This window comes from Pseudoliparis swirei, chromosome 21 (genome assembly GCF_029220125.1).
Source record: "Pseudoliparis swirei isolate HS2019 ecotype Mariana Trench chromosome 21, NWPU_hadal_v1, whole genome shotgun sequence".
Classification (NCBI taxonomy): domain Eukaryota; kingdom Metazoa; phylum Chordata; class Actinopteri; order Perciformes; family Liparidae; genus Pseudoliparis; species Pseudoliparis swirei.
Genome location: NC_079408.1, coordinates 4,704,523 through 4,837,941, shown reverse-complemented (window position 1 = coordinate 4,837,941; position 133,419 = coordinate 4,704,523). Strand labels below are relative to the sequence as shown.

General features: G+C 42.5%; 11 protein-coding genes and 7 non-coding genes across 31 annotated transcripts in view; 7 read left to right on the top strand and 11 right to left on the bottom strand.

Annotated features, from left to right (window-relative positions):
- The window catches only part of zgc:101810 (uncharacterized protein LOC493612 homolog), a 6,324-nt gene extending 147 nt beyond the window's left edge, over window positions 1-6,177 (bottom strand). The window contains exons 1-9 of the mRNA XM_056442615.1: window positions 6,076-6,177; window positions 4,574-4,684; window positions 3,462-3,620; window positions 3,202-3,331; window positions 2,843-2,979; window positions 2,603-2,752; window positions 1,363-1,508; window positions 1,142-1,274; window positions 1-616 (exon numbers count right to left, since the gene is read on the bottom strand). The exon at window positions 1-616 is cut by the window's left edge and continues 147 nt beyond it. Of these exons, the coding sequence (XP_056298590.1) occupies window positions 446-616; window positions 1,142-1,274; window positions 1,363-1,508; window positions 2,603-2,752; window positions 2,843-2,979; window positions 3,202-3,331; window positions 3,462-3,620; window positions 4,574-4,684; window positions 6,076-6,123 (1,185 nt within the window). The 5' untranslated portion in view covers window positions 6,124-6,177 and the 3' untranslated portion in view covers window positions 1-445. The remainder of the gene's footprint in view (window positions 617-1,141; window positions 1,275-1,362; window positions 1,509-2,602; window positions 2,753-2,842; window positions 2,980-3,201; window positions 3,332-3,461; window positions 3,621-4,573; window positions 4,685-6,075) is intronic.
- A 1,226-nt stretch (window positions 6,178-7,403) lies between these two features.
- Window positions 7,404-10,796, bottom strand: six7 (SIX homeobox 7). The gene is made up of 3 exons (XM_056442616.1): window positions 10,389-10,796; window positions 9,062-9,225; window positions 7,404-8,927 (listed from the first exon to the last, which is right to left on the bottom strand). The coding sequence occupies exons 1-3, from the start codon at window positions 10,794-10,796 to the stop codon at window positions 8,798-8,800; spliced, it is 702 nt and encodes a 233-aa protein (XP_056298591.1). The 3' UTR covers window positions 7,404-8,797.
- An 11,023-nt stretch (window positions 10,797-21,819) lies between these two features.
- b4gat1 (beta-1,4-glucuronyltransferase 1) lies at window positions 21,820-26,461 on the bottom strand. Its single transcript, XM_056443107.1, has 2 exons — window positions 24,805-26,461; window positions 21,820-23,692 (listed from the first exon to the last, which is right to left on the bottom strand). Exons 1-2 carry the CDS (start codon window positions 25,933-25,935, stop codon window positions 23,501-23,503), a joined length of 1,323 nt encoding a protein of 440 aa, XP_056299082.1. The 5' UTR covers window positions 25,936-26,461; the 3' UTR covers window positions 21,820-23,500.
- Window positions 26,443-26,524, top strand: trnas-gcu (transfer RNA serine (anticodon GCU)). Its single transcript has one exon. It is a non-coding gene; the product is annotated as a tRNA-Ser (tRNA).
- A 603-nt stretch (window positions 26,525-27,127) lies between these two features.
- On the bottom strand, window positions 27,128-30,343 carry pfdn2 (prefoldin subunit 2). The gene is made up of 4 exons (XM_056442756.1): window positions 30,237-30,343; window positions 28,569-28,657; window positions 28,310-28,433; window positions 27,128-28,171 (listed from the first exon to the last, which is right to left on the bottom strand). Exons 1-4 carry the CDS (start codon window positions 30,315-30,317, stop codon window positions 27,980-27,982), a joined length of 486 nt encoding a protein of 161 aa, XP_056298731.1. The 5' UTR covers window positions 30,318-30,343; the 3' UTR covers window positions 27,128-27,979.
- A 608-nt stretch (window positions 30,344-30,951) lies between these two features.
- Window positions 30,952-35,646, top strand: nit1 (nitrilase 1). Its single transcript, XM_056442832.1, has 6 exons — window positions 30,952-31,117; window positions 31,948-32,181; window positions 33,106-33,209; window positions 33,349-33,485; window positions 33,868-33,993; window positions 34,830-35,646. Exons 1-6 carry the CDS (start codon window positions 31,029-31,031, stop codon window positions 35,094-35,096), a joined length of 957 nt encoding a protein of 318 aa, XP_056298807.1. The 5' UTR covers window positions 30,952-31,028; the 3' UTR covers window positions 35,097-35,646.
- A 668-nt stretch (window positions 35,647-36,314) lies between these two features.
- Window positions 36,315-64,469, top strand: clcn3 (chloride channel 3). Of its 13 annotated transcripts, none has more exons than XM_056442819.1 (16): window positions 41,756-41,922; window positions 42,820-42,937; window positions 47,081-47,241; window positions 49,780-49,879; window positions 50,543-50,730; window positions 51,258-51,380; window positions 51,621-51,827; window positions 51,930-52,010; window positions 52,388-52,640; window positions 53,996-54,294; window positions 54,397-54,583; window positions 55,792-56,190; window positions 57,636-57,852; window positions 58,880-58,955; window positions 60,886-60,923; window positions 61,573-62,517. In XM_056442819.1, the coding sequence occupies exons 1-15, from the start codon at window positions 41,848-41,850 to the stop codon at window positions 60,898-60,900; spliced, it is 2,499 nt and encodes an 832-aa protein (XP_056298794.1). In that variant the 5' UTR covers window positions 41,756-41,847; the 3' UTR covers window positions 60,901-60,923; window positions 61,573-62,517. The 13 variants fall into 13 exon arrangements, with proteins under 13 accessions (XP_056298790.1, XP_056298796.1, XP_056298794.1 ...); XM_056442820.1 differs by having other exon boundaries at window positions 62,425-62,505; XM_056442815.1 differs by lacking the exons at window positions 42,820-42,937; window positions 60,886-60,923 and adding an exon at window positions 36,315-36,816 and having other exon boundaries at window positions 41,741-41,922; window positions 62,425-64,469.
- A 1,934-nt stretch (window positions 64,470-66,403) lies between these two features.
- Window positions 66,404-75,155, bottom strand: mfap3l (microfibril associated protein 3 like). 2 transcript variants are annotated; one of them, XM_056442827.1, is made up of 4 exons: window positions 74,862-75,155; window positions 74,096-74,254; window positions 72,412-72,820; window positions 66,404-69,306 (listed from the first exon to the last, which is right to left on the bottom strand). In XM_056442827.1, exons 3-4 carry the CDS (start codon window positions 72,731-72,733, stop codon window positions 68,153-68,155), a joined length of 1,476 nt encoding a protein of 491 aa, XP_056298802.1. In that variant the 5' UTR covers window positions 72,734-72,820; window positions 74,096-74,254; window positions 74,862-75,155; the 3' UTR covers window positions 66,404-68,152. The 2 variants fall into 2 exon arrangements, with proteins under 2 accessions (XP_056298802.1, XP_056298804.1); XM_056442829.1 differs by lacking the exon at window positions 74,862-75,155 and having other exon boundaries at window positions 74,096-74,584.
- A 2,119-nt stretch (window positions 75,156-77,274) lies between these two features.
- On the bottom strand, window positions 77,275-83,601 carry aadat (aminoadipate aminotransferase). Its single transcript, XM_056442830.1, has 14 exons — window positions 83,378-83,601; window positions 83,056-83,127; window positions 82,096-82,264; window positions 81,902-82,010; window positions 81,696-81,770; window positions 80,865-81,074; window positions 80,714-80,779; window positions 80,365-80,447; window positions 79,970-80,066; window positions 79,732-79,793; window positions 79,578-79,642; window positions 78,767-78,873; window positions 77,650-77,751; window positions 77,275-77,583 (listed from the first exon to the last, which is right to left on the bottom strand). Exons 1-14 carry the CDS (start codon window positions 83,454-83,456, stop codon window positions 77,542-77,544), a joined length of 1,338 nt encoding a protein of 445 aa, XP_056298805.1. The 5' UTR covers window positions 83,457-83,601; the 3' UTR covers window positions 77,275-77,541.
- Window positions 83,602-83,759: 158 nt separating this feature from the next.
- Window positions 83,760-87,388, top strand: ino80b (INO80 complex subunit B). The gene is given in 7 exon segments (XM_056442831.1): window positions 83,760-83,923; window positions 84,208-84,324; window positions 85,283-85,475; window positions 85,557-85,720; window positions 86,435-86,607; window positions 86,715-86,925; window positions 86,928-87,388. Coding segments are annotated over 6 exon segments (1,056 nt in total). The 5' UTR covers window positions 83,760-83,923; window positions 84,208-84,284; the 3' UTR covers window positions 87,203-87,388.
- An 88-nt stretch (window positions 87,389-87,476) lies between these two features.
- Window positions 87,477-107,542, bottom strand: intu (inturned planar cell polarity protein). Its single transcript, XM_056442812.1, is given in 18 exon segments — window positions 87,477-87,862; window positions 88,082-88,224; window positions 94,331-94,520; window positions 94,600-94,694; window positions 95,197-95,604; window positions 96,777-96,869; window positions 96,968-97,180; window positions 97,361-97,423; window positions 97,837-97,890; window positions 98,492-98,675; window positions 98,904-98,981; window positions 99,430-99,519; window positions 100,061-100,179; window positions 102,341-102,559; window positions 104,301-104,386; window positions 105,887-106,005; window positions 106,007-106,483; window positions 107,355-107,542. Coding segments are annotated over 18 exon segments (2,832 nt in total). The 5' UTR covers window positions 107,444-107,542; the 3' UTR covers window positions 87,477-87,750.
- Window positions 92,856-92,927, top strand: trnad-guc (transfer RNA aspartic acid (anticodon GUC)). The gene has a single exon. It is a non-coding gene; the product is annotated as a tRNA-Asp (tRNA).
- On the top strand, window positions 93,404-93,475 carry trnad-guc (transfer RNA aspartic acid (anticodon GUC)). Its single transcript has one exon. It is a non-coding gene; the product is annotated as a tRNA-Asp (tRNA).
- trnad-guc (transfer RNA aspartic acid (anticodon GUC)) lies at window positions 96,586-96,662 on the top strand. Its single transcript has one exon. It is a non-coding gene; the product is annotated as a tRNA-Asp (tRNA).
- Window positions 102,001-102,074, bottom strand: trnan-guu (transfer RNA asparagine (anticodon GUU)). Its single transcript has one exon. It is a non-coding gene; the product is annotated as a tRNA-Asn (tRNA).
- Window positions 107,543-109,464: 1,922 nt separating the features above from the next.
- On the bottom strand, window positions 109,465-109,680 carry LOC130212324 (small nucleolar RNA U3). The gene has a single exon (XR_008835288.1). It is a non-coding gene; the product is annotated as a small nucleolar RNA U3 (small nucleolar RNA).
- A 1,763-nt stretch (window positions 109,681-111,443) lies between these two features.
- Window positions 111,444-111,659, bottom strand: LOC130212325 (small nucleolar RNA U3). Its single transcript, XR_008835289.1, has one exon. It is a non-coding gene; the product is annotated as a small nucleolar RNA U3 (small nucleolar RNA).
- Window positions 111,660-115,646: 3,987 nt separating this feature from the next.
- Window positions 115,647-126,891, bottom strand: f13a1b (coagulation factor XIII, A1 polypeptide b). Its single transcript, XM_056442917.1, has 15 exons — window positions 126,783-126,891; window positions 124,344-124,553; window positions 122,700-122,888; window positions 122,112-122,360; window positions 121,895-122,013; window positions 121,711-121,818; window positions 120,865-121,039; window positions 120,014-120,152; window positions 119,261-119,364; window positions 119,059-119,147; window positions 118,799-118,952; window positions 117,527-117,802; window positions 117,268-117,428; window positions 117,010-117,146; window positions 115,647-116,548 (listed from the first exon to the last, which is right to left on the bottom strand). The coding sequence occupies exons 2-15, from the start codon at window positions 124,528-124,530 to the stop codon at window positions 116,398-116,400; spliced, it is 2,238 nt and encodes a 745-aa protein (XP_056298892.1). The 5' UTR covers window positions 124,531-124,553; window positions 126,783-126,891; the 3' UTR covers window positions 115,647-116,397.
- Between the last annotated feature and the right edge of the window lie 6,528 nt (window positions 126,892-133,419).

Below are 133,419 nucleotides of genomic sequence, written 5' to 3'. Positions count from 1 at the left end.
GTTGTTCCTCTAGTGTAGTTTGACAGATTTATGATTATTTACCATTAAAAACATTTCACATTTCAGTCAGTGGCGTTTCCCACCAGTAACATCACGGTGTGGTTTCCAGTGGACAAATCACAATACGGGGTTGCACATATTCACATTCATGAAAAGTCAGAAAACAGTCAAAATGCAAACATGTCCATTTTTAAATGATATAAACAAACAAAAAAATGTAACCATCAATGTCACTTTTTTATTTTTGTCAGCCGACTAATTGATTAATTAAAAAAAAAATGGTTCCAGCACTACAGCAGGAATGAAGGAGCGCCATTTGGACGGCGCCATGACACGAGCGCGTCGACTCGTCCTCCAGCACGACGACAAGAGGTGAGGAGTGGAAGTAAAAGCTGAAATATCTGAAATCTGAAATATATTTGTTTGTTGTTTACCGGTTGTATTCTTATCTGATTCCGACTCCCAGCTTTTGCAGCGCCCCCAGGCCTTTCTCCTGGTACTCCGCCCTGCTCAGCCAGAAGGAGTCCTTGTCTTTCATGATGTTGGCCAGCACCGCGCCGCCCAGGAACACCATGTGTTTACGCCGGGGGGGGTCCTCGATGCGGATCCGGAACTTCTGCACAGGCGAGGAAAAAAGGAGAGGAGGGAGGGTCATCGAACCTTTGTGATCTCTTCATCTTTGTCCCTATGTCTAAAATAAAATCCGATAATCTTGATATCTCAATATAACTTGTATTTTGCTAGATTTTCTGCAAAAAAGTGAAACGGTCCTGTTTAAAACATTGAAATAGTTCAAAATAGATGAATTAGCTCTATATTAGGAAGAAATTCACCTCCAGGGAAAGGACTGAGCTTAAAGTTCATTTGTTTTTGCCCAATCTGCTCAATACTTTCAGCATTGGACCTCGGGCTGGGATTGTTTTTTCGAATTTAATCATCATTACAAAAATAAATCATTGTAAAATGTATTGAATTAATGGGGAAAAAAAGGTTTTAAACATTGCAGCTATGATATTTATGCAAACTGTATTGTCGTGGATTAACAGTCGTAAACAATCCCCTTATTATTGTGCTGCCGCCGTGTTTTAATAAACAGATTATCACTAATAATATTGCCAGCGGAGACTATAAAAGTCCTTACTGATAGTTTCTGCGTGTCTCCGTCCAGCACCCTCTCCAGGTAGAGCTGCTTCATCTCTCTCTCCAGCCTGGATGGAAGTCCCGGGTACATGGTGGACCCCCCCGACAGCACGATGTGCTTATAGAAGTCGGACCTGCACGCAAAGAGAACCCAGATGGGAAGATGAGGACACTCGTCCCCGCCGCCACATGTGGCTTCTTCAGCGGCGAGGAGACTCGGACCTGAGGTCGATGTCTGCGGCCTGGATGGTGTTAAACAGCAGCTCCGCCACTCCGGCTCCCTCCACGTTGATGAGGTGGGGCTGGAAGAGAGCCTCGGGGGCCCCGAACCTCTCCCCGCCCACCTTCACCTGCCGGCCGTCAGGGAGCTGCACCACAGAGAAGAAACCGACTGTAATAAATACACATATTCATTTTCTTACAAAGAGTTAGATAAGAATCAAAACAAACCAGATAGAAGTTGTTAATGTTATTAGAGTTATGTACCTTTGGTGCCTCATGGCTAGCTGTTTCCCTAAAAAGAATTTCCCTAAAAATTGGAAAATAAATTGTTGAAAAAATTATTTTTAGGGGAAAAAATTGGAGGACAAAATGTTTCCCTAAAAGAATGTTCCCTACAAATTTATTTCCCCGAAAATAAATGGTCTACAAAATTTATTTTAGATATTGCTTTTTTTTAGCAGTTTTTTTTTTTTTTACAATTTCTTTTTCCTAATAAAAATAGTTCTACAAAAATGTTTCTCTAAAGAAATCTAAAAAAATTGTAGAAACAAATATTTTAAAAACATTCTTCCCTACAAATTTGTTTCCCCGAAAAAATGGTCTACAACATTTATTTTAGATATTGCTTTTTTTCCCCATAGTTTTTCTTTTTTTCTACAATTTCTCTTTCCTAATAAAAATAATTCTACAAAAAATGTTTCTCCAAAAAAAAAAATCGAAAAGAATTGTAGAAACAAATATTTTACTGGGGAAAAAATGTGAATTTCCCTACAAATATGTTTCCCCGAAAAAAAGGTCTACAACATTTATTTTTTATATTTTATATTTTTATTTTGTTCACACTGTTTTTCTTTTTTTTTCTACAATTTCTTTTTCCTAATAAAAAAATATTGACCAAAAACTATTTTTCCAAAAATGAATTCTCAAAGAATTGTAGAAAAAAAAAATTGACGGGGGAATTTTGTTTTTTAACAAATCCCTAAAAAAAAAAGTTCCCTAAAAAATATTTTCTCCTAAAAAAAAAGTGTTAATGTTATTAAAATTGTTTACCTCTGGTGCCTCGTGGCTCGCTGTTTCCCCCTGTTTCCAGTCTTTATGCTAAGCTAACATTGGCTTTAGCTTCATGTGCACTAGAATTGATCTTCACCTAACTAGAAAGCTAATAAGCACATTTCCCAAAATAGTATTGCACTATTCCTTTACGGACTTTAACTGCCTTCCTGGTATCTCTCCAGCGTACCGTGAAGGTCTCCACCAGGTAGGTGGTCTCCAGCGCCAGGCGCTGCTCCTGCTCGATGTCGTAGCCCACGTAGCAGAGCTCCTCCTTCAACAGACGCACCGTCTCGAAGTCGGCCGTGTGGTTGAAGGCGTAGCCGCGGAGGAGCAGCAGCTGACGGCGTGGGCGGAGATCACCATAATAATGTCACCTTTTAAACGCATCGTCACCTTCTTTTCATTTCATCGGGTCTCCCCGGCTCACCTTGATGAGGTACCGCGTGATGTCGCGTCCTGCGATGTCCAGCCGGCGCGTGAGGTGGGGTAAAGAATAGCCCTCGTACACGGGGCAGATGTGGGTGACCCCGTCCCCCGAGTCGAGGACCACGCCCGTCAGCAAACCTGCAGGAGGGATTCCCAAAGATATTATCTTTATTAAACATTTCCAATACGCCTGGAGCTCGGAGACAACAGGAAGGAGATGTTAGAAACTAGATTAGTTGTCTTTTTTAAACACCGATACTCGTTATGACCCTTCGGCCTCAGTACAAAACACAACAGTGACTATGAGACGTGATTTTAAACCACGACATGTGTGTCTGATCGCCCTGGAGGTCTTCTTACCCTGGGCGTACAGAGTGAGCACCGCCTGAATAGCCACATAAATGCCGTAGAACTGGTACTTCTCGAACATGACCTCCGCGATCTTCTCCCGGTTCTTGGTGGGGTTCATGGGCGGCTCGGTTAGCAGGATCTCCGGGAATGAACCAAGAAAATGCAAACTGAGTGAATTCTTCCAACGATATAAAAAAAAGTTCTTCTTGAGCTTTTATTCTGAAAGGTTGACCCGCCACAACATCTGCCCAGCTGTGTTCCACCTTTACCTTGCATTCCGGCGGGTTGACGTCCAGGCGGTCCGGCCCGAAGGTGTAGTCCCACAGGTGGAGCATGTCTTCCCAGCTGCGCACCATGCCGTTCTCCATGGGGTAGGACACCTCCAGCATGGAGCGGCATTCGCTGGCCTCATCGCCCACCATCAGGTCCTGGGGGGGGGGGGGGGGGGGGGGGGGCAGGGCGTCAGCAACAGATAACAGCTGACCTCTCTGTGAAATGTCTCTTCTTTTTTTCTTTTCTTTTTTCTACAATTTATTTTTCCTAGTCCAAACAAATTCTACACAAATATTTTTTCCTAGTAAAAAGAAAGTTCCCTAAAAATGTTAAAATAAATTGTATAAAAAAAGATTTTTAGGGGAAAAAATGTCCCTAAAAAAATGTTTATACATTTTTTGACCTAAAACAATTTCTCTAAGAATTGGAGAGAAACAAATTACCTAAAAAAATTCTTCCCTACTCTTTTTTTTCCGGCTAAAAAATATAGGTCTAAAAAAAATATTTTAGATTTTTCTTTTTTTTTACAGTTTTTCTTAGTTTGGCACGGATGCCATAACAATCCATTCATTTATTTTTTACAATAACACAGTTTGAGGAATGTATAAAACACGTTTAGCATTATCTTAACGCAAATAATCCTTAAAGGTAATTTGTTATCGTAAAGTAAAGGCAAACAAACACACTTCATTTAATATTTAAATATCTTTTCAGGTTTCAATAAAAACAAAAGAAGATTTATTTTACAAAAACAGAGCCGGACAATCTTGTAAACGAAGATGTCTCCGTTTTGACCCCGGCTGTGGATTATGAAATGAAGTCCAGTCCCGTCTGGATTAGAAGGAGTGAACCCCCGGGTTACGTGACACGTGAAGTTACCTGTGTTTTACAGGCCGCTAACAGGTGTACGGCCCTAAGACACTTAGAACTGTCCACCTGTTGCGGTTTCGTTTGAGCTGAGAGGTGAGAGGAGCTCGGGGAGAAGAGCGAGGTCAGCTGTTTAATGAGCTTAGCGAGTCTCCCTTTGCTTTAAGAGGGACACCACGTAGAGTTACGAGATATAAACACAAGAGTGAACGAGGGGGAAAAGACATCAGAGCGACCTCACCTTTATCTCAATGTTGCCCACTTTGGTGGTGGAGCGGATGAGGGGACGGCCCACCATGGCGGGGAAGATGTGGTCGGGGAAGTTGGATCCAGCGAAGCCACACTTGACAAACTGGGGAGGGCACGAGGACTTTATTTAGATTATTATTATTTTTACGTGTTCGCGTTTTTTTGTACGTCAAATGAAACTGAGTTTTGGACTAAATGAGAACAAATTGTCTTTTTGGTAAAAGAAGCAGTTTTTCACTCATCTTAAATGGAGTTATAAGCAAATGTCAGCTTAGTGGAAATATAAAAGAAGTTACTTAAATATTAAATTGATGCATTCATTCAATTCAGTTTATTTGTATTATATTATAATATATATTTTTATTATATTTTTATTATTATATTCTATATATATATATATTATATATTTTATATATTATATATATATAATATTTTATTATATTATTATATATATTATATTTTATTATATTATTATATATATTATATATTTATTATATTATTATTTAGTAAAGCCCAATATCACAAATTACGAATTTTCCTCAGCGTGCTTTACAGTGAGTACACACATGACATCCCTGACCTTTGACCTCTCATATCGGATCAGGAAAAACTACCAAAAAATAGAACAAAAACCCTTTCACGGGGAAAAAAAGGTGAAGAAACCTTCAAGAGAAGAACAGAGGAGGATCCCTCTCCAGGATGGACGGATGAATCGACATCATGTGACCAGAATGAAGCATCACAGAGTTACATAAACACATTAAATGACAGAGTGTAGGAATAGTTCGAAGTCATCATGGCCCACGATCCAGAAAAAAGTACTCCCGCTCTCCAAAGCCATGTTGTGATGGATTCTTCCCATTCATAAAATCAATTTAATTTAATCCGGTTTAATCTCAGTGTGTATTGTCGTGACGCATTATGCAAACGAAACGTCCTAACAAGTTTTAAAGTGTGTGTCAGAACTCATTCGGTGGAATAAGCCCGTCGTTGCATTGACGTGACGACGTAGTGTCTCAACTTGTCTCTGAACACATTCCTTAGCCCGGAGCCATCATGCATTCCAGAGGGAGGGGACGGATAGGACGCAGCCCGGCTGCAGGTACACACGCACACACACACATCAGTGTTTACAACAACACACAATTTAAGAAGGTTTTATCGTCTCAAATCATCTCTCTTCCCGCTTTTCATCCAGTAGCTCAATTCGAAGCATCACCACCATCTCATAGGTGTGTGAGTGCAGGTATGCAGAGGCTGACAAGTCCAGACAGATGTGGAAACCAGGCGGATTGTCACCCTTCGGACGTCAACATGTGATCCAGATGTGAACCAGAGCGGCCGCTTTGAAATGAAACAGATGTTTGACGCGGCTGGGGAACGTCTGTTTGCGTGAGACGTGTTGACGTGTTGACGATGACACTTTGGCTACAAGTTATAGGCGGGAAAGAAGAGAAGACGGCGGCCATGTTGACGGAGCGCTGGGTGACTTACCCCGGTCCCGTTGTCACAGACCACCACTTTTCTCCCCTCGCTGTCCATGCTCAACAAATGACAAATCCAAGACGGCGATGCATGGATTTGGCAGCGGCTCCAACTGACAGGGAGCAGCAGAAGTGTTGTGGCTACTCCTTGCAGCGTGGGCGGGGTCACTGAAAGGGTGCACACCTATTATCTGTGCTCAGGAAAGAGGGGAAGGACCGACACTCCCCCTTGTTGTGGAAACAGGTGACGTTCTTTTGAATCAAGCAGATCATTTTTTGAAGTTTTCTTTTCTTTTGTAACCAAATAAAATAACATTTGGTCCATTTGTTATGTAAATGTTCCTCTGCGCACTTTTCGTGAGATATTTAGCTACTTTTTTTACACTGTACTTTTATTTATATATATATATATATATATTTAAAATTATTATTATTATTATTTTAATTATTATTATTATTTGTAAAAATAAAAATAAAAAATCTTTATCTTTTTTTCTGAAATATTCCACATTCAAAAGTTCTCTTTCTTGAGGAATGTAGCCTATACATATTTGAAATGTATATGTGTATTTTCTTTCATCATTATATACATATTTCATATGGAATTATTAATTTATTAATATAATTTGTCATTGTTATTCTAAATTATTAAACTTTTGGTATTTTAGGCTATTTTCTGTATTTTGAATTGCTTCACTATAAAGATAAATATAAGATAAGATGTGTACTTTAGTTCTTTATATATATACAATATAATAAAATAGCAGGGTAGGACATATTACATTGGAGAATTTAAATAATAAAAGGAAATGAAAATGTAAGAATAAAAAAATATGAAGATATATACAGTGTATATCTAAGTGTATATAAAGTATGAAGTGAAAGCGTAATATAATATTATATATATATATCCAATCTTTCCATGTATAAAATATATTTTATATATATAATATATATTTAAACATTTTAATATTTAATATATTATAAATATATACAGTATATATATAAATACATTATATATAAAAAACGTTGTATATAATATATATTGCAAAATTATATATATATATATAATTTATTTTATAGATATAAAAAAATGTAAAATATATAATATAATATTGTAAATGTATTTATTTTTTTCCGCTTGAAGTAAGTGTTGGCAACACGACAGCAGAACATATAATCTATAACTTTATGAATTAATAATACAAATATACACTGAGTCTGTATATAACTTTGGATAAAAATAGGTTCATTTATTTATATAAAACATTTACAAAATACATCTTTTCATTGCAGTAATGTGGTTTGAGAAATGACGGTCGTAAAAAAAAAAAAAAACAGCAAACCGGCCTGTGAGGACTCGATTGTCCCCGACTCGGTCTCACTGTTCTCAAACGTCTCAGGCACATTGAGACGATTAGTGCTCTCGACATTCTCGCCGTCTCGTCTTTTCTGTTTCGGCTCCTGCAGGAATTCATCAGAGCAGCTCAGGAGCGTTTACAACAACAACAAATACACTTTTTGTTGGACTGTTAATCAAAAGAGGAGCGTGAACAGCTGGAAACACAACGTTTGTATTTGAAGCAGCAACATTTACATCAAGTCTTTCTGAACTTACGCTATTAATTATTATTTTTTCATTGTAAATGTGACGCCCTTAGTTTTTAAGGCAGTGAAATGTGTTTAATTTAATGTTTGCATGCCATTATAAATAAATAACTAGATGGTCAAAGCTGACGTTGTTTGCCGACACAATTTTCTTTATAGTGCCATCAGATTTTAAATTTGGGAGATTTATTCAAACTGCTTTTTTAATGTTGATTTGCTTCATCAACAAAAACATTTTTGATCAAATACATTGAACAATGGAGCAGAAATCAAGGTTATAGCTGATAACTAATGTTTTAAATATGCCAATTGTATTGTTTGCATGACATTTGGCTTATTGTTGTCGTCTGAAGATATTAAAGTATAATTAATGTGCATGTAAATATAGTGACGTATATTAAAAGCCTACCCCAAAGGCGTTGTTATTGTGTCCTCACACTTTGCGTAGAAATGAGTTATGAAGCTTAACCCTCCTGTTACCTTCACATTTACTAACATATTTTACCCTCGGGGTCAATTTGACCCCAGCAATTAAAACCTCCAGAAAATTATTAGAATTAATATTGTTTCCCAAGTTTAAGTGTGAGGTACTTTATGTTTGTTTGTTGACTACCTAAATAGCCCTTTAAATATATAAAAAAGTTGATATTTCTTATATGTTTGACACAGTGAAAAACAGCCTGGGGTCAAATTGACCCCAAAGAACACCGACGTTAAACATTGAATGGGGTCAAATTGACCCGAAAGGTAACAGGAGGGTTAAATAATGATTATTAGTAAATGAGCTATCCAAAGATATTGCCTGAATCAAATATCATTCCTCACAGTATCTAAAACTTCATTAATCGAACAGTCGTAGTCGTGTGCCATGGTGCTTTTTTCTCTTTTCTTTAAGTGCTCATGTTTTTGCACTGGCTGTGGCTCCTCGCCCAGGAGCCACAGCCAGTGGCCCCTCCCACTGAGAACCCCCCGGTGTTCCCAAACGGCCACGGCCGGCTCAAGTGTCTCTCTCCGTCCGACGACGGACGCCGCTCTCGGATCGTCCCTCAAGACTCGAACTCGCCGTCGCTGCTGACGGAGATCTCCGGGGTGGAGGCCCCCGTTCCGCGGCGCTCGTCCGTGCTTCAGTCGCTGGCCTCCGGGCTGCCCGGGTGGCGAGGAGACGGAGGCAACAAGCGGGGGTGGTGGCGGCGGTCCTGGAGGGAGCCGTCGGACGAGCTCCCCGAGGGCAAGTGGGAAGGATCCTGTTGCATTCTGGGTGGAGGGAGGGATGAGAGTGCAGATACGAGTCACAATATCAGCTGTCAGACCCGGACCGGCCCATTTCTCCTCATCCCGCCTCCTTTCTCGTCGTAACGAGATACGGGCGTCCGTCATCCTCGACGTACCGGTTCTTGGCGGACGCGGCGCGGTCCCTCTGCCGGCGGTTCTTGAACCAGTTGCCGACCTGCGTGGGCGTGAGCCCCGTGGCCTGGGCCAGGTGGCGCTTCCTGGACGGGTTGGGGTACGGGTCCTGAAGGTACCACTCCCTCAACAAGCTGCGCGTTCTTTCCTGGAGGACACGGAGAAACACATGGAAATATTAGGCGTATGTTGTATTATTAGGGCAAAATACACTCTATTAGCTTGGAATAGCTCTTTGAAAAGAGGCCATATTGTGTTTTTATATTCACAACAATAATCTTAACACTCATGATGCTCAGTGTAATTGCATTAGACTGGATTTATAAATACAGTGATTATAATCTACATTAGAAGTGCAAATAACAATGTATAGCCACTAAATTGGATCATGTTAAGGGGCTTAATAGGGTGTTGGGGGGGGGGGGCTATCCCTCCTGAGGTTTGGAATTAAAGATTAACCCCGCAATACTTCACCCTGCCACACGAGGGAGATCACACACATAGACACACAACTTCATCTTTGAATCCTTAAAAGTTTATTCCTCTCTTTAATCATAGTAGTTATTATCACTTTAAGTGATAAATAAAATCACTCATGATCCCGTGGCACTAAAACAATATTCCGAGTTTCTGTATATTTAGAAACAAGTTGCTCGAAAATGTCTGAAAATCTTTCTGTTAAACATAAATGAATGTCTATTGGCTCTTTGAGATTATTGCTCGTACTGTGGTTTTATTTTTGGAAAGTTGCTAAGAAAAAAATTAAACAAGTTTAAACTCCAGTGGAGCTGCAATCTGGCCACACAGGAAAAGTTCCAGCAGCGAAAATACAAGAAGACGAAAATAATGCTGAAGTAACACTTTTACCTCAAGAACACATGCAGGTAAATAAAAGTCTGCGTGACGTCATATAAAGTGGATACAGGATATATGACAAAATAATAAGAAACTTAACATGACGTATCCACTTGTGGATTTACAAGTTGATAAAACTACTAATGTGGCATCTTTATGAGCTGTAATCACTCTGTCTGACCTTCGTGGTCAGAAAGTATTGTCCAGATTTGTTTGAGATTTCTGATCTGGCCTCAGGCCACATGTCCAGAGTATAGACTTCATGGCTGAAGGCAGAGGGGTAACTTTAAGGAGAGCGTGTGGTCCGGAGCGGCACCGGATCAGTTTCGTGTTCGCCCAAAGTTGCGGGGCCACGTGGGATCGCGTACCGGGTCACGCTCTCTACGTCACCCTGCCACCAGCCGCCATGTGGGTCACATTCTGCCCCCGGAACGCGACTCGTCCCACCGCCTTTACCTTGAAGCAATGCGTCTTCTGCTCGCCGTCCCAGATGGTGCGCGGCAGCGGGAACTTCTTGCGGATGCGGTACTTCTCCACGGGCCCCAGCGGCCGGCCGCGCAGCCTCTCCGCCTCCCGGTAGTGCGCGTCCAGCCACAGGTCCTGCAGCTTGGCGTGCGACTCGCGCGTAAACCGGTGGCTCTGGAGGATCTGGTAGAGACCCTCGAAGTTGCCCCCGTGGAAGGCGACCAGCGCCCTCGCGCGCATCACGGACTCGTGTCGGTTGAGCGCCTCCCCGGCGGAGCCCGGGACGGCGGCCGGAAGCGACCACAGGAACCTGCCGAGGCGCTCGATGTCCCCGGTCTCCTCCAAGTTCTCGCACACTCGAGCCACCTGATCCGGCGTGAACATCGGCAGTGGGAACATCTCGTGCTCGGTGCTCCAACCCCCTCTCCAGTGGCGCATGAAATGTTCTCAAGACGCATGAAAGTGTCCAACCGTGCGTAACGCTCCGTGCGTAACGCTCCGTGCGTAACACTCCGTGCGCTCACGACTTCTTCTTCTTCTTCTTGTTTGGTAGATGATGCCGAGATTATTGACACTTGCAGAATCAATCCTCGGCCTCTTTAAGGAGCTCGAGTCTGTTCCTGGTATGTGGGCTTCAGAGAAGCTCAGTGCGCTGCGGCCGAAGCAGAGCCAAATAAAGAAAGAGGACAAGGAGTCGACCTGTATTTATAGCGGGATACAATTAGCATCTCTGTAGTTGTTTTGAGAAGGATTATACGTCGTGGCCATTAGCCTCTTAGTGGGGGGTAGTGTGCACAGAGGCTGATCAGCTTGTTTGGCTTATAGCCTGAGGATACTTTGACTGCAGAGAGCAAACAAGCCATGATGGGTGATTAGGTGAAGGATCTGGTGGAGAGGAGAGGATGAGGGGAGAGTACATGTGGCGTGAGAGGCTGCACGCTAACAGAAAAACACTCAGCAGGAAAACCCCAAGAATATGAGAGTAGGATGCCAATAAATTAGGTTATTAAAGCTTTTATGAACACTTTGAAGTGAGGAGGATTAGTGAAGCCTGCTCGTTGTGGATGGCACGATTAAACCGTGGGGTCATGGTCATGACAATCTGTATCGGATGGACATTTGGCCCGAGAGGACAGGTCGGGACGCAACGCTGCGAACCCCGACCGACTAATACCCGTGTAATTAAAACAGACACGGTTGCACCTGGAGGTAATCCTCGGCGACCTCTCGGCCAGGACGAGACATAATGAAGACGCCGGAGACATCGATGCATGAAGAACTGACTTCGGGATGAGGAATTAATGATCCGCTTCAATCCCTCGGATCCCAGTGGGTCATTCATCAGTTTGGGATCATTTTTGTATTAATCAGGTTAAGGATCCTGTCTGTCAACCGCAATACAAACAGACACGTCATTATATATAAATATAAACGTCACTTTGCCAAACATCAGTGGCCTGATTAGAGAATGATATGTTATAGATAATCAATTATCTATTTAGTTTAAAGCCTGATGCAAACGGTGCTATACAGGCAGACGTGGAGTAATCCCTGAGTGAATATGAGGCTTGGCATGGTTGCAGTCGGGTCATATGGTTTAAAATAAGGTGAAGTGGCTTAAAATGCATCTCCAAATCTGTCTAGAATACAGATATGAGTCATAGCCACACGTCGAGCGCCGGGCTGTCCGGAGTCCCGACTTGTGTCTGCAAATATTAGGTTGTTGAGATCAATACTGAACGACACATTGACATGATTCAGTTTGTGTCATTTTAAATACCATATTTGTTTAGTGCATATATATATATATATTCATTTATTTATATATATATTTATATATATGTATATATGTATTTATGTATATATTAATTTATTCATTTATATATATACTTATATATATATATTTATATATATATATTTATATATATATATATTGTGCATTCATGTGTTTCATAACTCTAGAAGCAAATGATCAACACAAAGAATTACACGTAAAAATTCAATGAGAACATGAATTGATACTTTCTTTTTATATATTAAAACATAAATTTCATCAAGTAAGGAGTAAACTCACACTCAAACAATTTTTTTAATATTTACATTACATCCTTCCTGAATAAAAATGTCTATATTCAGTTTCATGAAGCAAGTTTGACCCCCAATTAGTTTTATTTGACGTCAGTTATGAAGCTTCATCCACTAATAACATTATTAGAACATATATTAAAATGTACCCTTAATTAACTATATTGTAGTTGTTTGAAAAGTTCGTTGTGAACTTGTTTTGTCTGAGAGAAAACAAATATATATTTAAATTAAATTATGTTTTACTGTCAAATAAGTGTGAGATCATTAAATACTGTAACAAATATTATAATAAGTATAAATATGTTGTTTTCTGACAAATTACTTGATGCAATTAATCAATGATCAGAAGTGACACGAGTTTATTTATCAGTCGGAGGAGTCGTCGGCATGGAAATCGTGTATGATACTTCATAAGCAGTCGGCAATCATCTGATACGAGTTAGAGCCTAAATCTAGATCAACAGGTGGAATTGTTGAGCTCATTCAAAGAGGGTCAGGTGTGATATGTGTGTGTGTGTGTGTGTGTGTGTCACACAGAAGGGGAGAAATTAGCTCAGTGAAGATCATGGTCACAGTTAATCTAAGCCCTCTAAAGTTGCAGACACTTCGCGCCCCTGACCGCCACACACACATACACACACACACACACACACACACACACACACACACACACCTTCATCACAACAACCCCCCCCCCCCCCACCCACCCACCAAACCCAATCTATTTAACACTTTAAGAGCAGACTGAACCAAAATCTGTTTAAGTGCTCCCAAGCCGTTAGAGCAGGATGAATGATAAAATGGTGACGGGATGAACCGATTTCATATGTGTTTGTATATAACAGAGGGGGGTCATATGTATGTATATATATATATATATATAAATAAATATATATATAAATATATATATACGACCCCCTTTAGAAATATATGTATATATATTGATATATATTCATTTATATATATTAATTTATATAAATATATATATATATTTGTTTATATATATATATATATGTATATATATATTTGTTTATTTATATTTATATTTATATATATATATATGCTGTTGTCACTACTGCCCTCAATTGTTATTAAGCATGTACCCCTTGCTATAGTGATTTAAACATGTAACTCATTTAAATCCGATATATTTGTCTTTTATGTACTCATCTGCAACCTTTTTTTTTTTAACTGTTTGTTTAATGTTTTAAAAAAAGATGTATTCAAATAAATGTTAAATAGCTGCTACAAAAAAATGTGGAGCATCATCCTTAAAGGGAAGCACTCCGGAATCTCCACTGTGTCTCTATAATAACGGAAAAGTTATTAAAGTTGAAATCCTTCACGTTCTCTCCATCACACAGTCCGCACACATGCAGGGTCGACGTGACGGTGTGTGTGTGTGTGTGTGTGTGTGTGTGTGTGTGTTTTGCTGTATCCTGATCCAGGTGGTGGACCATGCACCCAAAGGACACGGCACACCTGATGGGAGAGACTCAAAACCACTAAAAAAAATGACCTGTTGATTTTGCCAACAGGCAAAGCGCAGGGGGGGGGCATGCTGTGTTTGTGTGTGTGTGTGTGTGTGTGTGTGTTTGTGTGTGTGTGTGTGTGTGTGTGTGTGTGTGTGTGTGTGTGTGTGGAAAGGGGGTATTTTAAATCCACACCAAGCACAATTTACAAGCAATTGGGAGGAGAAGTAATTAGTATTATCTGCTTATCACCGTCGATCCCTATTCTAAGGAAAATGGGTTTTAAAACACACACACACTCGCACACACACACACACACACACACACACTCTAATTCCCTCCAGGCTAATGTGTAAGGGCTAATTACAAGCTCATTTGCAACTCAATAGCAGTATCCTCCCAGACAGGTCTATCCCCCATCACACGTGTGTTAGCTTTACCTCTCGCCTCAAACAAACGTCAAGAACTGCTTCCCCAGGAGGAGGAGGAGGAGGAGGAGGAGGAGGAGATCTCTTGATTCAATAGACACAGGTGATATAAAGTAAATGTGGAATGAGGGATTTCATTCAAACTTTAAAGGATGTTTCAATAAGATCTCCAGCTTCATTTGATGCATATAATTTAATACAATTTAAGGAACTAAGACTCATATTGAACCAGTGTGTGTATCTACAAAGTGTTATTAGCCGTGTTGAAGCGGTTTGGTAAAGAAATAGCTAAATGTTTTGCATTCGCCCCAAATTTACATTTTAATTCTTCGCTATTCCCGAAACTAACAAACCACGCTACGGATAATGTTACTTTAAATTATTGTTCACAAAGTGAAGAAAACCAGAAAATGATTCGCTCGAAGAAGCAAAATGTAGATTAATTAATTGGAACTGTTGATTTTTAAAAAACTAGATTAATTTTCTCTAATTAATTATCGTACTAATTGTTTTACTTCTGCGTATCTGGTAGAGTTACTGAGCACCGGGGTCTCTTTTTAGAAAACCCCTCATTGCAGACAGTCTGCTCCTCTCGGTCCTGGTCTTGGTCCTGGTCCTGGTTCTGTTCCTGGTCCTGGTCCTGATCCTGGTCCTGGTCCTGGTCCTGGCCATGATCCTAGTTATGTTCCTGGTCCTGATCCTGGTTCTGGTTCTGTTCCTGGTCCTGATCCTGATTCTGGTCCTGGTTCTGTTCCTGGTCCTGGTTCTCCCTCTTCCTCCCTCCCCTCCTTTGGTGGGCCTACTCTACTACCCGGGTACATCGGCGTGGTGTCGGATTATATATATTGAATTTATGTCAAGCGTAAATATTCAAGACGTCAGTTTTCTATTTTAAGACATTCATGGCGTATGGGGGGGGGGGGGGGGGGAACCAGAACCAGAACCGGGGCCCTCTCCCGTGACATTGTGGCCCTGCCAGTGTAAACGGATTAAAGAGCGACTCCTCCACACTTCAAGGTGTTGAGCGGAAAGCCGTCCTGAGATTAGTTCTTTCCAGGTATCGCTCATGTTTATTCATGCATTTAATTATTTATTCCTGTATTTATTCATGCATTTATTTATTCATGCCTTTATTTATTTATTCCTGTGTTTATTCATGCATTTAATTATTTATTCCTGTATTTATTCATGCATTTATTTATTTATTCCTGTAATTATTCAGGCATTTATTTATTTATTTCTGTATTTATTCATGCATTTATTTATTTATTCCTGTATTTATTCATGCCTTTATTTATTTATTTCTGTGTTTATTCATGCATTTATTTATTTATTCCTTTATTTATTCATGCATTTATTTATTTATTCCTGTAATTATTCATGCATTTATTTATTTATTTCTGTATTTATTCATGCATTTATTTATACTTAAGACATTTTCTGTCCTTCATAGAGGAAAGGGTGATTCATAAAACCTTCTCACTCTCAGCTGCTCTTATGGGTACATGCAATTATCAGGGTTCATACGGTCGTGGAAAGCCTGGAAAAGTCCTGGAATTTTTTTTAAAAATCCAAAACGTTTTGGAAAAGTCATGGAAATTTGTTATATTCATATACGCTGCATTTTAAATAATGTATATGCTTCTAAAAGAATAAAGCTCAAAATATAAACCGGCATACACTCCATATACTAAAAGCGCAATTTTTCTCGCTGCAAGCGAACGCACCTTAACTAAAAAGACATGAATGTTTTATTCTTTTTATCTAAGCTATTGTCTCTCATTGATTTGAGTCATTTAAGGTAATATACTATATGCTTTGGGATTCTCATTGTTAGTTTAAATACGACGTTTTCTCGCTTTTTCATGTCTACACCGAGATTTCACAAAATGTTTGTTCATGTAAATTTGGTTTAAAGTCGTGGAAACCCATCAACATGTGTATGAACCCTGGATTATTTGAGTTAAGCTTTGAGTATTGTTCCCATTTTAACTCAAACTCATTTAAAACGATATGCACGAGGTTGCAATATTATCAAAAAATGATTTTCTGTCTAAAAAAACATGAATTTTAATTATTTTCAGACAAACGTAATGTAAACTGAATCATTCCTAATATGCGTATCAAACCCTCCGTCATGCTTCGTCATAGAGCCTTCCTCTTCCTCCTCTTCCTCCTCTTCCCGCCATCATCACAGGCAACAGGTGTCACTTGTTTAGGAATCCTGGCGGCTTTAAGGCGGGGCTTATTCTTACCTAATACTATAATGCTCATTAATTCCTGCTTCCGTGACTCCAACTGATCCCCTCTGGTCGCCCTCGGCCTCCGAGCTGCTCGGCGCCATCACACCAAGTGTGTGTGTGTGTGTGTGTGTGTGTGGGGGGGGGGGGGGGTTGATTAGGCCCAACTTCATTAAATGTCATTTATGCATCCATCCAATTACAAAAACAACAACATCTGTGTGAGGTTCCTCGGTATAAATGGCATCAGATACTTTCAGGATGCTTTGAGTACTTTAAGGATTCGGTATGCAGACGGATACTTTACTTTGGAGAGTTTTTACAAAAAATAAAACAAAAAGTACACGGAGAAGGAGCCACTTTAAAAGAACTAACTTAAGGTAAACTTAATGTTTGAGTCTTCCATTCACAACAATACAAAAGCTTCATTTACATTTTATGGGGTACAACCTTAAATTTACCTTAAATTCACCTGGTGTCTTATTCTGGGGAAATAGATTAGATTAGATATTCATGTATTAGTCCCACAGTGGGGACATGTCAGAATCACAGAAGCATTAATAACTAGAACGGACACTCGGTAGAGCGCATACCTTCGCATATCACAAGATTGGGCATTGAATTATGAACATGTTGGCATTAGTTGCATGCCGATTGGATAGAAATTGACGCGCTATGGTAAAAAGAAGATTTGACCTTTTCGTGACCTTGACATTGACCTTTGACCCGATCGATCCCAAAATCTAATCAAATGGTCCCCGGATAATAACCAATCATCCCACCAAATTTCATGCGATTCGGTTTAATACTTTTTGAGTTATGCGAGTAACACGCATACAAATAAATAAATAAATAAATACACGGCGATCAAAACATTACCTTCCGCATTTTCAATGCGAAGGTAAAAAACACAAACACAATAACAATACTAAATACTTATACTAAAATACTAAATATACAGAGGAAACTAAATATATACACAAGGCAGTGAACAAAGTGAATTTCCAGCAGGTTAAAGTGTAAAAAATATATATATATACTCTCCGAAATAAAGTATGGCTCTGCATACCGACTCCTTCAAGTAGAGCATCCTGAAAGTATCTGCTGCTGTTCCCGCCTCCTTTATGACTAAATATCACTCTCTCTGAGACACAAACTGATGTCATCAAACTCTTGACGAGGGAGAGGAGTCATGACATCGTAGTGAAAACATTACGAGTAGCTTATATTGATTTTGTCTCAACTAAAATCGACTCTGTCATACAAATCCCAGTTAATCTCCCGTGATAAACGGATATATTGACCAGCGTGAGTGTCGGATCAAACCTCCGGTCCGTTGGATCTGTTGGATCGACTTGTTTTTAAGTCCAATAGAATCCACTGAAACCCGCCAGGTCATCAACAGACCTGTTGTTGTGTAAACATGGGGTCCGTCATCTGTTCCCAAACGGCGTCAATCGATCCGTCGGAGCTAAAGGAACTCGCACTGTTAAATGTGTGTGTGTGTCTGTGTGAGCATGTGTGTGTGTATTTGTCTGTCTGTGTATGTGTGTGTGTTTGTCTGTCTGTGTATGTGTGTGTGTTTGTCTGTCTGTGTATGTGTGTGTGTTTGTCTGTCTGTGTATGTGTGTGTGTGTTTGTCTCTCTGTGTATGTGTGTGTGTTTGTCTGTCTGTGTATGTGTGTGTGTGTTTGTCTCTCTGTGTATGTGTGTGTGTTTGTCTGTCTGTGTATGTGTGTGTGTGTTTGTCTGTCTGTGTATGTGTGTGTGTGTCTGTGTGAGCATGTGTGTGTGTATTTGTCTGTCTGTGTATGTGTGTGTGTTTGTCTGTCTGTGTATGTGTGTGTGTTTGTCTGTCCGTGTATGTGTGTGTGTTTGTCTCTCTGTGTGTGTGTGTGTTTGTCTGTCTGTGTATGTGTGTGTGTTTGTCTGTCTGTGTATGTGTGTGTGTGTTTGTCTGTCCGTGTATGTGTGTGTGTGTTTGTCTGTCCGTGTATGTGTGTGTGTTTGTCTGTCCGTGTATATGTGTGTGTGTTTGTCTGTCCGTATATGTGTGTGTGTTTGTCTGTCCGTGTATGTGTGTGTGTTTGTCTGTCTGTATATGTGTGTGTTTTGTCTGTCTGTGTATGTGTGTGTGTGTTTGTCTGTCTGTGTATGTGTGTGTGTCTGTGTGAGCATGTGTGTGTGTATTTGTCTGTCTGTGTATGTGTGTGTGTTTGTCTGTCTGTGTATGTGTGTGTTTGTCTGTCTGTGTATGTGTGTGTGTTTGTCTGTCCGTGTATGTGTGTGTGTGTTTGTCTGTCCGTGTATGTGTGTGTGTGTTTGTCTGTCTGTGTATGTGTGTGTGTTTGTCTGTCTGTGTATGTGTGTGTGTGTTTGTCTGTCTGTGTATGTGTGTGTGTGTTTGTCTGTCCGTGTATGTGTGTGTGTGTTTGTCTGTCTGTGTATGTGTGTGTGTTTGTGTGTGTGTTTGTCTGTTGGTGTGCGTGTGTGTGTATTTATGTGAATGTTTGTCTGTCTTTTCGTGTGTGTGTGTTTTCCCGCTGGGTTCCTGTGACAGCCGCGTGGGAGGCTAAGAGCCCCCCCCCCCCCCCCCCCGGTGTCACGTCTCAGTACTTCTGTCCTCCAGGCGGATCTTCTGGCGTTATCTGGATACGTTTAAGACGCGCGTCCAGGAACACCGGCTTCACCGACACAGTGATATGCACCCCCTTTACCCGAGAGGCTCGCTCCCTCCTCTCCCTCCTCTTCCTCCTCTTCCTCCTCTTCTTCTTCCAGTAAGCAGACAGACAGGTGAACTTCTCCCAAAGCTCCACTGCAGCTAAGCCTTCACTTGTTTAAGAGCAACGGAGGAGGGAACGCCACGAACACGTGGCGTCATGACGAGGACGTCGTGAAGCCACGTGTTCATAGAACACACACATGTGTGTATTTATAGAACACACACGTATGTGTGTGTGTGTGTGTGTGTGTGTGTGATTGTAATCCAATGTGTACTTTGTGAAGTCAGGATTCTGAAAACAATGCGTTACAAAATCCCCCTTTTACTCAGTCTCCTCAAAGCGTTCTGGACTAATCCTCGCAGTCGAGGGTCTCATAAGACGTCAAGCCGAGCGGCGTGAACGTCCTCCGCGGTTCGTCTCTTGTTCGCCGTTGAACGACCCGCTTCTCAAATCCCTTTTTTCCTCCGTCCGTGTGGGTCGTCGATCGCTTCATTCCTCACACGTTCACTGACCCGCATGGCGACCCTTTGCTCTCATGGGCCCTCACCGCCCCCCCCCCCCCCACACACACACACACACACACACACACACACACACTCATCTCGCCCTCCAGCTGGTTCCCCCCAGTTTTCTTGGCCTTTGCAGGGCGACTAATCTAGATGGCGGGAGGCCTCCCTCCTGCTAGCGTATACACACAAGAGAGGTTAGGGGGGGGGGCCTAATTGCTCATGTTGTAAAGCTCCCTGACCCAGATAAGCCTCGGTGCCCCAAAGCTGTCGATATCGCCGCGCTTTACCTCACCAAACCCGCCTCTCCGTATCCACGCCGAACATTTCTGCACCTTCTGGCACATTATTAATAACCGGGGGGGGGGGGGGGGGGTGAGCACCATGAGTAGACGAAACTTGACGGGTTGATACCGACGTCTTATTTTGAGGAGGCGCGAGCTGCAGGGAAGCAACTATTTTTTTAGTGGGATTTTTAATTTCTGTATTTTTTAACTGTACTTTGCTCTCTCAAGATGCAGTATTTCCAAAGAAAGACGAAAACAGGAGGAAACGTTTAATAAAGAAACAATTTGTCCGTTAATTTATGTATTTTTATATCATCCTTAAGCGAAGAATGATTTCTATAGGCCAAAGGAGAGCGGGAAATATACTCATTTCATCACATTATGAATGAAAAAGACAAAAAGTGAATCCAAAGGCAGTATTTCCAAAGAAAGATGAAAACAATAAATAAACTAGAATGGGCACTCGGGAGAGCTCATACCTTCACATATCACAAGATTGGGCATTGAATTATGAACATGTTGGCATTAGTTGCATGCCAATTGGATAGAAATTTACCGTGCTATGGTAAAAAGAAGATTTTGACCTTTTCATGACCTTGACCTTTGACCCGATCGATCCCAAAATCAAATCAAATGGTCCCCGGATAATAAGCAATCATCCCACCAAAATTTCATGCGATTCGGTTTAATACTTTTTGACTTATGCGAATAACACGCAAACACGCACACATACAAATAAATAAATACACGGCGATCAAAACATAACCTTCCGCATTTTCAATGCAAAGGTAATAAACAATTAGTTGCTGTTAATTTATGTATTTCTACATCAACCTTCTGAGAATAATTTCTGTATTCTGCATTTATGAGTGCGCAAAGAGCCTGTTTTCAGTAGTTATAACAACTACATGTAGCTAGGAGAAGAAGAGGGGGGGGGGGAATGAGGAAGACAAAGAAGAAAATGAGGAAGAAGAAAAAGGGGAAGAAGAAAAGGGGGGACATGAGGAGAAGGTATACAAAAGGAGGGAAATGAGGAAGACGAAGAAGAAAATGAGGAAGAAGAAAAGGGGGGAAATGAGGAGAAGGTATAAGAAGAAAAGTGGGGAAATGAGGAAGACGAAGAAGAAAATGAGGAAGAAGAAAAGGAAGACGAAGAAGAAAATGAGGAAGACGAAGAAGAAAATGAGGAAGAAGACAAGGGGGAAGAAGAAAAGGGGGGAAATGAGGAAGAGGCAGAAGAAAATGAGGAAGAAGACAAGGGGGAAGAATAAGAAAAGGAGGTAAATGAGGAGAAGGTAGAAGATGAAAAGGGGGAAGAAGACAAAAATGAGGAAGAAAAGGGGGAAATGAGGGGGAGGCAGAAGAAGAAAAGGGGATACGTGACGAAGAAGATAATGAGGATGAACAAAAGGGGGAAGAAGAAAAGGGGGAAGTTAACAAAATAGAGGAAGAAGAAAATGGGGGAAATGAGGAGATGGTAGAAGAAGAAAAGGGGGAAATGAGGAAGACGAAGAAGAAAAGGGGGAAGAAGAAACACATTAGGAAGAAGAAAAGGGGAGAAATGAGGAAGAAGAAGAAAATTAGGAAGACAAGGGAGAAGAAGAAGAAAAGGAGAGAAATGTGGAGGAGGCAGAAGAAGAGGAGGAAAAAGAGGCAGAAGAAGAAGAAGAACTGACAGTTGTGGGTCTAATAAAATAGAATTTAATAGAAAATCCAATAATACAAATCGGGCATTATAATTTGTGAACAAACAAAATAGAGAAGAAGAGACACGTGAGAAATAAAGTACTGCATTACGTCATCACACGGGGAAAATGTGTAAATGGATCGCACTCCAAAGAATACATTCAAATGATTTAAAGAATAAAACATATTCCATATCAAATATCCTTTTCCCCTAACACACAATTCCATGCTAGTTTTCCTGTTTAGGTTCATTAAAAAAATTAAAAAAGTTCAACCAAATCCAGTTGAACTAAAACATGTTGACAATAAATATCAAAAATCAACATTTACACATCAACTTGAAGCCTAAAAGTAACCAAACACCTTTTATCGAAGCATACTTTGTAGTCCATCTGCTGCGTATCGAAGAAGAGTAGTTATAGTTGTTTAATACTGTCATGAAGTATGAACCCAATCATTTAATATATTCCACGTTACATCATTCGACTCTGGATAATATAACCGACCAGCGTCAGATGGAAGCATACAGTAGTTTCCCAGTGTAATCGTAGTGTTGCACAATGCTCTCTGTGAATTTCAGCGCTTTGTTCTCCTCAGGACCGGAGAGAGTCATCGCTCCCGACTCGCAGGGTGCCGGGAACGTCTGAAATGTGCCGACAGTCCATTTATATCCCCAGGAGCACCAAACAGTGGTGTTGCGTAATCCTCGTGTTCTGCTGTCATGTTGCCAACACTTTCAAGTGGAAATAAATAAATACATTTACACTATTATATTATATATATTTAAAACATTTTAAAATATATTATATAAATATAATAAACTATATATATTACAATATTATATATATATATCATTTTGTAATATATATTATAATATATATATATAATGTATTTATATATATATATTAAAATGTTTAAATATATATTATATCTATAGAAAATATATTTTATATATGGAAAGATTGGATATATATATATACACACTGTAACTCTGCACTTCACACTCATGTACTTGTCGCCCCCTGGTGGTCGCACCACGTCATTGATTAGCACGACGTTCAAATGAAAGCGTCAAACTGGAAATTAAAGTGATATAAGCAACAAAAACAACTCAGGAACCAAAAGGGAGGATTATATATTTTTACAGTTTCTTGATTGTGTCCTCCATTTGCATCGACCAATCAGAAGGCTGTTCATTCTCACTGTGTGTGTGTGTGTGTTCGGGAAACTTGTTTCATATCATTTTTAACATTATTCTCATCGTGCAGTTCCATCTGCTACGATGGAAGGATTAGTTTTTTCCTCAATCCTTTTGATAAAAATAATTTTAAAAAGGGACGATTGAATGTGATGTCAGTTGGACTTTTGGAAAGAAGTCCATCTTTTAAATGTTGAGCCTCTAACTTCCCGTTAGTGAATTCTCAGGAAGTTCTGAGACTATTTCTGGATCTGGACCGTCTCAAAAAGTGTTTTAAAACAGAAACGTGTAGTTTAACAATAATGTCGATCAAATGGCTTCTAGATTTCGGGTTTGCATTCGCTAAAAAAAAAGAAGGAGAAAAAAAGCAGCAAGCAAGATTTCCAATCTTTCCTTGTCGTCCCAACCAGCAGGACGTTGAAATAAACTCGAGAGAAAGAACGTGGCGCTAAATCTGCGGTTCCCTCCCGTTGGCTCAGCACCGGCGGTTGGACGACGGGTATTTGGTCTTCAGGCCCTCTTTGAAGCTGCGGAACAGAACGCGGTTCCGCTTGTTCTCCTCGTCCTTCCTGGCGTGGAACTCCTCTTGGACCTTGAAGCCCCGGTGCACCACGAAGGCCGAGCCCAGCACCGAGAACCTGTAGCCGGCCACGTGGAGCTCGCAGGCCTGCGGGGGAGGGAGGGAGACGTGAGGGTAAAGGAGAGAAGGTGAGATCAGTGGAAGCAAGATGAGGCGGGAGGAGATGGACCACAGAGGGTCAAATTAATCAGCAATGAAGTTGATGGTCAATTAAAGGGCCAGTACGCTGATTCAGTGTCCTATACCTTTAAGTTGGGAGACTCAGAGTTCAAAACTGAAGTGATCCTGACTGAGTCCTTAGTGCGGGTCAAACTCGCTCACTTGATCTTATGCTTCCCATAATGCACCTCTTTTTATAGACTGTCCCTTTTTGGCGAATTACCTTTCAAATGCCACACCCTCTTTTTGTCACAAAAAAAAATGAAATACCTGCATTGAGAGTTTTGAGAGGTGTAGTAGTACTCCTTATTCAAAGTGCAGTGACTTTAATGTGTTACATGTGTATTTCTCCTTTAATCCAGTCATTTCTTAAAGGAAAGTATCACTGATTATCTTCTTGAGATACTATTTGTTTGTTTTCTTACTCTTTATTGATGGTAAACTTAATATATTTGGGGTTTTAATACTGTTGGACAAAACAAGTATAAAGCAGAAGACCAAAAAAGCCTTAATGTGGGGCAGAATAACTTAAAAATAAATCCTGCAGTGGAAAGTGCAAAGCAAATATAAACGACTCGTCAAATTAAATATGTCCATATTATTATCACCATCGTCTCATCTCTGCCAACCAGAGCGTTCAACTGAATCTCTGTCTTCTATTAAAAATCAAAATCAAATATGCAAAGTCAAGGGTGAAAAAGACATTTTGAAACTAGAACGGGCACTCGGTAGAGCACATATTTCGCCGCAGCCACATTTTGGCATTCGTTGCATGCCAATTGGATAAAAATTGACCGCGCTATGGTAAAAAGAAGATGTTGACCTTTTCATGACCTTGACCTTTGACCCGATCGATCCCAAAATCTAATCAAATGGTCCCCGGATAATAACCAATCATCCCACCAAATTTCATGCGATTCGGTTTAATACTTTTTGAGTTATGTGAGTAACACGCATACAAATAAATAAATAAATAAATAAATACACGGCGATCAAAACATAACCTTCCGCATTTTCAATGCGAAGGTAATTATACAAACCTGGCTGATCCGATTGAATCCATACTGCTTGAAGCTCTCGTCGTAGAGGGGCACCGTGTGGGGCCCGATGTAGAACGGCTCCCAGGGGTCCGTCCAGCTGAGCGCGTAGGACACCTCCAGGGTGCCCGGCTCCGTCACGTGACCGTTGACCCACTGGGAGTAGTTGGTGGGGGCTTGGCAGCGGGGGCACAGCTCCTCGTAAAAGGGCCGGACCTCCCCCACCTGGTAGAGCTGCACCAGCTCCGCCTTGTTGGCTGGCATCTTGCGGGCGTGGCGGATCTCGAAGGCGGGCAGCACGAACACCTCGTCGGCCCTGGGCTCGCGCGCCCCCCTCCTCCTCCTCCTCCTCGCCATCATCATGGCCAGGAACTGCTGGTGCAGGTCTGCGCTCGGCATCATGTCCATGTCGATCACCAGGACGTAGGAGGTCTCTGTGCCGCCGCGCGCCACGTTGCGCAGCAGGTTGTTTGGGTACGACACGTTCCCACCGATGGCGTAGTTATTGTATTTGTCCCGGTGGGTCTCCAGCCGGGAGAACACGGAGGCGCAGTCCTCCAGCCCCGCGAAGTGCTCCCGGTCCTGGTCCGGGAAGCTGGCCATCTCCCCGGAGAGGCAGACCAGGTGGAAGTCCACCAACGATTGGATCTGGGGGCAGAAGAAGCTGAGCGCGTAGGCCAGCGCGGTGGCGAACTTGACATCTTGCCCGTGCGCGAATATGGCCACGGAGAGCGGGCTGTGCCACCGGGCCAGGAGCGAGTCCAGGTGGTGCAGGTTGTTGATGGTCGTGTGCGTGGCGAGCGCCAGGACCCCGGAGTCGGGGTCGGATCCCGGCTTCAGGTTCGTGGTGTAATCGCTCTTGATGAAGTTCTTGTACACCCGGTACTGGCCGCTGTTGTCGAAGATCCCCCCGGTGGACAGCGAGTACCTCAGGCGCTCCTTCCGCGAGTTCTTCTCGGGGTGCCCTTTTTTTTTCTTGCCCTCGGAGCCTCCGAAGAGCTCAAAGTACCGGTACCGCTGCTGCTTGCCGTGGAACTTGGAGAGGAAGGACAGGTAGATGAGCTGCAGCAGCGCCACGATCAGCAGAGCACTCAGCAGCACTTTGAAGACGGAGCATTTCTTGGAGAGATGCATTCCAGAGGGGACTGAGAAATGACCCGACGAGCGCGCACACACAAACCAGGTCCCTGGGGGGCCACCGTAGGCTATTTTTGTCCGCGCTTACCAGCTAACGTTAGCGACGCGCTGACGCGGCTAGAAACGAAACGACTTGCGCCGGTTGCCCCAGATTGTAGTCACACGGGCCTCGACGACGCGGATGAAACGACGAGTGTAAATCCGGTTTTTCCCCCCGGTTATGTCTATCAAATGACAAACACGGCTGTTACCCACTCTGCTGCTGCGGCGCGTTTCTCTACGTAACGACCGTAATGTCGAGAGTAAAGGCGCCGCTGAATCTGGTCCCGGAGCCCCGCTGGATGTCAGTTGGTGTGTTGCTGACGGGGTCACGGGTGGAAACATGACTATATCGGGGCTGTTGTCACGACAACCTCGACGGCGACGGTGTGAAAGTAAAAAAAAGTGACGTTTCACTCGGTATTTTCTATAAAAAGTTCTGTGGTTTGTTCATGGAGTCCATAAGACGAGGTGGCCGAGTGGTTAAGGCGATGGACTGCTAATCCATTGTGCTATGCACGCGTGGGTTCGAATCCCATCCTCGTCGGTGTGGATTTTTTTTTAAAATAAAGTTACAATATCCATATATTTTTATAAAGTTACAATATCCATATATTTTGCTAAATAATCACATACCATTAGAAGTGGTTTAGACTATAGATAGATGTCAAGCTTATTACACTACATATGCCTACCATAGGGAATAGGGACACACATTGGGATGTCACCCATTTAGTACAGCAATACAAAAGTCAATGTTATGCAGCTTTATCTTTTATCAAAGAATTCAAATACAATTGTTTTTCAAAACTCTGGCAAAAAATAAGAGATAATAATTTTTTTAAAATCCTATTGCCTTAATCCCCAAGACCACACATATGAACTATAACGTGTATGAAAATATAAAATCCTTTCATCCAGTCAAACACAAATCTGGGACCAAGAAAGAAGAAGTCTGTCAACTCTTCTTTAATTTAAGTGCATTATTACCAATTCACAAATGACATTTTTATATTTGAGCAAGCTAAAACAATTGCACAGGATGCTGCTTATATGTGTTTAACGCTGTGGAAAAGGGTAAAGTGCTGATGATAAGGAGTAAACACAAAGTGCATACGGTAGCGGAGTATTCAAGACGCCACACAAAAAATACAATTGTGACATTCTTTTATTCATGAGCATCAACAAAAACATATTCGTCTTTACCACAACATGAACATGTCCTCAGTTTAGACCGAGTTAACAAATGAATTTAACCAAAGCTCTAGCATGTGCTACAGATCATAAAGAATGTGACAACGTTCACTGTTTTCAATGGCGTCACATCCCGACTTCAAACTAGCCGTTCGGCACCAACTAAACAATGGAGACGCATTTATTTTAATCAAGTGACACGTTATGGGTATATTCTCTTGTTCATGCTCATAACCGATGCCGTCAAGCTCCTGTGCTGCTTTGATAAAGGTCAACCTTCAAAAATCAGCGGGTTTTTTCCACCTCATTAAGTTGTTGGTTAAAAAAACGTGTGTTTACCAGAAAAAAAAGCAGTGTGGTGTAGTTTTACTTTAATAACCATGCGTGTACTCTATTAAGTTTTAGGCTTTGGACTTTTTTTTATTTTGTAACGTAGCAACTTTGGGAATTATATCTGAATATGGGGAAGTATTTTCAGCAATGTGATAGAGTAAAACACAAATTTGCTCATTTGTAAATGTGAGTAAGACTAAAACAAGTACTTGAAAGTATTTCAGAAATTAAAATAGTCAATGACACTAAAAGGCAGAAGACAAACAGCCGTTTGTTGTCACACACCCAATGTGTAGTGAGTTTGTGTCTTTTGCAAAAAAAACTTTAATACCAAGTGAAATATGTTAAGCGGAAATGTAATCCAAAACAATGTTTTTCATGTGAAAAGTTCAACTTTGAAACCTAGATTTAATGTCGCCAACCATTTTTTTCAGTACTGCAGAAATCATAAGGCCCTACGGTCGCGCTTCTGTTATTACGACACTAGAACGCCAGCTCCACTTTTAGACCCGCCCCCTTCGCCGTCCCTGGATGATGATGCCGACTGGCCCTTTTCCTCTCCTTCGCCCTCTCCCATCAACCGGATGTTGTAGCGTTCCCTGTACTCAGTGAGGTCGCAACCTTTCGTCTGCATCTGTGTGTTGAGGGTTTCGATTATTTTGGAGATCTGAGGAGTGGAGAAAAAACCCGTTACAATTAGGCACTTATTAAAAGGAAAGTATTCAAATTCATATTTCAACAATCCGGCAATAAATTGATATACGATTTACTGGTAATTTAGTTTATTTCTTTTCTCATCCATCACCTGTTCTTTGTTGGTTTCCAAAGCCGGTAGAACTTCTTTTACCGTCCGCTCCACCAACACTCCTCCGACAAGACGAAAGCATTTCCTCGAAGGGTCCACTTCCCTCAGGGTGTCAATTACTAAACTGGGAGGGGGAAAAAAGTGAAGTTTAAATAACAAAAAAACAAGTAATCGATCCACTCAGCGGATCCGTCTTTGTGTGACGTGGGACATATTCTTATGATATTGTTTGGAGTCAGCGATAACATCTGCCACCGACCCGTGCTCGTTCATCTCCATCTCCAGCTCTGCAGATTTAGACGCCATACCGCGTTGCTCCTGGCGCATCCTCTGAAATGTCGCCACCACCTGTCGCACAAAAAGGCACCATCAGCAACGGAACCGACGCGCGACCCGTTTGTTCATTTTAGTTTGAGCCAGTCATGACACTTCATTTTTTATTCTAATAAATCAAATATGTTGGATGTCTGGCAGTTGATCTTCTTAATCAACAAATAATCACAATTTCACATATTGTAGAAAAACTGATTTTTTTTTGTAGATGCATGGGAAAATATAATCAAATATTTAGTTGGTTCTGTACGATTTGAACCTGACTAATATTTTCTAGGGTTTATACTGAGACGGTAGTGGAAGGTTTTATGTACTAATAGGCAGACTAATTAAAATTATCTTTAGTATCAGGCCTACTTTCCCCCATAAGAGTATGTGTTGTACCACAAAAGCAGCATTTTGAACACAGGATACGGTATACAGGAGTACTACATGGTATACAGGAGTACTACATGGTATACAGGAGTACTACATGGTATACAGGAGTACTACATGGTATACAGGAGTACTACATGGTATACAGGAGTACTACATGGTATACAGGAGTACTACATTGTATTCAGGAGTACTACATGGTATACAGGAGTACTACATGGTATACAGGAGTACTACATGGTATACAGGAGTACTACATTGTATACAGGAGTACTACATTGTATACAGGAGTACTACATTGTATACAGGAGTACTACATTGTATACAGGAGTACTATATGGTCTACAGGAGTACTACATGGTATACAGGAGTACTACATGGTATACAGGAGTACTACATGGTATACAGGAGTACTACATGGTATACAGGAGTACTACATGGTATACAGGAGTACTACATGGTATACAGGAGTACTACATGGTATACAGGAGTACTACATGGTATACAGGAGTACTACATTGTATACAGGAGTACTACATGGTATACAGGAGTACTACATTGTATACAGGAGTACTACATGGTATACAGGAGTACTACATGGTATACAGGAGTACTACATGGTATACAGGAGTACTACATGGTATACAGGAGTACTACATGGTATACAGGAGTACTACATGGTATACAGGAGTACTACATGGTATACAGGAGTACTACATTGTATACAGGAGTACTATATGGTATACAGGAGTACTATATGGTCTACAGGAGTACTGTATGGTATACAGGAGTACTACATGTTAAACAGGAGTACTACATTGTATACAGGAGTACTACATTGTATACAGGAGTACTATATGGTATACAGGAGTACTACACAGTAATCTGAATACTTGACGTCTGAATGACGTCTGAATCGGGTTTGATGGTCTCCAGTGATAAAAAAATAGCTCCTCACAGACTTCAACTGGGCAACACGTGTTCACCATTAGATGACGTAACGTTAATGCACATAAAAATACAGCCCGTTTAAAAATATACATCGTATTTAAGGCGGACTCCCTCTGTTGAGGAAGCAGAACGATGGCGACGAGGAAGCTAAAGGTTAGCTTTAGGTAACCGGGAGTCGGTTCGGCGGCTTCCGGTCCGCGGGACTCGAACCGGCGGCAACAACAGCGAGTGGCCCGACTAAAGCACCCCGAGGTGGAGGTGAAAGTACCTGTTCGGCCGACGGGCCGGACGGTTTTCCGCTGGCGGTGAGGCTGGCTTTGCTGCCCGTGCTGCTACTGTTGGCTGCCATCTTGGAAGGGTGTTGCTGAGAAGGACCCCAGGCGGGACGTATAGAACTGTCTCACGGGAGCGCCTGTGTAGAAATGAAGTCCCGCAGCCGGTAATGGCGGAGCTGATTTAAATTACTTTGCACTCTGCTGGGTAGGTTGTGATGTAGTATTATACATCGTAATCTATCCGTTGTATTTTGTAATATCAAATAAATGTAAGTAAAAGGCACAATATTCTATTAGTTACCTATACCAGCAGTACTCCTGAAATGTAAAATAGGCGTTTGAAACATATCCATAAACATGTTCGCAAACACCTTTCAATATGCAATTCAATATTCATCACAAACTACAGCTTCCAAAAGGACCACTAACTGAAATGAAGCAATTATCTCTTGTGGAAAAACTGATATTATTCAGTACAAGTGCAGGATTAATCTTTCGCTAAAAATGTGATAATTTTTTAATGATACAATTTAACATTTTGGCAGAAGATTATATATTCCTAAAAGTACATGTTATCGTAGAAAAGCTGTTAGAAATGTTCAAGTGCATCAAAACAATTCAGAACCAACCGAAGCCTTAATTTCGCTCACCCTCTCCAGCAGGTGGAGGTGACGTGCTTTCATGTTGTGTTTTTAATCCTCTGATGAATAACAGAAGAAGAAGGCGGTTCCTGCTGTACACTGAACCAAACGTATGCGCTTCTCACGGGCGGCTCACTTGGGCCAATGTTCACAGTCAGGTGCATTTTGGGAACCTCTGCAAAGAATCTGACCTCTCGTCCAGTTTTGAGACGCCGGATCGAGCTGCAACGCAGGTGAGTTTATAATCCTGACAACAAGGGTGTGTGTTGTTTTGCTATCCAACAGCTGTCCCTCTAAACAAGGACTCTGACAGAACCTACACTTGTAATTGTATTATAATAATACATAAAAGATCAATGATGAAGCAGGAAGTCAGAGCATGACTTGATTGTGGAGAGTTTTTAGTTCACATATTGCATTTGAAAAGTCCCCACAAGGAAATATCAACATTCAAGTTTTTATTTGCCATTTGTAGCTAGACCAGCCGTCGAGAGTCCAGACCCATTGGAAATATAGTGCAGGGCTCTCGGAGTCAACAGATTAGAAATAACACGATAAGAAAGAAGAAGAATACAAATTATAAATGAATACACTATACAGAAGGTGGTTATATGTACAGTTTTTAATACAGTTTTAAATAGCATATAGTAAGTATCACACAATGAATTCATAACAAAAACTAGAACGGGCACTCGGTAGAGCGCATACCTTCGCATATCACAAGATTGGGCATTGAATTAGGAACCTGTTGGCATTAGTTGCCTGCCAATTGGATATAAATATGGTAAAAATATGATTTTGACCTTTTCATGACCTTGACCTTTGACCCGATCGATCCCAAAATCTACTCAAATGGTTCCCGGATAATAACCAATCATCCCACCAAATTTCATGCGATTCGGTTTAATACTTTTTGACTTATGCGAATAACACGCACGCATACAAATACACGGCGATCAAAACATTACCTTCCGCATTTTCAATGCGAAGGTAATAACCGAGGCCCGTTAATGGTCAACCAGTGGTTGCCCTGGTAACAACGACCTCTTTCTCCTCCGTGCAGGATGTCGACCTCCCCTCTCCCGGTGGCTGCGGTGTGTCAGATGACGGCCACCCCGGACAAAGAGGCCAACTTCTCCGCCTGTCGGCAGCTGGTGGAGGACGCCCAGCAGCGAGGGGCCTGCATGGTGTTCCTCCCCGAGGGCTTCGACTACATCGGATCCAGCCGGGAGGAGACGCTGTCGCTGTCCGAGAGCCTGGCGGGAGACACGGTCTCAAAATACACTCAGCTGGCCAGGTAGACACATGGTTACCTTCGCATTGAAAATGCAGAAGGTTATGTTTTGATCGCGGTGTATTTATTTATTTATTTGTATGCGTGTTATTCGCGAAACTCAAAAAGTATTGAACCGAATCGCATGAAATTTGGTGGGATGATTGGTTATTATCCGGGGACCATTTGATTAGATTTTGGGATCAATCGGGTCAAAGGTCAAGGTCAAGTTCATGGAAAGGTCTACATCTTTTTTTTTACCATAGCACGATACATTTTTGTCCAATTGGCATGCAACTAATGCCAAAATGTTCATAATTCAATGCCCAATCTTGTGATATGCGAAGGTATGCGCTCTACCGAGTGCCCATTCTAGTTTTAGTTTATTTTAATCAATCTTTTTATGTCTGCACTTTGACCGAAACGTCCGTTCAGTTATTTTCCAGTAGGCTGCTGGTTTAGAGCAAGATAAACCACTCTTGGACACTTCTTCTATATGTATTCTGCAAATCTTCAAGCAGATAAAGAAAGTTTGTAAATGAGATATAATAAGGATAAGGATGTTGAAAACATACAACGAAATTAAGTTGGCGACTCGTCGGTCAGTACAGCAACTACAGGTAAAAACATGAAGACAGGACATTTCTCATTTAAAACAAGACATTTCAAAATAAATAAAGCATAAAACACAGGCATCGATGGCTTAAAAGTGAACAAGTGTCGTGTAAAATAGTATTTTGGTCCCCCCGCAGCTCTGGCTGGGTGTGGGGGTGATGGATATTTGGAAAAGGTGAAGTATAAGGTTTAGTATGTTTATGATTGTAAATATATATTCAGTAGATGAGTGAATCCTTCAGCAGGCGGCTTCTCTACTCTACTACTGTCTCGTGGGAATAATGGACCCTTCTTAAGGATGTCCTCAGGTATTTTAACCCGTCCTTCTTCCAGGAAGTTGGAAGTGTGGCTGTCTCTCGGAGGATTTCATGAACGACGACACGACTGGGAGTCCGACAGGCGAATCTACAACAGTCACGTTATCATTAACGATAAAGGTACTTGCACAATCTCTCTCTCTACGCTCTCATAAGAGGCCTTCCTCGCTGCAATGGAAGACCATGAAGGGTCCACGTTGTGCGCCGCGTGACCCCACACTTGACCCCACACTTGACCCCCTTGTCGTTGCATCCGCAGGCGACATCGTTTCAGTTTACAGGAAGTCTCATTTGTTCGATGTGGAGCTGCCAGAAAAAGGGGTGTGCCTTAAAGAAAGCGCCTTCACCGTCCCCGGGCCGGGCCTCGTGTCTCCGGTCCAAACTCCCATCGGCAAGGTGTCATTTTAAGAGATCATAAATAGCACCAAGTAAATGCACATTAATGATTCATGATTAGTTGACGTAAAGCCTCTGGGGGCTATTGGAACATGTTCATGTTCTTAAATCTTAATGCTAAATATATCTCTGTTTACATGCAATGTATTTATTTTACTGTGAAAAGCACATTTTTAATCAGGATTTTTTAAAAGTTTAGGCTGGGAGTTTTCAATACAGAAGGAGATTTTTTCAAATTTGAGTAAAGCAAAACTATACGTTCTTCTTTATTCGTTTTTTAAAAATATCGTGGAGAAGATTTTCAGACATATTTCAAATCCACTTTGGCTTCCCAGCTGCACAGTTTAACGTCTTTGTGTTGTTGTTGTTTTTTTACTTCCAGGTCGGCCTGGGCATCTGCTATGATGTGAGATTCCCAGAGTTATCTCTGGCTCTGCGTAGGGACGCGGCCGAGATCCTGACGTACCCGTCGGCCTTCACCGCGGCGACGGGAGCCGCTCACTGGGAGGTGGGTCGAGTCTGATAAGACCAAAGAGAACAGGGGGAAGAAATGGAGAACCGATGAAATCTAAGTCCCCGTATATGAGTGGCATGAAACTTACTGCTGGTGAAATTACTCTTATTTTCTTCCTTTGGGTCACAATACATTATTTAAACTATCACCACCGTCCACCGTAATAACTTTACAGCCTCAAACGGGTCTTTTTAACTTTATTAAATGTATAAATGCACATCTGTCCCTAACATATGTGGCCGTACTGTCAGGTTTACATTCAAACGTAAAACAAATGTGCGATTCCTTTGACCTTTTCAAAGTCAGATGTATCTATTAAGAAAGGAAGTGGATTTAAACCACTCTAAATTATTTAAATAATATTAAAAGGGATGAGTCAAAACCAATAAGACAAATACAAAACAGGCAATCAACCAAAACAATAAACCTTCCTTCTGAGTTATTTACACACGTTTTCTCAAAATAAGTCTGATTTATCTATTAGTGAGGAAGTAGATTAAAATATCTATAAATTCTTCAGACAATACAATATCAAAAGGCACAGATCAAAACTAATAAGAAAACTACAAAACAGGCAATCAACCAAAACAATCAACCTTCCATGGGGTTATTTACACACGTGTTCCGCGTTTTTCAAAATAAAAGCCTGATTTATCCATTGGTGAGGAAGTAGATTAAAATATCTATAAATTATTCATACAATACAATATCAAAAGGCACACTTCAACACGAATAAGAAAACTACAAAACAGGCAATCAACCAAAACAATAAACCTTCCATGGGGGTTATTTACACACGTGTTCCGCGTTTTTTTCCCTTCTTCCCCCAGGTGTTGCTTCGCGCACGCGCAATCGAGACCCAGTGCTTCGTCCTGGCGGCGGCGCAGGTCGGCCGGCACGGAGAGAAGCGGCGGTCGTACGGCCACGCGTTGGCGGTGGACCCGTGGGGCGAGGTGCTGGCCGACTGCGGCGGGGAGGAGCCCGGCGTGGCGCTGGTGGAGATCGACCCGGAGAAGGTCCGGAGCACCAGGAGGAGCATGCCGGTCCAACAGCACCGCAGAGACGACGGTTTCTACCGGGGTCTGGAGAGCAGCTGACCGCGGGACACGTGTGCAGAGCGCAGGACTCTTTATGGTTGTTCAGGCCTACGTCACGCTGCACGAGCACTACGCAGTTAATGAATGAGAGATCAAAAGATACGGGGATGTCAGATTGTTTATTAATGAGAAACACCAGGAGGTGGAAACATGAGTGAGGAAATAAGCACAGCCAAATTAATCTGTTAATAAATGAAGTGTAAATATGGAGAATTCGATTTCTGGTTTAACTTTTGAGTCATTTTGTCATGGCTGCCATAGATAATCTCATTTATATTAATAATCGGCTTAAACCGAATGACTCTGAAGTAATATTACTGCACATGGTACTATTAGAAATAGGATTGAAATGGTAAATATGCCTGTTATGGTTAATTTGCAGATATAGGACCGAAATGGATATGTTCAAATTATTTAATTAAATCAAATAGTGTTGTGCTGAATGGTTATGAACTCAAAACGTCTGAAACAACATCAATTGGTTTGTTTGTCTTCTCTTTCGTAACAAAATAAATAGTTAACTTTCCTCCTTCTGCTTGAGGGCAACACACCGCTGTCTCTGTATGAAATGAGTGAAATGGTGAAATTCTTCTTCTTTTAAATTATATGTAGAATTATTCCTGAGAAGACATGGGCATGAGGTTGATCCTGGTGCTTCTTATTCTTTTAATGCTCAGTTCATTTGTACAATTGTCAGAATCTTCATAATTAGTTGAATTTAAAAAGTACTCCTAAAACGTGTCCACAACATTTCAGAATGACTATTTAATTTTATGATTATTTATATATATATATATATATATATAATTAACTTGAATCTGCAAAGTAACTTAAGGTAATAAATAATTGGAAGTAAAGTAAGGTGTAACTAAGTAGAAAGTAGTGTAAACTAGAAATACTCAAGTAAAGTACCTCAAAATTGCCCTTAAGTAGTACTTGAGTGAATGTTACTTCCCCTCTCTTCTCGAATTGTGTTTGTATTTATTTACTCAAGTTGTTGATGTATTGCTGAAGACTAAACTACCCCCTTTGTATAATTTTTTTTAAATTAGCACAATTATAATCATCTATAGCATAATAATAATAATATATATATATATATATAATTATAATAATGCAATATATATATATTATTGCTGAATTAATGTGTGTGTTGCATTTAGCTGCTAGTTGTGTGTGTGTGTAGATCTATATATATATATAGTAAAACAGTGATGTAGAACATTTAACTGCACAATGAGTACACTTTTGAAAGTTACAAAATAATTTAACTGATTTAAAAAACATTTTAAATTTTAGTAGCATTTTTAATGCAGGGTTTTTACTTGCAGTGCAGTATTTTTACAGTGGGGTTTTAGTACTTTAACCCAAAACGATATGAGTACTTCCTCCACCACTGCAGTATATTCTTATTTAATCCCAGCCGTTTGATTTGCAGTGACTGGATGAATTATTGATTACCCCCCCCCCTCATCTGTTTCACCGTCACACAGACTGGGTGGGAACTGCTGCTGCCGCGAGGATGGGAAACCGGAAGTGAACGTCACCGACACAGGAATGGGACTGAAAAAAGAAAACAGCATCATGATGAGGAGAATGTCAAATCCACTTGTGTGAGGAAACAGACTGCAAAATGAAAAGAAACGTTTCAACTATACAACAACCCCCCCCAACAAAGGATGAATTGTCTTGTCGGAGCTGGAATTGAGGCGTCAAGAAGGTAACACGCTTTCTTTTCTTCTTCTTCGCCTTCTTCTTTCGCGGTTATGACGGTTAGCTCTGTGTGTGTGTTTGAGGGGGAGACGTGTGTGTGTGTGTGTGTGTGTTTGAACGCCCGAGGCCGTGTCTCCATCCTCTTCCCGCTGTCACAGTGAGTGAGCTCGCGGGGTGGAGATAGCACCCTCCTCGGGAGCAATTCAAGCGGGCGCTTGATTAATATGAGAACATTTAGTGGATAAAACGCTCGTTTTCTTGTGGCGGTGGTCGCGGGGGCCTTTGGCAGCTCGCCGAAGGAGAACCGAGGGTCGAGCCGACATTGCTTGTTACCACAGCGACGGGTTGGCGGTGACTGTGCAGGGCGCGCGCGTGCTGCACCGGACGGGTCTCTGCCATGCTGACGGTGTCGCGGTTGTTTTGTCGACCGTTGGAAATCACTGCAGTCTTGTTCTTGTCCTCTCTTCTTCTTTTTACTTCTTCTTCTTCTTCTAATATCTTCTTCTTCTTCTTCTAATATCTTCTTCTTTTTCTTCTTCTTATATGTTCTTCTTCTACTTCTTTTTCTTCTTCTAATATCTTCTTCTTCTAATATCTTCTTCTTTTTCTTCTAATATCTTCTTCTACTTTTTTTTCTTCTTCTAATATCTTCTTCTACTTTTTTTTCTTCTTCTTCTAATATCTTCTTTTTCTTCTTCTTCTCCTAATATGTTCTACTTCTTTTTCTTCTTCTTCTAATATCTTCTTTTTCTTCTTCTTCTAATATGTTCTTCTTCTTCTTCTAATATGTTCTTCTTCAAATATCTTTTTCTTCTTCTTCTTCTAAAAGTGTAGAAAGTTGGGCAGCAAAAGTTTTTTGGTGAGACTTTCATACGACACTTTATATAATACAATTAAAATTAAATTAATTGCAGCTTTAAATGAGACCAGATATCCAGTCTGTATTTTGTGTAGTCTAATTTATTTTAAAATGAAGCTGATTTGATCGATAATGCAACATATTTAAAAATGTCATCAATCTGAACTTATTCCCGAGTCAAAAAGTTTGTTATTTAAAGTTAATGACGCTGTTTTTAGTCTTTCTGTGATCATAATGATGAATCAATTAAAATATAATATTAAATATGAATTATAATGGCTGTTTCTCACTATTTTTTAAAAGATGAAACAGTCGATGGGTTAATTGATTTATTTATTTCATGTTTATATTTGCCACGCAACGCAGCAAGATAATGCAATCGCTTGTTTTATCTCATTAAATAAAACTGCACGTAGTTATTGAGATCGAAACAAAAAACTTCCCGTCGACACGTATTCTGTTGAAGACATAGATAAATTCACATTTAATTGTTTGGTCTGTAAAATGGAAATGTATTTATAGCAGCAACAGACAAGTTTACAATATATTCAAAACAATAACAGAGAAAGGACCTCTTTAAACATGGCCGCTGACTGTGTTACGTGTGTCTCGATTGTTTCCGCGTCATTAAGCTCGAGCTCAAGAGTTTAATTCAGGTGTGTTTCACCTCCGGTAAGATCAGACTGTCTCCTTCCTATTGGCCCATCTGGAAGGTCAGTGATGTCATCATGAGATGCCTTAATTATCATATTTCAGTTTTCACTCCACAATGAATATTACCAGCAGATAGATTTGACATTAGTCTCCTTCTTTTAGTTCTGCTGTCATCAGAATACAATAATATTGTCAGCCTTTAGTAGTACACACACACACACACACACACACACACACACACTGCATTTCTTTTACTGCATAGCTGCAGCATGTATATTTACATTTTTTCATATTGCATCATTCATTTAGTAAAAAGTAGGAACATATATTGATTAATATCTTAGACTAAATGGACCAATATATATGGAGTCATAATCTATTTAATATAAATTAAATCCAGTGAGTGTGTATGGCATCTGTTATTAATTGTTAATTGTAAACGCAGAGTTATTCTGCGTTCCCTGTATTATTTTCATGTATTGTCGCTCGACGGCTGCTCGTCTTCAGCAGCTTCTCCAGGAGCGGATGTGAGATCCGATGTATTGATACGATGTATTGATCGCCTGTCGTCTCGTGTGAAGGTTGAGTCTCAAGTTATTGGCCCCCGTCTGTCGGAGGAGGTGTGAGCCGTCGAAATGGTTTTTCAGAGCGATGCCATAGGAGAACCATTTCTGGTTCCACGAAGAACCTTTCAAAGCAGGGTTCTGTAAAGAACCATTTCCTTAAAGAGTTCTTCAAATAACCTATAAAGGAGTCTCATAGAATCTTAAACAAATGGTTCTTTAAGGCACCATTTCTGGTTCCACGAAGAACCTTTCAAACCAGGGTTCTTCAAAGAACCATCACCTTAAAGAATTCTTCAAAGTACCTATAAAGGTGTCTCAAAGAACCTTTAAAAAATGGTTCTTCCACGAAGAAGCTTTCAAACCAGGGTTCTTCAAAGAACCATTTCCTTAAATAGTTCAAAGAACCATTAAAGGTGACTCAAACAGAAAAAAGTCTCTTCAGTAGATGAGGGTTCTTCGTAGAACCACAAAGCCTTTGAAGGAACCATTTAAGAACCATTATTTTTTCTGTGTCAGAGCGAAACGCTGAATCATGTCCCTGCAACGGTCGCCAGCTGGAGGAAGATAACGTCCTCGCCGCTCCACTGATTCTGTTCCCTCGCCGCTCCACTGATTCTGTTCCCTCGCCGCTCCACTGGTTCCGTTCCCTCGCCGCTCCACTGATTCAGTTCCCTCGCCGCTCCACTGGTTCCGTTCCCTCGCCTCTCCACTGGTTCCGTTCCCTCGCCGCTCCACTGGTTCCGTTCGCTCGCCGCTCCACTGGTTCCGTTCCCTCGCCGCTCCACTGGTTCCGTTCGCTCGCCGCTCCACTGGTTCCGTTCCCTCGCCGCTCCACTGGTTCCGTTCGCTCGCCGCTCCACTGGTTCCGTTCCCTCGCCGCTCCACTGGTTCCGTTCCCTCGCCGCTCCACTGGTTCCGTTCCCTCGCCGCTCCACTGGTTCCGTTCGCTCGCCGCTCCACTGGTTCCGTTCCCTCGCCGCTCCACTGGTTCCGTTCCCTCGCCGCTCCACTGGTTCCGTTCGCTCGCCGCTCCACTGGTTCTGTTCCCTCGCTGCTGGGGGCGGCGCTGATTTCGACCGCAGCGCCGCACACATGTAGCATGTTGGAGTTATGAGTAACGTGTCCATGTGGGAAGCGATAGTTTACTTTAATAACATCAACAACAATAACAATAGTTGCCGTGGCTACACGCGGGGGATCTTGAGTTAATTATTTTGTATTTTTAGTAATAATTATTCCATGAATTAAGATGAAATATGAACTCTATAACTGATAAGGAGCTATGCAGTCATCTGGTCAAAAGGCCGACATCGTGTATGATCAATGCTCTGATCGCACCGTGGAGTTCTCATTAATATCTTGATGCATTAATACTAATATTAATGCCATTTGTTAAGTGTTGAAAAAGCTGGGCAGGAACAAGCTGGTAGAATAGGAACCATACAGATGTTTGATTTATTACTATTATAGATAAATATATATATCGTGATATTTATGGCAGGTATTGTATCGAAGTTCTAATTTTGGTATCGTGACAACCCTACACACACACACACACACACACACACACATTAGCTCAGTTGTGGGATTGCAAAGTCATCTTGATGATTTGGCGTGATTTTAAGAACAAGGAGGTTTTAAAGATAATCTTTCCCCCGATCACGATGACTCTGTGCATCTAGAGGTCAAGGGGCAACAACGGGTGACGTCGCACGAGCTCACCGAGGCGAGCCCCGCCTCCCGCACGAGGCAAATCGAATTTCCAGGCCGTGTTGATTTGATAAGAGAGGGTGGTCCTGTCCGATGGTGAATCATTGGGTTGTTGTTTATTTGTGAGAGGAGAGTTTTATTTTACACCCGACATCTAAATATGAAATTAATCCAAATTAGAGCGTGAACTAGGAATTGTTCGTGTAAATATGCACCGGTCTGTTTTTGTGTCAGTTTAATGTTTGTTTTACTGTTTTAAAACTCGTTTTGCCTCAATCTATCTCTAACTTCCAACTTTTCTTTATCTTCACTTCCCTTTCATTGTGGCGGCACACTAGAAAGTGGAATCCATTCAGGTCGATATGAAGGCAGCTTAGAAATCTAGGCCCAGGGTTTTTTGGCGAGGAATATGGAGCCGCCTGTCGGACCGTAGTGGATTAGTGAAGGCATTAAATGAAATGTTTATCTTCCTCCTAATCTCTCTTCCTCTTTTTGATATTCTATAAATATCTTCAGGCTATCTTCTACTTTTTAGGAGTCCTTGGACCGTCTGTTGATCCTTTGAGGTCACAGGTTGGGGTGTAGTTTCCACCTCCTCCACAAGGGGGCGAGGTTGGATCGCCATTGAAGTGCCATGTGTCGATGCCACTCTTCTTTATGATCTGGTCCACCTCTTGTATTCCCATGGGTCGTTGTAATCCGTCATTCTATAAATACACGCTGTGACGTCACTGCTGACATTTAAAAATATATATATATTATCTAATTTTTCCAAAAGCTCGTTCCTGAATATGCACTACTCCCAAAATGTGTGTGTGTGTGTGTGTGTGTGTGTGTGTTCCCCAGTGAAAGCACCAGTTGCCCGATTCACCAAATATGTAACTGGACCGAAGTGTGACGGACAACAGGAACCAGATCGTCCCGTCTTTTGTCGTTTGTCTGGAAGCTGCTCGTGTTTCCATCTTTTCGCCGGAAACTTTAAATGCACGTCCGACTCTCAACCCGTCCTCGCGGAGCGCCCGTCCACACGTCTCCGTCGTCGGACCTGCTTTCCCCCTCGCAGACTTCTTGAATCTCGCATTCCTCACAAACACGGTGTGTGTGTGTATATCCCCACCCCCCTTCCCTCCTTATCAATCCAGGGCCCCGGTGCGTTGCTAGATGGAGTCGGAGCAGCTGACCCACAGAGGCTACTGCAGGAACAGCTACAACAGCATCGCCAGCGCCAGCAGCGACGAGGAGCTGCTGGATGGAGCCGGCGCCGTCATGGACTTCCACACCACCGAGGACGACAACCTGCTGGACGGGGACGCCGCCTCCCCAGGTAGGGAGACCCGGATACCTCAGAATATCATCCCTCCCTCCCCGCCTCAGCTTTTGATTGGTCCTGGACCTTTATTTTTTGCGCTTTTTCCCTCCATAACCCGGGCTTGACGAGAGAAAAAAAACCTCACCGTCCAATGAGATTGGACCTTTCCTGCAGCTCCCCGCCGGGCCCGGTGCTCTCTCTGTCGCTGCGTCTCCGAGTCCAAACATCGAGTTTGTCTTCATGACTAAGCTGCAAGCGTGTGTTCCCTCGTGTGTGTGTGTGTGTGTGTGTCTCCCCCCCCCCCTCATCTCCATCCACACCCATCAGCCGCTCTCCGTCTCCATCTCGTCTCACCCTGCAGGCGCCGGCCGCCGTCGTGATCCGGGCCTCACGAATGAAACTATGAAATCGAAAAAGCAACGTGGTTACAATCCACCGAAATAATCCGATCGTGTCTCACGGGCGCCGGCTCGGGTGACCTTCGCGAGACCTCTGACTCACCGGTCGAGGTCATAATATGAAGAAAATTTACTGTTTCAGAGCTTTCAATCAAATCTCGTGGTTTTTATCGCCGTGTTTAAGGGGTTCAGGGACTCGAGAACTGGCGAGATTTATTGTTTCTGCGGAAATCAAATAATTTCAAGAGCAGCAAAATATAAAATGCTAACTAACTGTAAACGCGTGTTCTCCCATTTAAAAGCAAGGCGCTCATTAAAGTTGTTGTCCAATTAAACACCAGTTTTATAACCATGCGGCTCTCTCAGGACTTGTTTGTTAGTATTTGAAGTTGTTTTTGAGTTCGCTCGTCTCACTTTTCTCGTCTAAAGTTCCAAGGTTTCGCCTGTTTCTTATTTCCTCTTTAATTTCCCCGTTTCCCGCCACTGTCTTGACCCGGTCCCCTTTTTTTAACAGTTCCTGCTTCCTGCAGTTCCTCTTGAGATGCGCCTCCACTCTAAACGTGTGCTCGTGGCTCCTCCTCCTCCTCCTCCTCCTCGCCTCCGGGCTGACGTGGCCCTGTCTTTCCTGTCCGGTAACAATGAAAGACGTGTTTGTTTGTTCTGTAAACAGGTCGTCAGCTGGCTGGATGTGGGAGAGCTCAGGTGGAGCCGGGTGGGAAACGGAGATTCAAGCTGATTCAAAAAGAGTCCCGATAATAAGTGATTCATACTTTGTTTATAGTTCGACGGCTACGACAAATTATATCTGATGTCGTCCATGCTCACCGTCACTCACTGCAGTCACCTGTTTCTCATTCCTTCTGAGACTCAGTGTCTCTCTCTCTCTCTCTCTCTCTCTCTCTCTCTCTCTATACATCTCTGCTGCATCCTGTTTGTTCTTCCTCGTCTGAGTGAAACCTGCTTATTCCTCTCTCTTCTTTTTGGGGGGGGTGGGGGGGGGGGCTTGAAGCTGATTGGACAGAAAGCACACATGCTGATGGGGTGGGGGGGGTCAGAGGTGTCGACTGAGCTCCGCAAAAAAATATGGATTTGGAAGTGCGCTGGTTTAGTTTTTGTGTGAAATCCCATGTGTGTGTGTGGAAAGTCCCATTTGAATCGCCTCATCTGCCTTCATTTGAGGAGGTTTTTAAGACGCAACATAAAATAATAATAAGTTTGAAAGGTTGTCAACTAGTTGCTCGCTGCCTCTCTTTACTATGATGCAACTCTTCCCCCCCCCCCCGTGTGCCTCCTAGGATACGTCTTATAACATATTTATGTTGCGCCACAGCCGTTCACCTAAAGAGGGAGCAGATGTCATGTTGGCTTCTTTCAAATATTAAAAGGACTCTGACCCTACTACTGTCTTTGCCTGCCCGGGGCTCCACCCTCCACTCGTCCGTCATTATGTGCGCGTGGCACCCGTAGGTGACACCCGTACGTGACACCCGACATTCCTGTGAACCGGTTTGTCCTCCGGTCGGTGTGAGCTTCAGGAAGTCTCTGGTTCGGCTGCTTCTTCCTTGGAGGCCGGGTCCCTGGGCTCTTTGTGTGTCGCGGTGAGGGGTTAACCGGAGAGCTCGCGGTGAAGCCCTCCTCCGGGCACGCGGGGGCTCTGGCTCGCCCTCTCTGGTGGAGATTGTTTTCTGAAAACTCTCTGTTCGCTTTCGGAGGAAGTAAAGCAGGAACATGGAGCCATGCTTTTGGAGATATGAGTCCTTGAAGTGACATTTTCTTATTATTATTCTGTTTCCTTTTTTAACTCACTGGATTACGATTTATTTTCTTAAACTTCATGTGGGGTTTGATGTCCCGATTGGGAGGTAACAGACGATGGCTGACATCACCTGTGTCATTGCCTAGCAACGAGAGCCCCGCTGAGAGGTAAGGGAACCTGGAGGTCTTAACATTTTGACTTTTGGACCGTTTATTTTTCCTATTACCGTGAAAACAAAAGGCGTGGGAAAAGCCAGGCTCCTATTCTGCAGGCCTGGAAGCTGCATTGGTTAAATAAATAATAGATTATTGCACCAAGTTTACAAAACACGTCTTGAAACAACGACTTGCTCTTGATTATTTAACCCGTGAAATCCACTTCAGAACCATTGTTCACAGAAATAAGATAAGGAAAGCAGGAAGTATTCACATTTTTGGCTGGAGCCAGTAACATTTTAGCTTATAAATTACAATGAATTGACCAAAATGGTTATAAATCTATATTTTTCCTATTTAGCTGATTATATTTTCATTATCCATAGTATAACTTCCATTACTTCAAACCCCCCCCATGCACTGCTCAGAATGGAATATTCCATTTCGGAGCCTGCCCTATCAAACACACACACACGCACCCTCACACACACCCCTCTGGCCCGGCGACATGGTCTCTCCCACCCAGGCAGTGCTCAGTCATCTCCCCTAGCAACCAAGGCTGACCGTACTTGTGTGCTCGTCTTTCCCCGCTCAGTGTGTGTGTGTGTGCGCGTGCGCGTGATGACATCATCAGCTCCGACAGTCAGCTGCTGCAGTGGAGGGAGAGCGAGAGAAAAGGATGGGGGAGGGAGAGAGCGCTCACACACGCGCACACACACACACACACACTCACACACACTCCCGCTTGTCTTCCTCTGGTAAACATGGCAGCGGCGACTCAACCGCGCAGCAGTGCGTAGTGAAGCCTAGCTTAGCTTAGCTTAGCCTCAGCTGTCAACATGGAGGAGGAGGACGCCGCGGCGGCCGACCCCTATCTGCCCTACGACGGGGGAGGGGACACCATCCCCCTGCAGGAGATCCCTAAAAGAGGTACGCCATGTCCCCTCTTCTGTTTCCTTCCCTCCTTGTCCTCATGCCGCCGCGATGACAGACGACACCCCCCTCCTCCCCCTCCTCGTACAGTGGGTGCATGTGGCTCCATCATGTTGCTGGCGAGGCGCCTGGAGGTGCCAGTGTGGATCTGAAGCTGCCATTGCTATTGACCGCATGCTCACTGGGAGCAAAACAGGCACCTGACCCGGCTCCTCTCAGCATTCCCCTCCCTGTAGATGATCAACCAGCTGTGTGTGTGTGTGTGTGTGTCAGCCCGAGATAATGAGATAAAGAGGGAGTGTGGGTCGGTGTGAAGGCTTGTGCGCGGGCCTGTGAGCGAAGGCACCACGGGCATCCATTTTAATTCCCCCCCCACGACACAAATCTCACTTCTTGTTTCTCTCCCCCCCCTCAGAGTTTTCTTTTAGGAAGTGGTATTCTTGACCCCGCTGAGGCTTCCCTCCCTGAAACCGGAGCCTTGTTTTCACACGAGTGTCTTTGGCCGCCGCGCGTCCCTCGAACGCAGTCTCTCTTTTCCGTTTCCCGCGGTCTCCACAGTCCTGCTGCATCATCATCATCATCGTCAGGTGGTCTCAATCATCTCAATAGTAAAAATCCCAGTTTTTTTTCTCGCTGGAAGCTGGAAATGTTAGTGAGCCGGAGCTGTTGCCGTAGTTACTGCCGCAGTCTCATCGTCGTCTTCATAGACGGCTGCGTTTCTGCCTTTTTTTTTTTTTATAGCCCTCTCAATCTGCCTTTTTTTTGTTTGTCAAGTGCAAATTGATTGAAACAAGAAAATCCTACGTTTGCCTTTTTTTAATCATAAATCATATTAGCTAATATATCTTTGTGTCTGTGCTCAGCATCTCTACACATTACTGTGTTTGTGTGTAGAGATGTTCTGTTGGGTTTCAATCAAGTTTGTTCCACTTTGGCCCGTGAAGCACCAACAGGGGCCTGAAATAATGTCATCAGTGCCTCATGTCACTTAAAGTCTGCAGGAATGGTTTCTCCTAGCAACAACACATTCAACTAAAATATTAATAAATAGCAGTTTTCATTCATTGAACCAGAATCCAAGACTCATTTCTTCAGGTTGTAGGTCGTGCTTTATTATTTATTACTCTGACAGCTTCCTCTCTGGGTGGAAAACTGACGACTCGGAGGAAAGTCGGTCTTAAAACCGTGCGTGTGCGTGTCTGTGTGTGTGTGTGTGAGTGATTCTGACTGACCTTTCGCAGACGATCCATTTTTCTGATGAATTAATCTGATATTTACGAACGACGAGGTCGTGATGCGTCCTCATCATTATTTTTCACAGTATTTTCCCGACTGCTGCTCTCGTGTTGCCTCTCCGTTGTCCCGGTTACGCTCTGAACGGCCTTTTGTGTCGCGGAGAAAGAAGTCACAAGTGGGAGGATCGGCCTCCGCTCCTCTGACCAGTTCAAATGTCAGAGGAGCTCATTCAAACACGTGAGACGCTCGCGCGTGACTATGGAACCCTCACGGAGCGAATCCTGAGCACGATAAGACTGTTTTGAAGAACATAGCTTGTTGTAGTTGTAAAATATGTCTTCTCTTTCTTTGATGAAAGACACGTCTGATCGTGCAGCCAAGAAAGCCAAGTGGGAGAAAATGGGAGATGATTCTGCTCCTCGCTGTTATTTTAGTGTCTCATGTCGTTGTTCTGATGGTGATCTATTTATAGCATCGGGACAATGTTCTAAAGAGCAGCGGATGACGTTTGTTGTTGTCGTTGTTGTCGTTGTGTACGACTAATCGTCCTCACGTTGAAGCCGTTACTGAACCAACCGCCTCGGGCCTCACAGCGGTGGCCAATCGCGGCGTCCGGCGGCCCAGAGGCGGTTGCAATCGGACCGGAGAGAGCAACAGCGCTACATTGCGTAACCACGACCCTCTTTCCCCTTCAGGGTCTAACTACGTCATGTCTAACGGGGGCGGGGCGCCCAGCAGCACCGCCCACCTGATGGACTTCCTGGAGGAGCCCATCCCCGGTGTGGGCACCTACGACGACTTCCACACCATCGACTGGGTCCGCGAGAAGTGCAAGGACCGCGAGCGGCACCGGAAGGTGAGGAGACCGGCGTATCCACGCGACCTTAGCGGCCTCCGTGTGACCTCTGACCTCCTGTCGATTTTAAAAAGGAAAAAGTCAGAGCTGCCAATTTGCTTCATAAAGAAACCGGTTTGTCGACACAGAGACTAAAGCTTTCAACAATCGGCTTTTCACTCGGCCTTCGGTGATGGCCGTTCGTAACGACACGCCTTCTCGGCCTCCGGGCGTGGGATTAGTGCGTCAAAGGGTTTGTGCTGCTCAGAAAAGTGATCCTCGTGGCTCAGCCTATGAAAAACAATCAGGAAGTAATGTACAGCAGGCGTCCTGTGGCGCAACAGTTTTGTTTTGGGTTGCACAAAAGGTCAGAGGTCAAAGGATCAGCAGTTTCAGCCGAAAGGGCTTATCAGGGAGTGGAGAATAGTCCCATCAACCTATACAGAAACGGCAAAAATCAACAGAAAATCCGGAGAAAATTATTAAATATCAAAGATTTTGCAAACATTATTTTTTTTATATAGGTTTTCTGCACACAAAAAATCTAATATATATATATTATATAAAAATATATATATATAACATATATATTTATATATATAATTTGTGTTAGATATAAGTATATATATATATAAAATATGTGTGTGTGTATATATATATATAAATTGCCATCAGAGCAGGACTTTTTTTTTTAATGTGTGTTTTTTGCAACAAAACAAATTAATATATATATATATATTAATTTATACTAGGGCTGTGAAACGATAAAAAAAATTAATCGGGTTAATCACAGGTTTTTGTGGATTAATCATGATTAATCACATATTACCGATATTCTCGGTATATTTTGTGAGAACATAGAGATTTATGACAAAAGACGGATATATACATTTATACATTCTTCTATACAATGGTGCTGCAACTCAGCAGTTTTCTTCCATATGGAACATTAATACATCTTCGTCCTAAACAGAATGGTTAACCCTCCTGTTACCTTTCGGGTCAATTTGACCCCATTCAATGTTTAATGTCGGTGTTCTTTGGGGTCAATTTGACCCCAGGCTGTTTTTCACTGTCAAACATATAAGAAATATCAACTTTTTTATTTATTTAAAGGGCTATTTAGGTAGTCAACAAACAAACATAAAGTACCTCACACTTAAACTTGGGAAGCAATATTAATTCTAATAATTTTCTGGAGGTTTTAATTGCTGGGGTCAAATTGACCCCGAGGGTAAAACATGTTAGTAAATGTAAAGGTAACAGGAGGGTTAAACAGAGCATTTTCCTCTTGTTTGTCAACCATTAACTCATGATACAATCCCCATGATACAATCCCCATGATACAATCTAAAGGCCTCTAGTCTTCCTCTAGCAGCTGCTGAGGCAAACTGACTGTGTGGGTTTTCTTCATGAACTGGGCCGTGATGAAAGGGACGGCGGGGACACCGCTGCAAAGCTGAAGCCTCACCGGCCCGGTCAGGTGGACAGATTGACAAGTTACTTTTTTTTTGCTCGGTCCCGTGGCGCGCGAGACGGAGATCGATAAGTGTTAACGCAACGCGAAGAGACAGAGATGACATGCTGCTGTGGAGATACGATCAACAACAGACGTTTAGTTTAATAAAAGAACAAAGACGTGCTCTAGAGAACATGTCAGGGGGCGGGCCAATCTCTTTAATGTCATGCGATCTACAGACACTACGCCGCGATCGACTGGCAGGTCGCGATCGACTTGTTGAGACCCTGATCTACAGGAAGTAAAAGTCGTAACAAGGTTTCCGGAGGTGAACCTGCGGAAGGATCATTACCGATGAACAGACCGTCTGCATGAGAGCGGACAGAGTTCAGATTGAAGTGGTGTATTGGAAGCTCATTTTGCAAGTGACTTTTTTTTCGTCCCGACGACCAACAACAGACGGATTGGAAGCTCATTCTGCGCATGCGTTAAATGCGTAAAAAAAAACAACTAGTTAAACCTGTAATTGAAATAACTGAGTTAACGCGTCATTTTTCACAGCACTAATTTATACATATTAGCGAGACACTACTTCCACAAGAAAAATAAATCCTTGTTTTGGAGCTTTCACGAGCTTCATCACGCGCTCTTCTTCGTCAGCGTGAAGTCATGAATGAATCGTAGTGAGGACTCTAATGGAGCGCTGGCTTCCTGCCCTTCACGGCCAGGTCACAGCCGCTCGGTCAACACTTCTACCCAAATATTGACACTGTTACAGTCCCCCCCTCCCCCGCCCCACGCTCCCTGCTCCTGGAAGCGATGGCTCTGAGAATTTAAATGTTATTTGAATACCTTTTCAAACAGGAATTTTATTGTTTTATTGAGGCCACAGTGGAAACGCAGCCGCCACTAGAGTAGATACCTGAACGTCTTATCACCGGGAGGAGTCGGACGCCTTTGACTTGCACTACGGCCTCTTTAAGTCATGATAATGATTAACTCGTGACAGTTTCTGTCTAAAAGATTAGAAATGTAGTTTTCTGTGTTTTAATGCATTTGATTTTGTTTGCTAACATTGTGTGTGTGTGTGTGTGTTTTAGATCAACAGTAAGAAAAAGGAGTCGGCATGGGAGTTCACAAAGTGCCTGTACGACGCCTGGTCTGGGTGGCTGGTGGTGACGCTCACCGGCTTGGCCTCAGGTAACACACACACACACACACACACACACACACCCACACCATACAAACACGCGCACATGGCCGTTATCTCCTCTGCTGGTGACTCACATGCTTTGCCTCCCTCTTATTCTCCTAAAAGTAAAAAAGTAATTTAAGTAAAACATTTATAAAAAGTAAGATAGTATTAAAAAAGTAGTAAAAAGATAAGAAAAGTAATGAAGAGTAATAAAAAGGTAAAAGAGTAATATAAAGTAATTTAAGTAAAAAATTAATAAAGAGTAGAAGGTAAAAAAGTAATTTAAAGTAATTAAAAAGGTGAAAAAGTAGTAGTCTTTTTAACATGCAGGTTACAAAGGGAGGGGAATTAAACAACACTTAAACCCAATGAAGACTCATCTGACCTGGAACATGTCAAAGTGATTTGGTGTTTACGTTGGTAGATATTTCGGGTGCATGACGTCATCCTTGCTCTTTGGTCATCAGGATTAAGATTTAGGATGCAAATAAATAAATAATTCTGAATTCATTTTAAATAGTGACCTTTACACACTCGAGGCTACTTTGCTGTTCTAAATGAACATGTATAACAACAGGCACATAATAAACTGCAGCATACCTAGCATGCTAACCGCCTCTTCTTTCTCTTCTTCCACTTCCGCTCCTTCTTTTCCCACCCCCCTCCAGGTGCTTTGGCTGGCCTGATTGACATCTCCGCCGATTGGTTGAACGACCTGAAGGAGGGCGTGTGTCTGAGCGCCATGTGGTTCAACCACGAGCAGTGCTGCTGGACGTCCAATGAGACCACCTTCGCTGAGCGGGACAAGTGTCCTCAGTGGAAGAGCTGGGCGGAGCTCATCCTGGGGCAGGCCGAGGTAGAGTCAGACGTGTCGGGGACAACCTCGAGACATCCTCCATGTGGACATGTACACGTTAGACCCGCCACTCTGCTGCTTTGTTTATTCACTCATTATTACCGCCGGTACTATTTTTTTTTCTCAACCCTGGTGGGCTTTTATTTTGAAATATGCAGGAAATATTGAGATTTTATTTAAAAGAGTTTATCAGAAATACCATATATAAAATTAGAAAAACATATGCGACCGGTCAAAAATGTTAAAACACCTCTTTCTCTAAAGAAAAGACTTAAGGGTTATTATGGTCTGTCTTCCATTGTTAATCGACTTTTTCTTGCCATTATAAGAGCAGTGTACTACTTCCTGCAGTACAATAACACCGTATGTTCCAACACTGCTGTTATACAGGCAGGCTGTAAATAATCAACACAAGTTGAGACGCCTGTAGGAGTCGTTAGCAACAACTTTCTGTCACACACGTTTTAGGACTGGTGTTCTGATGAGTTTCATGGATTTGACTCCTCCTCTTCCTCACCTCTCTGCAGGGGCCCGGCTCGTACATCATGAACTACTTCATGTACATCTACTGGGCTCTGTCCTTCGCCTTCCTGGCCGTGAGTCTGGTCAAGGTGTTTGCTCCCTACGCCTGCGGCTCGGGGATCCCTGAGGTAAGGAACAAATATATATATATTATAAATGTATATTTATATATATATATATACAGAACGTATCAGTTCTATAAAACTAATGAGGTCAGCAGGCTCCTGTCCCTCTGTTCTGTTTTACTCGTTTCTTTTTTTGCAGATTTTATTCTAGCTCCTAGAATTTGAGGATTTAAACCTTACCCTTGTATCTAGACTTCAATTCAATCTTTACCTTCCTCTTCCTCCCCCCCCCCCCCCCCCCAGATCAAAACCATCCTGAGCGGGTTCATCATCCGGGGCTACCTGGGCAAGTGGACCCTGTTGATCAAGACCATCACTCTGGTCCTGGCCGTGGCGTCCGGCCTCAGCCTGGGGAAGGAGGGCCCGCTGGTCCACGTGGCCTGCTGCTGCGGGAACATCTTCTCCTACCTCTTCCCCAAGTACAGCAAGAACGAGGCCAAGAAACGAGAGGTGGGTGTGGGGGGTGGGGGAGAAGCTGGTGTTTGATTATGATATGCGTGTTCTCAACGCCCCGTCCCGTCAGCTGAGGTGCGTTTGTTTTGTTCCTCTCAGGTTCTCTCGGCCGCGTCGGCGGCCGGGGTCTCCGTTGCTTTTGGCGCCCCGATTGGAGGCGTGCTCTTCAGCTTGGAGGAGGTACGGTTCACGTCTGGAAATTACTCTCCAGCTTTAATTCCGAGAAAACGAAAACTTGTGCAACACTTTTTTAATTTTTAATTTTTTTGACATCTTTTATATATATTTTTTTCACATTTTGATAAGGCCGGTTTATTATAATAAAAAAAGTTACTTCTCATTATACAGCAAAACCAAGAATGGATGCCACACTTCTAACACTCCACTCGGATTAATTCATAGATTTTATAATTTATTGTTATGAAGAAAAGCATCACTTTTTTTATTACATTTTCATCCAAATCTTTTTCAATTTAATGAAATAACAATGAAAAAATTACAGAAAATCTGAAAAGTGTCTGCAAAATATTCTCTCTCTCTCTCTCTCTCTGGTCCAGGTGAGCTACTACTTCCCCCTCAAGACGCTGTGGCGCTCCTTCTTCGCCGCCCTGGTGGCGGCGTTCGTCCTGCGCTCCATCAACCCGTTTGGAAACAGCCGCCTGGTGCTGTTCTACGTGGAGTACCACACGCCGTGGTACCTGTTTGAGCTCATCCCGTTCATCCTGCTGGGCGTGTTCGGAGGCCTCTGGGGCGCCTTCTTCATCCGGGCCAACATCGCCTGGTGCCGGCGGCGCAAGTCGACGCGCTTCGGCAAGTATTGAGCCCGCCCGGGTCTGGAGGAGTATTTAAAGATCACCGTCAGCTGTTTGTGGCTTTACGCTTTCAGCCATCTTTAATGTTCTGAGCGTAGTGAAGCAAAGATGGATGACTCGGGAGGGTAAAAGTGTTCTCGCCATTAGAAACACTCGAGGTGGCAGGAGAGCGTCACATGGAGAGCTGTTAAAGGATGGATTCATACAGGGTTTATATGGTCATGGAAACCCTGGAAAAAGTCATGGAATTTAACAATGGTTATTATATCCAGGCCTGGAAATGTCCGTAAAAAAATTAAATCCCAAAAGTTTTGGAAAACTCATAGAAAATGTGTAAAATTCAACATGTTCTTTTACGCTGAGTTTGACATTTTTATTTATTTATTTTTTAAAGAAAGATGCTCAAAATATAAGCCGTAATACTATTAGTATTTTTATCTATATAAATGTTTATTCTTTGAACCAAACTATTGTCTCTCCTTCATTTGTGTTATTTACGATAGACATTGTTTGTTTAAATACGACATGTTCTCACTTTTTCATGTAGACACCGAGATTTCACAAAATGTTTGGTGATGTAAATTTGGTAAAAAGTCGTGGAAATCCATCAACATGTGTACGAACGCTTATATTAGGAAAGCATCTATTAAAGCCTCTTGATGAATATGCATCAGTATGCATGCTCGGTGTATACAGGACTGTCTCAGAAAATTAGAATATTGTGATAAAGTTCTTTATTTTCTGTAATGCAATTAAAAAACAAAAATGTCATGCATTCTGGATTCATTACAAATCAACTGAAATATTGCAAGCCTTTTATTCTTTTAATATTGCTGATTATGGCTTACAGCTTAAGAAAACTCTAAAATCCTATCTCATAAAATTTTAATATTTCCTCAGACCAAGTAAAAAAAGATTTATAACAGCTGAGTGTTTGTCAAGGCTCAGGAAACCCTTGCAGGTGTTTCGAGTTAATTAGACAATTCAAGTGATTTGTTTAATACCCTACTAGTATACTTTTTCATGATATTCTAATATTTAGAGATAGGATATTTGAGTTTTCTAAAGCTGTAAGCCATAATCAGCAATAAATCAGAATAAAAGGCTTGCAATATTGCAGTTGATTTGTAATGAATCCAGAATGCATGACATTTTTGTTTTTTTAATTGCATTACAGAAAATAAAGAACTTCATCACAATATTCTAATTTTCTGAGACAGTCCTGTATATGTGTGTGTGTATATATATAAATATGTATATATGTATATGTGTATATATATGTATATAAATATGTATATGTGTGTGTATATGTATATATATATATTTAACACACCGCCTTGTCCCCGTCTTTAGGCAAGTACCCGGTGCTGGAGGTGATCTTCGTGACGGCCATCACGGCCGTGGTCGCCTTCCCGAACCCGTACACTCGCCAGAACACCAGCGGGCTGATAAAGGAGCTGTTCACCGACTGCGGCCCGCTGGAGTCGTCGCAGCTGTGCCAGTACCGCAGCCAGATGAACGGCAGCAAGGCCTTCACCGACAACCTCAACCCCAACCGGTCGGCGGGGCCCGGCGTCTACACCGCCATGTGGCAGCTGTGCCTGGCGCTCATCTTTAAAATCATCATGACCATATTCACCTTCGGACTCAAGGTTAACGCCCGGGGGTGTTGTTGTTGTTGTCGTTTCCCCCCCCAGATGCTTCACCCTGCAACGTCTTCATCGACACCACTTCCTGTTTTTTGTCGCCCTCAGGTGCCGTCGGGTTTGTTCATCCCCAGCATGGCCATCGGGGCGATCGCCGGGCGGATCGTCGGCATCGCCATGGAGCAGCTGGCCTATTACCACCACGACTGGTTCCTGTTCCGAGAGTGGTGCGAGGTGGGCGCCGACTGCATCACCCCGGGGCTCTACGCCATGGTGGGGGCGGCGGCGTGTCTGGGTGAGTCGGCGGAGAACAGAGTGACGGTGTTAGTTAGTAACGTTAGACAGTATTACATTATGTTCCTCTCCTGGTAATGCTGCACCCCTTTAATAGGAACGTGTTGTTTATGTATTCTTTATGATATTTGATCAGGTTTTGGCTTCATTCAGATGAATTATCTTGTTTTTGCAGATATTGATTAACTAGACCAACAACAACAGCCACATCAAGTCATTTAGCTTCCTATTCATTACTGCCTTTTATTCTACCATAATACTGATTTATATATATGTATAAATATATTTATGTATTTATGTATATATTTTTAATAAATATATATATTTATATATAAATATTTATTTATAAATAAATATATTTATTTATTTATAAATATATATATATATTTATTTCTATACATATATATGTGTACCTATTTATATGTATACAGGACTGTCTCAGAAAATTAGAATATTGTGATGAAGTTCTTTATTTTCTGTAATGCAATTAAAAAAACAAAAATGTCATGCATTCTGGATTCATTACAAATCTACTGAAATATTGCAAGCCTTTTATTCTTTTAATATTGCTGATTATGGCTTACAGCTTAAGAAAACTCAAATATCCTATTTCTAAATGTTAGAATATCATGAAAAAGTATACTAGTAGGGTATTAAACAAATCACTTGAATCGTCTAACTCGAAACACCTAGAAACACATTGTCAAATGTTTGATTTTGTTTTGCTGTTATAAATCTTTTTTTGAACTTGGTCTGAGGAAATATATAAATTTTATGATATAGATTTAGAGTTTTCTTTAAGCCATAAGCCATAATATTAAAAAATAAAAAATAATAAAAAAAATCAGTTGATTGATTTGTAATGAAAAATGCATGCATTTTTTTTTTTTTTTTTAATTTACACAGAAAATAAAGAACTTTATCACAATATTCTAATTTTCTGAGACAGTCCTGTATGTGTATTTATAAATATATTTATTTATTTCTATACATATATATATTTAAATATACATAACGCACAGCGAACCAACTCTCTTTCTTTTATTGTCTTTATACTCTGGTATTTAACTCTGGGTATTTTCTGTCTTCATGTTCATCCTGGTGAATATAATAGTGTAAATATATAAATAAATAATGAATATATCTTTCAGCTAGAATTGTTATTTTGGTCTTGAGTGTGTGTTCATGTCCACGCCTCGCTCTCTCCAGGCGGCGTGACCCGTATGACCGTCTCCCTGGTGGTCATCGTCTTCGAGCTGACCGGCGGGTTGGAGTACATCGTGCCCCTCATGGCCGCCGTCATGACCAGCAAGTGGGTGGGCGACGCGTTTGGACGCTCGGGGATCTACGAGGCCCACATCCGCCTGAACGGGTACCCCTTCCTGGACGCCAAGGAGGAGTTCACCCACGTCACGCTGGCCAGGGAGGTGATGCGGCCGCGGCAAAGCGACCCGCCGCTGGCGGTGCTAACGCAGGACGACCTGACGGTGGAGGAGCTGCAGAGCACAATCAACGAGACCAGTTATAATGGTTTCCCCGTCATCGTGTCCAAGGAGTCCCAGAGGCTGGTGGGCTTCGCCCTGCGCAGGGACATCAACATCGCCATAGGTAACACGACTATTCACAAATGTCAAGTCTCCACCAAATTATTATTATTATTATCTTTATTTAAAAGAGACCATGGACAGTTGCAACATAAATTTCACCATTTGATGCAATAGACTAGATTTTAGCTTCAGCTAATTTGCATCTGTCGTCCCTTGACAGACCATAATAAACATAAAACAATAAAAAACATAAAACAATAACAAAGGGTACAGGATAAGAACACAACATACACACATTGAGAAGCTACAGTACAGCGTATTAAAACTTAGTAATACATACTATTAAAAGTAAGTAAAAAACATTAAAAGTAATTAATAAAAAAATTACAAGTAATTGATTAAAACAATTTAAAGTAAGTAATAAAAAGCATTACAATTATATAAGACAATTTTTTTTTTACAAATATTAAAAGGAAGTCATGCATACCAATAAAAGTAATTAAAAAACATTCAAATTAAGAAATAAAAAACATTCAGATTAAAACTAAGTAATAAGAAACTTTAAAAGTAAGTAATGCATACTATTAAAATGAATTAAACATTCCAATTAAGTAATAAAAAATAAGTAAGTAAATCATAAAAACTACCAAAAGTAAGTAATAATAACCATTAAAAGTAATAAAAAACATTAAAAGTAAGTAATAAAAAACATTCAGATTAAAACTAAGTAATAAGAAACTTTAAAAGTAAGTAATGCATACTATTAAAATGAATTAAACATTCCAATTAAGTAATAAAAAATAAGTAAGTAAATAATAAAAACTACCAAAAGTAAGTTATAATAACCATCAAAAGTTATAAAAAACATCAAAAGTAAGTAATACAAACTAAAAAGTAAGTAATAAAAAACATTTAAAGTAAGTAATAAAAAACATTAAAGTAAGTAATAAAAAACATTAAAAGTAAGTAATGCATACTATTAGAAGTAAGTAATAAAAAACATTAAAATTAAGTAATAAAAAACATTAAAATTAAGTAATAAAAAACATTCAAAGTAAGTAATAAAAAACATTTAAAGTAAGTAATAAAAAACATTAAAGTAAGTAATAAAAAACATTAAAAGTAAGTAATGCATACTATTAAAAGTAAGTAATAAACATTAAAAGTAAGTAATAAAAAACATTTAAAGTAAGTAATGCATACTATTAAAAGTAAGTAATAAACATTAAAAGTAAGTAATAAAAAACATTAAAAGTAAGTAATAAAAAACATTAAAAGTAAATAATGCATACTATTAAAAGTAAGTAATAAACATTAAAAGTAAGTAATAAAAAACATTCAAAGTAAGTAATAAAACATTAAAAGTAAGTGATAAAAACCATTCAAAGTAAGTGATACGAGCCATAATAAAGTTGCTCAATGAGTACAGCGCTGACCGGCTGTGACTGTAAAGTAATGTCAACTCTTTTGATCCTAAATGTATTTTCTCGTTTCTTTTCTCCTCAGAAAACGCGCGTCGCAAGCAGGAGGGCATCCTGCTGACCTCCAGGGTCTACTTCACGCAGCACGCGCCCACGCTGCCGGCCGACAGCCCGCGGCCCCTCAAGCTGCGCTCCATCCTGGACATGAGCCCCTTCACGGTCACCGACCACACGCCCATGGAGATCGTGGTGGACATCTTCAGGAAGATGGGGCTGCGCCAGTGTCTGGTCACTCACAACGGGTGAGTAGGCGAGTGAGACGGTCGTCGAGAGGAAGGAGCGGAAGGTGTGAACCCTCCTCACATCTCACGGTTGACATGTACACACCTGACCGGTGTTGCATGGGCTCTAACACCGCCTGGGTTTACCCTGTAATCTGCATGGCCACATTGACCAGGCCTAACCGCTGTGCTGCACCCCTTTACCCCCCCCCCCCACACACACACACACACACACACACCGAGCAATAACCGAGACAAACTACATAACAGGTGTCATGTTGGGAATTATAGCCTGGGAATATGGTCTGTTGACTTGCTCTGATTCTGAGAAGTGAGACAGAGACTTGTGTTTTTTTTCTTTTTTTTCTCTTTTGAGATTTATTTTTCTGACGACGAGCATTTAAATTATAAATTTGACAATCAGGTGTGCAACACTATTTTTTTTATTTTTAATGTACATCTTTATGTTATTTTTTTTCACATTTAGAAGAATAAGGCAAAAAAAATAACAAAGAAAAATAACAAAGAAAAATAACATAAAGAACATTTTTCATAAAGATGTAAATTATTTGTAAAATTATTTTACTTCTCATTAATTCCTTTTTTTTTACACTTCTCATTATTATAAAATCTCATTATACAACCTAAACCAAGAATTATATTCTTGGTTTAGGTTGTATAATGAGATTTGCAACACTTAATATGATTAATTCATAGATATTATTTTAAAAAGTGTAATTTTTGTTGTTGATTTTCATCAAATTTCTTCTGCAATTTAATTTAAAAAATCACAGAAAATCTGCAATGTATCACACGAAAGTGGGTCCTGAATATTGGGATTCCTGTTAATCATAATAATTCTGAGATTTAGTTGATTTTTGTTTAATTTGGGTTATACTTTGTGCTCCGGTTGAGTTTTCTGTTAAACGTTTTAAGTTGCAACCTGTTCTGTTTGTTTGCTGCTGTCTGTTCTCTCCCTGTCTCTCTTCTGTTTTGTTGTTGTTTTGTTGTTTTTGACAGTTTATCGAGGAACGAGTGTGTGTTACAGGAATGTTTTGGGCATCATCACAAAGAAGAATATATTAGAGCATCTGGAGGAGCTCAAGCAGCACAAGGAGCCCCTGGTGACTAGCCCCACCCCTTTACACATGTGACCCCTCCCACACTTTTTCACACCCGCCTCTTTAAGAGGGCTGCATGACACCGTTGACAGTTCCCCGGCCACAGACACATCAAGCCTTTCCTCTTCTTCCACTTGCCGTCTGCTCTCTGTTGTCCGTGGGTTGGTGTGGGTTCACCTCCCAGTCGCTCATCCTAGAGAAACATCTGTAGCTCGACCTCCTCTGACCTCTGACCTCCATCCCCATCGCTGGTGGCAGTCATCCTATAAATAGAATGTGTTTTTTCTGGGTCCTGCAATGTTGGACCTCCTCTGGACCTGCCCCCCCTCCTTCCCCCCAGAGCCCCTTTCAGACGTGTGCCTCATTACGGAAATACGACGTCAATTTAACCTTTTGACCTTAATGTTATTTTACTGTAAAAAGTAAACGCGGCAACACATCTTGACATTTAAGTTTAGTCTCATTCGCAAAACGATATAGGGGTACGTGAAGGCTCTCTAGGGGTACGTGAAGGCACTCTATGGGCACTAAAGGCCCTCTATGGGTACGTGAAGGCCCTCTAGGGGTACGTGAAGGCACTCTATGGGTACTAAAGGCCCTCTAGAGGTACGTGAAGGCCCTCTATGGGCACTAAAGGCCCTCTATGGGTACGTGAAGGCCCTCTAGAGGTACGTCTGGGTACTAAAGGCCCTCTAGGGGTACGTGAAGGCCCTCTAGAGGTACGTCTGGGTACTAAAGGCCCTCTAGGGGTACGTGAAGGCCCTCTATGGGCACTAAAGGCCCTCTATGGGTACGTGAAGGCCCTCTAGAGGTACATCTATGGGTACTAAAGGCCCTCTAGGGGTACGTGAAGGCCCTCTAGAGGTACGTGAAGGCCCTCTATGGGTACGTGAAGGCCCTCTAGGGGTACTAAAGGCCCTCTATGGGTACGTGAAGGCCCTCTAGAGGTACATCTATGGGTACTAAAGGCCCTCTAGTGGGTACTAAAGGCCCTCTAGGGGTACGTGAAGGCCCTCTAGAGGTACGTGAAGGCCCTCTATGGGTACGTGAAGGCCCTCTAGAGGTACGTGAAGGCCCTCTATGGGTACTAAAGGCCCTCTATGGGTACGTGAAGGCCCTCTATGGGTACGTGAAGGCCCTCTATGTGTACGTGAAGGTCCTCTAGAGGTACGTGAAGGCCCTCTATGGGTACTAAAGGCCCTCTATGGGTACGTGAAGGCCCTCTAGTGGGTACTAAAGGCCCTCTAGGGGTACGTGAAGGCCCTCTATGGGCACTAAAGGCCCTCTATGGGTACGTGAAGGCCCTCTAGTGGGTACTAAAGGCCCTCTAGGGGTACGTGAAGGCCCTCTAGAGGTACGTGAAGGCCCTCTATGGGTACGTGAAGGCCCTCTAGGGGTACGTGAAGGCCCTCTAGAGGTACGTGAAGGCCCTCTAGGGGTACGTGAAGGCCCTCTATGGGTACGTGAAGGCCCTCTAGGGGTACGTGAAGGCCCTCTAGAGGTACGTGAAGGCCCTCTACTGATACATTATTTTCTCGAGCTCTTTGATTTGGTCCCAAAGTGATTTTTTAATATTAGCTCCGCCTCCTCCTCGTCTGAACGGGGCTCTGCTCCACGCCGTGTGAGCTGCGTCCTTCACGCCACGTCCACCTCACTTTTTTTTCCGTCCTCCATTTCTTGATTCATATTCTGTGCGTCACTGAAGAGTCACTAGACTTCATTTGCACGTCCGCGGTCATGTGACCACGCCCCCCCCCCCCCTCACAACTCTAGTCCATCATCATCGTTTAGAATCCACCCGACACTCAATTTTCTACCTTTCATGAACAACTGTTTTTTCTTCTCGTTTTGTTTTTGTGTAACCCCTCTCCCTCTCCCCATGCCCCTCCCCCTCTCCCTTTGCCCCTCCCCCTTCGACCCTGGGTCTCCACAGATTGACGACATCTGACTCGTCGCCTTATCCTCCACTTGGCGAGTAGCTAGCCTCCTCGGGGGAAAGTCTCAAAGCCTTTAGAGTCGTGGTGACTTGGTGCTGCTAGTGAGCGTGTGGTGATGATGAGATTACCCATAATGCAGTAGTTCCTAATCCCGCCGATGTTTCCTCTTAGCCGGCCGCGTCCCCTTTTTTTTGAATTTGAGAACTCTAACGAAAATCATCCGTCCACATGAGATTAAAGAGAAGCGGGAGAGAGAGAATAATTTAAAGAATATTCAAAAAATATTCAGAAAAAAAAATTATTTGTGAAAAGGATTCAAAAACTTTATGAAATATGAATTTGCTGCAAAAACGACAAACCAAGACGTCGTTTTGAGTAGATTCATCTTCTTTGTTCTTAAAGAAAACAAACCGCTCTGGACGCCGTTGGCTAACGGGGAAACCTGCGCTGACCTCTGACCCCCCACCCCCCCTCACGCCTGTTGGTTTCAACCGGTTTTAAAAAGAGTGAGACCGCCGGGTTCTGATTCTCACTGGTGTTTTTGGTTTCTCCTGCCGCTCGGTGGCTGTAGCTCCTCCTCCTTCCCCCTCACAGGCTCCTCCTCCTCTCACTCAGATCAAATGTTTCTCTTCACTCACTTTGTTTATTCACTTTTATTTACTTGTTGTTGTTTTTTTTTTTAGGGTTCAAATGAAGCCGAACGTCCAATGAGCAGCACGTGACCCGCCTCCACGCGACGGGATTAAAAAACGAGTTTCCCGGGCCGCTCGACCTTTACTCGACCTTTACTCGACCTTTACTCGACCTCTGGCTGCGTTCAATAGCGCTCGTGTTTTAGCAGCTGGTTGAACTGCTCTTGAATCAGCTGGATAATATTCACGTGAATATTTAGACACGTGTAACTTAGTTGGTGGGGTCTGATCAGCTAATTGTGCTTCATAGGAGGAGAGGAGGAGGAGGAGAGGAGGAGGAGTCACATGGGTCAGACATGGCTCGCATCACCATGGAGACGTTGATTGAATGTTAAAAATAGTAATTTTTAAAGACACATTTACAGAAAACATCTTGAATATCCATCCTCTCAAAAGACGTCCGACTCCTCGTCTCCTTCTCGGAGGTTTCTCCTCGTTCCCTTCCCTACTTCCTGTCTCCTCGTCGGGTCCGGGTTCTCCTTCCTCTCCGGATAACATGAACCGGTTGCGGCGGCGTCTGAAACGGCGCCCGGGCCTTCTGGCGGTCGGGGCGCCGTTTCACACGCCTCCTTCACTCCTCCTCTCCTCCGGTTACTCCCTCCCTCGTCTCCTCCTGCTCACTTCTTGCTTCCTCAGGGACTCTCGTGTTTTTGTTGGCGCTCCAATCAATCAGCGTCCAATAAATCAATTTGTTTTAATAAATCTCGCTGATTTTGAAATCTCTCCAACAAAAGCAGGACGTTTTCTCTCCTCTCACTCCGAAAACCGACGGCGCCTCCTCTCGCTCCGCTAACCCTCCTCCTTTTCTCTCTCCTCCTCCTCCTCCTCTGTCTCCCCCTGCAGGCGGCTTCTTGGCATTATCACAAAAAAAGATATCCTCCGTCACATGGCTCAAATGGCAAACCTCGACCCCGAGTCCATCATGTTCAACTGATCCGCTCCTTCCAGGACGGCCGGGGGGGAGGGGGAGGCGGCAGCGAGGAGGAGGAGGAGGAGGTGCACCTCCTGGACGGCTCCAATCTCTGACACTCGGGAGACCCCGTTTTCTCCTTCTTTTAAAAAAAAGCTTCCAGCTTTGTTGACCGGCCGCGGCCCCAGAGACGACGGACGTGACGCCAGACTTATTGTTGTTCTGCTTCTGGCTGCGGAGGTCACACAGAGGTCACACAGAGGTCACACGGAGGTCACAGCAAACACATGAGGAATGCACTTTTCACACACACACACACACCATTGCATCTGCATACACGTCCGACACGCATGCTCGCTCTTCAAATACACATAACCTGTAAAGGGACACACGCACATTTGCACTCTTGGTGTGCCTCGCCCCTTTTCGTCGCCGCTGGACGTGGCGGTCGACGTCGCCTGGCAGGGGGGGGGGGGTCAAAGGTCAGAATGAACCGCCGATGAAGGGACGCGATGAGGGACCTCGAGACCCCGCAGGCTTCTGTTCAAATAAACGCACCTCCTCACGACCTGTCCGTCCTCCAGAGAAATACATTGTTTACCTGTGTTTTAAGTGTGTGTGTGTGTGTCACCGAGCGCCACTACATTCCAGCCAGGCTACCATGGGAACTGAGAGGACGTGCACATGCTCCTCACCTCCTTGGTCTGAATGGGCTTTAAAAAAGTGTGTGTGTGTGTGTGTCATTCCCGTTGAAGGCAGATCAAGCGTGTACGTAAAGGAAATGTGAAAAAAACCGTAGAGTTCTTCTCTCTCTTACGTCAAACTAAATATATCAGATTTCGTTTTTTCTTCTCATCTCTGACGCTTTTGGTTCTGCGGTAATAAAAATATTGTTTCTGTTTTTATGGCATGAAGCGGGAAAAAACTGGAAATCTGCACTGATTAAAGTCGGCTATGGTGACGCCTTTCTGCCCACGTCTTCGGGGTAATAGTGTGTGTGTTTTTTATTTTACTTTGAGAAGAAAAGAACTGTGAAAATATCAAAAATCTGATTTTCCACTCACTGAAAAAACGAACTTGCTTTATCGATCACACTTTGATTAAACGGCATTTCCCAACGGCTGATAGTGTTTTGATTTGAGCCAGAAGAGTGGAAGTTAACAGTTTTTAAATCGAATAACAAAATTTCTAAATACAGGAAATGAAAAAGTCACAAAAAGATTTAAAACTAACAATAGATTAATTTTGGTGAATTCCTCAACGCCCTAAATGTTGTTCCGGTCCATCAGGATGACATCAGACACACTGAAGATATAAACCCTCCCATTTTAGAAGCTGTGAACTTTTAATAAACGTATAAATAATGAAGCGGTTTGAGCGCCGGCGAGTCGAAGAGACTTCATACTTGACGAACGTTTAATTTTAATAAATAGTTTTTGTCAAGCTGCCGTTCCCCGAGTCACGAATGATTTTTTGGGGCGTTTTATTTTCCTTTTTGACTCTTCGATGTCATCCTATCGATCGTCTCACGGCTTCATCGGCACCTTTTTTAGTTTCGGCTTAGTTTCATTTTTTTCTGGCTTTTATCCCCCCAAAAAATAACAGCTGCTGCTCCCACCTGTTTCCACTTTGATCCCGTTTCAGTGCAGACGACGAAGGGAAAGGAAGCGATGGAGAGATGAAGCGGGGCAGCACTTCACCTCCTAAGGTGGACTCTCTCACTCTGAGGGAGGTCGGGTTCATCCTGTGTACTTATTAACCCGTTGTTTTTACCTAACATTGTATTTCATACCGATCTGGGTGTTTTCTCCTGTTTTATTTAATTTTCTTTATTTATGGGTCGTGTCGATTTTCGAGTTGTGCGTTTATTACGAATAATTTGATGTGTGATTACATTTCATTGTTTGATTGTACATTTAAAACTAAATGTGTAAAGATGACATTTTGGTTTAAATTAAAAAGGAACATAAAAAACGTCGCGCAGGCTTTGTGGTCTCGGTGCTTCACGGTGCAGTGCGGGGGGGGAGGAGAGTTTGGCGCCATCTAGCGGCGAGCTTTCAGATTGCACGGCTTCTTTCCGGATTCTTCACCTTTACACATTTTTATCATTTCAAGGCAACTTTTTTTCTTGTTTATTACACTTTTACAATTCTGGTGGCAACAAGAGATCAACATCTCCATAACGTAAGGAAAATAATCTGTTAATACTTATTTTTGGGGTCTTTTTTCCCCACGAGGTCCACTTGCATGCTTGTTCTGGAGCTTTTGGCCGTATCTTGTGGTCTTCATCAGGTCCAGAATTAAACGAGAAGTCATGAAAAGTCCAACTATTTTTTTAAAGACAAAATATGGATTTTTTAAAGGTTTAAAAAAAAACATGAAATAGACACTTCCTAAAAAAAAGGTAATATTTAAAGGAACAGTCCACCAATATTATTAATTAACATGACCATTTTCCTTCCCTGTGATTAAAAAGTGTGAACATGTTTGTCTAAAGTAAATCTTCTAAGATTACTTTTTTTTAAACAAGTATACTGAAACTGATTCTTCTGATTTGTGAAGATTCATTTCCTAATCTGCCTTTTGCAAGTCACACAACTTTATGTAAATTCATTGTTCACCACTGAAGTGCATCTTTAACGCTGACGTCATCCTACTCTTTAAAATAAATAAAAGCCTATCCCTTCAAAACTCGTTTATAATCCTGTTGTTAAATATAATTACTTTACACGTTTAGGAAGAATATTTTTACTGAAGGCGTTTCCTCCTGTGCTCATAAACATGGCCGCTGAACTAAAAGCCCCACGGTGCCCGTTTGCGTCATCCTTGGTGTTAACAGTGGCTTTACTGTTGGCACCCAGGGGTGGGAGTGAATTAGGAGCGGTTGAGTCTGGGGGAGGTGACGTTTTTACAGACTAGTCTTTGTTTAAAAAAATAAAATAAAAATTTCAGTTTGGATTTAGCTCAGAGTGGGACGTCTTCTCCTCGAGTCCCGTTCCAGAACATCTATCCTTCACGGAGGCTTGGTGGCTCTCTTGGTCCCCCGCGTCAGCTTTAGAGCTCAAAACAACACACACCAGATCAAATGGAGCCTTTAAATCAATGTTTTGGAGGAATATTTGTTAATCTAACATTATTTCTTTCGACAACAAGCTGTTTGTGACGTTTTACATCTTTAAGACTCTTTTCAGAGACATTTCATGAACTCTTTTCTCCTTTTAAAAGCTTCAACAAACACCATTAACTTCACTCTTTTGAGCCTATATATAAGATGTACACCAGTGGTCGCCAACCCGTCGATCGCGATCGACCGGTCGATCTCGAATACGTTCCCTGTCGATCTCCAAAATAAAATGAAAATAAATTCAGAAACACATTGTTCCTTGTTTTCGAACATTTTCTGAAGTGTCTTCTGAAATGTTTTCTTTCTGACTGGAAGATTGACGTCAGAAAAGATCTCCGCCTGATTCATGAACGCCTGAAAACGGGTTCGCTTACACAGCCGTGTTGTCAGCTGTGCTCCTGAAAGAGGGGAACGTACCACTGCAGGTGAGGCGCAGGGGGAAATGCAGAAAGACCTTGATTGATAACTTCACATATTACACAAGCTCAAAGTACACCGACATAAAACTAAGTCACCAATAAATAAATGTTGAAATGCCTGCACCTTCGTGTACATGTTTACGTTAAGGCATTAACAGGTTACGCCTGCGCATGCGCGACAGCCGAGATTCTTGGCGACTTGCCAGGTCTTACCTCCGTGAGTTGGGCTTTTCTGCTGTTGTCCTTCAAAACAAAAGCTCAACATTGAGCTTTTTTTTCTTGTCTGATAGAGCAATCTGGTTTACTTGAAAGTGATTGCAATTGCATTTATTCTATTATTTGAAAAGGGACAGATGCAGGAGTCACAAATGGTGATTCTCATATTTATTATTATGATAATTATTTAAATCTGAGGATGTCTGTTGAGTTGATGTGAATGTAATCACCAACGGTCTGAGTTCAGAACCAATCCCAGATGAGAAAACTGCCATGAATACCAAATTTGCCCCGAAAAACTCGTCAGTGAAGTTGAGAAAATCACCAAATCAAAGACCAGGAGCTGGATTACTGACACAGCTGACAGACGGCCTCAGACTGGCTGTCTGTGATTATGAACTAACTACAAGCTCACAGACAGAGTTCAGTCACAGCATCACACTGACTGGAGTCACATGACTTGATGGCATTGTGATGAGAGCTGAACTTACATGAGTTGCACTGACTGATCATGTTGTCAGTGTCGTGCTGTAACTGGATTGGATTACATTTATTGTCATTGCTAGAGTACAGGTACAGAGGCAACAACATGTAAATAAATACAACATTTATATTGGTAGTTCATCCAGCTGCTCATTGCAAATGTGTTTTTTCTTGTTCATATTGTGTGCGGTTAACAAATATCTTACTTGTTATATTACACTTAAATTCTGTGTTCCTGGTCCCATCAATTTGAACGCTGGACCCAAATGACAATTAGGCCAAATAAAAAGTCGTAAGTCCAGTCTGGACAGTCGTTTTCTCTCAACGCCTCAATAGGTAGATCTTGCCGGTCATGAAGGCGGAGGTCAGGGATCTTGGGCTCAAAAAGGTTGGTGACCACTGATGTACACAATGAACTTCTGGAATCATGATTTACTCAAATCTGTTAATATGTCAGTAATTAGCCTTTTTTTAAAGGGGTTTTCCTTTCAGCTCCCGCCATATCTTTGTCTCATTGAAATCTCTTCTCTATAAATGTAGTTATTTAGTTACTCGACCGTTTAAATGTTAACCACATATCAGAGGACACGTTTTAACGAGGGTGACTGTAGGAAAAAATAATTACACTTTTACAAAAGGATGAGACATGAAGTAATATCTGGACTAGAGGTCTGAGTGATACTATCTTTACATTTCAATTAATTGAGGTATAGCAGGTTTAAAAAAGTGATGTGTGTGCGTGAGACTGATGGAGGAAACACAACTGACCAAACGGTGGAAAAAGTTTTTTTTTTTTTACACTGCACTTTCATTTTATTCCACGACAAAAAGGAAAAAAAGAACAAAAATCACCACACAATGGGGTAGTAATAATAATAATAATACTCTTAAAATATTTCAAAGGAAGCGGACAAATATTCTACTCGGGTGTGTTTGACCAGGAAATACACTGTACACACACACACACACTTATCTGGCTCACTTGTTTCCTTTATAGAAACACAGTCGCCCTACAGTCATGAAATGGTGACTCGACTATCTCGTGTTTCCAGTCCCAGCATGCATCTCTCTGAGCGGGATGACGTCACGGATTGAGGCAGATTTCTGGTGTCCCCCACACACACACACACACACACACACACACCCACAATGAGTGAACTACCCCTCGTCTGCTTTATGGAAACTCTCGACACAGTAAATGTGCTGCTTATCACATGAATCACGTTACTGATCTCTCGCGTACATTCAGCTCTAAAAACAACGTGATTTATTTATTTATCGGATGAACAGGAATGCGATCGCTCCCAAACGAGAAATCAAAAAATGTTTCGTTGACCTTTTCTTTTTTTTCTTCTTCTGTGTCTTCCGAGTGGAGATGCATAGCAGGAGGACGCCGCGGCTCCTCCCGGGTTCGGCCCGTCACACGTGGCTCTCGTAGAACACCTGGCAGGGCGGAGGGGGAGGGGGAGGAGGAGGAGGAGGAGGATCGCTCGCTTCCGTCGGGGGCTCGAGCGGCGTCGGCTCGGGCGGCGTCGGCTCGAGCGGCGTCGGCTCGGGCGGCGTCGGCTCGGGCGGCGTCGGCTCGAGCGGCGTCGGCTCGGGCCGCGTCGGCTCAAGCGGCGTCGGCTCGGGCGGCGTCGGCTCAAGCGGCGTCGGCTCGGGCGGCGTCGGCTCCGCCTCCGCCTCGCGGTCGAGAGAGGCGACGGGCGGCGGGGAGGAGGAAGGGGGAGGCGTGGACGGCGGGGAGGGAGGAGGCGAGGAGGACGGCGGCGGCGGCGAGGAGGGCGTGGCCTCCTGCTGAGCCGGGCCCTCGATGCTGCAGTAGTCGGTGATGGCGAGCTGCGGGTGGACCGACACCCGGATGGCGATGTGCTGCGGCTGCTCCTGCGCCGACGAGTTGTCCGAGTCGGCGGCGGACGGCGACCCGCCGCGCCCGCGCCCGCGCCCCCGCCTCCGCTCCAGCTCGCGCTCCTGCAGGAGGGCGAAGACGTCGCGCCCGCCGCCGCCGCCGCAGATGGCGCGGCTCACCGTGTCGCGGAAGCCCTCCGGCGCCTGGCGGATGAAGGTGTGCCGCACGTCCTCCACGCCCACCTCCAGGATCTCGTCCACGAAGGTGCGGCAGTTCATGATGAGCGGCGGCAGCGGGATGCTGCGCGCCAGCTCCTCGATGTAGCGGGCGAACTCCATGGTCTTGAACTGCGTGACCTTGGCGAGCTCCAGCGTCTTCGCCGACGTGATGATGGGGATGCGCTTGGCGATCTCGAACGCCTTCTGCAGCTTCTCGGCGCCCTCGGTGCGGAAGAAGTCGTTGATGGCCTTCTCCGTCTTCTTCAGGTGGCTGCTCATCATGCAGAGGCGCGTGACGTTCAGCGCCATGATGATGGTGAAGGTCGCCAGGCACACCACCACGTAGTACACGCCCATGTCGCCCGTGGTGATGACCACGCGCAGCGTCACCGTGCCGTTGGCGCTGCCCAGCGCGTTGGACGCCATGCAGGTGTACTTGCCGCGGTCGGCGAACTCGATGTCCGTGATGTTCAGGAGGCCGGTGTCCAGCACCTCCCACTTCTCACCTACGGGGGGGTGGGGGGGGGGAGATAGAGAAAGAGAGAGAGAGGGAAAGAGGCCATTAGAGCGACCAATGGGTTTCCACGACTTTAAAAAACAAATTTCCATTTTGTGAAATCTCGAGCTAAAACAAGCTGCTCTTCTTCTTCTTCATCCCTCCTTTCTTCTTCTTCCTCCTCCTCATTCTTCCTCCCTCCTTCTTCCTCCTCCTCCTTCTTCCTCCCTCCTTTCTTCTTCTTCCTCCTCCTCATTCTTCCTCCCTCCTTTCTTCTTCTTCCCTCCTTCTTCTTCTTCCCTCCTTTTTCTTCCTCATTCTTCCTCCTTCCTTTCTTCTTCTTCTTCTTCTTCCAACCACATTCTTTCATTCTTTTAATGCGATGTGTTCATATTTTACACGACGTTCCTCTGGAATCATGATGGACTCAATAAATCTGTATTTATTTAACTGATTTTAAAGCGACAGTTTTCACCTTTGCCTCCAGATTCAGAGATTTATCTTCTATATAAATGAAGTTATTTAGTTAATCGACCGTTTAAATGTCGTTACGCTTTTTCTTGAACTACAGCCGCCAAACAGATATCTACAAACCTAAAAACAATCCGTTACTTGGACTCTCTGAGCTGCTTTTAAACCCATTTTCTTTCACAGATGCGACAGAACACAATAATAAATATGCATTAACTCAAAGTTTAAACCCTAAAGACCCTCTGAATGGTCGGTTCCTCTGGGGAGCAGCACGCCCCTCACTGTGTTGATGTTATGTTTTGGTTCAACAAGAGGAAGTTGCTGACTCAGATGTTGTTGAGACAATATTTTGGCGCACAGGTTTATGAATCGACGAAAGAAAAACAAATGCCTTCAAAGCGTTGTGTGATGTTTTAGGCAGTAGTCTACAGAGAAGAAGAAGACTCGAAGAAGAAGAGTTTTCTTAGATATATTTGAACAAAAAACAAACAGAAAACATAAATCAGACGATTATATTCAAATATATTCTTATTTCTTTGTGGTTATTTATGATTCAAATTTTGTTTTCAACAATTATAACTTATTTCTTAGTTTTTTTAATAATTCTAAATTATATTTATTGACTTTTTTGTGTACCTATAATACAGATAAGACAAAAAAAATATTTAATTCAATTATCTAAATTATGGGGCATTTTTTGCCCTCCTGGTGACATCAGGGCCAAAACTATACTTCTTAGGGGCAGATTTGACCTTTGCCCTCGTGTATTTCCGTCGCCGGGTGAAACATCCGTCCATCAACGGCCCAAAGTTAACCAAAAGTAAGACGGACGCTACAACATCTCAGTGATGTCATCGGCAACGGCAGCCGGCCAACGCCGGCGACCCGTGAGCTCACGTCTGCCTCCGCCGGATTCTGTAGTGTGTGTGTGTGTGTGTGTGTGTGTGTGTGTGTGTGTGTACAGTTTATATGGCTGGCGGCGGCGGCATGTTTGCTTTGGCTATCAGCGCTTATCAAAGCGATGAGGTCGTCGTTTCCACTGATAAACAGATCGATCTCTCGGGCGGAGCGACGGCGTGCAGCTAAACGAATAGTCCGACATCTTCCGGGGGGGGGGCTTTATTAGCTTTATTAGCTTTCTGGTTGGGGAGTCGGTGAGATAAGGAGATGGAGGCCGTCCTCACATCTGGCTGCGACATATAGAGCGACAAAACGGGGGAAAGGGAATAAAGAAAGGATAAATAAATGCTGGTTTCCCACGCTGGGCTCCAGTGGAGACGAGTGGCGGCGGTCAGGAAGCGTCATGAGAGGGTTTCTAATTTTACCTCCACCGCCGGGTCATGTGATGCGATTGATGTGCTGCCCAATACTACGAGCTACTGTTTTAAGGGGGATGGAAGAAGAAGAAGAAGAAAGATGAGGAGGAGGAGGAGAAGAAGAAGATGCAGAGGGAGGAGGAGGAAGAAGAAGAAGATGGCGAGGGAGAAGTAGAAGGAGAATGAGGAAGAAGAAGAAGACTCGAAAAAGATTCGAGGTAGACTCGAAGAAGAAGAAGAAGAAGAAGACAGCTGGTGAATCTTCTGTTCATGGCCGCCTGGTGAAAGTCTCCTCTTGACTCCTCCTCCTGCTCGTGGCCCCGGGGCCTCGTGGCTCTGAGGGCCGGTTCCAACAGGCCCGGCATTACAATCTTCAAAAACACAAAGACTACCGACTACAGAGTCGAGGGAAGGGGGGGGGGCGGGGCGTGAATCAAATCAACGTCTTCACTTCCTGTCCACTTCCTGTCTTCCCGGTTTCTTTCTGACGCCCTCAGACACACGACAGCATTTCTCTTTCCACTGAAGCAGAAGATGATGTCATCTCCACGTGAGCTCGCCGAGCCGGTCTGTTCTCCGGCGTCGAGCCTCGTAAACAACTCCAGAGGAAGCGGCCATCTTTTCCACATGAACGATTCATAACAACATCTGGAGGTTTCCTTGTGTCTTTATTTCTGATGCAGTTCTGCAGATTAATAACTTCAACTATATTAGATTTTAATGATTTTTGCAATAATTTATGACGGGGTTTTTTTTTGTCAGTGATTTAAATTAGCTGGATTAGTCAAAAACATTCGGTTATGTTATAATAATAATAATTCCTATAATTCAAGACTTTTAAGGTTAAACACAAACTATGGACACATGGAAATGTAATTGAGCAAGGCAGCATGGGGGGCAATACGAGCTTGAGGAGGACATAAGATGGCTGTGTGGCTGTTTTTTAATATAGCGTACCTGTGTCGTAAACTTTCCCCTCGGCTAAATATTACAGTTTTTAAACGCAGGATGAAGAACATGTTGACCCAAACTGAGCTGGCTGAGGGGAACTTGTAAACAACAACATTTGAAGGTGTTTTTTTCACAGTAATTCGCTCAAATGCAGTCATTTAAATAAATAAATAAACCATTTCCCCCCCTTTATCCCCTCTGTGAAAGTCATCGTGTACCGACTACTAACTAACTCGCTCCAAATGCACCTCGATGTCGACTCGACTCTCAGAAGCCTTCTTCATCGTGACTCATAAACCTGAAACTCGTCTTCATCTGCGAACGAAACCCTGAAGCGCCGCCGACAGAGAGAACCGCGAAGTCTCGGGAAGTCTCACCGTTGTTCTCCGTGTCCAGACGCTCGCCGTGGGAGTTGAACCACCGGACGGTGGGGAACGGCTCTCCGGTGATGTTGCAATCGATCACCGCGCAGGTTCCCTCGCGGGCAATTATCTGGTTCACTTTAGTGAACACGACCGGGACGAATCCGCCGTACGTGACGTTGGCGTTTCCCGTTTGGTTTCCGTCGGCGTCCCCCGACGAGGCCCCCGCGGTGCGAGAGGCGGCGAGGGACGCCAGGACCAGAAGGACGTATCCGCCGGTCCAGCGCATGTTCTCAAACTGCCGGTGTGTCGTCCGAGGGGAAGGAGAGGGAGTCATTCCTCCTGGGGCTCCATCCGGCTGACGGGCTATCTGTCGACGGGCGAAGGAGACTTGGCGTTCGTCTCGGTGGCTTTGAACATCTCACTAGAAAACAAGAACGGGATACGCATGAATTAATCAGGAGATGGTACCGGGTCACTTCATAAATACAGGATTGTACCGAATCATCATCATAAAAAATAAAAAATAAAGTAGTCTTTAAGTGAAGAAACTCCCAACACAAGTCTTTAACCAAAAGTCCTAAATCTAAAGATATACAATTTGCATTGATATAAAAACAGAGAGAAGCAATACGCCTTCACATGTTGTCCGTCTAGTTATTCTAGTGTTATTGATTTTATTCATGATCAAGCGAAAATAACCTGAAAGCTGTTCTTTTGCACACGTATCACAATAATTGATCCCTCAACCTTTATACCTCCAGTTATTAAACTAGTTAAAAACAGATTACATTTCAAGCACAACCACCCACGTCTTAGTCATCAAAAATAAATTAAAATAAGATGGCCCTTTTTTTTTACTAACATTATATCACGTTAATTCATAGCTGGCTAACATTAATAATATATATATACATATATATACATATATATATATATATATATATTTCATATATATATAGCTAATAGGGCTACGTGTTTGTAGCTACAAAGCTGGTTACATAAGGACATATCAGCACATATTTGGACTCAGTAACACTGCATTAGATCATGTGTGACGTTATTTGGAGACGTAGTTTGCTCTTGCGTTATAAAAACTATTATCTTTATTAACGTGAAAACAAAGACACCGTCGGGGTAACATAACGGAGCTGTGCGAGGGCTCCGTCTACTCCCCAGTTCGTCTCGTTGCACACACGAAGATAGCATCGTTACTCATTTAATGCGAGTCAACTATTAAATTATTTTTGAGTTAATAGCTTATAGTATATATTAGGCGAATGTGATATTGCTTTCGAGATTTCGTCGCGTCGAGCGGCGCCGTGTAGTCGCTAGACATCTCAACAACAAGGGCGTGGGACACGACTACGTGCTGGAAGGCGGCTTTTATATCACGGGACCCTTTTTACCGCAGGAACGGAAGTGGCTTATTTAACTAAAGATAATGTAACGTTTGGCTTATGGTAAATATAAATATCACCACATATCTAAATCATCGGTGGAGACCGTGAAGAAGACGGAAAAAAAACACCGCGGAATGTATCCCGAGAAATGCGGTAACGTCGTTAGCCCCCCCCCCCCCACGGAGCGCGAGACCAACGGCCCAACGGTCGACGTCCAGCGGCTCAACCGTCGACTAAAAACCCCGGTGACATGTCAAAAAACGTCCCGGTGGGTTAATGGCGGGGTTCATACTCACGTCATGCTCTGTCGCTGGTCACGTTTAGTGGGGAACGCCGAGTGTCGTTCGGCTGTTCCTCCGCATCTCCATCCTCCCCCACCCCCGCTGCTCGTCCGCTGCGGAGCCGGCGACGCTGCTTCAGAGAACACTGGGTGGCAACCGTTGCTCGACTCTACACTATTACGACAATTAATTAGAATATTTAAAAGATATGGTAAAATAGTATGTATTTGTGTGTACTCCACTGGGGACCCTGGGGGCTTTTTGAGTACATTTCAAGAGGAAATACTTGTAGTTTGTCCTCTGACATAGTTAAATAACCTCTTGGCTGGTGACATGTTGAGAGCCGTATAGAGGCAATCAAAATTATCCCAATTACATAAACGTGACTACTAAAGTTATTTCCTTAAACATGTTTAAAGCTGCATTATTGTTACATGTTTGCCACTCAGAAACATAACATTACATGTCATTTAGCAGACGCTTTTATCCAGAGTGACCTACAGTAGGCTTAGTGAACTCAACCACGAGTACAAACTCAGAACAACAAGAATCATAACATTTCTTAAAGAAAGCCAAACTACACAAATACAATGACTAATACCAAAAGTAAGTGCCACTGAAGTGCTAATCAGTTTTATTCACATTAAAACATTAGTTTAGAGTCATCATTGTTCCTGGCCCCCTCACCACCGTAGCCTATGTCTATTAATAACTTTATGTGTTGTTGTGTTGTTTCGATCTGAACCAAGTGGTCCTGAAGGTATCGTCCTGTCTTGTTTACCTGCATGAATGCCCCATAAAGCTGAGAAAAACTGGAGAGTTGAGTGATAGATACCACAGGTACGTGCAGCTTTAAAGTTGCCAAATCTCAACCCCAAACATTGTGTTGTTTTGTCATTTAATTTGTCACCCATCTGTGTTCCTGCAGCGCGTGGACGCCGCAGCAGGATCTGGGTCGCTTCCCAGAAGTCCGTCGACCGCGATAGAGACAGCTGGACTTGAAACTCTGCTCACACAGAAGGTGAAGCGCAAATACATTTCATTTTGCGTTGCAGGTCGTAGACCTTTCCGAGCACATTTGCTTTTTCGACATGGCAAATAATGGCAGGTGAATGGAGTGCGCTGAAAGCCCCATTCCCCTCTGCATTTGTAGATCAATTACAGTTAAAAGGTTGGACTACAACAACAACTAAAAGGCGCTCTAGGTTGATCTGCCGTGATGTGGCTAGAAGATAACGCAAGAATAGGATCAAGGGCATAAAAAGCAGCAGGAAACGACACACACAACCACTCCTGGAAGAAATGAAGACAGAACAAAAGCACCTCTAAACAAAGAGTCATCCGGGCTGTTTTGTTTGTAAGTTAGTAGTAGTAGTAGTAGTAGCTTTATTGTCAATTTCTTCACATGTTAAGACATACAAAGGAATCGATAGGACGTTTCCCACTCTCCCACGGTGAAACATATAAAAGTGCACAGGCACAACAGATAAGACAAGACATTTCCTAAGACTAAGTAAACATAAAGCTAAAGATTCACGTACAGTTGTTATAAATACTATATATATATAAATACTATAAATCCGTAATACAATTTTAAACAAGTGAATACAAGTGATTAAAGTGCAGAGTTTTGAGTGATTTTTTAGGGGGCGGGGGGATTTTCAGCTTCCTGTCAGACTGGAGGATATGGCTGGGAGGAGTGAGGGGAGAGAATTTAGCTTCCTGACAGCTTGGTGTATGAAGCCATTACTGAGTCTGGTGGTGCGGCCACGGAGGCTCCTATACCTTCTCCCAGAGGGTAGGAGGCGGAACAGACTGTGTGCAGGGCGGCTGGTGTCATTCACAATCGAGGTAGCTCTCCAGGTGAGGCGGGTGGTGTAAATGTCTTGCAAGGAAGGGAGTGGGGCACCAATGATCTTACCAGCTGTGGTCACTATGCGTTGCAGTGCTTTCTTGCTGTTTTCAGTGCAGCTACTGCCCCACACAGTGATGCAGCTGGACAGGATGCTTACAATGGTGCTGATAGGATGGAGTTGATAGCTCGCTGACCTCCAAGCCACAGTTAAAAGCTGAAATCGACACTCTGCACCAGCGAGCACACAATAGACGAGTCAATAATGCTCCGTCTATGTATAGAAACACACAGGGAGGTTTGTGTGCTGATGTTTACTCAAACATTCGATAATTCACTTTCACTGTTTTCTCCATTTTGTGAGATGTTTGTTTTCCACACTAATTTAAATGGGGCATTTGATATCTTTAGTCCAGTTCTTGTTGCGTCATTCTTTCATGCAAACACGATAAGCTCATAAAAGTAAGTCAAGCTGCCCCGAGTACTTACTGCAGACTAAACACACACACACACACACACACACACACACAGTATGTGACTCCATAACTAGACACTCTGAAGGAGGTCACTCTTTAACGTAGGTAAACTTGTAACCGTCTCAGTTTTCAACAGAGGGTTTTAAAAACTCTCTTCACGGTAAATAAGTGTTGAAGATACCAGATTTTTAAGCCGTGCCTCTGACCCCGTTGTCCCTTCACGGATGAACGCTCCGGCTTTACACAAACACTTCCGAGAGCTCGGGTCACACGGTGCCACATAAGAGTCCCTAAAGGAGAGAACAGTTTCCACCAAAACACACACACACACACACACACACATGGACCCGAGTGTCGTCGGCAGGTACAGCTCCAGTGTGTGTGTGTGTGTGTGTGTGTGTGTGTGATCGTTAGGCCTGCAGGTTCTCTTTCCTTTCAGGTCACCGTGAAACAAAGAGGGTCAAGCACCAGGACTCAAGAAACAACACAAATTATTTGTGTAGCTAATTATCAGTCGCCTAAATCTTTATTTATAAATACAACAATTCAAATGTATTTTTTTTTTTTTTTTGAGACTTGATTTCTAGGCCAAAACAGAAGTGGAGTCAGAGTTGCTGGCACACTTCAAAGAAAAGAGGAAATGGCTTTTTGAACTTTATTGTGAAAAAACGTGCAGCTTTTTAACTGAGTTAGGAATAAGCATTAAGTATTGTTAGAGTAGTTATTTCCAGATTAAAATAAAGCAACATTATAATTGTGTGTAAATGCGATAATAGGAGAAAAAGAAAAAAAATCAATATCATTAAATTAAATTAAAGTCACTGTATGAATTAACTTTTCTCCCAAAAAAGACTCAAAAGACAATGTGATTAAAAAAAAGTTGTTTACTTTTTTTGTATATGGTGAACATGAAGACATCCTCACTGTAGTGCAACTGTATTGTTCTTCTTTTAACACTAATAAACAGCAACAAGTACAGTACATCCATTCTGAGTCTCTCTTGACTATGTAGACATAATCAGAGGTTACACAATATCAAAATATATGAACACTTTATTAATATATTTGCTATATATATATATTCAACAATCAGTGAAACAAAAATACAGCATCTTTTAGGGGGAAATCTTTGATCACAAAGCCTCTTTGATGAGAGAAGAGAGTCTTCTGAAAGCCTGAAGAAATCATTGAGAGAGATTAGAGTCATTATAGTGTGTGTGTGTGTGTGTGTGTGTGTGTACCTCATCAATCTGCTCTGGTGTGGAGAGAGAGAAGGCCGCTCTGAAGTAGGGACAGGGGTCGCTACTGTTGATCATGAAGACGCCTCCAGGAACCAGCAGTACCTGTCCACACACACACACACACACACACACACACACACACACACACACACACACACACACACACACACACACACACACACACACACACACGATACTTTATATGTTCTGTACTTGTATTTTTACTCAGCTGATCTTTTCAGGCACACAAGGTCAGACTGAAAGTCAGAATTTAGTTTCAGAACTAAAACATAATAAATAGGTGGCTAAAAATGTGCCCGCACATAAACTACAAATTGGATTTTATTTGCTCCAGATTAATCGAATGAGATATAATCTATTATTTAGTAATGTTTGGACGTGTTGCTCGGTGTCTTTTGCTCTCCTTTGTACCGAGCGAGGCGAGGCTAGCTGTTTCCCTCCGCTTCCAGTCTTTGTGCTAAGCTAAGCTAACCCTCTGCTTCATCCGAGAGCGGCGTGAACCTTCCCCTTTAACTCTCAGCGATGACGAACTATTCCTTTAAAATATTTCGGAAATATTGCACTTTAAAGAAATCTCCTGTAACAACCCACTGAGAGGCCCAAGGGCAATTATTACAGCTCTGAATCATGGGAAAGATTAAACACAGATAAAGACTCTCTACAAATCTTTCTCTCCTCCTTAACGCAGAAGGTTTTTTTACTATCTGCTGTGCAGAAACTCAGAAAAACCTGATTGTACCCACTCTTGTTTATACTTGTCTACTCAGCTCTCTCTGTGTGTGTGTGTGTGTGTGTGTGTGTGGAGGGGAAGGAACACACTCAGCTGCTAAACCCACTCACAGTGTGCACAATGGCCACTTCAAATACAGCATCCCACACGCTATTCAGCCACTAAACCCGCCTGGTGCAAAAACATTTGCTCACAAACACAGCAATGCATTCTGGGTACCTGCTACTTGCATGTTCAGAGTACAGTCAGGTATGTGTGCTAACCTCCAAGTTAATTGGGTTTTGTTCCACATTAAGTCACCAGAAGGGATTAATTAACATGTGAGGGGTTTAACTGAAATACCAGAGGAACTAAATGTGTGCCGACCTCTTTCTCCAAGGCTTTCTGCATAATGAGCTGTTGGGTATCGGCTATGCCCTTTAGTTTGATCCACAGGAACATGCCTGCCGACGGGGTGTGCCACTCTGCTACATCTGTGAACACACACACACACACACACACACACACACACGATTGAAATCAAAAAGAAAAGCCTGGGTGGGTGTTTGCTTTCTGACTCATATCAGGATTTCCCGTCTGTGTTTTTTTTGGTCAGTTCCTCTCTTAAGATTATTAGATCTTTTACTGCATCTACATTATGAAAGTATTTTACTTTTTCCCCCCCTCACAAACGTGGTGGTCGTTATTACAGAAATAGACGTCTCAATGTGGAAATGCCTTAACGTGTAGTTCCTCAAATGGCCACTAGTTGGTGGCTCCAAGAAAACTGCTCTGATGTGACTTTAACTTTTCACTAGTTGTCAATGTTAAAAAAAAAAGTGATCAAATATTGTAGTTTTCTCTCTCGCATCCTAATAATTCAGAAAGTCTGTATTAAATATAAATTACTTTATGTTGCCATTTATAGAAAATCTACTTTTTTAGGACCAGTAAAGACTTCGATAGCTGATTGGAGTCTAGAGAGGACCCCTATCTGACATGATGTCACGATATGTCTGCCTTGATGCAGAATTTAAATCAGTAAAATACTTTTAAAAGCTCCCCTGTTGAGTTGACTTGTAAACAAACAAATTTCCAAATTGCGAATTTACAGTGTATTAAAAATCAAGAAAGCTACAGATGACCAACCACAAACGATGAGGCAATGCGTCTCATTTTTAAACGTTTCTTCCCAAACCTTTGAGCCACCTGTCTGCAGAGCTGATCATGGCGTCGCGTTGTTTCCTGTAAAACTCGATCACCCTGCGAGAGGAAATAGAAAACGATGTCGTGCTTTTTTTAGGCGCCAAGAAATGGACCCGATTGCTCGTGTTGACCAGGGAGCGACGAACCCGTCTATGTGCTGGAGGAAACCCTCTCGGCCCCAGCTGTGCAACAACTGAGACACCATGAGCTGAAAGGAGGCAACACACGCGTTAAACACTGCAACCAATGAAGAAAGAGGCTGTGTGGAGCCATCATGTCACTGTAAAATGACCCTGATAATGCAAATATGTAGGAGTCGACTCAAAGGACCGACTGCGGAGGATTTACACGCAGAAAGCATCAAATGTGTGGTGTTTCATTCACCTGCGTGAAGGTGCTCGTGTGCATCGTGGAGGCCTGGATGTGCAGCACCACCCGGTCCACCAGCGGTTTGGGACCGGTCAGGAACCCGATCCTCAGCCTGGAAAAAACAGAAACATGCGGAGGCATCTCTGCATAATGTTGCTGGGAAAATTGGGATTTACCTCAACTGGAGCTAAAACATAAAAGAAAGTTCCCGAACCACAAGAACACCAACGGCAGTGGACAGGGGTGTCATAGACTGGGAATAACACACACACACACACACACACACACACACACACACACACACACACACACACACACACACACACACACACACACACACACACACACACACACACACACACACACACACACACACACACACACACACACACACACACACACACACACACCCTGACGACAGGATCTTAGAGAAGGAGTCTGTCCTGAGGATCCTCCCGTCAACATCCATGGAGAGGAACGTGGGAGCCCACGGCTGCCAAATAAAAAAACACCATTAAACCATAACAATCAGATGGTTGTGGGTTCAATCCCCGCCCTAGTCGACGCGTCCTTGAGCAAGACACTTAACCCTGAATGTCTCCCTGTAGCTGCGTCCACGGCGTATGAATGTAACATGATTGTAAGTCGCTTTGGATGAATGAAATATCAGACTCTGAAGAAATGAGACGAATCGGAACTGTTTCACCTTTTTTTTTTTTTTTATGACAGAAAAGACGAGGGGGGGGGGGCTTTTGGTACCTTGTCAAACTGCAGGAAGTAGTAGGGGTCGTCCTCGATGATGAGCATGTCGTACTGCCGGGCCAGCTGTGGAACAGGTGGGAGGAAACTAAAATCAGCCTCGCAACAAGCTGCATGAAATTAAAGGTGTGCACGCGGTCACATGTCGGACCTCGTACACCTCCCGCTTCCTCTGAGTGCTCATGGAGGCGCCGGTGGGGTTTCCTCCGTTGGGGATGGTGTAGAGGATCTTGGGGCCGGTGCTGCCGGGCTTTTGGACCTCGGAGGGGTCCCACCGAGACAAAACCTCCTTCAGGCCGGCAGGTATCATGCCGTGCTGATCGCTGGGGACGTTGATCAAGTTGCAACCGAGCGGCTGGAGCTGCAGGACGGAGAGGGTCACAGACGCCCGAGTTACTGTACGTGTGTGTGTGTGTGTATGTGTGTGTTTGTGTGTCAGCGTTGTAAATACACAAGGGCAAAACTGCCCCGAAGAAATATATCTTTGCCCCTCATATCACCAGGAGAGGGGCAACAAATGCCCCATAATTTAGATAATTTAATCGCGTTTTATCTTTGTCGTGTGTCCTGTATTCTCTGTACTAGGTAGGTACACAAAGAAAATAAATAAATATAATTTTTAATTATAAAAAAAAAAAGAATTAATGTATAATTGTTGATAGTAGTTTAAAAAATGTAATAACAATAAATAACCACAAAGAAATAAGAATACAATTGAAAACACTTTGAATCTGTAGCCTGCTGCCTAAAAGTCTTATTATTGCCATTTTTATGACAATTGCGCAGATACTGTAAGCCTAAATAAGTATATTTAGGTTAAATGTTTTCTCACAAGTTTCAAAAAGTGCCCCAAATTTCTTTTTAAATGCTCCTGGATTTCAGTCAGTGGGGGAAAAATTGCCCCCCAAAAAATATCTAAATTTCCTACACTGGTGTGTGTGTACGTGCACGCGTGTGTTTTTAATAAAGGAAGTGCTCTCACCGCTGCCAGTGTGCCTGAATACGTCGGGGCGTCCAGCAGAACGTTGTCTCCGGGGTTGACCAGCATCTCAAACACCTGAAATCAACAAAAAAAGTCACATTTAGAAGCAAATCTCATGACATGAGTGGTCGTCATTTGTCTAGCTGTATAAAAGACGATGTTTTAATCCCATATAACGCCTTTATTCCATGATGTGGAGGCGGTACCTTGCAGAGGCCTTCCTGGCTCCCCGTGGTCACACACATGTCCGTCGGGCTCGGCGGTTTGTGGAGGTCCTCCTGCAGGCTCTTCATCCACGCCAGCAGCTCGGGTATTCTACGTTTGATAAAAGTGTCTCTGTTTGAATTGAAGGGATTTTTAAAGACCCAAACCGTCATGGATTCCCGGTTCCACGACTCACCCGTTGGAGGCAGAGTACTGCAGCGCCCTCTTCATCGTCGTCTCGTCGAAGGTGAGCGTCGGCCCGTTCTTCAGCTTGATGGATGCGGACTGGAAGGGGAAGGTGTTGGGGTTGGGCGCTCCGCTGGCCAAAGAGATCAGGGACGGAGGAGACCGCAACTGCAGCTCGGCTAGGCGAAAATAGGGCACAACATTTTTTTCAATATTTAATAATTGTGTTTTGAGCACTAAAAAAAACCCTCTTTAACGAGGTCTTATTTTTTTAAGGATCAGCTTTAAATAAAGTTACAATATTTGGGAGTTATGAATATCATTATTTATTGTTACCTCACTTTGTTGTTAGTTTAATCAAAGTACAGTAATATATCATGAACGTAGACATGGATTCATCATATTTTCTTTTAAGATGATTTTGTCTATAATCTTCAAAATAAATACAATAAAATCTCATGAAAATAACCATGGACAACAATCCAGTGGGAATATAATATAACCATTAATTAAGGATCTGCTATAATAAGTTATATTATTGTGCAATTATGAATATCATTTTGAATTTGAGCTGAATTTCAATTAATTGAGAAACAGTACAGTAATATAACTTCATATGTTATCCAAAATAATGTCGTTTTTGACTTGGTATATCAAATTTGAGCATTATTGCTGATACATGGTTCTCTCCTCGTGCTTTTTGGGCCGCACGAGCCCCCGTACCGTAATACCAGGAATACAGGTGCATTACACTTCAAGCGGTGGCTCACATGACCGCATACCATTTTAGCCTCCAAGAGTGCTAAATAAACTGACATCTGTGAGACATTATGCATCACTAAAGCCTAATATTAACTGAGATATTAATGGCCTTGTGTGACTTTGAGGAGGGTCGATTATGTATTATATATTCCTGCTCATAATGTGCAGAGGTTGCACCAGTTGCTTGCATGAGAATAAATTAACTTACTCAGCATCCGGAGAGCGGAGGGCTTTCTCGCTGCGCTCACAGCGGTGAGAAACCGAGCGTAATTCATGAGTCCTGCGAAATTATTAGATAGTTTACCCTCACATTAATACACTGGGGTTGTGTTTTAATTCAGGAAATATAGGTGACAACTTGACATAGAATAGTTCCCACGTTAAACACTACTTTTAAAGAAGACGTCAGATACATGGAGAATGAACTTTGTTATCGTGACACGAGCGGGGAAACTACAACGAGCAGGTTAACGTTAGTAAACCGGATAAATGACGAGTTTAACGCCACCACGTTAAGGCGTGTAACTGACCTTGCGTGTCTCGGCTGAAACGCCCCGGTGGCTGCTGGGTAACGTAGTTAATGGAACGCCAAATATCCAGTGTATTCATACGCGGCGTTCGAAACGTGAACTACATTACCCATGATGCCAAACGGAGAAAAAACACATTTAGAACTCGCGATTAAACAACTTCGCTCCCATGTTTTGATATTTTGATTGTTGAATACGATGTCACATAATTAGTGTAATTCGTTAAAGAAAGATAACTGCTTAAAACTCTTGTGACTCCTGTATCAGTCGCCGGTTATGTCGTTGTTTTTCTCCACTTGAGTGCACTCAACGGAAATGAACGGCTCGAAACGACCGGAAATGACGTCACGGAAGAACGTCCGTGTTGTTAGCTTAGTCGAGCTAACTCACAACTCAAGACACACTTTTTTGTCACGATAGCTTCAATTTAAATCAATTAAATTCAACGCTGCGACTTTTTTTCTTTCAAATTTGCAACCGTAATCTCTTTAGTCCGTGTGAGTTTCGTTCAGACGTCGGCAACATGCGAGAACATGTGTAAATAAGGTAACGTGAAGCTAAGCTAGACTTAATTCAATGTTTCATTATTCTCCAATGCTGCTTTAGACATTGCATTACATGTGATTTAGCTGATGCTTTTATCCAAAGCGACCTACAATCATGTTACATTCATACACCGTAGACACAGCGACAGGGAGCAATTCAGAGTTAAGTGTCTTGCTCAAGGACGCAACGACGAGGGCGGGGATTGAACCTGCAACCCCCTGATCGAAAGACGGGCCTGCTAACCGCTAGACGCAGTGTATATTATAACGCGTTTCTCTCCTCAGTGAACGATGTCTGCTGTCATGTGAAGCTGCAGACTGACCGTCCTGTTCTCGGCGTTTACTCCCCGTCGGTGTGTCAAATGGGGAAAAGGAAAGACATGATTCACCCCAGGTTCCTTGGTGAGTGTGTGTGTGAGTGAGTACAGCCATTACGTCATGAATGTCAATCTTACAATGTTGAAACTGAGTGGTGTTTCTAATATTGTGTCCACCCCTAATTTGTCTTATTAGACTGTAGGCTAAATAATAAAAACTTCTCACTGTGAAATGCAGTTTAACATAACACTGGGGAGCGGGGGCAAGGTTCCCGGTTCGATTCCCGCTCTCCCCATTAGTTGCACGTCGAAGTGGCACTGAACCCCCCAGGTGCTTCCCAGCAGCCCACTGCTCCTTAATAACTAAGGATGGGTTAAATGAAGAGAATACATGTCATATATGTGTGTAACTACATGTAATAGGACAATAAAATACACTTTTTTCTTTTCTTCATAATTACAATATGCACACCGTCTAGTTGAATCAAGCAACGGCTGTTTCAAAAAAGTTGAGGGAAAAAAGCAAGACGATTGGTTCTTGTACATTTTGGGAGATCGACTGACAGAAAAGTCAGACACGTCCTCTTATTCACTGCCAGGGTTCAGCTCCGACAGTACTTCACCTTTATTTTGTATTTGTTGTAAGCACTAATACACCAAAATATACAAGATCGCAAAAATCAGATCAGAAATCTACCAAATATAGATAGATAGATAGATATATATATTATATTAATCCAAGAGGAAAAATGAAAGTAACAAAGCAGCACCAATAATAAAACACAAGAATAAATAATAAAAAAAAAAAAAGAAAGAAGAAGAGAGATACAAGAAATATAAAAAAATAAAATAAAATATATATGTATCTGTACAACATATATGCATACACAATACACGATACAATACAATACTCACGGAGACTTATCAAACCGATATTCTCGCCTCTACAAATCTTCTTGATCGACATCGTATTTGTGTGTTTTTTTAAATAATCCATGCGTGTTTGTTGTGTTCCCGTGTTGCGTTCCTCTCGTCCTCCGCAGGCGAAGGCGGCTCCAGCCTGCACGGCGTCCACAAGCGGAAACACAAAAAACACAAGAAGCACAAGAGGAAGCACCACAGCTTCCCCGAGGCGCCGGAGCCCGTCGCGGTTCTCCGCCCTCCTCCTCCTCCTCCTCCTCCTCCGCAGCTCCGCCTCAAGATCAAACTGGGAGGACAGACGCTGGGGACCAAGAGGTGAGGCGGGCGGCGGCGGTCGGTTCGGCGCTCGCTTTCACCGCCACCCGATCGCTCACTTCCTGTTTCCTGTCCCGACAGCATTCCCACCTTCACCGTGCATCCCGGTGTGGCGTGTCCGCCGTCCCCCTTGATGATCATTAATAACGTCGTCGAGGAGGACGACGACGACGACAGCGACGACGATGACGATGATGACGACGAAGAGCCCTCTGTGCCTTTGGAGCAGTATCGAGCCTGGCTGGGTGAGTTACAGTAATATTATAATAGTTAGATACTTTACACGAGAGCTGGGTGGAAACTATTATGTTTTTAAAGTTGATCAGGTCATATCATTATGGGTCATACTCTGAATAACACAAGCAGGCATGGACCAAACTATTAGGGATTTGTTGTTATTCCTATTCCTGTAACTTCTGCTCTCAAATATAACTTTGATTAAGTAAATACTGTTGCACTCTAACCCAGTGCATGGCCTAAAGGCTTAAAACACAGATTATATGGGTAAATATGTCGAGTTGAAATAGGCTGATTCTGACATGTTTTGGTTTCTGGTCATTGGTGCACAAATGTAAACATAAGATTCAAATCTGTAAAGTGTAATATTAAGATGTGACAAACTGAAAGTATTTGTTTCTGTGCCGAGACATTACAACAGAGGTCGTTTTACTGAACTTAAAATCTAGAATGTGCAGAAATCTGCCAATGGATCCCTAGAACAGTAGGAAACATACAACGAAGAGATTACATGTGAAAACATTGAATAAATGTCTGGTACAGTATTCAGAGGTCTAAAATACCTCTAATATGACATTAATAGTTGTAAATATTTATATGAATGAACTTAAAATGGATAAATTAATGATCTTTCAATTTAAAATCAAGAATGCACGTTTTATATTCGTGTTTTATTTCTGTTGTAACACATTGAAGACACTTTTCTGTTTGTTGTGTGTCAGATGAAGACAGTAACCTGGCCAGATCCCCGATGCCGGACATGGACTCGGACCCCATGCTGGCCAGGCCCGTGGACGAGGAGGAGCGGTGGCTGGACGCTCTGGAGAAGGGGGAGCTCGACGACAACGGGGAGCTGAAGAAGGAGGTCGACGAGTCTCTGCTCACGGCCCGACAGGTGAGGAAGAGCGGAGGCCGGAGAACACAGACTTCAAATGCATAAAGTGGCTATAGCGCCCATCCCTGAGTGTGTGTGTGTGTGTGTGTGTGTGTGTGTGTGTTTAGAAAGCCCTGCTCCACAAGCAGCAGAGCCAGCCCCTCCTGGAGCTGCCCATGGGCTACAAGGAGAAGGAGATGACCGCCGAGATGATGCAGAAGCGGGAGGAGCGAGCGAGGAAGAGACGCCTGCAGGCGGCCAAGAAGGCCGAGGACAGCAAGAACCAGACGATCGAGAGGCTGACGAAGACGAGCAAGGCCAAGATCAAGAGCATGAGGGAGAGAAGTCCCGGCAGAACCAGTGTCCCATGATCCGGTACAGCGACTGCGCCCTGGGCCTGGCCGTCTCCTTCCCCGCGGGCGTCGCGGCGCCGGCGCCGACGGTTTCCCGTCCGCCGCCGGCCGCCCCGGCGAGCTGCGGCGTCGACGGCTGCTCCAACTTCAAGAAGTACCGCTGCTCCAAGACCGGCGTTCCCCTCTGCAGCCTGCGGTGCTACGAGATGAACCTGCTGCTCGCTCAGGGCGCCGCGGGGTCGGCGACGGGACGGGCGGATTGAACAACTTTTTCTCGTCACGCATTCTGCACGTCGCTGTGGCCGATTGATGATGATAATCATGGTTTCCCAGCAGTTACACCACTAAATTATGTAGATTATAAAATGTTAAACAAAACATTGATTATGATTTACATTTGCAAAGTGTCCGTTTGTTGAAGATTAAAGTTCTTTTTTTGTTGAGTTGTATTTCCAAGTCCTTGGTCTTTTTCTTATCGTCACTAATGTAAAATTCTGTTGAGAGTTGCATGAAGGTCGTTAAAGAATACAAGATAAACTGTTTTGACTTCTTTTAATGTCAATTTTGTAACAAATGACCTATAATCCCATACAAAAAGTGTACATCTTAAATTAAGTAACGGATGAAATGTCTTCCCAACGCCGAAAACTAACTGACGATATCACTACGAGTTGATTTCCCCCCGTCGGCATGGAAACCGGTGCAACAGCGTCGTTTTATCGGTTTATTCCCGAGGTATTCGCCAACCGAGCGGCTTTTTAAATCGACACGTTTCCGGCCTGAGGTCAGCGGTCGCTCCGTCGTGTAACGATCACGAGGCCAGACCGAAGGAGAGTCTGAAGGCCATCTCCACGGGAACCTCTGCCACCGAGTCGTGGAAACACACGTAGAACTCCTGAGGGACGGGCTCGAGCAACATCCGGCTGGAAGGGGAATGAAGAAGAATGAAGAAGACTCGGGCTCCTGAAAATGGCCGTGGTTACGATCAGTTGCTTCCTGTTCTTGTGTTTATTTACAAGGACTATTCCAGATGTGTATTTCCTCCCTTCCCGTCAAAAATAATCCGCTCGCTCCCCCGTAATTCATCAAAGTGTGCGGCTAGTAGATAGAAATAGAATATACTGTATAGAAAGCCGACGTACCCTACGACCCAGTAGGTCATGGTGGGAGCCGGTTTCCTCTGGTCGGTCCAGTTCTCCGGTTTACACTGAAACAGGACCCCGTGCTCCTTCACGGGGCCCAGACCCCAACCGCCGCCCCGGGGCCCGTCCGCGGCCCGGCGGCCCTGCGGGACGGAAGAGAAAAAAAATCACATTTCATTTAAGGCACTCGTGACTCCAGAGGTCAGGGCGACGGGCCTGTCGCCGTTAAGTCATGTGATCCTTTGTTTTGGGGGGGTGGAGGCCTTGAAGCAGGCTGGAATGTGGCATGTCTCCAGGGAGGTGTTGAAGAGTAACAATGCTTCAAGGTGCCGAGTGGGGGAGGGGGAGCTGGAGGACTGAGACCCTCCAACAGGCTTAGGGAGCTGTCCAATGTCCTGAAAAGCCACATTTGGACGCGGGTTCGAGACTCAGTTGGGCAGTTTATCAAGAAAAGTGTTTCCTACTTTGCTATTTTTGGAGTGTCACTTTATCCCAGCGGCAGACAGATTATATCAGTACTTGACTTATTTATTTATAACCTAAATGTAACATATTAGTTTTCTTCTCATAAACATTTGAATTGCAATTACTTAAATTAGATATGTCTTGACTGTTCACTATAATGATTCACATATTAATGACACATGTAGACATTAGTCCATGAAATATATTTATTCACAACAGGGACAGTAAATATTGAACACACAGGCCATAGTGCAAGGTCACACAAACAATAAAAACAATAAAAATAGTAAATCAAATATAATTTATATAATAAAAGAATGTAATTATTAAAATAAGAAAAGATATATACATGACAAAACACTGCTCATCTCTCTTATTTGCTCTTGTCAACGGCCCATCTGTTTTTCCCATCTCATAGAAGGCAGACGCCTGGAACTCTCTCCACGTCATCTCCTTCTCCATGCCTTGGTCTCTGTACAGGGAAAGTACTTTGGCAGGACAATAAACGTACTTCCCTGCTACCCCCGGGAACCCGGTGTGAATGTGAGGGCTGTTTGGGCCCTGCTTCAGTCCCATCCCACAGAAGCGACCCATAGCTTCCAGCTCGTCTTCATCAGATCCTCTGCTGCTGTGAACAGGTCCGCTGGCTGACGTCATGGTGGCAGCCAGGAAGCTGCGGAGGAGGACCGGTGGGGACGGCTATTGGCCTGGGGAATGGCTCACCTGGTCAGATGAGAATAAAGATGAAATGAGTATGATTTTAGGTGTGACTTTATTTCATCTTTTTAAAATGTACACAAACTAATAAAATAAAAGCATTAAAATACTGACTTTGCCCTCTCTGTGGAGTTGGCAGTTGACCGGGCTCTGCAGACGTCTCGGGAGAAGTCAGGAGCGCCTCTGACACTGTAGAGAACATTGAACATGTTATTATTATTGTTGACAAGATGAAGCCAGAATGTAACATGACATCTACGCTGTAGTTGGTGAAACTCAGCGAGCTGCACCAGTATCTAGTATACAACCATGACGTTTTTGAAGAATAAACAACGACTTTGATGTACACTACATACAAAAACTGCTGTTAGTAAAGGCAGAAAGTATCTTTACTTCACCTGCTTTTTTCAGCCAAATCCAATCAAACAGACTGTTTCTGACATTATTACGTACAGAGTATATTTCATTCATACACATGTGTTCATGTTGCAATGGGTTAATATTCAGGAGCCAGTCATCACTATGTCACCAAGGCAGGGGAAGCACCTTAACTTCAAACACACAGCAAACACATGCCAACAGGTGTTCGGAGCACAGCAGTTTCTTTTCATGCACATCAGAAAACAAAGATGGATACGTACCCTCATCAGGACCGGAGTCCATTCATCGTCACGAGGACAACAGGTGGAACACCAAAAGACAAACACGACCAGAACACGGTCGACACCAGACGAGTCCTGCTGCATGTGGGAGAGGAACTCATGGTCCCAGTTGTGTGGGTGGGCGGCGCGGTGCTCTGGGTTAAAGACCTCTTTCTCGTCGTCTGGCAGATGAGGAGGATGACGAAGATGCAGAAACAGCTATAAAACACACACAAAACAATATCAAATATGCTGAATAGAATACAGGATTAATAGCAAATCGTCTGAACTGTAAACGATTGTGAATCTTCAGGGAGGGGAAACAAATAAATAATAGAGAGCACATGTATACTCACAGCTCTGCACATGTTGCTTTGAAGGAGAGATGCTCAGCATCATCCTCTCCAGCTCTTCATCTTCATCCATCACTGTGATGCAAACAAACAAGTTAGAAAGAAAGAAAGAAATATCTTCTTGCATTTGCGCTTGTATGACTTGCATGTAGATCTTTGACAAGACACCAGACTCACCAATGGCTTCAGCAGGAGCATGTGAGGCGTGTGACATCACAGGTGAGGCGTGTGACATCAGAGGGGAGACAGTGGGTGGCTGCAGCTTCTTCTTCAGGTAGAGTTGAAGCTTATGCATCTTTGTGCCTGCAGTGCAGTTCTTCTTCTTCATGATGAAGGATGCATAGCCGTCCTCCCTGCTCTCCCAGATCTCTCGCCAGGTGCTGTAGGCACGAGTCCCAAAACCCACCAGCTGGTCATCCTCCGATGCTGCTGCTGTCACAACTGGCTTGTGTTCCTCATAGTTGAGGAGAGACTGGATTCCTCGAAACATGAGGGAATAGTTGAAAAAGGACAGGAGGCTGTCCTTGTTGTGCCCCGCTGCCATGGACACTCCTGCAGCTTCCTCTCTTTGCTGGTTCCTGATGAGGCAGATGGTGTATCCAATGTCATTCTCCAGAAGCCGGCGGAAGGACTTCCCCTTGTACTTCCCAAACTGCAGGATGTAATCTCCAGACACCTGGGTTGTATCTGAAGGGTCTCCTCCTCTCTGGCGGACCACAGTCCGTGCGTTCTGCCTGACCAGCTCCTCCCTGACAGCTGCAGACTTGTCCTGCAGAGACGGTTGTCTTTCAGGACTTTGGCTGCATCGCTCGGATCCTGGCGGAGAAATCCCCGTGGTCCCTTACGGAATGAAACTGCCATTCTCCCAGGGTAAAACAAATGTCTGCTCATCTCTCCTGTTATGACAAAGAGTAGAGTATATTAGTAAGTATATTAATACGCTATAGACAGGCATTGTTTCCATACAATATAGTTTCTGAACCTTAAGTCCTTTGTTGAGGCACACTATTTACATGTCAGTGGCAGGCAGGCAGGCAGGCTACCCCCCCCCCCCCCCCATCTCCTGTGCCCTGAACATCTAGTGGAAAAGTACATGGAGGTGAACTCCCCCCCCCCCACAGTCATGTGACTCAAGTAACAATGAAGTGTGAAGGGTCTTATCAAGAAAGGATCTCCATTCCCTTGTGACCGTCCCAAAAATACCTGCATCAGACTATGAGTATACTTTTATATAAACACCGTATCACATTCTGCTGTTCTCTGTTTTAACAGTGGTGGAGAAAGTATACAGAACTTCTACTTCAGTAAAAATAGAAATATTAATACCACCACATGGTGGTCCTGCATTCCAAAATAAATAAAAGTAAAAGTTACAATTACTCACTACTATGTTTTAATATGCTGCTGGTAGTTTAATCTATAATTACACCTTTATTAGTTGAGTATAATACATGTGGAGCAGTTAATATACGTGATATGTTAAAGTAAAACTTCATCAGTAACGTTAACCGAGGAGAAGTGCGTGTGAAGTTACGGGAGTCAATAAAAGAGAAACACCGTGACTCCCGGTTTGAGTTTACTGTTCCTTCACAGCGTGTATGTAACGTAATATCCACAGTATTGATATAGTCATGTAACGTCATATCCACAGTATTGATATGGTCATTCCGACAGCATTATTTATTTAAATGATGTCGCGTTAACTTCCCGTTTCAACAGCGCAAGAAAGTCACATACACGGAGAAACCAAACTGAAAAAACACAACCAACTTTACAGCGCGAACAAGAGACTGTCAAGACTAATTATCATTACATGTTAGTTCATTGTAATAAGTTAGAACGACTTACTGTTTGATGTAACGGTGGAGAGCTCCAGAGATCCGTACGTGCAGTCGGTCCTTCTCACAGGAGAGACTGAATGAGACGGAGGAGGGGGAGGAGCGGGAGGAGCTTCACTCTGAAAACAGCGCCACTGAGCTGCGAGTGGCCAGAGATATATTACATCGGCGATTTTAGACACCGCCATAGAGAATGAATGGGAAGCTGTTTAGGGCCGTTTAGCTAAAGAATCCCCGGTGACCGGGGTTCGATTCTCCGACGGGGAGAATTTATTGCTGAAAATTTATTGTTCCGTGGCTGACGAGCAGTTTTCTTTCATGTTTGCAGAAGTAAAAACTGAAGACACAAATCAAAAGGAGAAAGAAATATTCACTCTTGTCCTGGAGAGCACAAAGCTGGAGAAGTACCGCCACCTGTGTGTGTGTGTGTGTGTGTGTGTGTGTGTGTGTGTGTGTGTGTGTGTGTGTGTGTGTGTGTGTGTGTGTGTGTGTGTGTCCGTCCTCCAGCAACTAGTCAATTCAGTATATTTGTATAGCCCATTTTCACAAATGAGAAATTTGTCTCAGAGGGCTTTACAATCTGTATACATAGACATCCCTCTCCCAAAAACACCCAAACAACCCTTCACGGGAAAAAAGGGACTCTATCTATTTAAATATATAAAAGAAATATATTATTGTGTCGTCAGATATACACCTAACGCACATGTCCTATATTGTACATATAAAACGTTTGCCTGTGGTTTAGGAACACTATCCCTCCTCGTTAGTATAGTGGACAGTATCTCCGCTTGTCACGCGGAAGACCAGGGTTCGATTCCCTGACGGGGAGAATTTATTGCTGAAAATTTATTGTTCCGTGGCTGACGAGCAGTTTTCTTTCATGTTTACAGAAGTAAAAACTGAAGACACAAATCAAAAGGAGAAAGAAATATTCACTTTTGTCCTGGAGAGCACAAAGCTGGAGAAGTACCGCCACCTGCTGGAGAAGTACCGCCACCTGTGTGTGTGTGTGTGTGTGTGTGTGTGTGTGTGTGTGTGTGTCCGTCCTCCAGCAGCTAGTCAATTCAGTATATTTGTATAGCCCATTTTCACAAATGAGAAATTTGTCTCAGAGGGCTTTACAATCTGTACACATAGACATCCCTCTCCCAAAAACTCCCAAACAACCCTTCACGGGAAAAAAGGGACTCTATCTATTTAAATATATAAAATAAATATATTATTGTGTCGTCAGACATACACCTAACGCACATGTCCTATATTGTACATATAAAACGTTTGCCTGTGGTTTAGGAACACTATCCCTCCTCGTTAGTATAGTGGACAGTATCTCCGCTTGTCACGCGGAAGACCAGGGTTCGATTCCCTGACGGGGAGAATTTATTGCTGAAAATTTATTGTTCCGAGGCTGACGAGCAGTTTTCTTTTGTGTTTGCAGAAATAAAAACTGAAGCCACAAAATAAAAGTGACTTGTGACGGTCCGGGAGAAAACAAAGCTGGAGAAGTACTGCCACCTGCTGGAGAAGTAATGCCACCTGTAGCACACACTGCATGCGGAAGACCGGGGTTTGATTCCCCGACGGGGAGAATTTATTGCTGGTGGAGAAACTTTTGCCGCTATCATTCAGTTTTCTTTCATGTTTGCAGAAATAAAAACTGAAGCCACAAAAGAAAAGAATAAAGACATAGTGACTTTTGTTAAATAGACGGTCCGGGAGAAAACAAAGCTGGAGAAGGATCGCCACCTGCTGGAGAAGTACTGCCACCTGCAGCGCACACTGCATGCGGAAGAGCAGGGTTCGATTCCCCGACGGGGAGAATTTATTGCCGGTGGAGAAACTTTTGCAGCTTTCATTCAGTTTTCTTTCATGTTTGCAGAAATAAAAACTGAAGCCACGAATAAAAAAAAAGTAAAGAAATATTGACTTTGGTTCTGGAGAGCACAAAGCTGGAGAAGTACTGCCTCCAGCAGCACGCGGAAGACCGGGGTTCGATTCCCCGACGGGGAGAATTTAAAACCTTTGAGTTTGATCTTGAAGCAACAAGAGAGGAAAAGGCTGGAGCTTAACATGAATGAATAATTAATAGTAACACAAGTGTTTGGCCTGACTTCTTTTCACTTGAGACTCACAGAATCTGGTGTTGCTGTGACTTCACGATCTGAAGCTTGATGAGTGTTACCTGTGTCGCTCTGCAGGTGGAGATTATGTACACTCCCGTGTGAAACTCACTCTGGCTGGCAGGCTCTGCTGGAACGCCGCCCGGATGGAGAGGCAGCAGTGGTGGAAGTTGCGGATGAGCTGTGGGTGGATGGAGCCGCTGAGCTGAGCCACCTCCCTCTGAGTCGGAGCGATGAAGATCCCCTGAACCGTCTCCATCAGGACGTAGTGGAACAAGGTGTTCTCTGCACCTGAAGTCAGCCTGTCACAATAACAACACGTAGGAGTTTAAGCTCATTTGACATTTAATTATAAATGCAGTGAGGATGAAAGCCACCCACTTCATGGTGTTGTACATCTCCTCCGTCTCCCTGTCAGTCAGGGTCTTCTTCAGCGTTCCCAGGTAGAACGGGTTCGGGTGCTTCATTCTGGGATTCTGACGGCGAAGGATGCAGAAAGCACAAGACTAAATATTACGATAACATCCGTCTATTAGCGTTCGCTTATCCAGGGATTGGTCGTGGGGGCAGCAGGCTCAGGCGGGTGTTTAAGACTCCTCTTTTTACCCTGCAACGCTTTCCAGCTCCTCCTGGGATTTACCCGATGTTCCCGGAAAACCTCGAACCTCAAAGGAGCAGCGGCTCTACTTAAAGCTTCCTCCTCCGGGTGTCCGAGCTCCACGTCTTCTCTCTCAAGGCGGAGCCCGGCCACCCGACAAAGGAAGCTCATTTCGAGGTTCGACAATCCGGTCGGAGTTTCCTTTCCAGCTCCCTGGAATGATCTTTCCCGGGGAGGCTCGAGTAGCGATACCCCGATTACTGGACCACACTCTCTACACATTGAATTATAATATTAAAACAATATAAAAGTACAAGGTCCGACTAAAAGAACCAATCAGGGAAGAATATTAGACTTTAAAAAAAAGACAACAAGTGTACCTTGAAGAGGCCTCCACTCCCATCGGATCCCAGAGAGTCCCGACGCCCCCCCAGCTTCCCAGAGTCAGGGGTGGAATGCGGACTGAGGCCCGGAGCCGTCGCCGAACCGGCCCCCGACCCGGCGTCCATCGGTCCCTCGCTCCCGCTGTCCGACAGGCTCCTCTGGGGGCTGGACCTCCGGGCCTTCTCCCCGAACAGGCCGCGGCCTCTGGACCCGGAGGAGGAGCCTTTAACGGCGCCCGCTAGCTTGCTGAAGACGGGGGAGGAGGAGGAGGCCAGGCTGTCCAGGCGGTCTCGGGCGGCGGGGAGGAACCAGTCGGCGCACGACAGGCAGGGAGCGGGCGGAGCGCCGAGCCGCTCCTCGATGCCGGCGTCCAACACCTCCAGCTGCAGCAGCGTGGCCTTCACCTGGAGCCGGAACGGAGACGGCAGGGTTCTTACAGTTTGACCGGTGGATTTCCAGGACTTTTCCATGACTTTCCACCAAATTTCCATGACCAAACTGAAATCTCGGTATAAACATGAACATTTTTGAAAATAGAATTTATTATATTAAAAAATTAGTTCTTTCCAAATTAGTTCTCTGCATTTAACCCAGAGCAGTGGGGCTGTGAAGAAAGCGCCGTGGAAATGGGTGGGTTCAGTTGCCTTTGCTGGGACACTTGCACTTAATGGGGAGGGGGGAGGGGATCGAACCCACAACCCTGCGGTTGCAGGACGGCCCAATATTGCGTATTGAGAGCGTACGCCGGCTTATATTTTGAGCGTCTTTCTTAAAAAAAACATATTAATTATTTCAAACTCGCCGTAAATGAACATGTGATTTTAACAAATTTTCATGACTTTTCCCAAACTTTTATGATTTAAGTTTTTTCCATGACTTTTCCAGGCCTGGAAATGACCATTTAAAAATTCCATGACTTTTCCAGCTTTTCCATGACCGTACGAACCCTGAATGTTGCTCCTATCCCTAAATAAGGAACCACGCGATCAGACCGTCCCTTGTTTATGACTTTCTAAAAAATGACCCGTGTATTTTCAGTTTAACTGATATTGTATCGAAAATACTGTGACGCTGTTTTGAAGATGACAAGACGTAGATGTACCTGTTGGATTCTTACCTATCAGGATTTGAACAATTTTGAAAATGTTGCCGGCTTCTATTTTGAGCATCTTTCTTTAAAAAAAACATATTAATTATTTCAAACTCTGCGTGTGATTATAACACATTTCCATGACTTTTCCCAAACTTTAATGATTTAAGTTTTTTCTATGACTTTTCCAGGCCTGGAAATTACCACTTTAAAATTCCATGAGTCTTCCAGGTTTTCCATGACCGTACGAACCCTGTATGTAAATTGAGTAAATACGACATAGGGACTCTATCCCTCCTCGTTAGTATAGTGGACAGTATCTCCGCTTGTCACGCGGAGGCAAAGACCGGGGTTCGATTCCCCGACGGGGAGAATTTATTGCCGTGGGAGCAGCCGGCTCGTTATTCTTGAGCTGAAGTCACTTCCCGGAAGAATAAAGTGTGTGAATGGTATGTCAGGAATTTTGAAAAGTTCAACGAGGGTCACCTGATCTACGTAAACACAATCCGGGCCCGGCGAGCCCAAAGCTGGCGAGGAGCAGCCGCCGGCCTCCAGCAGCACACACTGCATGAAGTGCCTCTGAAGTGGAGAGAGAAAGAAAATATGAATGTTTCAACACATAAACAAACCGATAACCGCCACGTAGACAACGAGAGCACCGTCCGGCGCCTCCTTACCAATCCCACTATGAGGAGGAAGTGGCGTCCTTGAGGCCGGCTGTAGCCGGGCGCCGCGCCGCCGCCGGCCCTCTGCTGGGGGAACACCTCCCTCCAGATGACCAGCTGACCGACCCGCCGCTCGGACGCCAGCGGCAGCAGGCAGTAGTGCTGGCAGTACAGACACACGTCCAGCAGGTCCTCTTTGGGCAGATGGTTGGCAATCAGGTAGGACTGGCGAGGATGTGGATGAGAAGAGTCGTTGAGGGCTTGGAGCAAAGCATTGTGGGTAAAAACAACAAAAAACAGCCCTTTTCTGAACTTATTTTGTAATTTACATGACATCCGTCTGGCTTCCATGCCTTGAAATGTGTACGGCATCCAGACCCGTCTCTTGATGAAGAGATAACCTACCTTGTAGAACAAACAGGAGCCAAGAATCCCGTACAGACGCCTCAGGCCAAAGAAGTCCTCAGACTGTGAGAGGACAACGATAGAGAACACACACAGACTTTGGAGGAAGATGACAGTGACACCAATGAAAGTTTCTCTCCGTGAGGATGATTTGAAATCTCAAGACCATCAAATCCACTTTAACTCCCTCCTGCATCAAGAATCCCCGTTTCCTGAGGTGCAGCTTTTTGTAATCAGTTAACGAACCAGACCCCCGTGAGCTTCTCGTAAAAAATACAGACCTAAAAATAGTCTGACCTTCTCCTCTCAGTCTGACCTTCGCCAGAAGACCGAAAGCTGCGTCTTCGCCCGACTAATGAGCGGCAGAGCAAGAGGTCACAGCGCAGCGTGAACCACCAGTGTGAGTCTTCAGCCCAATACTATTTATGTCCCTCCATAACAAGCTACGTCTTTTAGTCATTCATGTGTTTTCTCACCATTTCTCCAAAATCAGAAGACTCGAAATCCGAGAGAACGGTATCCACCTCCATCTGGGGAGAGAGGAAATGAAATAAAAAGCTTTAAAAACTATTTATTATTAGAAGGACGAAGATAAGATATGTTTTATCTTTCATATGTCCAATTTATTGTGTTTTTTCGAGAGCCTCCTGCATTCGTTCAATATATTCATTGACATGGACGCTCCATACATTGTGTAACATTCAACAGTGGCCACTAGAGGGCAGCAGAGACAACGTTATCACGCGCGACTGTTCACTTCTTAAAAAACATTTTTATAGAACAGCTTTTAAGTGATGTCGTCCTTTTATGCCGATTATTGGTTCCCCTATTTTAGTTTGTCTGTTTTCTTTTTATTTATTTACTTCAAACAAATATATATATATATTTGTATTTTATTATTCTATTTGTTTTGCTCTCTGTAGAGCACTTTGTAAACTTTGTTTACAAACTTTGATTGTTTATCAATCCACATGTGGTACATTGTGTATTATTCAACAGTGGCCACTAGAGGGCCGCAAAGACAGTTGAGGAAACAAAGCGATATACTAAAAATGTGTTATTGTTGTATTTCAGCTCCAACAGTGCATTTGATCTCTAAATAATATTCATCACACACGGACAGAAACGCACCTTGATTTCCGGCGGCAGCGTGAGCCATCGGACCGCCGGCAGTCCGTCCAGAAAAAGGGTCCCCGAGACATCGGGGGTCGGCGCCGAGGAGCCGTCCCTCAGGCGAGACGGCTGGATGAGCTGCTGGAAGAAGAGGCAGAAGAAGTGGTCCAACCTGGGGGCGTGGTCCCCCTGACAGAACGCACTGCGGAGGACACGGCGAAGATTAAATAAACACGTCGCACGATAGAAGAACGACGGAAATGGAGGATGGGAAAGATATTTGAGAGCAAAGTGAGACAGTGGAGACTTTGTGTGAAATCCAGCTGGAACATTTTGGATCGAATATTTCAATTTATTTTAAGCATCGACAAATGAGAGCCAGAGAGAGGAAGCTTCTCTCAGCGGGAGCACAGGAAGGAAAGAGACTCACTTGTCTAAGGAGCCGTACATCACTTTTAGTGTCCGCACGACGTCTCCCACAACCGTCTGCAAATACAGCAGAGGAACCCTGGAGGGAAATGGAAATAAAAATGGTAAAACACAGACGTGGATGAACTTCGACTTCGATGATCGGACCAACTGGCCAGAAGCCGTGACGCAAAAAGTTATTGATTTGTTGTTAATTTGCTTTTTTTTAAAGCATGGATGGAATTATTTCTCAACCGAGATGACGCTTGATTTGGTTGACCTGGTGGCGTAGAAGTGAAAAAAAGTTGTGTAATATAACCCGACTCATGAACAACCACATGCATCCCTATAAAAAGTTTGGCATCCCGCCAAGAAAAGGACAAAAAGAAGCATTTGTGGACGTTGAAATGTTTTTTACAGATGCTCTTGAATAAGTTTCCTCCTCAAAATAATAGTTCATTTCTGGGGGACACGCGTCCTGCTCAGAGAATTTATCACCAGCTGCGTGTGTGTGTGTGGTTTGTGTGTGTGTGTGTGTGTCCCGCTACCTATCAGCAGGAAGACCGATGACCAACAGGTTGTTGCTTTCCTTCCAGTAGCCCACATGGACCAGCTGTTTGCCCAGCAGGAGAGAAGAGCTGAAGGGCGAGAGACAACGTGAGAGACACTCTTAACATCCAGACACACACACACACACACACACACACACACAGGGCTCACTGTGGTTTCTAAACCCTAGCAGAAAAGTCTGAACATTGGAGGGAGCTATAATAAAAATATTTTGGGGGATTTATCATCACCACATTCATTTTGAATCCTCATTATAATGTTTTTTTAAAAATACAAAAGACCATAAAAACAAAAAACAAAAAAGAATATCGGCCGACGACTCGAACATTTCCTCGTGCCAGTTTTGTTTTAATGGCAGAGAGAAGAGAAGAATAGAAAGGAAAGAAACTGTAACTCCTTTGACGAAGTTGAACGTGAAATATAGAATATTACACACATGTATGTTTTGATATTCAGGAAGAACATCGTCTGATTTGATGAAGAACCAGTTGGAACCAGTCTGATTGGATAAATAACCAGTGTGTGTTTTACAGTTACACATTGGTGATTACATGTACCTAAAAAAACCCGAGTTGCATTCTTCTTTTTCCTCCGCGCTGCTTCCTCTACCTGAGTATTCGCCCTCCGGTGACGTTCTCCAGCATGTCACACAGAGTGAGGAAGATGCCCCTCACTCCTTTCAGCTGGCCGGACGCCGCAGACACCGGGTACTGGTACAGGATCTCCTCCTGCAGACGCGCGGACACACAGGAACATCTGGATCATGTTGCCACGACGACGACGTATATTCAGAGCCTCTTTGACGGAAACGTGTGAAACACGTGCAGAAGATCACACAACGAATGGGTTATTCTGTCACCCCCTGAACATTAGTTTGGTTTCAGTTGTATTCTCACACAGCAAACACAAAAATGGAATCTTACTAAAAAAATATTTTACATGTCTGACTTTCCAGAGAGAAAAAGAAGCAGTCAGGAAAACACAGGAATTGGCTCCGGGGAGATTCAGGGGAATCTTTGGTGACATTACTTATTATTATTAGTAAATCACTTTACTTTGTTTTCCCCTTGTATATTTAGTATTAGTATTTAGTTTTTTAGTATTTAGTTTTGTGTTTTATAATTATTTTTATTAATGCTCTGATGCTGTGATTTTTGAAATGTCCCCATTGTGGGACGAATAAAGGTATATATCATTAGCATTCCTCCCAGCATGTTGGAAACTTTGAATGATACAAGGCGAGAGAATCATGAATGAACGGGCCCTTGTCGCCTTGGCAACCAGAACAAAGAAACCAGAAGAACAACCGACAAAGCACAAGGCTTCAGTTACATCTCGTACACACACCACAAAATCATCCCTCGGAGAAGACTCAGAAACACCACCGCTGAACGGCTCCAATTTCTGCTACCCAGCGATCAAAGGACACAGAAGTCAAAGTCAACGTTTGGGCCGTCTGTCATTTATTTAGGGAATAAATGACAGACGGCCGAACTCTGCACTGGTCACGAAAGAAAGGAGAAACTAAAGCAGAAACAGAAACAGGAGCTGCAGACCACGAAGTACGGCCGCAAAGAAAACACCGGCCTGCCGATCGCCGTCCGGAGGGGAATGTGATTACAGTGTAGGAGGTGTCGGTAGTTTAAGAAAACACACACACACACTGGATCCAGTTTAAAAACAGGGAAATTCTGTAATTTTTCAGTTCAGAGCATTAAAATGAGTCGATTATTGACAGGAGTTGTGTTCGCAGGGCAGAGCGCCTCAACCTCTCCCTGTTTGTTTTGGGTCGGCGGCCCCCGGAGGCGTTGGAAACCGTCAGATTAATGTAATGGAAGCTTTCCATTCCTGGATTTGGGGATTCCCTTCACACCCCAGGTTATTCTCAACACTCAATTATGAGAACACTCCGCCTTTTTTATTTATTTTTACGGCTGCTCAGAGTCACAACGTTTCAGGTTTCCCCCCCGAGACACTCTATCGTTCCAACAGGATGGAAAAAAATCGGAAACTCTCCACATTTTGACTCTCTAAATGCAGATAAAGGCGTTACCCTCTTGCTCCGGCTCTATCTGAGCCCGTAGCTTTGATCACGGACACCCAGGTAATCATTCCAGGGGCGTCAAACTCACCTTTCGGCATTGCGGTGGTCCCTGTGTGTAGATTCTAGTGACCAGTTGATTCTTGCTGTGTACATATATACATGAATATTAAACTTCACTGTCGCTAACATATCCGGGTTTATTTATTAATTATTTAAATTGATTTATTAATATTCTTCTAACGTTACCCTGCTATGTGTTTGCATCATAGAATACGAATATATATCACTGGCTTTTATTTCGACCACACTCCGCTGCAGAAAAAAATGACCGTCAAAATAAAAGCACAGGATTATTTTTTCTTCCCTTTTTTAAGAAAAGGCATCATATTTATTTAATGACGTCGCCACATCCGGCCCACCACGTCCTTTTATGTGGCCCGCGGGCCTTGAGTTTGACACATGTGATTTACACGTTACTTTTATTCAAGAGGGGAAAAAAAAGATCCGTCCCTGGGTGGGCTTGAACCACCAACCTTTCGGTTAACAGCCGAACGCGCTAACCAATTGCGCCACAGAGACTGCTCTGCTACACCCTTCTGGTGGAGTTAGGTATTTACTCCTCAGGGTTGAGATACCTGACAGACTGCAGGACTCGAAGCAGCTTGTTGTGGTTTCCACGCTTTGAATCTCACCGACTTTGTTTTAAATCCGACATTAAAAAATAGGAGATTTTATGAAATGCTGAACGCATCACGGTGAAACCCGGACTCCCCTGAGACTTTTTGTCAAAAGTCGGCTTGTGAATTGTTTCGAGGGCCCATATTTGTTCTCATACATCCACTGACCTCCTCCTGCGGTGACGCCGAGTCCAGTTTAAGCGAGAGGTACATGACGGCGTGCGGGATGTGTCCGATGGACATCTGGAGTTCGGCCGTGTCCTCTCCCCACAGCAGACGCACCAGCTGGCTGACCGGAGGAGACGAGGCCTTCGTCTTCCGGCGCGGTGAAGCGTCGCCGCCGCCGCCGCCGTCCCACCGAGCCACCGTCTCCAACGTCAGCCTCACCTGGGAGGAGAGAGGGACAACCGGGAAAAAAGAAAAGAAAGAACACATCTATTGGTGGAAGGACATCTCATTGAGACCATCTATGTAGCTAAAGCGATGTCATTTCAAGGACATCAGAACCAGAGTCCAGATGTGAGGAAGAGCGACGATGCATGATCCACTTACACAGCTCAGCGTCTCTAATCCCTGTGTTTGTCTTGCAGGTTTAATTGATATTAGGAATAATGCCATGTAGCCCTGACACAAGGGGAACGCCCTATGAAGACAATACAGTGGGCCGGAGACATTTAAACAGCAGAACAAAGGCAGAACCATCACGGTTCTGCTGGGATTTGACCTCAAACCACAAGGGGGGGGGTGGATCCAGTTATCTTAACTGAAAACACCCCGGCTACAGTTTGGTGTTTGACTTTAACACAGAATATGAAATATGCCAATTAGTGAACACTCTACAACCACACACACACACACACAGTAACTAACCTAAAAAGTCCTTTTAGTATGCCCCGAGAAATAAATGAGGTGTTGTGGTCATTACATTCCACAAAATGCGGGTAGTCTGAGATCAAATATGTCGGGAGAAAAAAAAAGGGGTGGGGGGAATCGTATTTCCCCGGTTAAAAATGTCAAAACTGTATTTTTCTAATCCGACGACGGCTCCCAGAACCCTCCACGGTCCGTCAGCTCTAACCACAGGACAGGCGCCGGCACCCAGGCGGCCAGCCACATTAGCCGACGGTAGGGGTATTATTAAAGAAGAGCGGAGGAGGAGCGAGACACCGCGGGATGAAGCTTTTTTTCAAACTGGCGTAAATGTTTTTGAAACGGAGAGATAACCTCGGATCAGAGCCAAGAGGATCAAATTCAGAAGAGACAAAACGGTAGAACACTTTTTTTTTTAAATGGGCGAAGCCTAAATTTGACAAATCCCCGGGTAAAGAGGCCGAGCGGGCGAGCTGCAGCACTTTCTCTCATCGTAAATAACAAGGATGTGGTGAGACTGGAGGGCGCTCTCACCGGGATTCCAGACTGTTGATGTCAGTCGATCGGGGAACTCGCTTAGAGACGGACACTCGAGTAACGGAGGCTCGTTCGGGGGTTTTTAGGAAAAAGCACAGTGGACTAACTTTGATGCTAATATTAGTTTCTTAGAATATAATACGCGCTGTCTGCGAAGAAAAAAAACATCCTCCAACACACACAGGCATGTGTACATGAAACACAACTCTCTTTCCAGTTGTTGTTTTGTTCGTCACCGTGGTTTCGGAGGTTTCCCCGAAAATAAAATAATCTCCCTCGCTTTTTCCCTACAATGTAATTTTTTCTTCTTTTCAACTACATCTTCTAATCAGCTGAGGTTCCAATCCCACAACGGGGGAGGGGGGGGGGGGAAGTCGCACCGCAGTCCCGTCTATTCGCCCCATACACACTGTCATTTGCAAATTCCTACTTTTTTGATGGTTTTGGTTTTTTGGGGTAAAAAACGCACGACGATGGATTTTTTTAATCACTTCTCAAAGGATAATTTCTCTAATTGAGGGTTTTCTAATGTTAAACAGCCCTCACTCTGGCTTTCTATTCACATCTATTGTCTACATCTCGCGGTTTGTGACAAGCCACGATCATAAAGTTGTAAACGCTGCTTTATGAATATAGAAACGTTTCCCAGGGGAACGAAAAAGGAGCTCCCCGGTATCGGTGGCTATCAGTATCGATACCGAAGGAAACTAAAAACACTGACCTGCGTTGGTCCCGGGATGCATGACAGAACCCTCTCGATGTTTTCAGAGGTCACGTCCACGTCGTCCACGGCGACAAGCACATCACCTGAACACAGCAGGCAGGAAAGGCACCTTGAGTCGAAGGAGCGCATCATGACGTCCACAAGAAAAGGAACACATTCGACCACAATTCAATATATTTGATGCAATCAAAAACAAAAACAACTAGAATGGGCACTCGGTAGAGCGCATACCTTCGCATATCACAAGATTGGGCATTAAATTATGAACATTTTGGCATTAGTTGCATGCCAATTGGATAAAAATTGACTGCGCTATGGTAAAAAGAAGACTTTGACCTTTTCATGACCTTGACCTTGACCTTTAACCCGATCGATCCCAAAATCTAATCAAATGGTCCCCGGATAATAACCAATCATCCAACCACATTTCATGCGATTCGGTTTAATACTTTTTGAGTTATGCGAGTAACACGCATACAAATAAATAAATAAATACACAGCGATCAAAACATAACCTTCCGCATTTTCAATGCGAAGGTAATCACAAAAATCAAAGCTTGTATGGTCAGTAAGAACTTAAAAGGCTATTTAAGAGCTTCACCTGTGTGTGTGTGTGTGTGTGTGTGTGTGTGTGCGCAGAGAGGCCGACCCCCGTCTCAGTAACAGAGCTATTTCATGTATTTAACCGCTCTAATTGTTTAAGCATGTTGCCGGGCAGAAATAAAAAGCGTCTCTAAACAGGAACTCATGTGGGTAGTCATTTGTGGCGAGGCTCGACTGCAGCTCGTCCGTCTGCCGGTGGAAGCCGTCCGATCATTAAGCCCCCGAGAGAAGAGAGACGAGAGAGAAACCGAGCCTTCGAACAGATCGTCGTCGGCACAGAACCAGAGCGTCGTTTGAGTTTCATTCGGATTGTTTAGCCGTGACTATTCGCTCTTTAAACGTCCCACACACATTTATTTAATCACGAACTTTGAGAAACTGCGGTGGTGATTTGCACTTTGTCGCTGGGAGAATGGTTTTACTGCTCTGAAACAACTCGGCTATTATGTCATCATCAGCCAACAGAATTTTTTTAAAGTAAAATCCCAAAATACATTGTTAAAAAAGCGGATAAAATAATGTTCAGGGTTCTGACACATTTTGACCGATGGATTTCCAGGACTTTAAACCAAATTTCAATGACCAAACTGAAATCTCGGTATAAACATGAACATTTTTGAAAATATTGCGTATTGAGAGCGTACGCCGGCTTATATTTTGAGCGTCTTTCTTTAAAAAAACATATTAATTATTTCAAACTCTGCGTAAATGAACTTTTATGATTTCAGTTTTTTCCATGACTTTTCCAGGCCTGGAAATGACCATTTTAAAATTCCATGACTTTTCCAGGTTTTCCATGACCGTACGAACCCTGAATGTTGCTCCTATCCCTAAATAAGGAACCACGCGATCAGACCGTCCCTTTTTATGACTTTCTAAAAAACGACCCGTGTATTTTCAGTTTAACCGATATTGTATCGAAAATACTGTGACGCTGTTTTGAAGATGACAAGACGTAGATGTACCTGTTGGATTCTTACCTATCAGGATTTGGCCGCATTTGATGGCCGGGCTGTTGGGTATCAACCCCTGAACGGTCAGTCGTTCCTCTCCGCCGGCCGCCGCCGCGGCTCCGCTGCTCGGGGCGGAGCGGCGCACCACCCGAGCAGCGCTCGAGCAAGCCTCCGCCGCCGCTCGGCGGGGTCGATGAACCTCCGAGGCGCTTCGGGTTGAGGTAGACGCACACCTCCTTCAGCTGCTGGACCGCCACACCCGACCTTTGACCTGGCTGGTTTTTCAGGATGGATGCTGGGGGGGATGAGGTCGAGTCGTCTTTCCCTCCTCCTCCTTCTCCTCCTCCTCCTCCTCTGCGCTGAGATGGCCGGCGTTTCCTCCTCAGGATTCTGGCTAACCTCTTGAGAGTGGGCTCACCTTTCGCCCGCGAGCCGCAGCGCTGCTTCCTGCTGCGCTCCGTGATGACCTCCGCCTCCGCTTCGCTGAAGCGAACGTGATTAGTGGACGCGCCTCGGTTGGCGGCGGCTCGGGCCAACGCGGCCTCCTCTTCGCCCTCGCTCAGCTCCAGGTAGAAGAGCTCGCCGTTCTTCTGGATGTCATCGAGCCATTCGGGTTCCAGGTCACTGGGAGAAGGAGAGAGAGAGAAAAGAGCATTGAAAGAGACCGAGTGTCAAAGGCACAGTGGTATGAGACTGGGAAGAGAGGACACAGTGGTGTGAGACTGGGAAGAGAGGTACTCTCCATCAATCAATAAGATACAAGACTCAAAATCATTTGACATGTTGTATTTTGCGACAGAGCTGCCGTGTTGTCTGTCATCCGGCTGTTTTTGTCTTAAATTAAATGTACAATGAATGCTTCTACTTGTGTGACATCATACTCACATTATTAATGACTTATGTCCTGAATGGAATAACATATTATCCACGCAGTTTAAGATTTTTGGGCAACTGTTGTGCCAGACTTGTATCCAAATAATGACTAAAATAGCGTTTAAAATATTTTTGTTTGACTCTTTTTTCCTGTGTTTGTAAGCCCACAGTAATAACTATATGTAGAAAAATAAAATAAAAGTGTAATCACATGCTTGACCATAAGGGTGGGACTGAAGAGGAGATGTTTCTCTCTCTTTAAATCTGCGTTGAAGAGCCTGTGGTGGGCAGCTGCGACGTGACGTCACCAAAGTTACTGAGGTCTGGGAGTAGCATACAATTATTTAAAAGAAGGTTTTACCTCCCAAATTGAAAACACTCCCAAAAGCTCTGAAAAGCACGAGGAAGGAGATGAAACCCCGAGAGGATGGGATGACATCTACAAGCACTGGTATTAAAACACAACTTAAGACGGTGCGTTTTATACCTGCAGCATAAACCATCACAGGGACCCTCTGAGTGTCCACGTGGCTTCCTGTCAACACGTGCACGAGTGTGCGCGCGCGTGTGTGTGTGTGTGTGTGTGCGTGTGTTTGTTTTCGAGTCAAAACTAGCTTCTTACTCGGAGCTGTCGTAACTCGATGTCGTGAACTCGCGGTCACTTTCGTAGTCTTCTTCCTTCTGGCCGCGAGAAATAGTTTTTTCGGCCATTTTGTTTACGCGAAGTTTATATATTTTTATTTCTTCAAGTGAAAATCACAAAGTTCGCCCGCTAAAAGCTAGAAAAGAAGAAGAAGAAAACGACCTGCGATGTTCCCTCGCCATGTTGGAACCGTTGAGAGCGAGCGGAGGAGGGGGGGCGGGGGGTGCTACGGTCACGTGACGCGATGGGCTCACTCTGATTGGTTGACGGCGCAGTTGCCCCCAACAACGCAGAAACTTTCGAGTGGCCGGTTTACCCCGCAGCACGAGACTCTCGTCCCGGTGAATAATGCAGTAACGGCTCAATAAACACGGGAGATGAGATATTACGAGAGAAAACACACGCGCACAACAATAGAAGAAGTATTACACAATACATTAAACTATATTTTAAATTAAATGCGCGTGTTGTTCCCTGTTTATCTCTCCGCGTCCCTGCAGACTTGCACGAGTGTTTTTGTTTTTGTAATCCTCTCCCGGTTATTTATGCAAACTTCCTGACCACAAACAAAAGCGTTTAAGAGGCTTCACTGACCTGTAAAGGAGAACGCTGCGTATGGAGTCGAAATCATCCAAGTCTTTAGGGAATGAACCTCCATTTGCAGAAGTGTGAAACATCATTTGCGTTTCATGTTTTCGCCGAACCAACTGCGTCCACTTAAATTGTAGTTCAATAATAATAATAATAATAATAAATAATAATTAAAAATGCTATTTAAAATTTCAAGGAGGTCCAAAAGAAAAACGAGTTAATCCTCCTCTGGGCGCCTGAAACAATCCTCCTCCCGTTCCTCACGTCAATCACTGACTCGGAGGAACACGGTTAAATAAAAATGGAGAAGAAACCCACTGACGGTCGTTTTTAAAGCTCTGCATGTTTTATTTTTGGCAGGTGGACTAAAAACACGCCTACTTTAGACCACCAACAACAAAAAAGAGACTCAAAGCATGCAGACATTACGGTCTTATTCCCCAAAACAACTAATCACGTTCTAAGAAACAGTCACGGGATTTCCCTGAATACACGCAGCAAGAAGTGGGATTTATATTGAGGGTTGTTTCCATGCTACCTGGTCATTTTATTAAAATAACCAGTACTTAGTACACAATCATCTTACAACTTTTTTTACTAGTACCATTTGAATTAATACTGATGTAAAACCTTTAACGATATTATGGTTTATTAATTTTAGCTTTGTTCACGATTAGAGTACCACACATGAAAAATAAAAGGTAAAATAATGTGTATTTTGCACTCAGTCCTTCTTTCACATTATCAATATAGTGTTACTAAAATACTTATAGGGGTATTAGAATGATCCTACAGCTGGAGTAACTTTTTCATCTTACATAATATGATTTTAATGATTACTGATGTAAAATATTTAAGACATTTACACAATATATTAAGGTTTGTTCATTTCAGCTACTTTGGCTTGTTTATTTTATATTTTATTCAAAAATGCACAATATTTGAAATAATAAAAAACAATCTTAACTCTCGTGTTACCTTCAAATTTACTAACATCTTTTACCCTTGGGTTCAATTTGACCCCAGCAATTAAAACCTCAGGAAAAATATTAGAATTAAAATTGTTTCCCAAGTTTAAGTGTCAGGTACTTTATGTTTGTTTGTTGACTACCTAAATAGACCTTTAAATAAATAAAAAAGTTGATATTTCTTATACGTTTGACACAGTGAGAATATGTGTTCCCAGTTGTCCCCAAAAAAGTAGGAAAAGTCATGAAATATGAAGCAAAAGAAATGATGTACATTTTCTTTTGGAGACGTTAAACATTGAATGTGGTCAAATTGACCCCAAAGGTAATAGGAGGGTTAATATAGTAGTAAATATATGTAATGTCCACCTTTCAATTATGTTTAGAGTACCATAGATGTTGAACAATAAAGGGTTAGAAAGCCAATTATGGACTGGAACAGTTTTGAAATATCTTTTAATAGAGAGATATATCCACATAAAAGTGTTACTTTAGTAACTTTAGGTATTATTTTAAACAGTATAGCAAAAACCACTCCGCACATACTCTTCCCCTCAAAGCCCCCAGAGGAGCTCCGAACGGTCATCAAAGGCAGACAGCATATGAAGTGAATCATGACTGTGAGCCCGCTTCGCGCTCAGGGAAGAGTATCACAATCTCTTCATCGTGGTTAGCGAGACCAAACATTTTAGAAACACATTTCTCAAGTCAAGAACTATAGAAATGATCCCTGAAAGTATAGTCTTAACCTCCACAGCGCGCTGCCTGCAGTACTAGTATGAGGGACACGCGCCTTATGCTCATGGTGCGCACATTTAACACATATTTATATATATATATATTTCTCCAAATAGGAAGAAAAGAAGAACCGATAACCCTGAATAAAAGCCACATTATATACATGTATAACTATAGTTCTTAATAAGCAATGTCAACAATTCAACGCATTATTATAACATAAAAGTTTCAGCCAAAGTAAATACATTTTAAGACAGTTGGGCTGAGAGTACAAAGTATAGCGTAGATATGACGACTGTTATAAAGATAACAGCTTATTTTAACTAATAAATGTTATATACAGTATATTCATGTGGAATACCCACAATGCAGTTGGGTCAAACCCCTCCTCTAAGTGACGTAGTGACTGACGTGATCCTGCATGGCTGCTTCTAATGCTCAATATAAAAGGGGGATACAAGTTGTTTTTAAAGCTGGTATGTTGCATAAACCTCTTTATATGGATGCTGGTGTCACATTGTGTAAAGATACCAATATCATATTATACAAGTAATAAAATATACTGCATTCAAAATGTGTACTTATTACTTGAAAATGTACTCAAAAGCACAAGAAGTACTCACTAAATGAAGAATACCTCTTTCAGAGTTATGTCATTAAAACAATTATCCTACAGATGGAGTAACTTTTTCATCTTATATAATATGATTTTAATGATTACTGATGTAAAACATATTCAAGCAATATTCATAAGACATTAGGTTTGTTAATTTGAGCTACGTTGCGTTGTTTATTCTATATTTTAATCAAAAATGCACAATATTTATATTTTAGTTTTGTCTTGTTTTCTCCTTGTTTTTATCTTATGATGTTAAAAAAAACATCATCCTTGTGTGGTGTTTCTGTAAGGTTATACATTTGTGTATTTTCTTTTTGTAAAATAAGAATTTCAGTTTAACAAACTGTAAATGCTGGCTATTTCACCATAAATATCCTGTAAAAATGTTTTTAATAAAAATAAATCTTTTAAAAAAAAACACAATATTTGATATCCCCTTTATTCTTTTTATAGATAAGAGAGATCATGATCTGCAAAGCAACTATAGAGAATAATAAAACAATCTTAATATAGTCGTAAATATATGTAATGTCCCCCTTTTAATTATGTTTAGGGTGCCACAGATATGAATAATAAAGGGTTAGAAAGTCAATTATGTACCGAACAGCCTTAAAAACACTAAATAATACAAAACAATCTTAACTCTCGTGTTCCCTTCAAATTTACTAACATCTTTTACCCGTGGGGTCAATTTGACCCCAGCAATTAAAACCTCCAGAAAATTATTAGAATTAATATTATTTCCCAAGTTTAAGTATCAGGTACTTTATGTATGTCTGTTGACTACCTAAATAGATCTTTAAATAAATAATAAACTTGATATTTCTTATATGTTTCACACAGTGAGAATATGTGTTCCCAGTTGTCCCCAAAAAATGAGGAAAAGTCATGAAATATGAAGCAAAAGAAATGATGTAATTTTTTTGGATACGTTAAAAATGTAATGCGGTCGAATTGACCCCAAAGGTAATAGGAGGGTTAATATAGTCGTAAATATATGTAATGTCCCCCTTTCAATTATGTTTAGAGTACCATAGATGTTGAAGGGTTAGAATGGCAATAATGAACCCAACAGTCTTAAAATAACTTTTAATTGAGAGATATCCACATATAAGTGTCACTTTAGGTATTATTTTGAACAGTATAGCAAAAACCACTCCGCACATACTCCCCCCCTCAAAGCCCCCAGAGGAGCTCCGAACGGTCATCAAAGGCAGACAGCATATGAAGTGAATCATGACTGTGAGCCCGCTTCGCGCTCAGGGAAGAGTATCACAATCTCTTCATCGTGGTTAGCGAGACCAAACATTTTAGAAACACATTTCTCAAGTCAAGAACTATAGAAATGATCCCTGAAAGTATAGTCTTAACCTCCTAAGAGCGCTAGCTGCAGTACTAGTATGAGGGACACGCGCCTTATGCTCATGGTGCTCACATTTGTCGAATACCCACAATGCAGTTTTGTGGCAACCCCCTCCTCTGAGTCTCCTATTGGCTGATGTGATCCTGCTTGGTAGCGAGTTAGCTTCAAATGCTAACGGCAGCAGGGGCTAAATTGGATAATAGTTGTTTTTAATGCCGGTATGTTCCAAAATCCTCTTTGTATGCATGCTGGTGTCACATTGGGTACAGCAACTTAATGAGGAAACATTGTCACCACGGAAGAGCTGAGAAAGTTAAACTCTAACGTTGAGAAGTGTTGGAAAATAGCCGAGACTTACTGTGCATCACATTATGGCGTCCGGCCTCAAACGAGCTCACACGATAGTTCCGTTTCGTGACAAAGTAAGCCTGTATGAGGAAAAGTAAATAAATAGTTTAAATTTTTTTTTTTCAAGACTAATTAATGCTACAACAAAACGAGGACATATTTTACAATGTTTTCCCAGAACAAAACTAATACTATATGGATTATTCCTCCTTTTTAAGCAGTAATGCAGGTAGAATAGGTTGTGTAACAGAGGGATTTTTTGCGACTATACTGTATAATATTAATAACATAATAACACGGGGCTCCGTAGTCTGCACTAGAGAGCAACCACTTTATTTCCTTACTTTGAACCCACTCGTAGAAGAGCTTTTCTTTTTCCCTTCTGTTTACTAGTTTATGTTCCTGCGCTCAGGACTCCGGCGTATGACGTCATCACGTAACATTGAGAGCTACGCAAGCACCGCTAAACTAACGCGGATTTAGCTAACGCTAACAGTCTGTCACAATCTTGACACATTATTTTTAGGCATTTTTAATATAAAATGTTATCCGTAAGTTCAAACCACCACGTATTTTTAGAAAGATCGACGGCATTTACTCACCACCTGTAAAACAATTAACTGTAAAAATGGCCCTCGCTTCATCGAGCCCCTTCTGCGCATGCTCGACTAATGCAGGAAGAGAACGGTCAAGTTAAATAAATACCTCATGTGAGATGTTTTATGAAGTGTTAACTGTGTTATAATGTTCAATGTGTGCTCTTATTGGTGATGTGTTACTTACAAAGATAGTTGAAGAAGCAGTTTGAAGTATAATAAATCAGTTGTAGAAAATAATAATACACATGTTGGCATATACACTGCCATGCAAAGATAGTATTTATTCTATAGCCTATATGCCCTGTGACCTAAAGGTTTCATTGTATAAAATAAACATTTCAACATCTAAATTGCTTTTGGGAAAAGGAATTATCAGATTAATATCACTTGGCTTCTTATTCACACAATGGTGCTTCGGCTTTGGCAGAAATGTAATGAATATATAATATTATATAATAAATAAAACACTTATTTTCTCTTCTTTCACCTCGTTAGTTAGAGATCATATTTTTCAAAGGTAAATTGTAGTTTTTATTATGGAATTTACACAGTTAAAACCCATATAATTGTTATACCTGACAACATGTTTGGAGAAGCACAGAACAATTCTTTTTGTGAAAAAAATATTATTATACCGTTTTTTTTCATTTCCATACATATAAATGTCTGTATTTATAGAGCTTCTCCTGGAAAATGTCACTCAAAATAAATATTACAACTCACACATATTTGGTCATTGTTGTTTTGAGTATTCATTATAATCATTATCACAATGTTATTCTTTTATTGTATTTGCAAAAAAATAGTTTGAGTTTTTATTGAAGGCCACCATTGTTTATTGTTTACTTAAGCCATTTAACGTTTTTTTTCTTACATTTGGCTTGTTTGTTCATGTTTTATTGACACTGTTTTATTTGTAATTGTTTTTATAGTTGTTGTTTTCGTGTGGACTTTGCGGAGGTAAATAAGGATCCAAATAATGAATAAAGAATGAATGAATAACAACAATATATGGTATATAAATATATGTGTTTCTGAAAAGGATTTATACAGAAAAATACATTTATGTCCAAGCCGTAGCAGTATTAAGGAATGAACAACACAAACACAAAATACAAAATATGAGATGTTTGGCTCCCCGAATGGACCCCGATTGTTTCACCTTAATATTCATAAATTGTACCTGTCCGCCTCCGCGTTGTTTACTCTGACGTCATTGGCATGCGCCACTCTCACGGAAGAAACGAAGCGACATCTTGGGCATGTTTTCTCTCTTTTCGGCCATATGTGAATATGTGAAGTTTAACGTGTCATTTGGTGGATGTCGGAGAGAAAACACACGAACGTGACACAACATAATGTACCGTTAGTCACAAATAAGTCGAGAGATGTCCGGACTTGTGCAGAATAAATCATGTCGTTCGCTCTTTCAGGTGATGCATCTGAAGTCAGTGGTCCCGAGGAGAGCGGCCCCAGACCGACACGACGCACACCGGGTCAGGTGTGTGTCGTGTCGGTGAATGGAGTTTCAGAGGCGATGGATCTGCTTCAAATAGACGTGGAGACTGACGTGCTAGAAGACGGGCCAGGGAGGGACGCTGCACCGATTTCTGTGAGATTGTTTACCAGCCCTTCTTTTTCTCTCTCTTCAAGCTTGCAGAGTATTTATATTTTAGTGATGCATTATTTTGTTTCTTACATAATTATTCATTCTGCAAAATACATTAAAAAGAACTGCAGCATAAACAGCAAGACAGCATATAAAAACAATTTCAAGTGTGCAGGTGCATCCAAAACCTGAATGCAATAAATGACCAGAGTGTCTGATATCTCACAAATGATCTTCTAAATGATCGTATTTGGTTTCTAAAGCGGTTTCATATGCAGTCCAAAAAACACTGAAAGTATTTGTATCAAAAACAGGTTTCGTACGGTCATGGAAAATACACGAGTCATTTTTTAGAAAGTCATAAAAAGGGACGGTCTGATCGCGTGGTTCCTTATTTAGGGATAGGAGCAACATCCAGGGTTCGTATGGAAAACCTGGAAAAGTCATGGAATTTTAAAATGTTTATTTCCAGATCTGGAAAAGTTCTTGACATTTTTTTGTTATGTTTTGGGAAAGTCATGGAAATTTGTTATATTCATATGTTCATTTATGCACTTTGTTTAAAGGAATAAACATTTATATAAATATTTAATCTTTTAATCACAGGGTTCATGGAAAACCTGCAAAAAATCATAGAATTCTAAAGTGGCTATTTCCAGGCATTGAAAAGTATAAAAACATGTATTTCCAAAGGTTTGGGACAAGTCTGCGTAAAAGTCACATGTTCATTTACGCAGTTTGTTTGTATAACATTTATATAAATATGTATTCTTTTAATCAAACTATAGTCTCTCATTCATCTGTGTCATAATACAGAGATCTCACAAAATGTTTGGCCATGGAAATTTGATTTGAAGTCCTGGAAATCTATTGGTCAACATGTGGATGAACCCTAAACAAAAAAGAAAAAGTCAGAGTACAACTTTTTTGATGAAATGTTCCGAGGAAGGACTTGAAATCGACCCTCAGCCTCTTAAGGCGGGGTTCATACGGTCATGGAAAAACTGGAAAAGTCATAGAATTTTTAAATGGATATTTCCATGAAAAAGACCTTGAAAAAGATATACAATTGTTAGTTTGAAAACTAATTTCTCACTTTTTCATGTCGACACTGAGATTTCACAAAATATTTGGTCGACGCTTGAGAGTAGTCAACTATTAATATTGGTATTCTGCCAGGAATGATTATCTATTAAATTGGAGTGTTTCGAATTCGTTTTTTGAAATCATTGCTTCAGTGATGCATGATTGGTCTTTTTTCTGTATACATTTTAGACTTTGTTGCTCATAAAGTCAAGATGGTAATGATGGCAACCAATTATGAGCCCTGAATCAACAGATGCACACTTCTGAGGGCAAAATTATGCAGTTATTAATCTTTTATTTGCTTGATATTTGCATTTGTTCCAAAAGAAAAAAATGGCAACAAACTTGAATTGATGCTTGATGTAAAAAGGTGAACACTTTTAATAGTTGCATTGTGGGAGTACATCTTGAAAATTAGTTGAAGCTGCATTTAATCAACATTTATTATGTATTAAATGAAACAAAGCATCACATGGTTAGCTCACATTCACAACTAATTATCTGTCATCTCGTCTTGTGTAATTCTGTCTCTAATGGCTAAAAATAGATTAATGGATTAATTTAATCACAGACTCCCTTAAATCACTCACTATTTCTTCCACAGTGTCTTGCATTGACTACACTGCATATTCATGTGAGTGTGTTAATTCTAAGTGGGAAAAGTCACAAATTTAACAGCAATTAGTTCTTTTAAGAAATCCCCTGTTCACCGCTGAATATAGAGTATAATACTAGATAAGTCTTTATTGTCCTTATAATGAGTTGTGAATGATTAAATGAATGAATGATGTCGAAGACAGCCATGTTTAACCCCAAATAAAGAGAATATAATTTAACTGCTTTTGGAGAGATTATTGTGTGTCTTGTTTTTGGCGCCATCTAGCGGTGAAGGTGCATATTGCAACTAACTGAAACTAGCTTGTAGGAGAACTACAGTGAAAATATCCCCCTCAATGCAACACGCGCCGTTCCTTTAACTGTTAAAATATTCAAATTGCCATTCGTATCGTAGATGCTGAAGCCATACGCCTGTTAAGCCAGCTGTAAACCTCTCGCTTTGCTACGTGAGAGGTTTATCATCCGTGAGGGACGCCGGGGGTCCTACAGCGACCGGCCGGCAATGGTGACGGACGCCGTGCCGTCGACCTGCCTGAGAGCGGCGCAGTCCAGAGACGCCATCAGCCGGCTGCTGCCGGCTCGCTGCGGGATGAAATACTCGGTCCAGGTCAGAGAGGACTGTGCTGGGATCAGACTGGAACCAGCAGAGTCAGTTAGAGGCCAGAAGGTCAGCGAGGTCATCAAATAAATCAAGAGAAGCAGTATCGCCCGACGATAAGGGCACAAAAACATGCTTAAACCCGCTATGACTAAATGAAATGAATAGTGTTGATCATCATAAATAAATAAATTAAAGTCTTGATCGTCGTAAATAAAATAAATAAATATATAAATAAAATAAATAAATGTTCTGATCATCGTAAATCCAAAAATGGAGTCAGTTGGTTATGAAAAATCCCAAAATAAAATAAATAAAATAAAATAAATAGTCTTGATCATCCTAAATACAAAATTAAAATAAATAAAAGTCGTGATCATCGTCAATAAAAAATTGGAGAGTCAGTTGGTTATGAAAAACCTGGCAGGGCTTTAACTATAAAACAGAAAAATAATCGTATTCTATAACTTCCATGAAGAATTTATTGATGAACTCACCTGTAATATTTGGACATGGGCAGCATGAGCCCGGGTCCTTCCATGCGGATGTAGACGGCCTCCAGGCCGAAGTTGAAAGGGTTCGTGAACTCCACGGTCGCCGTCATCTCCTCGTTCACTTTGCCGCCGTCGGACACCTGAACCAACACAACAACAACAACAACAATGACAACGACGTGAATAGATCTGCTTATAAAACGCGGGATGGCAACAACTTTCAGATGAATTGTTCGGGCGGACGGACTCAAAGCGACGGACCGTGACGGTGAGCTTGGGATTGTGCAGAGTGACGACTTTCATGGCGGTGACGATCTGGCCCGTCTCCTTGACCTTCCCGGTGGCGATGAAGTGGAGGTTGGCCTGCTCCACCAGGGAATTCATGTATTTTTTAGACTTGACCTCCACCACCTCCTTCACACCTGGAGAACACACACACACACACACACACACAAATAATCCATCTCTGCACTCTCCCCATCGGCCGTTCATGCCTTTTAGTGTGAACGCCCTTTCTCACTTTTCTTGGGGTCAATGGTCACGGTGGGGCTCCTGAACAGGAACTCGGAGCTGGTGACTCCGGTGTAATACACCACGCTGCCGTTGATGTAGGCGTCCACGGTGCGCTCCTCCCCGCTGTGGTTCACGAACTCCAGGGTCAGCTCGAAGTCGTCGCCCACGCTGATCTCCATGGCCGGCAGCACCAGCTCCACGTCGGCCTCGGGGAGGTCGGACTTGTCTCGCTGACAGCCGAACTGCTCCGCCTTCTGCAGGACGGTCCGCTCCTCGGCGCTGCCTGCAGAGAACGTATCGGTTGAAAGAGTTGGAGGAAGATTCATCTGGTTGAAGATGTCTTCTTGGACTGAGGTCTGTGCACCTGTGTGAACTGGGCTATGATGACTTGAGTCTTATTTTGTTTTTTTAATCACGTTGTGATCTAAAAAATTACGGAAAGTATTCAGACCCCTTACAATGTGTCACTCTTTGTTTCCTTGCAGCCATTTGCTGAAATTCAACAAATTTCATTTTATTTCTCAATAATGTTCACTCAGCGCCCCATTTGGTCAGAAAAAGACAGAAATGTAGACATTTTTGCAAATTTATTAACCCTTGTGTTGCCTTCGGGTCATTTTGACCCGATTCAATATTTAAAAAAGAAAAACTGAATTATCCCATTATATATATACATATATATATATGTAAATATATGTATTTTTACAATAAGGTAAATAGATTTAATCTTCAGTGAAATATCACATGGTCATAAGTATTCAGACCCTAAGAGAAATAAAATGAACTGTTTTTATTTGAGCAAACGGCTGCAGTGAAACAAAGAGTGAACATTTTAAAGAGTCTGAATACTTTCCGTACCCACTGTATATATTTGTTTCTATTGTCTGTCACTGTTTTATGTTGTTTTATGTCTGAAACTTTGCTTAGCATGCTGCTGCTGTCTAGGCCAGGAAACTCCTGTAAAGGAGATTTTTAATCTCAATGAGGCTTTTCCCGGTGAACTAAATAAAAAAATAAAAAATAAGTGAAGCCTCATGCTGAGTTTTAGTTTTACAGGATTCAGCATTTTCAATTTTTTATTTATTTATTTAATTTATTTAATCTATTTAATTTATTTTCTTTTGATCAAGACTTTAATTTATTTACTTCTGATGATCAAGACTATTTATTTCATTTAGTCACTGCGGGTTTAAGCATATTCTTGTGCCCTTATCGTCGGGCGAAAGAGAAGAATATTCTACCTGCTTTAAAAAAACAAAACCATTATTTGGTTTCTGACCTTCAGGAAACTTGTATTGATCGGTGATATCTCGACGGGTCACGTCTCCCGGAGTCTTGGTCAAAACCATGCGGCCCACATGAGTCCGGTTCACCTTGACCAGCTCCAGGGAGCCGTCTTTACTCCGGGTGTAAAACACCACGTCGCTGTTCACCTGCCGGACAGACGCTCCAATAAACACTCGCTCTCACTTTACAGACACACTTATTTTTATTAACTTTTTGACAGACAATCAAACTGAAAGAATATCGAAGACTCACCTCAGCAAACACAAAGGCAGCGTCGAACGGGTAGCATATTTGCCCGTGTTTTATGGCATGGACTGATGCAGGACCACATCTGTACATGCCTTTGTGGATAGAGAGACATAGATATGTATGTGAATAATTGGAGGAGCAATTAATAGAAGACTTAATTACATTTTATTATGAAAACCAGCAAAAGCTATATGTTGTTATTTACCATCGCTGGTCTCTTGCGGCGTTGCATCCACAATCTGCCAGCCTCCAAAGCCGGTTGGGAGGTCAGGTCGGGTCATGAAGCACTCGTTCCAGCAGTGATAGTTCCTGATAATAATAAAAACATTATTTCAAACATCATCATTAGTGTAAATAAACCCCATGGAAGGTTTATTGTTTTGGGTTGATTGCCTGTTTTGTATTTGCCTTTTTGGTTTTAATGTATGCCTTGAGATATTGTATTGTATGAAGAATTTATAGAGGTTTTAATCCACTTCCTCTCTAATAGATAAATCCGACTTTTATTTTGAAAAAACGCAGAACACGTGTGTGAATAACCCCATGGAAGGTTTATTGTTTTGGGTTGATCGCCTGTTTTGTATTTGCCTTCTTGGTTTTGATGTATGCCTTTTTGATATTGTATGAAGAATTTATAGAGGTTTAAATCCACTTCCTCTCTAATAGATAAATCGGGCTTTTATTTTGAAAAGGTAAAAGGAATCAGTTTTGACATGGACGATGTGACGGACAGATGTGCATTTATACTTTTAATAAAGTTTAATAGTTTAATGGACCCCTTTGAGGCTATAAAGCTCTGACGGTGGTGATAGTTTACCAGTTTAAATAATGTATCGTGACCCAAAGGAAGAAAATAAAAGAGTAATTTCACCAGCAGTAAGTTTCATGCCATGATCTGTTAAAATGAGTATAATACAAGTTGTTTTATTATATTTTAAACGTGTCTGTGTTTGTTTACCAGATGGTGTCTCTGGTGCGGACGCGGTCGATCCGGCCGTCCTCGTCCAGGATGATGTCGGTCTTCAGGTTTCCGTCGTTGTCGTGAGCGGAGAAGTAGTTTGTGACGACCCGCGACGGGATGCCCAGACAGCGCAGGACTGGAGAGGAAGAAAAATACACAATTAAAGGAGTGAATAAAGTCAAATATTATGATTAGGATACAACCCGGGCCTCGGGTCGTCCAGTTCAGCGTGGCTTTTATATTGCGTTTTATAATTTAATGATTTGTGATATTGCTCATTATTAAGTCTGATTGTAAGCATAGTTTTAGGTGTTTTTGTACTATCGTTTTTGTATTTATATATAGTTCATTTCTTCATTTATCTTGTTCTAATCCTACTGTTTTACCACGATGAATTTATTCAGTTGAATTGTATTTATCTTTTCATCTCTATTCAGCGTGCATGATTTATTTTGTGTCTTATATGAATACGAGTGCAAGAATATTTTGGTCTCTATGCTTCCTTTTATTGAGTTTATGCCATGAAATCCTTCAATCAATTTATTTTTTGAGAATTTAAGGCATTTCTGATCCGATGCTGCACGATTACGCCTCCTGGTGTAAGTTCTTATATCATAACACGAGGCCGGCGGGCCGAATTTTGCCCTCCAACATCATTCTATGTGGCACCTGACAGCTTGAAAGACACATGATCACCTTTTCTTAACGAAATTCAAGAAAAATATCCTGTGCTTTGATTTTGAAGGTTTCAAATTAAATGGATTTATGTTATAATATTAGAGAAATTTGACACCCCTGCTATAGAGGATACATTTAATTATTTTTTGGGGATCCGGTAAAGATCTCACAGGTGTTGAAGACGGCGGCGTAGACCCAGCACTGAGCGAAGCTGACGGGCATCTTGCTGCTGGCGTAGGTGAGCAGGATGTCCGTGCTGCCGGTCCAGGAAGTGGGCGCCACTCCGTAGGTGTAGTTGCCGCTCCAGTTCCCCACCAGCACGCCATCGTCATCACGAGAGTTCAGCTGAGAAGATTTTTAGACATTTGATGGGTTGCCCTTGACAACCACGATATTTCAGACGACATGTTCACTTAAAACAACAGTGAAAGCCCATATGTTTGGCAAATGACACTTTATTTTGAAAAGCTGGATTTGTCTGAAAAGGCTTTTCTCTTGTTTAGTAGATGAATAATAATTATTTTATGAGGGAATGAAATAAATAAAATAAAATAAATGAAATAAATAAAATAAAATAAAATAAATAAAATAAATAAAATAAATAAAATAAATAAAATAAATAAAATAAATAAAATAAATAAAATAAATAAAATAAATAAAATAAATAAAATAAATAAAATAAATAGTCTTGATTATTGTAAATAAATGAAATAAATAGTCTTGATCATTTTAAATGAATGAGAATAAATAGTCTGAATCATCGTAAATAAAAAATAGTCTTGATCATTGTAATAAAATAAAATAAAAAATCGTAATAATCGTAAATAAAAAAATTAAAATAGTCCCGATCATCATTAATAAATCAAATAAATTGTCTTAATCATTGTGAATCAATATAATAAATTGTCTTGACATCGTCGACCAGCTGCTATCATTAATGATTTTTAACTGCGTACCTTATGTATGTGTGAACCAGTTTCCTGTGTTTTAGTGGTTGTAAATGAATATTTCCTCACCATAGCAGAAGCCTTTCTGGTCACCTTGATGGGGTCTCCTCTGTTGGTGATGGGCATGTCAGACCGGTCCATGATGTACAGACAGGCATCCAGGACCCCGAAGTTAAACTAGAAGAAGAACAAGTGAAAAGTAATTGGAGATTCAGTCCTAAAAGCCTTCTTGAAGTGTTTGTTTTTCTTCTACCTGTCCGTAGTTCCAGTTCCTCTCTGCGATGTCGTCGAAGGAGCCGTGGTAGATGATCCCCATCTCGGTCATCACGCACTCCTGCCTCTCTCTCTCATCGTCCAGAAACACGGCATCATCTGAGGACCCCGAAAAGAAGAAGAAAAACACAGTGTGAGAAGAAAAAAAAGAGGCGGAAAATTTAAATAAAGTTGCGTTCAAGGAGCCTCAAACCGACCCGGCACCCAGGGATTGAAGAGAACGTAGAGGTTTCGGCTCTTGTCCCATCTGGTCCTGCGGATGCCGAAGGGCGTCTTCACGGCGACGTACATGTGGTACTTCCCCACGATGCAGTCTGCCGCGGGAGTGACGCCCATGGTGACCGTGGAGCCGGCGGCGTCCACGATGCGGCCTTCCCAGGAGCTCTGGCGCTCCTTGGTGGGGAAGACGGGGATGTAGGTGCCCTTGCTGTACTGAGGGCTGGAGCCTGGGGAGCAATGGCCGATTCATGCAAAAAGGTCAAGACCAGGGGCGTCAAACTCAGCTTCACCGTGGGCCACATCAGCATCACGGCCGCCTTTTAAAGGGCCGGTGTAACGCTGTATAAACTACTCCCGAACATACGAGATAACTCTCTTTGCATTTTGATTATTGTGTATTCGAGAGTAGAAATATTGTACACATGAACATTTCTCTAATAGTGTAACACAAATCCATTTCATTTGAAACCTTCAAAATAAAAGCACAGGATATAAAGGCGATCATATGTCTTTCAAGCCGTCAGGGGCCGCATAAAATGACGTGGTGGGGCGACACAAAAACTCACCGATGACGAACTCCACTGCGAACGTGTCCTTAGCCGCTTCGTAGGGTCGGTTGAAGGTGACCTTGACCTGGAACTCTTGACCTCGGCGGACGATGAGATAGTCGGAGTTGAACACCGCGGTGCGGTGTTGCTTCTTGTTGCTCTGGTCCGGCCCCTTCATCATGTCCACTTTGGAAATGTCCAAATATTCTGAATGGAGAGGGAGAGACAACGGCGTTATCAAGAGGACGCCGGCCGCTGGCCTCTGGGTATCTCTCACTGAGCAGCAGGAAGTGAGCAGAATTTATCCGGTTGGGACGTCAATCATGTGGAAACCACAGGAAGTTGTGTCATTGTCCGTTGGCTATTTTCTGCCCTTAAAAGAAGAAGACTTCCCTAACCTCACAGGATTTGGGACTCAGTATCTCTTCAGAAGAAAAGCACTATGTTTCGACAAGATGCAACCCATATATATAAGTTTAAAACTAAGTTAAAGATACTCTGTGAATATACTCTTTGAATATATTTTGTACTAGAGATCTGTTTGTTGGACCGAATTTATGATTGACTGACAACGTTGGTTGTATTTTTGCTTCCTTATTTATTATTATTTTCCTGCTTTAACATTTTTATTTGTGTTTTTCCTTATGGCCCTTCTTGGCCAGATGCATGGTTAATTTGGACTTTATTTTAATGTTTTATTATTGTTATGCACTCTTACTTTTGAAGGCTGTATTTCTGTAAAAATACCTAAATAAAATATCAAGTATAACATTTTTTTTTTTTAAAGAAGACGACTTGGTATGCGAGGAAAAATTAAAAAACGGGTAGGAAAAACACAATTTCTAGTCGATTTTGACATTTTTCTTCCACAGCATGTCTTCTTTTTAGCCCAATGGAAAGAAAATCTCTCCATGACATAAATATAGATGTTCATTTCTCTACATCTGGCTCCAGATATTTCCCAAATTCACCAAAAAGTTAGCATAGCTCATGGTTTATTTGCATATTGAACATAACATTTCAGAAAAACTCAGTAAAACAAAAAGTTATTGTCTTAATGCGAGTAATTAACTGGGGAAGTTTAATAGTGATATATAAGCGTCTTTGTGTATTTAGAAAAGCGCTATATAAGTTTGAATTATTATTATTATTATTATTATTATACTAGTTACATGTATTTACTCCATTCCCCCTTCAGTGTCTTCGAAATGAAGTGAATTTTACAATATATTTGTCAGAATTAGATTTTCTTTTCTCAGTCTCTGATCCAGAAATCTCCACTTCAGCAAATACATACACTTAACTTTTAAAATGTAATTCATATTCGAATTATAAAGTTTTTTACAGAGTGGTTTATTCATCGCCTGATTTAAAGAAACATGGCCTTTAATTTAAAAATCAAAAAAATACCGTCAGTTATCCAATATCCCTTTGACCCATACGTTTAAAAAACAAAAAAATTATATGCAGCCTTAATGTTCACTATAATGACATAATGCTTGATTTAAATACTTAAACTGTCATGAAATAAAATGCCATAATATTTGTAATATATGTCTTAAATAATATAAGTAATCACACTGGAGGTTTTCATTGCGATATCTGCGGTTTTAAACTCCAACCTGTTGTTAATTGTGATGAGCTGGTTGTGAATGAGCTCACCCGTCATGGGGGGGAAGCCTCTCGGGCCGGGGACCCCGAAGGGCTCAAACTCCGGCATGTCGGGGGAGTCGGAGTTGGAGCTGGAGACGGGGTCCGCGGAGCGGCCGCGGTTCGTCATCTTGGGAGGGGGTCCGGCGGGAGGAGGGGGGGCCAGAGAGGAGGTCGGGGCGGCACCTGGATCAGACATGGTGGCGGCGGGGCGTTCAGGGCCTGGAAGAGGAGGATGGAAAACACATGGCGGTTATTTTAACACTTATCTTTTGTGTGTTTGCTATAAATCAGACCGCACACTGAAAAATATGCCTCGAGTTAGTGAGTGCTCAGAGTTTCTTTGAGGATTCACGCCACGCTGCGTTCATTCCTGCAGGAAAACTCATCTGCTTCACACATGTGAAAAAAACTGGAAAAACCCGTGTGTGTTTGTGTGTGTGTGTGTGTGTTTGTGTGTGTCTCTCTCTCTTTTGTATTCAAGAAGGACCTATTTTAATATAAAAAATATGCCTTAAAGTTAAATGCACATATTGACGCTTGTGAATGATGAATAACAGAGTGAAATGCTTCATGGTTTCCATGTGTGTGTGTGTGTGTGTGTGTGTGTGTGTGTGTGTGTCTCTCTCTCTTTTGTATTCAAGAAGGACCTATTTTAATATAAAAAACTATGCCTTTAAGTTAAATGCACATATTGACGCTTGTGAATGATGAATAACAGAGTGAAATGCTTCATGGTTTCCATGTGTGTGTGTGTGTGTGTGTGTGTGTGTGTGTGTGTGTGTGTGTGTAGCTGCAGGCGAGTTTACAGCCGCTCCTCTTCCGGTCAGATGCTCATGGTTAAGAAAAGACACTTTTTCTGTGTTTTGGAGGATTTGTTTTTAAATAATTTTTGCAGTCACACACACGCACACACACACACACACACACACACACAACACCTGCCCGAGAGCGAGGCCAGCTGTTGCGTAACGTGGGCGCCTGCTGGTCGCTGGGACCACGTTTGGCTGCTGAGTCATCGTTTAACACATAAAGGACGCTCTGTGGTCAACCACCGGTACACAGACACGCTTACCTTCTGCAGACAGGCAGGTAGACACATACAGACAGACAGGCAGACAGGTAGGCAGGCAGACACATACAGAAAGATGAGCAGACAGACAGGCACACAGACAGACAGACAGACAGACAGGCAGGCACACAGTGACCTGTCCTGTTCTGTTTTATTCTACTGGACTTGTTACAATATTGTGTTTTTATTCCGCTCCGGTTTCCAGATGAAGAGTTGACATGAGGCCAGCCGAGCTTTGACAACAGGTGAAGGTAAAGCTGCTCGTCACACTGCAGGTGTGCATGAGGCGCTAAGAGGCAACAACTATGAACTCAGGGTTATCGTCACCGGACTAAACAAGCAACACATTTACTCAGCAGCTGTGGAAAAAGTGAAATGTTCCTTGTGAATTTCTTCGTCCGTTTCCGCAGTTCAACACGTCGATAGTCGTTAGTCACCGAGTTCCTTCAGCGAAGAACTTTGACTTCTGCAAAGTTCTGGGACTGTTACGTCCTGATAACCTACGAGACTCACGCGAGATGAAGGAAAACTTATTTTGTACGAGCGTCCGCAGAAAGAATCGATTTAAATAACATCATTTACTCAACTGCGTCAAAGAGAGAGAGAGAGAGAGAGAGAGACTCTGATGCTGCGTTCACACCAAAGGCGTTGCCCATTTTTATTTCACAAGTTTGGAGTAAACACTTTAAAAAAGTACTCAAATTAATTAAGTCGAACTACGAGTGGCACAAAATAGGAAATTCTCAGGTATTTCAAAACTGTGCAAGTGTTTGAGTAAATGCATGTAGTGTCTTTACATAAAGTGTGTGTATACACACACACACACACACACACATGTTTTTTTCACACAACTGTGCAGAATGCTGACACAGGAGAAAAGTCCACACATGTTCCCCAGCAGGACTCTGCAAACACCATACTGTCCACAGCATTGTTTATGCATGTATTATAAATGTGTTATTGTTATTATTATTTTGATATTGATAGTGTTACTACGGTAACTATACTATTCAGATTTGTTTTTTACAGCATTGATTCAGGTGGTAACATCTGGGACCTAAAGCAGCCATTCCCATCAAATGTAAAGGTGCATATATATTAATATAATAACAATAATAATAATGCACAATAGGCTTCGTTTGCATTCGAACCGACACGGTTTTCAAAGATTGCGCAACAACAAGCGAAGAATGTGAGCTCAACGACTTTGAGATGTGGCATCGTTCTCTTGCATCTTCACATCTGGAAGCGAAGACAAAAAAAACTATACGAGACGCTGGGGGGGGATTGTAAAAAAATCGATGCGGCGCGGCGGAGTTCTTACGAATTAAAAAGTCGGTAAAATAAGTTTTACTAAATAAAGAAAGTAAAGGACTCACCTCGGGTGAAGAGGAGGAGAGAGGAGCTGCTGGTCGGAGTCGGGTCTGCTGCCGCTGCTCCGACTCGGACGACTTCTGCTTCTGCTTTTATACCCTACAGGGGAAAGGAAGAGCCATCCATGTGTGTGTGTGTGTGTGTGTGTGTGTGTAAGACCTCTGCAGGGAAATGGTGCCATCGTGGGTGTGACGGTCAGCCCAATTTAGGAACAGGATGTGGAATCTACCGTCTCCGTACAAACCACACACAAGTCTCACGCGTTGAGTTTAATGTGACGAAGACGACCATCTTCATCGTGCCGCCGACGATGAGGAGGACGCACATCTGGTGTGACGTGTTGCGCAACACGTTCACGGTGCCCAGAGGAAGGGTTGCAGTAACGCAGCATGTTCCCATATCGTCTACGACTTCATCGAAGGTCGAGGAGCCGGTGCATCGTGTCTATATTTAGTGAAGTTATGAATTCATGTTTATCTGGAGAGGAAAACTCTATTTTGATATTGTTGATATATATTGTTGATCCGTCCGTCTTGTTTGCTCCTCCGCGGCGGCATGTTTTACGAGCGCGGGGCCTTTTATCGGGGGTGTCGGTTTGGCTTTTCTGCTCCGATCTAAGTAAAGAGGGCGGGATCTTTGCAAGTTAAGCCCCGCCCCTCGCTGAATGTTCATGGCCTCAGTCCAGGTGGCGATTATAATGTGAGTTTCACTCATCGGAGTGTTTGCTGAACTCATAAATGACACAACTTGGCCCCAAGTTTGCAATCTCATTATCAAAATGTATTCCCACACGTTTCCTCGATTCTCTACACTTGATTGCATCTTTATTGACGTTTAAGTACTTTGTTTTGGTCGTTTCAGAATGTTTTTTCTCACTTTCTTCAATATTTGTCAAGTCTGAATTTCACTTATTGAGGTCTAATAAACTTAATGAATACATTTCCTCCCTCTTTTTATCTTTGCAAAACCAATATTTGGACGATTTTTAAAAGCTTTTTCGTTTACACACACAACAGACCTCTTCTGCATCGGCCTTACCACATTTCTATATTTATAGGGAATTTGTTTTTCCAAACATAACCGGGACAAACATGACTTCATGAACTCCTGAACGATGCAGCTGTTGGCTCACAGCCAGATGTGCCAACAGCAATCAGGCTCAAATCTGGCCAACTACTGCTTACTGTTTTAATAACACCTTTATAACACTGTTATTACTGCTAATAGTACTACCACCAACACCCTCTCACTTTTCTTTTCCACATTTAAGAGCATCAAAGAGGAAGAAATGAGCCGCCGCAAGATGTCCTTGTCCTTCCTTCATTTATTCATCCGCTGCTTTCACGAGAAAAAGAATTCCCATCAGTAACATTAGCATAAAATAATAACTTACCCTCGAAAAAGCAGAAAGATTCGAGTTCCTAATGTTTAAAAAAACAAAAAAGATTGGACGTTACGAGCTTTTTACTTTAAAACTGATTCAAAACAAATACCCAAGGAATAAAATTACACTGTATGTTTCTGTGGTTCCCATTTCCACCACTTAGCGTCTTGAGTGACCAGTAAACTCAGAGCGGAGAACTAATCAGCAAATAACAACGCGAATGAGACCCGCTGTGTGGCTGGTGGATTGTTTTTTATTCATGAAATGGAGTCTTTTATTTTTGAGGGAAGTGCTTCAGTAATTCATTTGACATTCACACAAGAAAAGGCATCCATCTTGGTAACATTCAAACACTTTAAGAGAGCTCAAAACAAACTCTACCAAAGGCGCCAAATCAAAATGGCCGCTTCAATCCGTAAACAAGGGATTGTTTGTCTGGAGCCAGACTGAGGAGGAAAAGATGAATCATGAAGGATGATGTCATCGTGCCGTCGTGTGTTTTCATTGGAAACATGATGGGAAACGGCACACTGAAACATGGAGGTACCGCCAGGAACCGAAAAGGGTTCTTCAGAGCAATGCCATAGAAGAACCATTTCTGGTTCCACAAAGAACCTTTCAAACCAGGATTCTTTAAAGAACCATGTCCTTAAATAGTTCTTCAAATAACCTTTAAAGGTGTTTCAAAGAACCTTAAAAACATGGTTCTTTAAGGCAACATTTCTGATTCCACAAAGAACCTTTCAAACCATGGTTCTTTTAAGAACCACTTCTTTGAATAGTTCTTGAGATAACCTATGAAGGTGCCTCAAAGAACCTTAAAAGATGGTTCTTTAAGGCACCATTTATGGTTCCACAAAGAACCTTTCAAACCAGGGTTCTTTAAAGAACCATGTCCTTAAATAGTTCTTCAAATAACCTTTAAAGGTGTCTCAAAGAACCTTAAAAACATGGTTCTTTAAGGCACCATTTATGGTTCCACAAAGAACCTTTCAAACCAGGGTTCTTTAAAGAACCATGTCCTAAAATAGTTCTTCAAAGAACCTTTAAAGGTGTTTCAAAGAACCTTAAAAACATGGTTCTTTAAGACACCAGTTATGGTTCCACAAAGAACCTTACAAGATGGTTCTTTAAGGCAACATTTATTGTTTCACAAAGAACCTTTCAAACCAGGGTTCTTTAAAGAACCATGTCCTAAAATAGTTCTTCAAAGAACCTTTAAAGGTGTCTCAAAGAACCTTAAAAACATGGTTCTTTAAGACACCAGTTATGGTTCCACAAAGAAGCTTAAAAACATGGTTATTTAAAGAACCATTTCCTTGAATAGTTCTTCAAATAAAGGGGTCTCAAAGAACCTTAAAAGATGGCTCTTCAAGGCACCATTTCTGGTTCACACAAAGAACCTTTCAAACCAGGGTTCTTTAAAGAACCATGTCCTTAAATAGTTATTCAAAGAACCTTTAAAAGTGTCTCAAAGAACCTTCAGAAAATGGTTCTTTAAGGCCTCGTTTCTAAAATGGTTCTCCAGTAGTTGATGGTTCTTCGTAAGCCTTTTTAAAGAGCCATTCGAGAACCGTTTTTCTCCTGTGCGTTGGACGCTCACACAAACACAACGACTGTTTTTAGAAAATAATTTGCAGCTGGAAAATAAACGCATCAATCAGACGTCTGTTTGAATCCAGTGTTGATTCAGGCGCCGCTCCCTCACGCTCAGAGGAACACGGGTAATGTTTACAGAAAGACGCAAGAAGGAGACGCAGAATTATAAAGAACTCAAAGTGACAGGGAGCACTTTACGCTCACCCGATAATTGGCATTTATAAGAATATCTCCAGCGGGTCACACAGTACGGGTCTTGTGCTGAGAACATTGCGTCAACTCCGGTTTCCGAGGTCAAGAATATACTTAATTTGTATAATAATATGTGTGTAATTTATAATATCAGGAACCGGTTACTGTGTGAATTATAAAATGAAACTATATAGATTACATCGTGGAACATAAACAGTGAAGTATATTCAGATGAAGCTAATGACATGCTCTTCCTCAAGTCAGAAAACTCATCACGAAGTATAAATATACATGTTCTCTATGTGTATATACATGTTCTCTATGTGTGTATACATGTTCTCTATGTGTATATACATGTTCTCTATGTGCGTATACATGTTCTCTATGTGTATATACATGTTCTCTATGTGTATATACATGTTCTCTATGTGTATATACACATGTTCTCTATGTATATATACATGTTCTCTTTGTATATATACATGTTCTCTATGTGTATATACATGTTCTCTATGTGTATATACACATGTTCTCTATGTGTATATACATGTTCTCTATGTGTATATACATGTTCTCTATGTGTATATACATGTTCTCTATGTGTATATACATGTTCTCTATGTATATATACATGTTCTCTATGTGTATATACATGTTCTCTATGTGTATATACATGTTCTCTATGTGTATATACATGTTCTCTATGTGTATACACATGTTCTCTATGTGTATATACATGTTCTCTATGTGCATATACATGTTCTCTATGTGTGTATACATGTTCTCTATGTGTATATACATGTTCTCTATGTGTATATACATGTTCTCTATGTGTATATACATGTTCTCTATGTATATATACATGTTCTCTATGTATATATACATGTTCTCTATGTACATACATGGATTCATCTCTGCAACATGCACCTGTGCATTGGTGTGTGTGTGTGTGTGTCCGTGTGTGTGTGCGTGTGCACTTCAGAAGCTCCACCGTTTTGACTTCCTGTCGTTTTAAATGAGCGACGGCGTTTCCGTTTTGTCTTTCACAACCGTTGTGAATAATCCTCTTCCTGTGTAAGACCAGAAAGAGGAAGAGGAAGAGGAAGGACGAGAGGAGCAACGTACAGGATGGAGAAGGAGACGACGAGCATGATCCTGGAGTAGGAAAAAGAAGGCGGCGAGGGCGAACGAGAGCGCGGCGTCCGTGGCGGCGGAGCGGGAGGAGAGTGGAGGAGCAGAACGAGAAGATGGGAGAGGAGACGGAGCGCCTGAAGATAAAGCTGGAGGAAGGAGTTAAAGCGAGGGATGAGGAGGTCGGGGGATTGAGGGAGGAAAATGACAAACTGTGAGTAGAGCTGGAGAGGATGAAAGAGGGCGGAGAAAGGTGGAGGAATGGAGTGAGAGAGTGTTTCCAGAAGCAAAGTGAGGAGGAGTTAACCAAAGTAGGAGAAAGGTACCGAGAGGTCAGTGAGAGGAGGGATGAGGGGAGAGGAAGAGAGTCCGATGGAGGAGGGATGAGGGGAGAGGAAGAGAGTCCGATGGAGGAGAGGACATTTGGCGGCGCACGATGGCGCTGTCCACGTGGGGGGAAGTGTTAGATGATGGAGGACATGGTGGAGAGCTGTGATGAATTTATCTAGCGGGATATCTTAATAATGTGAATATTCCTGGATAAATTAAAAAATGCGGTTGAAGAAGTAATCAGATTCTTTATTTACAGTCAAATGTACAAATATCACAAAGAAAACATTTACTTTTACAACAGGGGTTGTGAGATTCACAGGCCATTGAGAGAATCATGAACAATGCATCGTGTATTTTATTCATTTGTAATCATAATCTAAGAAGCAACCAGCTGAGAGGGAAAAAGTACAATAATTCCCTCTGAAATGCATTAGAGTATAATATTTATATATTTTTTTCCTTTAAAAAAATTAATATATAAATGAATATAAATATTTATATATAAATATATATATTTTAAAAAAATATATATATATGTATATATTTTTTAAGAGAAAAAAAGGTATATATACCTTTTTTCTCTATTTATATATATATATTTCTTTAATTTTTTTTAAAATTAATATATATATTTATATATATATAAATATATATTTATTTATTTATAGATATATTTTTGTTTTTAAAGAAAAAAAAGAAATATATATGTGTTTTTTTAAGAGACAAAAAGTAATATATATATATATAGATATTGGAGAAGAATAAAGCTACAGAAAAATGTCCAGCACGTGATTACTGTTACTGTGTTTAGGATTCAGATGTTTGACTGATTCATATAAAAATGCCTCTTTCAATGCATTCAAATAAAACTTAGAAAAAACCCCTACAATTTCTGCACGAGATGCAAAATCCAATTTGTTTTCTCAGACCTCAGCTGACCTGCACTGAATTACATGCTCTGTCCACTTGATGGCGACCTTGAGTCAGCGTAGAGATAACCCTCTGAGGGGTTGAAAGTAACTGATGACAAGGAGTTGACGGTGAAAGTATAGTGAAGCTAGTCAAGTGTGTGTGTGTGTGTGTGTGTGTGTGTGTGTGTTTTACAATTTTCTGTGTAAATGCCTACTTTTAAAAGGAAAGAGCACACAAAGCCTGACTAGCAGGCCCGTGCGCCATCCCGACTGGAGGCATTTCACGAGAACCAAACCGTCTCGCAATTATAACCCCGGGGAGCCTCCCGCCCGCTGAGAGGACCCCCGCTTTGACAAGTAAATTATGACTCTTGATGAGTGGAGTACGGCTTTCTCAGAATGCAATTTTTGACAGCCAGAAAAAAAGAAGAAGAGAAAAAAAATGCGGGCGAAGACACACACAACAACTTCCATCATCCAGAATGCAACAGCCGTAAAAACACTTGTGTGCAATCATCAGGCTAATAATTATGGAGTGTGAGTGCTGGTCTGTATCCAACATGGCAGCAATGTTTTTTCTTTTTAAATCTGTCCTTTCAATGCGAGCTGCCTTCAGAGGCGAGACGAGAAGGTGTCGTGTCAAGATGCCCTGCTTCTTTGATTATCCCTGCGGGGTATGTGAGCATTTTCAAAAGCGCCTGAAATTAAGAGAGGGGAGGCAACAACAAAATAAAAGTTGTCAAATTGCAGTTTGACGCAGATATAATTTTCATACATTTTAGCATAATGTTTTAAACATATCCGACACAAAGTCGAGCCACGAGATGTCATCAGCGACGGACGTTTTCATTTCCAAATCCTCGGCGCGGCTCATTTATCGTATCACGACACTTGATTTATTGATTATAAGCTTGGCTTGATTACAGAGTGCATGGCGGTTGTTCCGCAACATTCAAAGACATGGTTATTAGTGGTTTAGTTTATGTTTTAGGCTGTTTGAAGTTTTAACCTCGGCAACACGGCGAGACAAAAAACTTTTTGCGTGATTAAAAAATACAAAAAGCATGCTACCCATGTGACGACAGATAGACA

Excerpts from the sequence above, each read along its gene's own strand:
- six7 (XM_056442616.1), bottom strand. The coding sequence starts at position 10,796 with ATGTTCCCACTGCCGATGTTCACGCCGGATCAGGTGGCTCGAGTGTGC. Across the intron at positions 9,226-10,388 it reads AGAAGACGCATTGCTTCAAG|GAAAGAACGCGCAGCTTGTT; the intron begins GTAAAGGCGGTG and ends CGTGTCCTCCAG. Across the intron at positions 8,928-9,061 it reads GCCGCGTCCGCCAAGAACCG|AATGCAACAGGATCCTTCCC; the intron begins GTACGTCGAGGA and ends CCCTCCACCCAG.
- b4gat1 (XM_056443107.1), bottom strand. The coding sequence starts at position 25,935 with ATGCATCTCTCCAAGAAATGCTCCGTCTTCAAAGTGCTGCTGAGTGCT. Across the intron at positions 23,693-24,804 it reads GATTCAATCGGATCAGCCAG|GCCTGCGAGCTCCACGTGGC; the intron begins GTTTGTATAATT and ends CCTCCCCCGCAG.
- pfdn2 (XM_056442756.1), bottom strand. The coding sequence starts at position 30,317 with ATGGCAGCCAACAGTAGCAGCACGGGCAGCAAAGCCAGCCTCACCGCC. Across the intron at positions 28,658-30,236 it reads CCGGCCCGTCGGCCGAACAG|GTGGTGGCGACATTTCAGAG; the intron begins GTACTTTCACCT and ends TTTGTGCGACAG. Across the intron at positions 28,434-28,568 it reads ATGGAGATGAACGAGCACGG|TTTAGTAATTGACACCCTGA; the intron begins GTCGGTGGCAGA and ends TCCCCCTCCCAG.
- nit1 (XM_056442832.1), top strand. The coding sequence starts at position 31,029 with ATGTTCACAGTCAGGTGCATTTTGGGAACCTCTGCAAAGAATCTGACC. Across the intron at positions 32,182-33,105 it reads AAATACACTCAGCTGGCCAG|GAAGTTGGAAGTGTGGCTGT; the intron begins GTAGACACATGG and ends TCCTTCTTCCAG. Across the intron at positions 33,486-33,867 it reads TCCAAACTCCCATCGGCAAG|GTCGGCCTGGGCATCTGCTA; the intron begins GTGTCATTTTAA and ends TTTTACTTCCAG.
- clcn3 (XM_056442814.1), top strand. The coding sequence starts at position 41,848 with ATGGAGCCGGCGCCGTCATGGACTTCCACACCACCGAGGACGACAACC. Across the intron at positions 51,828-51,929 it reads ACGAGGCCAAGAAACGAGAG|GTTCTCTCGGCCGCGTCGGC; the intron begins GTGGGTGTGGGG and ends TGTTCCTCTCAG. Across the intron at positions 57,853-58,879 it reads TGTCTGGTCACTCACAACGG|GAATGTTTTGGGCATCATCA; the intron begins GTGAGTAGGCGA and ends TGTGTGTTACAG.
- mfap3l (XM_056442827.1), bottom strand. The coding sequence starts at position 72,733 with ATGACTCCCTCTCCTTCCCCTCGGACGACACACCGGCAGTTTGAGAAC. Across the intron at positions 69,307-72,411 it reads TCTGGACACGGAGAACAACG|GTGAGAAGTGGGAGGTGCTG; the intron begins GTGAGACTTCCC and ends ACCCCCCCGTAG.
- aadat (XM_056442830.1), bottom strand. The coding sequence starts at position 83,456 with ATGAATACACTGGATATTTGGCGTTCCATTAACTACGTTACCCAGCAG. Across the intron at positions 79,794-79,969 it reads ACACGAGCACCTTCACGCAG|CTCATGGTGTCTCAGTTGTT; the intron begins GTGAATGAAACA and ends GCCTCCTTTCAG. Across the intron at positions 78,874-79,577 it reads TGCAGACAGGTGGCTCAAAG|ATGTAGCAGAGTGGCACACC; the intron begins GTTTGGGAAGAA and ends GTGTGTTCACAG.
- f13a1b (XM_056442917.1), bottom strand. The coding sequence starts at position 124,530 with ATGTCTGATCCAGGTGCCGCCCCGACCTCCTCTCTGGCCCCCCCTCCT. Across the intron at positions 121,040-121,710 it reads CCAGAAAGGCTTCTGCTATG|CTGAACTCTCGTGATGACGA; the intron begins GTGAGGAAATAT and ends AAATCTTCTCAG. Across the intron at positions 119,148-119,260 it reads GCCGCAAGAGACCAGCGATG|GCATGTACAGATGTGGTCCT; the intron begins GTAAATAACAAC and ends CTATCCACAAAG.